The sequence below is a fragment of the Dicentrarchus labrax genome, unplaced genomic scaffold, assembly GCF_905237075.1.
Source record: "Dicentrarchus labrax unplaced genomic scaffold, dlabrax2021, whole genome shotgun sequence".
Classification (NCBI taxonomy): Eukaryota; Metazoa; Chordata; class Actinopteri; family Moronidae; genus Dicentrarchus; species Dicentrarchus labrax.
The window spans coordinates 6567727-6711905 of NW_026136710.1; the positions used below are offsets into that span (position 1 = coordinate 6567727).

Consider the following 144179-nt stretch of genomic DNA (forward strand, 5'->3'; position numbering starts at 1 on the left):
TGAACAATTCATGTACAGGATCATTAATGTCTATTGTACTTACACCTCATCACCTCACACAAACAATGAATGTCATATGAACGTCATTGTGTACGACTTGCAATAGATTTGTGATTTATGGTACAGGGTGTTAGGATCAATAATAATGATAATAATAACAATAATAATACATTTACCACTTAGAGGAAGATTGGTACTGGATGAAGTTAAACTAGTGTCAGTAACTAAACTTGGTCTATTTATGGGGATTTTTAGCGTAACTGACTTTATTATTACTCATTATTATCTCAAATTCCCATTTCTCATAATTTTAAATTGCAGCGACTTGTTCATCCACGACCAGCTGTCCCGCCAAAAAGCATAACTTTTTTGAGACTTTTTAGAGAATATATAATGCGTTTTAAAGCCACACGACTCCCTCCGGTCACACTTTCAAAATGAATTCCTCCCTTATGGAGATGAATCTGATTATAGTGACAAATTGATTGGAGTGAGGCTGAAGCAGCATGTGCACCACTCTCCAGAGGGACACATTGCGGGAAAACATCCCATCTTATTTGCAACACTCAATCTCATACTTGTCACAAAGGAAAGTGTGGACACAAACACACACATACACTCACACACACACACACATACATCATGTCATAAACACAGACCCGAGAAGCATTGATTTATCTATTTCTGGAGGACTGATTTATGCCTTTTAATTTGCCCTCCCTTTATTTATATTTTAGAAGAGGTGGTGACTGTATCATTCAAGCAACTTTGTCATGTTGCCAGGCAGCAGCCACACATTCATCCACCATCCCCACATCAAACTCCACATCAGCAGATAATATTCTCATGTTGTTGTCTTAAAGTGTCGATGAGCCCCAAAGCTGTTACTGCAGCTGTGTTTTGTCTGCGCTATAGTATCATCAGCCCATCAGGCTCATACAAATAGATGATTGTACTTTGACTGTGGCCTGTCCATGACCTTGGAGAGTCATTTGACTGGCCTACCTTCTCATTTATAAAGATTCTCATTCTGTTTCAGTTTATCCTCTTGCCACCTTTCTCTTGTCCTGTCTTCTTGCTGCTATATACAGAGCATCTTTTCATTTCTCTACACATCTTCTCTCTGAAATCTTCTCCCCTTTACCCCTATCATCTCCTATTCAGCCACATTTTAGTCTATCTTCTCTCCATAATCAACCCTTTTCTGTCTTTCTGTGTGTGCTTTGAATGGAACTCTAACAAACCTGTTTGCATGTCCTCACCTGGGATTTCTTCGTTAGATTATGCTGTAATTGGCAGAGGCAGATGTAACCTGAAAGGCAGAACATGAAGGCTTAATCTGTTTACTCTAATCAACTCACAGAGCCATTTCACTCAGCGCTGCAGCTGCCAGGAGTGCTCGCATTCACAAATGCACATCTCACCACGTCTTGTGATGTGACATCAGGAATTTTTGATGTGGCTTTAGCTGCAGAATAATCTGGAGAATGGTGAATAAGTATCTATCATTAAACCTTTCACTTGGTTGTCAGTAGTGCAATAAAAATAACCTTTTCTCTTTACAGTACATCTGCAAATGTTGATAAGATTTGAGAGTAGTATTAAGTTACACAAAACAAGAACACCTTGTACCTTTAAAGTCTTTTGGATTATTTTCTTTTATGACTAAAAAGTGCTTTGCCTTTGTTAAAACTCAAACTTGAAGTAAGTACCCACAGGATATATTACTCAAATTACTGTCTGAGCCCGGTGATCTTCTCAGGGTACAGTTCATATTTTTGTGGTAATGCTTCAATTCTAAAAAAATATAATCTACCAGAAAATAGTGGACATTTTCACTTTTTCACTTTAAGTCAATCAAGTGTAATCTACATTCCACCCATCCTTTGTTGAACAGCTAGTGTTTGTCAATCATTTTGATGAGCTGTCAGCCTTAAAGGTCCAGTGTGTAACATTTAGGAGGATCTATTGGCAGATATGGAATATAATATTCATAGGTATGTTTTCATTAGTGTATAGAATATAAGAATGGTTGTTTTTTAGTTCCCTTAGAATGAGCTGTTTTTATCTACAGAGGGAGCGGGTTGTCATTTATGGAAGCCGCCATGTTGAACCGCCATGTTTCTACAGCAGCCTAGAAAGTACAGAAACACTGGTTCTGGATGGGGTCTTTTGCATTTTTCGCCGCCACCGTAGTTTCTCCTTGTTGCTTGGAAGGCTGAGCTGTATTCAAATGGTTGCAATCTACAACTTAACCGCTATATGCTACTGTATCCTATACACTGGTCCTTTAAAAGCAACATTTTGCCACGATCTCAGGTATCATCAGTCTGTTCTTACTCTTTTATTACACAAGAAAATAATCAAACGTAACTATAATATGCTTATAATATGTATTGCAATTTTAGTGATATAAGAAGCCGCTGCAGCTACTTTAGTCTTAAGATGTTGTTCATCTGAATGCATTTTGAATCTTAAGCAAGACTAAGAGTCCATGCTAAGAGCTCTGTGAGGCTGTACAGGGCACAGTGGTGCTTTGAGCTAAATGCTAATGTCAATGTGCTAACATGCTGATATTTAGCAGGTCTACTGACTGGTGGGGATGCTGTTAATTTGGTTAAATGGATGGCAAATGGACTGCAATTATTTAGCGCCTTTCTAGTCTTCTGACCACTCAAAGTGCTTTACACTTTGTCACATTAACCCATTCACACACATTCCTACACCAGTGTATTAAACACCAACCTCTTGAGCCACAGTCACCCAAGTTAGCAGTCAGCAGGACAAAGACATCACACAAAGATCACACTGACAATAGAAATTAATGTGATTTGTCAATACAACTGAAGTCAACACTGAAGTCACTGGCTTCAAAGACAGACACAATTACTGGCACAAATGAAACAGTGACCTGTGAGTACGTAAGCCTCTCCACACATCATGAGCCAACCAGAATGTCTTTCCTTCAGGCTTTCTAAATAAAAAATGTGTGTTATCAAATGGAAAATATACCAAACCCAATTTATCCTCATTAGGCTACTGCATTTAGCTATAACATTATTGAAGCACCTCTTCATCGGTCAATCTGCAAATAGCAGATGCTCAGCAACGTCAAATGTCCAGGATTGTTGCTAAAACAGAAAACTGACTGAATTTTACAAAGGCTACAAAATAAAAAGAAAAGTGTTGATAAATTAAAAAACATAAATCAAAGACACTTTGGACCCTTGAATATACACACACAGAAGGAGCAAGACAAGAGTGCAATTTATTTGACAGCAGGAGGAGCAGTCTGTGATGAAAGGATAATAGATGAAAACCCTGTTGCTGGTCTCTCTACATTTCTGTTATTGTGTTATCTCTGTGGATACCTTCACATCTCTCACTGTCTGATAAAAATGCACCACAAGAGATTGTTCTCTCATCCTCCTCCTCATTTTGTATTATCTGAATTCAAAAAGGAAGGGACAGCACTGTGTGTGCCCATTTGGCATGAGTTTGATGTGGTCTGATGAATGAGTAACCACATACAGAAAAGTATATAATGAACAAAACGCTATGTTCCATTGAAACAAGCATCAAACCTTTAACAGGGTTTAGCAGTGTTGTAACCTTATTTTACAAATAACTCTCATCTATCTGTTCTTCACAGACTGAAGAGAAAGGGAAAGAAAGCGATTGTGGTCTTTGGTGGTGTGTCATAAATGGGTGGGGACATTTCTGTTAGTGGCTGTTGTTTTGTAAGTGTGTCTGTGTGTCTGAAAGTGGCAGAGTGAACATGCATCCCTGTGTTCAAGGGCATAGTTGTATGTTCAGTTATGGTAATGAGCTGCAGAATAATTTAGAGCAGCCATCACACAGGGATATCGATGTGGAGGACAGATTTGATTGTCAGACCATGATTGTTGCATGAGAAGACGAACCTGTATAGCCTTTATGGTGCAGCGTAAGTGACAGTTTCCACCCGGTCGCTTCCTGTGTGAAGAGACACACTCGGTCAACAGCCTTGTCTTGAATCTGAATCAACACGAACAGATAGAAAAGACTTTTTTAAAAAAACATTTGTAAAGGTACACATGTTAGTGTGTTCCAATAATACTATGTAGTTATCATGTGACACAACGTGCAAAACAACTGACACGCAAGAAGTTGGGGAATATCTTAGCATTCTCATGAATGCTAATTAATGCTAACTACAAATCTTAACAAGATAGCAGCCCACTACTGGTTGTCTATGAACAAGAGCTGCAAAAGGCTCAGTGTTCAGCACACTAATAATTGTAATTGTCAACCTTTATGTCTGCACTAAAGTGAGATCAATAAGATATTATGTGATAGATAACAATATAAAATAGAGGCAACAGGGGGTGAACAGACTTCAATTTATTCCACATCTTAAGTGGAATAAATTGAGTTTAAGTGCATCTGTTGAGTCACCTAATGTCCTCATTAACATAGATTTAAGTTTTTTACATTTATGTAGAGCAGCATTTTAAAAATCAGTCACTGGATGCTAAGCAGGGGGTGAGTGGGAGGGATAAGAGGCTGAGAATAAAGGTGACAAGGGACAGACAACTGCAAGAACAATCAGTATTTCCTTTGTAGAGGAGAGGAGACAATATAACACAAATATGACAATAATAAATCTCAGACGTTCTTAAATCTTTTTAATGTTACATCTGTATCCTTGTGTACACTAGCTGGACATGGGGGAAGCCCTCCAGCTACAGCCTGACACCGGCAATTGACAGATGTAGCGATTGGGTATTCCTGCCTGAAGCAACTGCACCTGCTCACCTCACATTCCCAGGAAAACAGCCATACTGTTCCTCTTGTGCATATGCATGTGCACATGTAAGGGTGCATGAACAAATAGACTTGTGTGCATGTGCAAAGTGTTCCCATCTGCTAAATCTGATACACCTAAATACCAAAAAAAATTGATGTTTTCCATCCCACAACGGTCAGAGTAACATTTAGGAGGAAGGATTGGGTTATTACATGGATGCATCAGACAATCTTAATCCCATCTCAGAGAGCCACTGTGACACAGAGACCTCATGAATAACTGACATCTGTTCCTCTGATCCACCCACAGCTCCAGGAAGCTATCAAAAGCCAGAAAGGCTGAAAAGAAGGGAAGAAAGTAATTTGCATAGCTGCTGTTTAAAATGACTTGTTCTACAGACAAGAGTAATTATGCGAAATAATCCCATATAACTGTGCATTGTGTGTGCAGGGTCATAAGCTTATGCAGGAAATCACCGGAGAGACGGATAGTGAGCCAAGAAGATATTGACAAGTTAATGTAAGTAAAGAGAAAGCTGGAAGACACATGATACCTGGGTGTATTCATTCATTCAGTTAGTCATCCATGTCTCCATCAGAGGGATTTCCTCTGCAGAAAGCACCTCATTTAACATGTGTGTATGTTATTGTACACGTAGATGACTCAATCTCTGCATATCAGTTTCACTATTTATGTGCTGGTGTGACCTTTTCATTTAAAGGATCCAATCTTAAAAGCTGTTTTATATACAGCTCCATTGTTGTCCAAAAACTATTAAAACACATGAATGAATGAACCAGACTGTTGCACTGGTTGACATCTTCCCCCATTACCACAAAGATCGGCACTGTAGTTTATTAAATTTTCACATACACCATTCTGCTGCAGCAAATACTCTCGACACCAAATGTGTTTTAGCCCACAGTTGGAAATAGTCCCCAACAAATGTTAACATCAGCAGTCTAACATGCTCACAGCAACAATGTTAACATACTGATAGTTGGCACGTATACTGTTAACCGTGTTAAAAATCTGAGTTTAGCATGTTAGCATGCTAATATTTGCCATTAGCACTAAACACAGTACAGTTGAAACCAAATTATTAGACAAAATTGAAATCTTGACCTGATGGTGGTGCGTGCCAAAAAGAAAGGAAATCAAGTTATTACAATTCATCCTCTGAGGAGCATGCATTTCTCTGCCAAATGTTATGGCAATCCATCTAACTGTTAACCTCATGGTGATTAAGATTTTTCTTTTTTTCACAATAAGATGATTGTAAAATAGCCTCATCAGTTCATCCATTAAATCATGAATCTGTTGTTTTTCTGTTTCTGCCTCTGTGTCATTTCAGAAAAAATATTTTTACTTTTACCTCCCCTCATCCTCCAGCCATAGTGTTATATTCTAGATGTGGCCACTGAGAGATAGCAGGCACAAAACCATCGTCTCGATCTGGGCTCGCTCTTATCGAAGCTCCTGGAGGGGAAGCGACTGTGTAGCACCATCTGCCCGTTCAACATTGCCACTCTTGGCGACCCCAACTCTGATGAGCTGAGAGTGGGAAAGAGTGTTGCTGGCATCCTAACGAGGACGAGGTAACTGTGTGTGAGTGTGTGTGTTTGTGTGTGCATTTCAGTGTGTCTGCTTTAGAGGCTTCATACAGTGGTGATAAGCTATGAGTCACCCTGTAATAGATAGAAAGAGGAAAAAGCACATACAGACCTGCAGAGAGTTTACTCAAGATCTGCAGTGAGTCAGCAGCGCTCCCTCGTTCTTTAGGATAAACTCCAGCATAGTTACAAAGACTTCTGTTTCTTGCCATCAATCCACAAATACACACTTGAACAATTCCACCTAACCTTACTACTTCTATTCTATTACAGACTAACCCTGTTGACCAGAGCACACATAAACCTTTAACGACAAATCCACTACAGTGAAAATAACACTTGTATTCTATGTTGAGACTTTATACTCTGCTTTCTCAGTTTTAAGTGGACAAACTCACAAAGATGCAAAATAGATACAATGGTAGCATCACACTCGCACAGTCATTAAGTCGACATCTGTGATCACAGACCACCAGACTGTAATTACTGTGTCCCATTCTCCATCCTGCTGCTGATGATGGTTCAGGCTTTAGCTGACACTCAAATAGATTCAAGGGGTGGACCTAATGCAACGAACACCTGTGCAACCTAATCCAGGACAAGAGTCCTAACTTTGTAAAGCTTTGATGTTTAATTTCTGTTGAGACTGTGTCAAAGAGAAAGGCATTGATTTAAGTCTTAAGGTCAATTTTAAGGCCTAATTGTTGTACAGTGCAACCTTATTTCAAGCTCAGACAGTAGCCATAATGGGTCTAGCATCTGAATCCCTGTGTAGTTCTGTTGGCTTGCCACATGGGTGTCCTTTCTGACATGGGTTTAGGGATGGCATTAGTTCCAAAACACTGGTCTAAAATATAACTGAAATATCTTGACAACTATTAGATTGATTTCTCTATTTGTATCACATTCATGGTCCCCAGATTATGTATCCAACTAAATGTTCCCTCGTTTTATGCTGTTGACATTTGTGGTGTCATCTCCACAACTGTTGAATGAATTACCATGGAATTCTCTTTAGCACCCTCAGGTCAACGTTTTTACTCATCCTGCAAAATATCTACATCATAGATTTGCACGAAATTTGGTACATACGCTCATGGTGTCCAGATGATAAATCATGCTGACTTTGGTGATCCTCTGACTTTTCATAAAGTGCCTCCATGAGGTTGACTTTTCACTATTGAAATATCTCAACAACTACTGGATGGATTGCCATTACATTTAGTATAGGCAATCATGGACCCCATAGGATGAATTGTAATGTGTGTATGTAAGAGGGAAACAAAAGCAATAAAGGCGCAAAAATACAATGAAGCAAAAAGTGGAATAGTGAAGAAGTTGGCGCATTAGCCTCAGAATAAAGTAGCTAGTAAGTAGGCTGATGCACGTGCAAGAGAAGTAGAAGTTGATGTTGGAAAAAAATATGTTGAAGAGCTGATTGGCAATGGTTCCTCATAATTACATTTGTGAATGGATCAGAGATGGTTATGTGTTCCCATGGGACAACTAATATTAAACAGATGGACAAGGACATTACAATTCACAAGCAGGCACAGCCCTTAGATTCATCTATACAATATGAACTAATCCATAAACATGACAGGATTATTTTATTCATATTTTGGGATGTCTAATCGTCATTTTCTGACATTGATAGCTGTTCTGTAAGTGTTTGTTGTGTGTTACAGCTTTTAACCCCCCCCTGCCGAGACACCTTGAGAATTAATGGAGAGTAAACATCTAGACTATTTCGTACATGTCGCAAGAGGTCAAAAAAACTATTTTCTCTCCTCTGCAGATGGTTTAAATGGGATTCTGACATTTCCCTTTTTACACTTTTTATCCTTCAACTGATAATGGGCTTTAAAATGCCCAAACAGGCCTGTCAGCAGCTCCACAGAGGTATGCCATTATTGTTTTCAGCAGTTATTTGAGAGCAAATGACTGCAGGACATCAGTATTCAGATGTTCTATCATGCCTGCCTGGATGATTGCTCTGATTGTGCATCTATATTGTTTGGTTATTGCTGCAATCACTTGTTGCCAGAGAGGGAAAATGCTGTGGAGGTTTTCATGGGGGAAATTATTCAACTGCATGCTGGTGATGTTCATTGCCAGAGAATTTCTTTGAACAAAAGCGTATGTATGGCGTATAACTCCAGCACTTAATGGCTCTTCCTCTGCAGATTTCCTTGTAATCATTCCAGTCTGTGAGGAGACTTATCTGATTGTCTGTGTGATCTTTTAATCAGGCGGAAGAAGAAGAAGTGTGTGATCTTTCACTGTGAGGTGTGTGTGTGTGGGTGTGTGTGTGTGTGTGTGTGTGTGTGTGTGTGTGTGTGTGTGTGTGTGTGTGTGTGAGAATGGGTGCATATCTAAGTGCAGCAGAGTGAAATGGAAGTAAACAAAAGGTTGTCCCTCATCGCCCTTGAAGTCTTTTTCCTCAGCCTGAATGAACGGCGTCAACCCCAACGAAACCCCTGCACCTGTTCATACACCGCTATGGACAGACCAGGACACACCCACACACACACACACACACACACACACACACACACACACACACACACACACACACACACACACACACACACACACACACACACACAGAGAGACAGTTGATCTTTAGCTGAGAGCCTGCTTTGAATGCATTTGAATAAAGATTAGGACCAAAACTGAAGAATTATCATATTGTAGGGGACTGCACATCTGTTAGGTTTACTTCATTCACATTTTTTGGCAAATGATTGGGATGGAGAGAGGGGGCTTAACTAAACTAATATAACACTATTGAACTAGTACAATTAATTTTGTCGTTAATAACTACAACTGCATAAATAATTTGAGACTGTATACTTGCAATATTTTTGGCCACTTTGAGGCAGTGGAAACCAGTTGTGCACACAACATTGACATATTATCACCTTATGAAGTTGATACGTGAATGTGCAAACGTTTGCCTATTTACACATCCAGCAGCTGTGAAGCAACATTATCATTTGTCATATTTGTGGCTACCTGGCAAATGTAAGTTCACTATTCTATCCCCATTTAGCCCTATCTGACTATGCTGTCCTTACTTTTTAATATGAAATAAATCTGTAAAACAGACTAAATGTAATAGAAACCTGTAGTTCCTTTAATTCAATGGCTCTGGGAGTCAGGGGGTACAAGATTAATCTGAGGGCTCCTATATTTCTGTTGCACAAAATTATCTTTATATTTTTAGATTTTTTTTTCCGATTTGTGCATTTCTGCTATAAAATACTACTTCTAACCTCTAAATTACCTTCAAATGAATCAATCTGTAAAAGGAAAAATCAGTCTTTGGTTCAGCTGTTCATATGTCCACACAAAGACTGCAATCTGCGATGAGGGGTCACAAGTGCTTCATTGCTTCCACTGAAGGGGTCACAAGTCAAAACGGTTTGGAACCACTGCTATAATTCACAATAATGTCCTTCACTTCAGGTTTCAGAGAGTGATGAAAGCATTTAAGTATGACTCAGAGCAAAATTATTACTATTGGAAATGTGGTTTCTGTAGTAGCATTTGGTGCTTGCTTCTCATCTCTGTACACTGCTGGCCACTGGGCCTCGGGAAATGAAAGGATGCTGACACCGCCACCCAAAAAACCCTATGACCCAGAGAGAAGCGCCAATGTTGGCATCATTTTGCTAAATGTCACCACGCTTTATTTGAGATTTGGGTTGCTATGGTCTGCTGGCATCGGACCCAGTGTCACTGATAGACTCACCTCAGCTGTGGTTTGGCAGCATCTTGTGGCCCCGCTCTCCTCCTTGCGCTTTCTTTATTGCTCAGGTCAGCAAGACACCGATGAATCAGTCTATTTACACGCGACTGAGACAGGAGGTGAAGAGACATAGAGGGGGGTCTTATTCATGTTGCCAGGATGTACTTTTCTCTCCCTATTTCAAACACTATCTCCATCAGTTGCAGGTTAAAGGGGTTTGGTTGTAATTATTCCTTTTGACTTCACAAACTTATTTTACGGAATGCTGACAGTGCAACAGAACCCCTTTGTTCAGCCAAATAGTTCAGACAAGATGGGATGTACAGACAACTATTCAGCACTACAAAGCATCCTGCAGCAACAGACACAGCAGGCTGGGGTGTTGTTGTGAACTATTATTTAATAAGTGCTTAATAAGTTTCTGTCTATTTGCTTTATGGTGTGTGCCCTCTATAGTCTGAGCCTGCAGAATAAGTGTGTTTGCTTTCCATCACGTAAAGACTGGAACGAGGGGGAAACTGCTGGCATAACTTTGTCTGAAGTTTAACAAAAAATCCACCTACAAACAGCTCACTAATGACACATAAGAGTGGTATTGATTTCCTCACTTAACTCTTGGAAGAAATAAAATAAGAAAACAAAGAAACGCAATTACCAAAATGCCAAACTTGTTACTTTCACATTTTTCTAGCTGTTGATTTTAATAAATGAGGTGCTGTTAACACCCTTCCGAAGTGGGTCTGTCTACCTGTCTATCGTGAGCAGCTCATACATTTTAACTGCTGTAGGGCAACAAAGTGTTAGACTCACAAGCCAATCTCTAAACGCTTCGCTCAACAGTCACTGAGGACTTTCTCCCAGCTGCAGAACATTGCAGAACCAATCCAAAGTCTTTAGGGCAGTGACATGCGGAAGTTGTGCGCTTGTAAACACTGTCGTACTATATAACGTTGCTTTGGACATCCATTTTCAATGTTTTAGAAAGTTCTTTCTGCATTAAAAATGATTCCTTATCTCCAGTTTGTTTCACTACAGAGGAGAATGGAGTGGCGTCTCGGGTGAGGCTTGTCCTTGAAGTAAGGGGCATATGTTTATAGCATCCATTCGTAACAACTACTTTGCATTTAGAAATCCCCAGACAATTGGTAGGAACTAAGATCTTCGATTGTCTGGTATTGTGAGACTGCAAAAGTGTAAACAAAGGTGTCAGATGAAGAGGATTCACACACACCAGGCACTGGTGCACACACAGCTACAGCTTCCCAACATAAAGCCCTTCACTTACGTCCTCATTCCAGATTTTATTAATAACCCCTCTATTCTCCATCACTCACGAATGCCTCACTCAGATCACATGGGTTCCTTCTTTTTAAATGTATGTGTGTGTGTGTGTGTGTGTGTGTGTGTGTGTGTGTGTGTGTGTGTGTGTGTGTTGCCTCTTGTGCTGTCCTTTTTCCACCATTGGCCCTAACTGCCTTCTTGACTAATGGAGGCTGCACACAGAATTACTCTCTGCTTCTGTCTGGATGAAATGACCTTAAAATGCACATCTAGAGGTCATTGGTCAGTCTGGTGATAGAGACTGAGCCATAATCAGAGCAGGGGGGCTGGCAACATGCATGTTCAGAATGGCAACTAGTCATTATGTTGTTGATCAAGCTGATTAAAAAGTAAAGTGTTACTCGAAACTGGCTCAGTACACGGCACATCAAGGCAGGGACATGGAACTCATGATAATGATTACTGACACATGGACTGTTTTCTCACCAACCACACAAATCTGTTGACTTTCTGTTGATCATTTTTGTTACAGTCCTGCAGTGAGATCACAGACTTTGAAGGCCCTCCATCCTCCAAATACGGGAAAGAGCTACACGTACACTGCATAACCTACACATACATTGCATAACCTCACTGCCTCACGTGCCACACAGGAGGATATCTGACACTGAGACATATGGTATTAATTTGGAAAACATGTCATTTTTAATGTTAAACGAAATAATGATAATGGCAGGCAGGTTGCCTCTGAAAGTCTCAATTACAGTAAATGCTGCGTCTCTCTACAATCATAATATAAAGCCTCAACAAGTATTTGTCACTTATGTCACTCTATGCTGTTGCTAACATACCTGCGACACAATGAGATTGTTAAGTAGTGTTAGAGAGAGGGCGGGTATTTAAAGCATCTCTAACCACAGGGAGATGTGGTAAGAGGCAGTTCTGTTGAATCACAGTGAGTCAGAAGGTTTGAGCAAAAACAAAAACTGAAGTCTCTCCAATCACACAAACATGGCCGGGTCTTTCTTTGAATGCAGCTGTGAGTCATGTTAAGAGAATTCCTCATCTAAACACTGGGCTGACATACTAGACAGTGTGAGTGTATGTGTGTGAGCGTGTGTCTTTGTGCATATGTGGGAGTTATCAGCTTACTTTCCCTTCTACTGGATGGAAAGGGTGAAACATACAGCCAACAACCTACGGAAAACAACTACCACATGGATTTACTGATCAAAGTAGAAACTAAGGAGATGATCTGCCGTTATATTTCCTTTCCTCGTCAGTTATTATTGAATCCAACTGCGGATCTCCATCTTTTTTTCTGTCCACGCTCCGTGAGTGATAACCCCGGATGTCTGAAAAATTATTGCAGCAGGTGTACGCTGAGGGTGAAAGTGAAAGAGATTGCACCCTGTTGTATTGCTACAATATTTTTAGGTCATAAGACCAGTAGCTTATGGTGGCTAATGGTTGCTATTGTTAGCACATTTTTTATTTTTGTGTGTAACAGTTTACAGAATGAGTTCACTGACTTTATAACTCTTCTCTACTTCTCTGCCATTGTTTTGGCGTGTCACAGACAATTCAGTGGTTTTATTACAAAAGTAGAACAAGAAGTAAACATGTTGAGACATTGTTTTCTGCTTGTGGCTCCATTGTATTCACTCTAGGTTGCCTGATGGTGTTAACTTTAAAGCTGCAATCCTTAAAGCTTACAATAAGTGATTTTGTGCACTTTGGTGGAAGCAGAAACAAGTTGTTAACACGATACTGACATTCATCATCACCTCATAGTCTCACAAATAAAGCAGTACTCCTGTTAATAATGATGAATAGTGATGATTGTTTCACATTTTCTCAAAAAGATTCAACTCTTCACTCAAGGACACTTTTTAGACTGGTATGTCATCCGCCTTTCTCAGCGCTACGATAGTTAGTCAAGTATCCATCCTTATACTTTTATTTCATGCTGATATTGTCAAGATATTCAACACTGTAAAAAATTACCACCTTTGCAAAAAATATGATAGGCAACTGTTGTTATATGAGACAAGCAGGAATGAAATTTGGCAATAATTTTCTCTGTGCAGACTGATTATTAGACCTTATGTGAACTTCCCATACTTCAGTCTCTCTCTCTGCATGCCCTATGAATCACCCCTTGACGTCCCACCCCAATGAAGCGCAGGATGCACAACCAACCCACACAATTTTATTTTTAGAACTAATCAACTAATCCATAGCACCCACAGCGGGGTGCACTTGCTGCTGAGTGTTGTTTTAGCAGAGTAAACATTGCCTTTGGTAGACACTTTAAGTAGGGATATCTTGTTGAAATATTAATTGTACTTAACCTGACTGAGCTGACTCACTGTCTGTGGATCATAGTATGTTAAAAAGAACACACTCGGGACGCCCTGATGGCTCACCTGGTAGAGAGTCGTTGGTGCAGCGGCCATGGGGTTTGAATCCAACCTGTGGCCCTTTGCTGGGTGTCATCCCCTGTCATCAAATTATATATATGCTTGGAATGGGGTAAGGTGAGGGTGCTGCAATCTACAATTACACAGATGCCACTAAATCCTACACACTGTTCCTTTAAAGGATAGGTTCACAATTCAAGTCTATTTGTCAGGTGTCCATATGGACATTGAAATGGGTTTTGCTTGTAATAATTACTCTTGTTCACACCATTGTCTACATCCATCATCCAAAAAAAACTGTTGTACTGCATCAAATCAGAACACAAATGAGTAGCTCTACAAAGAGTGCATATTAAAAAATCTTCCATTTGCTTATTTTCTGACATAATTTCTATTTTTTTTTAAATGCTTCATGTTTTAAATATTTTCTCAGGTTTTACATATTGTTTATATCCAAGGAATAAATGTTAAATATACTATTTTGTAGTACTTGCTATGAGTAAAGTGTACTTTATTTAAACCGAGGTTTATAGGTAGAAGCTCGTAATTTGGCATCTGTGTTGTCAGTTGAACATTGCTTTCTGTTCTCAGTGCCCAAAGAAACTAAGAAATGCAAAAAATAAATGCTGTAAGAAGCACTAAATTGCCCCCCAAAAAAAAAAATAAATAAATTAAAGCACTGCTGATATATTCTCTTTCTGTTATTCAACTACCAAGCAAGTGAAAGGTCACTAAATCCATATGCTACATATTCTATGTGATGATGGATGGATGGATGGATGGACAAACATTGTGTTACCACCAGCCTCTCTCTCTCTCTCTCTCTCTCTCTCTCTCTCTCTCTCTTCTCTCTCTCTCTCTTTCTCTCCATCACTTTCATGAAGTCATTGCCTCGCAGCCACTCAGTGCCGGGCTGAAGCTGAGGGAGCGCTGTGGGCTCCACAGTTCAGGATCACAGGATCTCTGGAGCCGCGGAGACTCCTCAGCACAGTCCGCTCAGGTTCACAGCTGCAGCAGCCCCGCTTCAGTCTGCTCCAATAAGCCCGCATGGAGATACCACCAACCACGACACCATGCACCAATGAAAGCTTCAACACACCGTCTTTTGTGTAGTCTGAGGGTGGAAAAAGTCTGCAAGATCACTTTGCTTTGCTCCTCTGAGGTGGACCGAGCGTCAAAGGATTTTTTTTTTCCTCCTCTCCTTTTTCGGAAAGCCTGTTTCTCTTTCTCCTTCCGCCTCTCGCAGTCCCAGCTCGATTTTTTGACTTTTTTTTTTTCCTTGGAAAGAAAGCGCTGCTGTTTCCCCGAGTCTACCTGCTCGTCCAGCACCCATGAATTCAGATAAAAATGTGTACCTCGGCAGAGACAAAGGCATCATGCGGAAGAGAGCCTTGCTCCTCCGGAAAGGTTGCAGCTTCGAGATTACCAGGTAGGTCCTCTCTCTTTTTTTTGGGTCTGGGACAACAGGGCGAGCAAAGCGGTTAGACTATCCCACAGAAACTGCATTGTCTTACATAGAAGTAGCACTGTACATAGGGCCACACAGTTAGTTTCTAATGTGAGCCTTTTTACCTTGTGCATTGGTGATTTAGCCAGGATCTGCTGTGTGTGTGTGTGTGTGTGTGTGTGCGCGCACCGATGGAAGGAGCGGAGGGATCCCCCAGAATATATTATGTATCTAAAGAAGAGTGTAGACATGTATTCGCCTCCAAAATGACCCTCTCTGGCTGAAATCACATTTTGATGCCATTTGTTCATCTCATCATTTTTTGATCCAAACACCGTGCGTTCAAATTTCCTTTCGGACTGTGTTGGTTGGGGGGGGGAGCGTTACGCACGGATACATTTCGTCTGCACCTGACTCTGCAACGTTGACAAATGTGCTTAGTGGCAGGACGCCGTCAATCGTCATTTTATTGTCAAAATCAGGGGTTGATTGGGCAGTCCAGCAACCACAGTGTCCCAGTGCTGTCCAATCATGCGCCATAGAGGGCTCAGAGAATATGCAGGTTTTAATTCTACCAAAAAATAAATAAATAACCCCCCCCCCGCCGCCCTCCACTACAGAAGATGATTCAAATCACCTGCTGTAGTCCTATGCCACCGAGTCACAGCTGGACACCTGTGAGTTCACACACACCCTGAGGCGACAGACACATGAAGGCAGGCGGTCATGGTGACAGATAGACCACATAATGTGCAGCTGATATGACTTCTCAGCGGGGTACAGCTGGATTTTGGCGAATCTCCTGGAGCTTTGTGAGATATGTGCCCTCTGTGGGAAGTTCCGGCAGGATGACACCGACTGTGCGCCACCGAGCTGTTTGGATGTCCTAACCTGCCCGGCTCCCTGTGTGGTCCATGCTCTCAGCCATCCACCAGGAGCTTGTGAACTGGGGTTTGGACCAGTGAATAGCTGATATTTATTTAAAGCCTCTCACTTTTACTTGTGTCACACCAGTTCCTTCCTCTTTGCATAATCGCGCACTGTACACAAGACTTTCTAACTGGATATTGTTTGTCAAGAACTTGTGTGTTAGAGCATAAGAGCATAAGCGAAGAGGTGTTTTTCTTTTTATTATCAACAATTAATTTTTTGATCTATAAAACTGTCACAGGTTATGGTTAAACTTGAGCCTGCTGTGTCTATTACTGGGCCATAATAACCTATTGGGCAAAGGTAACCCAGTATTGGTGCTATACTGTATTGACATAAACTGGGTGAATTTTGACTGGGTGATTCTTAGTGTGAAAAGTGGAAAATGTACAATCCAATGTCCTCAAGCACAAGGTGACATCAACAAATGTCTTTGTTATCATATGACCTTTTGTCCAGACCCCAAAAATATTCAATTTACTCCAATGAAAGACAGGAATTCCTCACATTATAACTTTAAACCATCAACATGTTTTTTTTTTTTGCTTGAGACAACAATTAATTGATTATAAAAAATAGTTGCCAATTAATTTTCCTTCCATCAACAATTAATTAACCGATCGACGCAGCTCTACTTTTTCATTATCTTGATTACATTGTCTGTAGATTATTGTTCTCGTGGTCACATCACCTCGCCTCCTCCCACCTCCACTGTAATTTCCTGCTATTTCAGACAATCTGCGGAGGTGTGCAGGAGTGCAAATTTACTCATGAATCTCGCTTCATTGCTCTTATAGCTGATAACTTTGTCTCAGTATGAGTGTGTGATGGTGAGACTTGTGTGTTTGGAGTCTCCATCCAAGCGGCCAGGTCCCACTTTTCCAAATAGAGGCATGTACTGTATTCAGGGTGCATGCGGGGGTGCGATTTGGCCAGCTTTGTGCCAAGCACTTACTTTCAAATTACACATCCCTTCTAATTAGCTTGATTTATCCTGTGTAGTGAAGGAGCTTGTTCCCTGTCTGTTTGCTGTGGACCCAGAGTCACACTGTAGGCTTCCTGGCAGACTGTCTCTCAGACACTTGCAGTTTAACAGACAATCAATCAGAGCTGGGCCTGAAGTGCTACAGCATGGGGAAATAGATTCTCCGCTATACTGGGGGGATTTGAAAGACACTCAAGTGAAAGGCTGCTGCTGAATTCTGTGTATAATTCATTGTACTGCAGAGATGCATGACCAAACAGACCCAACACATGTGGACAGCTTCATAAGGACACACACAGTTTGTTAGAAACCTGCTTCCACATGCATAACATGCAAACACACAACACACACACACACACACACACACACACACACACACACACACACACACACACACACACACACACACACACAATGGCTGAAGTGTTTCCATATGTTTGCCTGTGGAAGTATGTCATGAGGTAGTTTTATCTAGAAATTGATCTGCCCTCGTTTTCTCCTCCAGGCTACAGACACAGTCTCAGTGTGGGACAGTGGTGGAAGAAGTACCCAGATCCTTTACTAAGTACCAATACAATAATGTAATAATACTCCATTACAAGTCAAAGTTCTCCATTCAAAATTCAATTTAATTAAAAGCACAGACGTGTTGTCAGCAATGTAGTTAAAAGTATCAAAACTAAAAGTGCTCGTTCAGCAGAAAAATGCCCCAAAAAGCCAAAATATTGGCTTCAAGGATTTAAAACCATTTGAGAAGTTTAGTGGGGAAATCACTCTTTAGTGGAATAGCTACTCAGTACTTGAGTACTCTACTGGTGTAAGAGAAATCTAAGATTATGTAAATCTAATCCAAATCCATGATTATTTAAGCAAGAAGTTAATAGTGTAAAATGATTGTGATCTGCGATAATCTCCTGACGGTAATCTACTTTGGCATAAACACATCACATCTCACTATTATTTCTGACTGTGTTTTGGACACTGCTTTCACAGTGACTAAGCCTTATCTAACAAAGTCAGCGGACTGCCAGTTGGCACATATTCTCACTGACAGCAGGTAGCTGCTGCAGAGTTGCAGGTGAATGCAGAAAAGTTGAATATACTAGAACCAATTGTTTAGTCATTTTCCTCTGCTATGCTGGTTGCCGGTGGTTGATCGCTTGCTCATCATTTGTAGCTCATGTATGTGTATCAGTGTATCTGCAGTATATATGTAAACAGTTTTGCGTGTGTCCACGTTTCGCGTTCGTCTGATTAAATGGCCTCAAATGATGTCACCTGAGTCTGCGTTTTCAAGTTTGAAAATGATAAGAATCTGGGGGTTTGGAATTTGACAGAAGTGAACTTATCAGACCTCTGTAGCCAATTCCTCATCTCTGCTTGAGCCTAGCAACCTTGTGGCTACATTAGCAGCATGCATAAAACACCCGAATCTCTAACTGAACTGATGGCCGTCTTGTTGTATTGTGGGTAATGTAGGCGCCATGTTTTGACTGGGAAAAAGAATTTGTGAAATAAAAAACAATATCTGTGCTTATGCTTCAGTGATTTTGATCATTAAAAAAAACCACCATGAGTCTGCTAAATCAGTGGAGTACTCTTCAAGAAATTTGAGTTTATCATGCCGGTGCATAAGCAAGCACACACAACTTTGGGCAAGTTCTTTGCCCTTGAGTCTTAAGCTTGAAAGGAGAGTCTGGACGTCCTCCAGGAGCAACAAATCCTAACCTATTTAGTGTCTTTTTCCATTCGTTTTCATAACAAGCCTCTAAAGACTATGAACTCTGCCTGTCACTGAACTCTGTCTAAAAACCACTTCCAGTCAACCCTGGCTAGTTGTGTGTGAATGAGATTAAGCTACATGGTGACACTTGATGAAGGAGCCAAGAAATTACTGGCTCAGCTCTGACCACGAACTGGCAGAACGAACATAACTCTAAGACACAGTGCCAGAGAGACAAAGGGATATTTTGTGAACGGGCATTTGCTACTAGGCAGTAAAACATACTACGAACCAGCAAATGTACAAACACTGACCACTGGAGGAACATTTTCTCTGATGAAGCCAGCATCAGGAATCAGAAAAGGTCAGCAGCGTGCTTTCTATGAATTCAGTGGCAACATCAGCAAATTCTGATGCGGTGGAAACTAACCTCAGTGTGTGGAATCTCTGCGCTCACTTGTCAATCCCTAACAGAACATTTGTAGTTCATTTAAGGAAAGGCATGCACTGGCAGGGAGCAGTTTGAGTACATTACTGGACCGTGAGGGAAGAGAAGCTCATTTATCATCGGGCTAACACAGGGCAATGTGTGATTAGAACTTGTTACTATGGTTTAATGTTGTAATGCCTGTTCACAGGCAGGTTTGATGGCGTGGACTAGTAGGCTTTAAAATGTGTGCCGTTCATTAATCAATCCGGGCCCCTCCCTGCTTTTACAGTCCATGCGTGGCTCCTGAACAAAAAGCTTCTCATTAAAGCGGCGATAACTTCACCCTGCAACTATGGCTACATTAGCGATGCAAAAATGGATCCTTGGCGGGCTGCGCCTCCAAAACTCTGATTGACTCTTTCACTCACTTGCCCCTCTTATCCTCCTTTCTCCCTGAACTTCTCACTTCAGGGGTTATTTGAGTGCATTCGCTTTGCAACGCTATCAGTGTCTCTATTAGCCACTCCCTCTACCTAACCCACAATGTTGTGAGACTTCTGTTGCCAGGGGTTTTTGCCGTAGCTTGCTGCTTGTCAGACTGGCACAAGACTGGAACCAGATGTAGCTGAGATACATTGTGTTGCGTTCACGTGCTTTGTAAAAGAACGTGTGAGTGGAGTTTCGAGCATATGTGCCTTTAAAGAGAAAAAATGAGAAGGAAATATGTATTAGGGTTTGTCCTCTTGTGGTTTCCTGGTGAAGCTTTTACAGTAGGCTTCAAAGCGGTATGTAAATGAAAAACATATGTTTTGAATGTCAGACATGTTTTCTATGTTTTTAGATCTAAGAATGCACTAACAGACCGAACATGGACTGGACCATATCAATGTGGCTCTCTAAAGACGCAGTGAAAGTCCATGTGATAGGATGGGCTGTTGGGGTCTCCCTCTGCGTTACAGTCTGTCATAAAGCCCCCAGCGGGGAGCTGAATTGATGGGCTAACTGACATTTATGCTGACTTAAGGCACTCCCCTGCTTAGCATACTGTGAACATTATTCACCTCCCACACACACACACACACACACACACACACACACACACACACACACACACACACACACACACACACACACACACAGATTTTTACTCTAGTCATTGTATGTGTTTGCATTAGACGGAAGAATGAAGAAGCCAATGTAGACAATTTTAATTTGATGTCTGAAAGATAAAGAGCTGCAACTGATGATTATTATAATTACCAGTTATTTCAACAAGTCCTACACTTTAAATAACAACATACATTGTTGATAAATCCCTGTCATTTGCTAAAACAATTGATGCTGTATTTTTAAATCAATTATCCGACCAGTTGCAGATTAATCGACTCTCAGCTCTAAAAAGATGTTGCTCCCAGGAATTGTGATCGCATGCATTACGTGGTGCATTACTGTATCACTTGTCTGATTTCCATAGAAGGTTGTAGTTGGGAAACTGAAATAGTTTGCAAGGCTGGTTCTGCTCTGCTCAGCCGTACAGTCAGTCCCTCAGTGAGGTCTGATAAACACTGGACGGTAATCACTCCCATATGGGGCTGCATAGCTCAGCACAACCCAGCACAGTTCAGCCATGCGCACAATGCAGCGCACCAGGCTCATTTAGACAGAAAAATAGATTCAAATTACTAGAAGAAAAAAAATACCAAAAAAAAAAAAGAAAGAAAAATCCCTTGGTTAATTACAGCCCTATGTAAACTTTAACTCTTCGACTGGAACATCTGCTTCCATTTAGGGCTTTAAGACACATACCTACACATTAAAATGCACTGTGCACTGCTCCGGGAAATCTTGGAGGCTGGAAAAACATTTCCCATTATAGTTGGCTGGAATAAGCCCAACAAAGAGCGAGTTGTACTTAAAGTAGGGTATCGGTTGAGATGCGGCCAGCTCGAGCACAAACCACAAGCCACTTGCATACAAGAGTCGTATTCTAAGGAGAGTTTTCCTTTTTCTCAAAGTTGTATAAACTTCCTTTTTTTACCAGAGCCCCTGTCAAGCATGACGCAAAGTGAAAGTGAGTGTGTGCTGAAGTTCCAGAGAACCGAGGGGAGTATGAAAGTGTGAAAGATCAAAGAAAGTCTGCACAGTACGGGCACAGTCTGTGTGTACACTGTGAGTCGCTTCACACCAGACCGCTGCCCCCGTCATAACCCTTAAAGAGCGATCCAGGAGAGACAGAGGAGGAAATGGAGCCTGTGAAGGGTTACTGTTGTACATTTTTACCCTGCGGTTTTAAGGGAGGCCCGCCAAAACTTCTTCTTGGTTAGAGAGTAAGCAACAGAAAGAGAGGGTAAAAGAATGACAGAGATGGAAGTGCAATCTTAAAGTATGTGTAGAAACATCTCTGAAGGGTATATTTTCAGCAGGGCTTGTAAAGATGTGGCTTAAATCAAGTTGTTGAAGCGTGGACATTCTTTACAAAAACGACTTAAAGGGAGTTTTCCCCAATTGTAGGCCTCTAATAGTATGGATTCTATTACATGTAGCTATTTCTTCTGATCCATTCTGAAATAAGGATGTCTTTGAATGACTAAAAAATGGGATGTAGGAGACACAGGTGCATAAATGTGTCCACATGCACAGATAAACACATCTTCCATTAGCGAGTGACAGGCGTTACATAACACTCTACTGCACTTTGTTTCCCTGAGGCACCACAAATAAGAGCCTCACCTTCCCATTTATTAGACATTTTAAGTTTTACAAAATGTAATATCTCATGACATGTTTCTGGTGAATCAAATAAGGAACTGAACACAGCCATATAGATAACTTATTGAAAAACAGGCTCATAATGACAGTTACAATGGTCTTCGTTTAGCGTATTAGCGTGCAACAATTTCTACCACAAAATAAAGACAAATATTCTTGAGAAATTACTAAATGAAGGGAACTAAAGGAACAAATGTCCTCATGTATGTTCTATCCCACCATTTCAAATGCATACCAGTCAAATGTTTGAACACTGTTTCTCATGAAGTGAATTGGATGTTGCTTGTTATAAATCATTTCATCATTTTCGTCATTTTTCTTGGTGCTTTTATACACTTCTGATACATTGTTGCCCTAATGCAAATCCAGGGGCAACAGGTGGGGGTGATATTCTTGAATTGATAGATCATCAGAAGACAGCAGATCCAGAAAATAGAGTCATATATTTTTTCCCTAAAGAAAACTTCATGCAGTAGAGGGTTAATGTTATTTTTGTTACCTATATATGATGAAATTATAGATAATTATATATTATTCATATCAACTCTCAGATCATAAACAATAGATTATTTTGGCTTCTTTCTCGTTTAATTGTGATAAATGTAATAACCACAAGAGGGCAGACTCTCCCTGTGAAAACATTGATGTTACCATTATGGTGGAAGGCCAGTGAGTGTAAAAATGTCCTTTTAAAAAAGGATTCACACTTTGAAGCTTCATCGTTTATTTCAGCTTCTGATGTGGAACAACTCTGAGAAAATCAAACTGATGAATTCAAAATGTGAGTGGTTTGTAAGCAGTTGAAACAGTATAGAAATGACAAGCCTGGTAAAATACATTGGTCATATTTTTCCACTGGGAGGAGTACGTGCTTTAAGAAGCAGTGACATGTATGTGTACAACAGCTGGCCTCAAGTAGCTTCCACTGAGGATTATGTTCAGACAACAAGGTCACTGTGTTTCTTTGTTCCGTAACAATGTAAATTACTGGTATTGCCCACAAGTACTAATGCATCCCTTTATCTATATTTGAATTCAGCAGTAAAGTGCATTGTCAGTGTCCAAAATAAATGTACAAAAGCACACACACACATATACACACACACAACACATGTAGCCAAAGGGCCAAGGGCAGAGTGGTGTCCAGAGCCGGTCTGATCGTTACAGACAAAAGGTTAATTCACCTGATCACGTTTAATGAGAGTGCCATCATCAATCGCTGCAGCCTGACACAGTGACATTTCGCAGAGGCCACATGGTGACCTGCTGGCATTTAGGACGCACTAGAAACAAAGAGGCCAACGTCTGAATCCAAATCATCTGCATTCATGTGTATGTGTGTGTGTGTGTTTGCATGTGGTTATGTGTGTAAATGAGAGAATATGTAATCATTAACTGTCAAAATGGCAGCATCCAGAGGTTTAAACCCCCTAAATCTTAATCAGTTTCTCATTTTCAGCAGCGATCATTGGTTGAAGAAGTACTCAGATTGTTTGCTGAAACACAGCAAGGTAAAAAATGGTTATATTCATTATTCATTAATTTGATGGTCATTTTCTTGATTTCCCTGGTTAATTGATTCATCCTTTTGTTGATAAAAAGTCTAAACATTAACACAAGTTTTATTTAAGTTGCTTTTTATACCAATAGTCCAAAACCCAAATATATTTAGTTTACTTTTATATATGACAAGGAAAAGTACCAAATCCTTTGGCATTTCTGTTTGAAAAATAACAAAAATTAATAATAGTTGCCAATTAATTTTATATCGACTGATTTATTGACTCATAGTTGGAGTTCTAATCCACTGCAAGTAAAAGTCCCGCATTTAAAATTCCTACTTAAATACAGGCACAGAAGTGTTAACAGCAAAATGTACCTAAAGTAACATATGCAGAAAGATGGGCTACTTTATGTGCAGTTAGTTTGGCCCATTGTCTCCCAATCCAGAGGTCGGGCCCCTCCAAACAGTCACATGATGATGTGATCAATGACACAGATTGGAAAGGAATAAAAAACACAGTTCTGTTACATCAATTTGAAGTCCCCTTTTTAAAAAAAACTTTTTCCTTTCTTCTTTTTTGTGGAAAAATTGGATGAGTTTATCTCTTTGGGCCTTATTTATGAAACTCATCTGAGAAGTTTCAAGAGGAGGAACAGCTCACATTTGAAAAGGTCACAAGCCATAAAAACTGGGAACCAATGCATTGTATTTTATAAGCCTATTATATATAAAGTCTGGAAAGAACAATGTGAAAAGTAAGTCATAAATGCACTGGAGTAATATATACTCGTACCATAAAAGTCCAGTATGTATTATTTAGGAGGATCTACTGGCAGAAATGGAATATAATATTGACAGGTACGTTTTCATTAGTGTATAATCACCACAGAAGCCGCTTTTGAGCCGCCATGTTTCTACAGTAGCCCAGAACGGACAAACCAAACACTGGGTATGTATAGAGCCTTTCTTGTTTTTGGCAAGTTTCGCAGCCACTGTAGTTTCAATTCAAATGATTCCAATCTACAGCTTCACTGCTAGAAACCATTAAATCCTACACACTGGTCCTTTAAGTAAATGTACTTTCCACCACTGCCAAAAACTCCACAGTCCAACCCTGAACTTACCATTTTGCTGCTTCTACTGTTGCACTGTGTTGTGCAAGTGCAATACAATGGTTGAATCATACTATAACCAAATGATATAATTTCTGCTTCCTCCTCCAATTTACCTATTACACAGGGACAACCTCCACCAAAGAAGAGTGACATCATGGCAAATCAATTGATTTGCATATTGTATCTGGAGTTTGTGTGATAGATAAAGAAAAACAAAACTACTGTGTAGATTATTGTAGTAGTATGTCACACACTTTGCATTAATATTGTTGTTATATGTATTTTAATACACCTCTGGTCTATTTATGTAAACTACTGGCTCTAGTGTGATTCAGTTTCAGTAACTGCACTTCTAATCACATTGTACACACTCTCTCTCTCTCTCTCTCTCTCTCTCTCTCACTCTCTCACTCACACAAACACACACTATCTCTCTCACACACTCACACAGTAACAGAGGCCTTGTTTATCCTACGCGTGGGAAAGGTGCCTTGGTCAGACATGGCTTACTCGGTGAGACTAAAGGGCCGGAGTGGCAGCTGTCCAGAGAGAAGGCGGCGTAGCTGCGAGGGATTAGCACACTATTGAGTCAAGAGCTCCTGATCCGCATCATGCAGCTTCATGGGCTTCAGATACTGAAGCAAACATGCTGGTGCTTGTGCATACACACTCACATTTTGTGTACCTGTGCTCCACAACCCTTACTGGCATGGGCACATTGCTTGAACCCACGCTCTATAATGCTTACACCTACGTTTATATCCCGATCTTTGAAGTTGTATTTGTCTGGGGAATGCAAAGCCTGGGATAGTCCATCACTGCTGGGTCCCACACACACACACACACACACACACACACACATACCCTTGCATGTGCAGAGTTGCAAGAGTTGAAGATGGAGAGTTTTAGTTTATGTTTCACTTCCTAAATAATGCCGAGGCCCTCAATAGATCTAATCGACAATGCTCACTAGTTATTCAGCATAATTGAAAGTTGCTTTTTTAGGGTGTGTGAGCCCTTTAGGTTTTCTCACCAAAACACACTGTGTGTATCCTTAAAGCCTAATAAATGTGTTAAAAGCATTTCATTCCTCTTTAAAACATTTTGCTACACTGATTTTTGGAAGAATTTGAGACCTACACTGTTCACATACGAGTGCTTTGGTAACAGTCTCCTTCTTACCTGCCAAAAACTGGGAAATGAAAAAATGTTATAACGACTCTCTGTGGCATTGTTAAGATAAGGCTTTACTTTTACTGTATTTCCTGTAATAACACTGTACAGCCTTTCTCACTTTTTCCCTTTCTGCATCCTCCACAGTCTACTTTCATTTTTGTCCAAGTGTCCAAGTCTCAGTCTGGTCATGACAACTGTGTCTTTCCTGTAACTGTATCTTTATCTTGCCTTAAGGGAATTATTTATTTATTTGTTTGTGTAAGATTTAGGAGGATCTGTTGACAGAAATTTTATAAAATATTCATAGTTATGTTTTCATTTGTGTATAATCACCTGAACATAGAAATTTTAGTGTTTTTGAGAGTCCACCACCATGTTTCTGCAGTAGCCCAGGATGGACAAACCGTTCTCATTCCCAGGTCTTCTAATACTGACGCGAGTTGTGTTCAGTTAGCTGCAATCTGCAACTTCACAACTAGATGCCACTAAATCCTACACACTGGTCCTTTTAAATTGACAAATGAATCCATAATCAAAATAATTATCAGATGCAGCTATAACTGAAAAGATTTGTCCATTTGTCCTTTCTCAAATGTGTATTTCTTCTATGATAACAAATGTCAGACATCTTTGGAGTGTTAGCTGAATAACAAAAAAAGCAATTTTAAGATGTCACCTTAGGGTCTGGAAAATTTCAGTATTTGCTGACCAAACAAGTAATAAATAATGAAAAAATGTGTTTGTTGCAGCCCTATTCATGAGATAATTAATAGTTTATCTAGGAACCGTTGAGATGAAGGGAGACACCATGACTTAAATTTGTGTGGATTATTTATGTCTTGTTTTCCATTGTGAGGACTCAGTGGATATATATTCATCACCTGGAGCAGACTGCTGTCATATTATACTAGTTATTTCTCTCATTGTTATGCATTCAGGATGGTAGTTCCTAGGCCACGTTAACAGGCTGATCTTTGAACAGGAAGTCTTCCCCTTATGACTTCCCTTGTTACAGACTGGCTTCACAAGCGACCGTTAAAAAACCAGAAGCCCTCATGCAAAGGCCATGTGAGCAGTGCATGTCAAAGTGTGACAATGGGAGGGTGTGTGATGATATTTATGCAACATGTATGAACGTCACTGTATGTGTGTGTATGTTAGTGTTCGGCCTCGGGGCTCTAATTAGAGTTGGAGGGGGTGTTCAGGTTTCTCAGGTTGATTTTTGGTAACTTGATCCTGATGCGAGAAAACAAAGGCATTATTTTCAGCTGTGCCGTTTTTTAGGTTGTTGCGGATTTCAGCTGCATTTCAACATGAGCTATTTTTAAAGGTAGTCACATTCAGAGAGAGAGAGAGAGAGAGAGAGGGGGAGAAAGCAAGAGCAAATGCCATGTGTGTTGGTAGCTTTAGGTGTTTTCCTGTGGTGTGGTGTGCCACAGAGGGGGGTTTCTACTGATTAAAAATTGATGAGCAGCTGAGTGCCATGTAGCCTGAGCCGTGCATTCCTGCACTCTTTCATGTTGTGTGTGTATGTGTAGACTGAGCTGGAGACACAGGCTGGGGCTGAGCTATTGTGAAGGTATCAGATTTAACCTAAGCTCACATTTCACCTGCTCTTCTGTGTGTGTCTGATAATCAAAAATTAAGTCTGTTTTCACGTGTTTCTGCCACATTCCTCCGTGTCCTCCCACTCACGGGTTCAGTATTTTCTTTCCTTGTGTGCTCCATCGTTTTATTCCACATACTGACATGTGAGCCTGAAGCATTACCCTTGAGTGTTCAAGACCTTAAGGTTAATGGTCTGTTTGGGGTCCTGGAGGCCTCGGGGGCCTTTTAAACAGCTTAAACAAAACACACTTTGCATTATGTCATCATAGAGATATATAATACAACAACAAACACTCGTCGAGCAGCAACTTGTGAGAACTACAATGTAAGAGCAACTTGTGTATGTTTTTACAATTCAACCAAACAAACTTAGGTAGTTTTAATAAGTGGGTCAATAGTAATCATACAAATATTGTTTATAGCTGTTTTAAACGACACCATACCACGGTAAGCACTGATATCACCCAATCAACCAGGTCTGAACACAGAAACACACAGAATGACAGAAAATTATCACCTGAATCTGCAGCTCCACTTGGCTTCACTGAGCTTTATACCAGGTTTCAGCTCATTGTTCAACTGTTTGGCTGCAACTTTACAGTTTTTAATCATAGCATGGTGTTTGGGCATTGCAGATAGTTGTTTTCAGTGAAAAAAACTCCAGAAAAACCCACCACACACCACATTCTCGGTACCAAACAGACACAGTTTGCAACTTCCTGAACACAGTGGAGCATTTAGCCGCTAAACAGCCAGATATTTCCCTCATGATGTGGCAGAGACCAAAAACTGAACTAAGAGAGAGTCAATTTTTGACTTACAATCGACAGGGGCCTATAAACACAACTCCAAACGACTGATAATGCAGCTCCATAACTGCTGCATGTGTAAATTAGCGGTTTGCTAACAAGTTTGTCATATCAACTCAGAAGGTTTACAACTGGTTTCTTCTGCCCCCAAAACCCCAAAGACTTTTCTTGATTTTATGAAAATTGCTTATTTTGAACTGATGACATTCTTCAGAGAATGACTTTTCTTCTGTTTGGGTGTTACCAACTGTAAATCATGGTTCAAATACATTGGATGCCGATATACTCTACATGTGATTGATGTTGACAGTAGTTATTACACAGCACTGCTCCTCCCTAACCACAAATAAGTCTAATCCAAATTTGTTATTAAGTTTGGTAACGTTAAGTAACGTCACTGTGTAGGATAACAAACACAAATAATCTTTGTTCATTCACAACCCTTGTAACATTTGGTGTATAACAATATATTGGTCAATAGTATTTTTTAACATAAACACATAACTTAAACAACAATTATGATACAGACCCTTATATTTATTTGTTGTAGTTTTTGTTTTAAGAATTGTGACCAAGATAAGTAGAGCATTTTTACAGTGGAAATATCATCTTATTGATTATTATATAATCTATATAATAACGTAATGGAGACACTTAAACCTAGTTACTGCAATTCCTTCCAACATATACATTCATAAGTGATTAGTTAAGCATCTGCCATTATATTGATGGATGTGGATGTCTGTTGTGGCCTGTCATCAACTCAGTTCCTCTAATAAATGTGGCAGCAGTCTAACAAATGCCAGTCTCAGAGTCTCAGACCTGTGTGTGTGTTCGTCCCCTGCACGAAAGTGTTAAATAAGATGAGATTTAGTCAATCGATGGCAGAGAAGTGCATCTTGAAGAGGTAAAAAAGGGAGACAAGAGAGTGAGAGATAAAAACTAAGAGAAGAGGGAGGTTGCATGAATGAATGAATGACCTCATCGTTGCCTAGACTTGCTATTGAGTGGGATTATGGATAGACCCATACTGTCAATGGTAGACCCCAGAGAGCACATAAGAGCGATTGATTGGAGAGAATCTGAGAGACCAGAGAAGGATCAGTTTGTCCTAGAAAAGAAATGTTAGAAAGTGGTACTGTCTAATAATTCATCCTTCAGGCATTTATAAGTTGTATGCTTATCAAATAATTAACTAATTCTTTATAGATTAGTTACTAGCCATTAATAAGACAAAGGTTTGGGTTGCCAGATTGTGAAAATTCCTTTGACCAGTTGGACTGTTACAAATATATATATTTTTAAATTATTATTATTAACAGCTTATAACATGTACAGCTGCAGACGTGATTAGTTAAAACCTGTATTAATGACTAACTAACATTTATAGCTTCAGATGTGTTATCTTATTTGATTTATTAGTGTTACCAACAAGGTTACTCTTGTTATAGTGGCTTATAACTGTTGTATACAGCATTAGTAAATGATCCGCTAACTATTAATACTTCAAACTAAAAAGCTGGTTTACTATAAATAGTTAGATATTAGCCTACAGGATGCAAAGCTGGTCACAGACTACATTTTCTGCCTTTCTCTGCTCCAAACTGAGCAGGAATCACACTGCGAGCAGAAAAACGTATGCACTTTTATATTTCCTCCACATTTTCTCCCATGTGTTCACACCGGATGATGTGATTCAAACCTCAGCCTCAGGCCTGCATCCTGACATCACTTTGCGCTCCAGGATGGTACAGTAACTGTGGAAGAAGCCTCGCGTAATTGGCGGTGATGTAACAGCAACTCAAAGAAGGAGAGAGAGAGAGAAATAAAAAAACACCGATAAGAATAATCTGCTCTGAATGGTGCCTTTTGCTCTGCAGAGCCTCCAGCTAAAGATTGTGGTGGATTGAAATGCACCATTGATGTGAGTGAGTGAGTGAGAGAGGGAGAGAGAGAGAGAGAGAGAGAGAGGGAGAGGGAGGGAGAAAGAGACGAGAGAGAGAGAGAGAGAGATCACACAGTAAACACACAGCTCCTATGGCAGAGCCGTTCCGCTTCATCATCACGCTGTGACCAGTTGCGCGCAGAGAGAGAAGAGCCGAAAAAGAGTCGGACCACCAGCCGGGTTTTGATCAGCTGTTGTCGGAGTTTGCGCCGGAGTGATGTTCCTGCGCTCTTAGCGACAGGAGCAACAGACAGAGAGAGAGAGAGAGATAGAGAGAGGGAGAAAAAGACGCCGGTTTGCTGTTGTCGCCTTGTCCGCTGGACTGACATCGCATGGGGACATGAACAGTGTGGATCCAGCGTCCAACAAACTGTTGACTTTCAATCAGCGGTAAAAAAAAAAAAAAAAAAAAGAAACTAAATCCTACTCTTAGCTGTGTTTATGCATGCCACCTCTCATCTGTTGAATGCTGTCGTCGCTCTGTCATATCCCTGCACCACTGGAAATATTTTTATGCAGCCCCGAGCAAATTAGGCAAAGCTGGAGACACCTGCTCCGGTGTACAAACCATTTGTCTGTGCGTAAAGTGCCGTGTTACGCTCCTGGATCGGCTAATAATGTTTACAGTAATTGACTATCTGAGTCGAGTTTTGATACTTGTCTAGTTATGCATCAAGTGCATGATTTATTGATCTTTTTTTCTGTTTACTCTGAGATGGCTGGCCAACTGAGCGCCACTGAATCCACAAGTCTCCAGTCTGGGAAGTATTGACGCTCCTCAACAGACTCTTTCAGCCACAACAGCTTTTAATTAGACCACAGCCAGCCTTAGTTTATGTTGTCGCCAGTTTTAGAAATTGTAAACTGAATATTCTGTTGCTTAGTTGAGCTGCCCCCCCTTTTTTCCCGGAGATGAGATATTTCAGTATGTACATGGAAAATGATGAATTATTCATGGAATGCTTTTCAGTTCAAGGTAGAGTGGAGGTGCGTGCAGCTTTGGCTGTATACACTGAAGGCAGGCATCTGGCTTAAAGTGAGCAGTTGAGTTCTGATGTAGTCCAAGGTTACTCAGTAGTTGGTGTTTTCCAGCCGCTTAGATGGATCTGAAAGTGCCGCCACTGCAGCTCTTGCAGTGGTAGCAAGAGACTGGGGCTGCAGTGACACTTGAACAGAGAGAGGGAGAGATACAGGGAGAGATGGAGAGAGAGATCATATAGTGACCATACAGCTCTTATGGCACAGTGCTACCAATAGCAGAGAGGCTTCTTTCTCTGCTGCACCAATTGTGCAGAGAGGGAGGATAGAAGAGCTAAAGACGAAATGAAATGGCATTTTCATGAAATGCTCTAATGACTTGTCATATTGCTGTTATGGCTTGTTATGATGTGAACTGACCTTTTTTTCCCTACCTGGTCTGTTTAAGAATGATCAGCATCTTCGTCCAGCTCATCCTCACGATGATCACAGCTTTCTTTGGCTTTCTATTTCTACTTTTTATACATCACTGTAGCAAAATGATTTATTTTATTGGCAATAATCTAGAGGCTTGAAGCACCAAGCAACATCTGTGTAAATTTGTTATGACAAATTGATTAACATCAAGCCTTGGTGCATGCTTTAGATGAAAATTGGATAAAAAATGATTTAAATCCCAAAATGATTTCCTAAATTGAACCTGTTGTTACACATGTAAGGGGAAACAGTTCTAATCACTGAACATTTTAACCTCACATCTCTGCAGTGATTCCTAGGAACTGGTGCAGAAAACAGTCAACAGATATTTTATTTAGATTGTCTTATCTTCCAGATGTGGTTGTATGCATGTTTGATACGTTTGTTTTTAATTTTGTACCAGCTGATGGGCCTTTTTATGCTTTTTTATTGTCACTCCCTACAGTCTTCTGTTTGGCTTTGCTTCAATGCCTGTTAACATCAAGGTCTTCTGGTGTATTTGGCTTTTCTTTCTAACACAATCTCAAAAAAGTGACTTTATTGAGTTGATTTAAGAGTTTAAAGAGTCATACAGTATTTAACAGAAGCGATAAAAGGAGCAGCACTAGGAGGTTTAGTGTGATGGGCAGCAGTGTGATTTATACCTCACATTTCATTGTAGTGTATGGAGCCTTTCAGTGGCCACTGTCCATTGTCTTGTGACAGAAACCACAATTTGTAACCTTTCCTGTACTCCATTACTGAGGGCAGCAGTTGAGTAATGAATATCCATTTTACCTCTCTCTGTTTCAGAGCTATTTCTCTTTGGTCCAAGCTTTCAAATTCATTTTTCTTTGGCTAACAGCCACTATGCTGCTGGAAAGTGGACGTTTGTGGTGCAGAGTTCAAGTTATGATGTCCAAACATTGGGTAGCTTTGAATGCAGGATAATTGTTTCACCTGTGTTATATCTCAAATACATGTTGTGCAACCTGTGAGTATGGTTTATTATCACAGAAGAGTCTGCAGCCATGCTACCAGCTTTGTGAGGCTGTATTTTCAAACAGCTTTTACCTAAATGCTAATGCCATGATGCTAACATGTTCACAACATGCTGAGCAGGTTTAAGGTTTACAATGTCCACTCTCCTATTTTCCTATCCTTTTAGCATTTAGCACAAAAACACAGTAACACAAAGCTGATAGGAATGTCACTGGTTTTGCAGGTATTTAGTTATAAACTAGCTCAAATATTAATTGTTATACACTTTCAAATTCTGACCTGGGGATGGAACTAGATGGCTAAGGGATCACCAAAGTTCAATTTATCACATAGGGAACATTCATTTTTGTACAACATTTTTTGGCAACCTATCAAATAGTTGTTGAGATAGTTCAGTCTAGACCAGGGCTGAAAAGGTCCAGTGACTGAGACCTTCCCAAATCTGCTTAACTCATTTCTCTCCTACAGTATGTAACAGGATTATAGCTGACCTCGTAGCACCTGGGCCCCAGATAGCTTCCCTCTTTTTTCCCCCCTTATGGGTGTCCATGGCCTGGACTAAGGCGGTGGACCGACTAACTGACTGACTGACGATCTGCATCCCATAGATGCCCCACAGCTAACATGGCTGAAAAAAATCAAATCAAACCCTATGATATCAGTGCTCTAAAATAAACCATTTCATATTCATTGAAATTATAATCTTGGATCTATCTCAGGCGCTTACTCAATTAAAGAAGTCAAAACATGATTGGGACAAGTTTAAACCCTTAGTGACTAGAACGAGAATTCCTACCAGAGCGAACAAGCTCTCACTGTACAGAATCTCGTTTCGTTTCTTTGATTGCTCGTACTGACTGCACTTAAAATCTGAAGACGTCATCTTCACTGCATTGGTCACCCAGGGTTCTGTTGTCAGGTACATGTTCCTCATCAGACTCCAGGCGCTTTACTCTCCTGGCTTGTTCCACCTCCTTAATAGGTGTCAGCACAGCTTTTTGGTCTGACAGAAACCACCTTGTGTACAAACGGCTCTTAGTTCGCCACAGGCTACACCTCCTACATGTGTTAAAATATCTCATTTTAAAAGCGAAAAAAGCTAAAATTGGACAATGAACATTTTCCCAAGTACATAAGGAAGCACTCTCAATCTGGCAACAATGCTTTTCCTTAGGGCATTATACAGCCAAGTACTGTCTTCTTTGACAAAAATATCTTTGTGTGCACGAAATGCAGCAAGAGACTGTTTTGATGCATGTATTTACTAAAGCCAAAAAGCCAAACCAATTAACCAAGGTTTGGAAAAAAAAACCTCTCTTGAACCACAACCACTAGAGAGTTGTTGATGGTATATCAACAGTTTTTTTTTTTACTTATTCATCTGCAATTATTGTCTTTCTGTTCAGTCCTAACATGTTCATATGTACCTTTTATACATCACAAGATGCCCAGACTAACAAACCTTTACAGATGAGCATGAGAAGATGGAGGGATTTTCATTAGAGAGGTGGGTGGGGTGGTATCAATTAATCATTCCCCACCAACGTACAATCCTTTCCATGACCCTCTCTCAGAGGAAAGGTGAAGGGTAGGAAAGATAGAAAATCTGGGTGCTAAGATGAAAAAGTGAGATCCAATAAAGGTAAAAACTGTGATGGAGTACATGTTGTAATGGTGCTCCAACAAACCCCACCCCAATCGGCAGTTTGTAAAGGAAGCGAGCACGTAGGGAGAGAGTTGGGTAAGGAAATAGTAATGGATACATCCTGTAGTACAGGCGCACTTTAAAATGCGTCCTTTAAGCTAGAGTGTACATTATGTATTAACAGCCCCACGCCTTCATCTTCTCTGCAGAGAGAGAGAGAGGGAGGGAAACCTGACCAGAGAGGGAAGAGTTAGGGGGAGATATAAGAGGAGTGGGGGATGTGGTCCAGAGAGACAGAAGAAGCAAAAAGCTGGCAGGTCTTATCACCACTCAGGCAATCATACAGATACATGCAAACACAAGGTACACAAAGTACCTCCAACCACGCACACACACATGGGGTTTACCATTCGCTGCCATATTTGGCCTGAAGCCATTAAGTTTTAGGCAGTGGAGTGAAGTCTGGGTTGAGCTTTGGTTGTATAATTAATAGAAAAAACTTAATAATATTTTCGGATAGGGGTGAATGCATTTCAAGGAGAAAGCAAAATGAATTCTGTGTACATCACCAGTGGCTGGCCCTTTCCCCACCCTTACGTTTTTGTGTATAGTGCTACATACAATATTATTTCATGTTTGCATATTTTTAGGACAAACTTTGTTCTGACATAAGCGTGTTAAAATATTAGCCTTGTGTCCCCAGTAGCCTATTTAATGTGTGTCTCTCAGTGTAGGCTGTGTCTTGCTATGTTCTTAACTACAATAATTGCTGAAGCTTTAGTGTTTTAGCATGCTAACATTTGGTAAAAGACGAACAATTCTAATCTGCAGTCAGTTGCGTGTTAGCTTTGTTTAACATAAGACTGGAAACAGGAAATGGCTAAACTGGTTCTGGCCGAAAGTAAGAAAACCTAATCTAATCTAAAGCTCACTGTACCACAATACTTTATATGTTTGGTTTTTTTTAGTCTGTACTGTGTTGGACTATTTTTCGGCCTGATGCAGTGAGGAAATCGTTGTCATTTTTATCAAGACAAATAACTTATAATATCTGTGTTCCTTATATGATACTGTATGACTCAGAGTGGCTTTTAGGGCCGCATGAACTTCTGCATAATCAAATACATTTTAAAAATCCAGCTATTCTTCATTTTGACAGAACAGTTAAAGATGTTTGTAACTGATAGCAATTACTTATTCATAGTTGTATCAGTGTGTGTGTGTGTGTGTGTGTGTGTGTGTGTGTGTGTGTGTGTGTGTGTCTTTCTATGTATTAGCGATTGTATCTACTCTGTGTGCATTTGACTATTTGACCAGCAGTCAGCTCTCCCAGCCAGTCTCCATCTATCACTCTGGCTTAATTCAATCAGGACCCGTGTCTCAATCTAAACTGGGTTGGCTGCCGCTCCCGGCCAGTCACCATGCCACCGGCAGCCCCGCCACAGCAACAAAGACTCCAGACAGGAGGAAGGGAAAGAAAGAAAAAGGGAAGGGAAGAGAGAAAGAAAGAACATAGGGTGAACAAACTGAGCATGAAGAAGACAAAGTCAGATAACTGCGTTTAAAAAAAAAAAAAAAGACTGGAGAAAAGCAGATGCTGCAACTGCCACTTGTGTATGAGTGATGTCACGGTTTATGTACGTATGTGTTGTGTGATGGAGAACAGACAAGCCATGTGTCTGACCATGCATTTGTGTTGCAGCTCTGCCTCGGAGGACTTGGGCTGCAGGCGTGGAGACTTCAGCAGGAAACACTATGGTTCAGTCGAGCTGGTGAGTCCCATTCACAATGCACTCACGTGTTTGTTGCTCTCTTTGTCTCCTCATCCTCTTTCTCCTCATCCTCCTCGTTGATTCTTCTCCTCATGATCTCCCCTCCCTTTCTGACTCTCTCTCTGTTACTGCCTCCCCCTCTTTTCTGTTGGCATGGATGGACAACAGAGGGGGACTGATGAGTCATGACGTACTGGGTGTGGTCCAGCAATGTGCTTTGCCAGCGTTGATCACAATGGGTGCTCCGCTCCCAGTGATGCAGGACTCTCTGCTGCCTGCTCAGCTTCCAAAGTTCATTTGTTTTGTTTTGACGCTGCTGGTGTAAAGCTGCAGCGCAGTGTGTGTCTTTGTGGTTGATTACTAAGCTGTTGAGTCATTGTTGCTTTGGGGGAATGTGTGTGTGCGAGTGTATGTCCCTCCACTGTGAGCTGAGTCTGTACATCCCGATAGCCCAGAGGGACAGGAAGTCCTAGGGTTTCGCACTGAATCGTGCTTCCTACCAGAGACATATTGTGGGTTTGTCTATGAGTGCTGCCCGCCACGTGTGTGACTGATTAGTGTTGAGGAGAAACCACATGCTGCCTATCAGCCCTAGCAGACTGACACTACGCATAATGCTGCTGTGTGTGGGGGTGTGTGGAATATCCAAACGCTGTGGTGAGCCAGGATGAGGTCACTGATAGCCTAAATATTCAAAGCGTGACCGCCACCCATCAGAGTAAGACAACGATCTGGCCAATGGTGTCCTCTCATTTTATATATATGTATTTTATATATATATATATATATATATATATATATATAATATGTATTGGTAGATTAGTATCTATCTACTGATTTATTAATAAGACTCTACCTGCCATATGATTTACGACGGTGTTCCATCAGGAACAAAGGTGGATGTAGCGTGATGTTAACACAACAAAATCTTGTTTGGAGGAGGCTGGGGTTCATGGATGGGCCAGCAAAGTATACAACTTGGACTTGCTACTGTTCATTACCTGCTTCCAACCAACATTGTTTTCTTTTCAATATGACCACAATCTTTTCTTATAGCAAAAATATAACAGTCACCTCCCCTTTACCAATATAAACCTTGAGCAAGGCAGTGACAGGTCAGAAAACAACCATTAATTAGTTTTGTAAAACAACAACAGATCATAAAGCACCTGTGCATTAAGAGGCTATTAAGTAGACCTTAAATTTAAAGAAACTGTCGACCGTTTTGGGAGCTTTGTATTCACTTTCTTGCCGAGAGTTAAATACCACATTCATGTCTTTATAGTAAACATGAAGCAAGCAATTAGCTTAGCTTGGCACAAAGATGGAGAAAAGGGGGAAACAGCTACCCTGGCTCTCTCTAAATTTCACCTGCCAGCACCTCAACTCACTAATTAACAGATTGGTTTGTGTAAAAAAAACAAAAAAACCCAACAAACCCAGTGTGATTTCATGGGCATTTGCATGCTGCAACTATTTCTTTGCCAGGTGCAACGACTTCCTGGAGTCTCCACCGGTTGCCTGGCAACCTCACGGCGCCAACAAGGAGGAAGCCAGGCCAATACGTAATATTGATCTTATCATTTATCTCTTGGCAAGAAAATAATAATGAAACCCAAAATGTCAAACTAGCTGTGAAACAACTGTTAACAAGATCAAGAACTTTCAGGCTAAACACATTTTGTTTAGTTATGAAGACATGTTGCATCGATGCTAAGGTGCTGTGACCAAAATATACAAGTTGTACAAATGTGAATCCTCAGATCCGTGAAGTGATCGTGAATGGGACAATAAACTAGACTGAAGTAGCAACACCATGTGTAAACTGGGCATTTGCAGAACAGAACCCATTCAACTTCCTCTACAAGCTCCTATTTGGCCTTGATGAGTAGCCTAGGTTATGTTAAGCGGCACCAGTAATAGTCTCCTTGGTACAGTGCTAAGGAATGATTGCTAATTCAGAACTACTTTCTCATTCTTGTTGTAGCTAGAGTTAGTTTAATCAAGTACATGTAAGTGTTTTACCAAAACCAAAATCACATAAACCTTAAAGAATAATATTTTCCAGTACGAGTCTGTTTTTCAGACATGACAATTCCTGAAGGGATCAGAGGCTGTGTGTTTGATAGAAGAGTAAGTGGATAATGGAAAATTAATGGCAGGGCTTGATAAACCCAGGTTGATCTTCAGAAATAACCTCAGGGAGGATAAGCGCATGATGCCAAGCTTATGTTTTTCGCAATTATCTGTGGTCCTTGACTCTGCAGTGAAATTAAGTCTTTTGTTTTTCTGTTGGAAAAGAAATATAATTGCTTGTGTGAACATACAAGGGAAAGTGTTTTTGTCGACTCTGGCGCTCACACTGTTTAAGGCTGTGTGTCTCCAAGGGAGCCTTGTGCAAAAGTCAGGAAAGAGTCAGTGGAAATTCACATCCTGATGCCTTTTAGCCAACAAACAGCTCCTTATGTTGACACTACTGAATCTGTGTGCTCATAGTCTGTGTGTGACCAGTGTAAAGTCTGCAAGATATTATAAGCACCTGACATTTCCTCCAAAATCATAGAAGTCATAAAATTAGGAAGATGTGATAATTTTATCTTGAATAACCACAATTCTGATACTGGATATCTTTATGTTTCCCATTGAAGGGGTCAACACAAAATCAAACTTTACTGTATATACAGTAGAGATATAAAATGGCGCTTTAAAATTTTTTTTTTATAATATAAAAAAATTATTAAATGTATCGAAGCTCTTAAAAGCCTTTTTGGTCTTAAATTTGAATGTATGTCATCTTTCATTGGATTTTCTTTTTATCAGAATCAGTTCAGAACTAGATTTTTGATTGAAGTAATAATACACCTTCCTTTAGAGTTAAATGTGATACTAACTATTGGGAAAAGGCCTACTTTAGACCAAACCAACTTCATTTATCTGTCCAAATGAATCCTTGAACCGGTGCCATAGCCATTAATCCATCCCACCCCAAATACATGTTTTACTAGCTATGATATTTTTTAATACATTTAAATTAAATTATGAATACATTAACTGTTCAGTTATATGTTCTGTAAATGTTATTGGTCTAATGTTGCAAAGCCTTCTTGACACTGATCTAATTCTGGTGGAGAAAGAGTAACTTTCATTATATTGTACTTTAATGTAATAAACTTTGCCCTGAATTTGACAAATTTAAAGATATTTAGTACTGACAAAAAAAAAAAAAACACAGAATCAGCTTTCAAAATCCACCATTTGTAATTTGTGTGTAAAAAACAGAGGACATGTCTTGTAGCTACATAACAATAGGGCTTTTCTTCCAAAACAAGCTAGTGTCACTAGCTAATGCCACACTCATATGCATGTGTAATTTAGACAGCTGAATGTCCTAGAATACATTTGTACTAGATATATGTTCAATAAATATGTTATACTGAATATCCTGGAGTTTATCTATGTATGCCACCTGTTGACTGTATGATTTGTCCAGAAAATCGTGCATTTCTTTAAATGTTTGTCTTAGAAAAGTCTTAAAAAGATTAAATTCAACTTTATTTTTCTCCACATGCTAAACAGAGAATACAAGATATATATTTTAAATCAAACATTCCTATGTATGCAGTATTTTAGTCTATTCAATATGGTATCTATAAAGCAGTGACAACAGTATACCTTATTATTATGGCTACAAATCACTTCTCCATTTGTGTTGTATCCTTTCTCAACATGAGTTTGACTCCAGTGTATTCCAGTGCTTTGAAGAACATGTTTTCAAATGTCTCAACACAAGTGGAAGATACAGATTCAAAGCAGGGTCTCCCTAATAAGACAGAGCAGGAAAAGCAGAGCTGTGACTCATTCTGTGTGTTTGTTTTATATATGGCATCATTGAAGCGGCAGTAGCAGTTGCCAATAAGAGCAGGTACCTCCACAGACACCATCATAGAGATGTGATTCAGTCTAGTCGACACACACACAAACACACAGACACACACACACACACACACACACACACACACACATACGGCAACTATGTTTGACATTATAGAACTGTATAGGATCCGGTTACATCTCAGCAGAAGTAGAAGCTTTGTGATAAGGAAGGAAGTTGTAGGAATCTGTGACACTTTTGAAATACAAAGTTCCTATTCTTATACTAAGACATGAAGATTGACTTCAGTAAATCTATCTTTATGTATGTGAGCACCCTTCAGAGCATCACATCTTCAGAACTATAATAAAACTAGCAAAGCAAAATGACTCCCAACAACATTAGCTAATTTGCACTTAACTCAAAGTACAGCTGAGGCTGATGGGAATGGCGTAGGCGTTGCACGTATTTAATCACAAACCAAAGTATTGAAAAAACAGAAATTTTGACTTGATGATGGCACCTCATGATAAGTTTTTTCAATTCATCCTTTATGGACCATGACTGAAATTTCATAGCAATCAATCAAATATTTATAGATAAGTTGATGAAAACCAGAAATGCAAACCTTACAGTGGCGCTACAGCGCAGATACCCAACTTGCTTTGCCTGGTTGCGACTTTTACAAAATGACAGGAAGCCAGGGGCAGTTAGTAAACAAACATTAATACTATTATTAATATTAATATGAATAATTATTATATACTATATTCTTTATTTTTAACTTATTAGCGGAATGAACTTGGTACAAGGGTTGATCTATATGAGAAATAAATTAGATATTTTACTGCATGTAATAGCTTCAACTGTATTTTAGTTGTAAATGTTGCATTTGAAAGAATTTATAAAAAAAATAAACATAGCTGGAACCTGTTCCATCATGTAGTCACTCAAATGTTGGACTCATTAATAAACATAAACCAGGAACATGAACTGCTCCTACCAGGGACAAACACGAAACGACAGCTTCGACTGAAGTAAAACTCTCTGTTGTTTCCTGGTTGTTTCCCTACTGTGTCGCTATGGCAATCAGCTCCGCCTAAGTTGAGGTGGTACTATCCAAAGTACAGTAGAAAACGAAGTAGAGGTATCGAAAACGAGTAGAGCAGAGTCGAGGTGTACCGTGAAGTGGAAATACAGCTTTAGTCAATTCAAGTCAGTTCAAGTTCAAGTCAATGTATGCTCTGGGGAATATGTAGCAAATGTCATGGCAATGCATAAAGTAGTCACTCCACAAACTCCACAAATGTCAGCCTCAAGGTGGTGCTAAAAGAAATGCCAGAGGATTACCAGAGTCAGTGTGATTCATCCACTGGGGACCACAAACGTCCGTACAAAATTTCATGCCAATCCATCAAATAATTGTCATGATATTTTAGTCCGGCTCAAAATGGTGGATGAATGAAAGACTGACATCGCCAGCCCTAGAGCCATTCCATTAGCATGGCTGAAATACATTCTAATCCATGGAGACATGGAGCTACAACTTCATCAACATTCACTCTGAACTCATCAGCAGGTCAGGGTGTAGTGGAATATTCCTGTACTCACTGATTCACTACTCTGAAACATATTGAATCATAGGATTTTGTTGGCTAAGTTAATAAAGGCGAGAGTGTAGAGACTCAGTGCTGTCTATGGTGTGTGTGTGTGTGTGTGTGTGTGTGTGTGTGTGTGTTTGTGCGTCCATATGTGGTTATCTTATAAAGTAAAGGGCCCTCTTGTATGGAAAAAAGAAAAAGAACAAAGTGGGAAGTCACTAAATAAACCAAGTGATAAAGATATATATATATATACACACACACACAGACATAGACACACACAGGCTATATTACAAGCCCAAGTCACTCTAATCAACACACGTGGGATTCCTGTTAACCTCTGTGCCAGAACACATGTTGATCCACACAAATGAGCAAACAAATACTCCACGATGGTGTCTGCACTCATAGATAGAGACAAACAACAGGAACACAAAGGCAACTCCCACCCTGTCTTGTCACTTCATTCAGTGACAACTCCACGTTCCACTTTCAAAAGCTTAATTGTGTGTGGCGCACTAAAGCTGAAGACAGCAACAATTAAACCTGTTTCATCTTGACACAGCCGCGTGGAGAGCATTGCTGTGCTTTTCCAGTGAATTGAATTGTCTTTATTTGAGGCCCAGAGATGAAGGCGGTGACGGATAGGCGAGAGGTGGGCGCTGGCTGTCTCCGAAGCTGTGTGGTATACCACACAGGAAAACAACAAAAAAATAGTTGGTATTGAGTATTGAGGATAAAAACCTTCAGACACACACAATCTCGTGTGTGGGCATGTGCATTTGTCTGGGCTCGGTGCTGTTTGGTGTGCTGCAGTTCACATCAGTGAGTGTGACTAAGGCTACTGTCAGAATTAGTGCGTGTGCACTTGTGCGTCGTGTGTTGAGCGGTTAGCCGTCAGTCTTGCACAGTGACGGGTGAGCAGACGGCTCCACTCTCACCTGCCTACCAATGTTACTGTCACTGCCTCAGAGGCTTTTGACTGCACTGTCACATTAAATTTATTCTCACTCTCAGCGTGTGTGCATCCCACTGTGTGTGACTGCGTCTGCTTGGGTGTTTATGACATTAAAGCTAGACTGTGCAACTTTTGCTGAACAGTGGCTATTGTTGCCACAAGTGGTAATTACAGAATAGAAAATGACAATTACACACTGAGTTACACACAGTAATTCAATTTTGATAACTAAGCTAACATTAGCCACCATAAGCTACTGGTCATACCCGACCAAGTGACGCTGTAAACAGGAATTATACTTTACACGTCTGTGGGTCAGCAAGGATCCGCTATGGTCTGAGTGACAGACATTTTGTCATCAGAGGGTGTACATGTAGAATATTTTAGACAGAAATGAGTTATTGGCTAATTCGTTGATGTCAATTTGCAGGTTGTTGACAATTTATGGCAGTCCAAATGCAGTCGCGATCAGCTGAAAAATAATGTTCACAGTTTAGAAATTGACACTTTTTCAGGGCGAGGAAATAGAGCTGAAACTATTAGTCGATTAATCATTTCAACCAAATCATTTGATTGATTAAAATGCCAAATATACGCTGGTTGTGGCTTCTCAAATCTGAATATTTTATATATATATATAAAATATATATATATATCTATATATTAGGCTTACTGTTTTTTTGTCTTCTATGGTGAAGATCTTTGGCTTTTGGACTGTTTGTCATGTTGTTTGAGTATGTTAGCTTGAGCTTTGGGAAACTGTGATGTGATCATAAAAATCATTGTTAGTTTCACAACTACCAGGAGACATTCTAGCACATTAAAATCTTTGTCAAGAAAAATTGTATCGGTGCCACAGTGTGAACCCATGCTAAAATGGTGTTTTGTTATAAAACATCAACTGTGATCTCCAGTGATTAAGACTTGTGGTGGGCCTCACAACACTCACCTCGGAGGGTGGTATTTGTCACCGAGATGCACACACGAACACACCCTTACAAATATAAGTGCAAACTGACAAACTCTCCCAGAAACTGAAGAGGAAATTAGCTCACAGGGGCTGCTTGACATGCAGATGTCTGCTCTGTTTATTGTCTGTGAAACTAATGAGCACAGTGTTTTCTAAGAGGCTGCCTATATGCTGAAACGCTCTCCGTTATTGGTAGCCATACTTAGAGGCAGTTAAGTTTTGCTCTTGGAGCTCAATTGCCTGTTTGACAGTTTAACGAAGCTGCAGGGGCAAGTTGCAACTTAAATCTGTCCCGGTGGAGACCAGAAGTTGTTGTCCTCTAGGCTGTGGATTTCTTGATTTGTTTTCTTCTATTTCTCATTTTAATGACACTTCCAATCTTTTTTAGCCATGCTGTCATGTGCCCTTGAAAACTTTGAAAAAAGGTTGCAAAAATACAATGATTCATTTAAAATGAATTTCCTAGAAAGTAATTGATTTTTTACAGGCATGCAATTTCATCAGTATGCATTGTCTCGCTGGGTGTCTGCCATAGCATAAGGTCTAACTAGAAGGAAATGCCATCATAATATACAGAATAATAAAAACTAGTATCAAACCTAACCTCAAAAATGCCAGTTTAAAAGTATTTTAAAAGTCATTTAAAATATCTTGAAGTGTACGTCATAGTGGGTGCTTATCCAAACATCCAAAGATTAAACTTTCTCCCTCTTGTCTCTCCATCTGTCCCCCCTCCTCCCATTTTCTCTGATACATAACTAATCGTCTATTAAAGCAGGTGATGCATGGCGCTCTGCTGCTGCGCTCTGTGTTCCCAAGCTCCACTGCAGCATCTGCCCACTCTTGAGGGCCCTTAAAGCTGCTGCACCCTACAAGCGTGATTCCTGGGTGGGTGGGTGGCTCAATGCCTTCAGTCCTAGTCATTAGATTAGTCATCGGCAGTGTTGCTGTAGCATAAATGGGCATATATTGATGTGGTGCTGTTGTTAGCGTCGCTGGATTTGTCCTAGCCACAGGCAGCGTTAATGCTAATCAGGTGCAGTCAATGGCTACATGGCAAACAGCCATGTTACAGACGCTGTTTGTCTTTGATTTACATTTTCACCTCTAATTTTCCCCTTCACAGGTAGTCGGTCGTTCTTTCATGTGTACAGCAACATCATGCATTATACATCATTATTAGCATTGCAGGAGTCTTCCACTACACGGAAGGACATCATATTTCATCATATTTATTGATCTAAATGGTTATATTGTATGTTAGGAGACTAAATGAATTCTCATTTAAGTCTGGTCATATTCTATATTGTCCATATAGCAGTGATCTCAAACTGCAGACCATTTCTGGCTCTCCATCTCCCTCCCTCCAACATGATGTCAAAAAGATAATAGAATCAAGTTGTTTCATATCAATTTAAACTACCCCTTCATATACATAAAAAACACAAATCTACTTTTTAAATGTATTTTGTTTGGTGTAAAATGACAAAGGTCCCCCAAATGCGTGCATTGCAGAAGAGAGCAGGTGTCAGGCGTCCATTAGTTGTTTGACTGCATTTTGTTAAGTATGATGTTTGTAATGGAAATACATTCAGAATATTGTCCTTTCTTGTAATACTCGAACATTGAAGTGGCTCTCCTATGAGATGACAATACCAGCAGTGGCCCCAAGCCAATTTGAGTTTGAGACCCCTCACCCCTGCCTTATTGTCAAAAAAAATTCCACAAAAAAAAAACAAAACCAACAATGAAACAGTCCTAACAAGAATATCCAAAGCCTGATATAGCTTGCTCCTCTGTGCCAAAGACCTCTATTGTTGTCCAGAAAAGCTATTAAAAACACAATGGACGTTTGTGGCTCAGATGCATCAAGCTTTGACTACACAGTCAATATTTGCTCTTTTCATGGGATTTCTTGAGTAAAAGAAAATAAAAGATCACCAAAAAAAATCATAAAACTTCACAACTGTGTAGTCACTAGACCACCAAATATGTTTGTGTGGGAGTATCTTGTCATAATAATTAGTAAAATATGATCAGGGACTTATTTGCGGTCAAAACATTGTGTTTGTTACCCGTGGTCAGGGATTTCTGTCGCCACAATTCACTTCTCTAAATGCAGCAGCTGTAGTATTTTTATTCCGGGCTGTCTGAGTCATTGGCTGACCTTTTTTGACACAGAGAGACATTTATGTCTATACAACTCTCAGATTTTCTTTTCTATCAGTGTAACCTTTAATGATAATTCTGTTGAACTCATGTTCCACCCTTTCACCGTATAACCTTATACAAAAGCAAGGCTCCACGTCATGACTCAGATTTTTGTCAGCTGAAATGACAACTGTTGCTAGCAGATTTTATCAACTGTTGCTAGTGGAAACTTGTGATCCATATTCTTGTGTTGCAGTGTAGAGCTAATAATTTGCGATAGAATGACTTTACAGTATTATGAATAAACGCGTCATTTAAATGTTATGTTCTAAAATAATCCAAAGACATTCATAAGGATTTTATGATGCGAAATGACTTTGGCTAATGTAGCAATATCACAAGTTTGTCTTGGGTTGCTGGGGTGTAGGTTGGCTCCACACGATGGATGTTTCAGTCTTGAAAGGGTCGTTTTCTAATATACCTTGTAACCAAAGTGTAATGTAGTTAGCTAATGTCATGCCCTTTGCCTTTGGAAATAGCACTGTCGGAGGTTAGCTGCACCACATTTGCATCTTATGTTAGCAGACAGACATACACACAGTTTAACCAGTTTCTTACAGTGGTTCTTTGTCTTTGTTTTTTGCATTTGTATAGACTAATACATTTTTTTTATATGTGGAGGAATCCAGAGCTTGATAGGCCAGTCGCTTAACTGTTAATGGTCAATTGTGCTTTTAAAATTTGATAACCACGCAATTGTGTTGCATTTAATTGTGTAAAGAATGAAGTGTTGAATGAACCAGATCATTGACAGTACTTCCTTCTTTTAAATGTTTTTTTTTATCCTTCTCTGTTTAATCTGCCCCTTTCTTTCTTTATTCATTTTCTTTATCCCTCTCATTTTCTGCCTCCATTTATCTGCTCCCTAATTTTTTCCATCTGTCTTTTTTTCTCATTAGTCGCTCATATCTTCTCTCTGACTGTGCACCTGCCACTCTTCATCCCCAACCCCCCATGCTACTTACTACTTCCCTCCTCACCCGCTGCCACTTCCTCTCCTGCTCTGACGCCTACGCCCTGCGTGTTCTCAGCCTTCCTGGAGGATTGTGAGTGTGCATGAACAGGCCCACTGATGAGATCAATTATCTATCAGCAGTCACAAAAGTATTGATTTAATACCCTAACACACATGCATACACACACACACACATACGTCTCACTCTGCAATGCAGCGCTCCTTTGTCCCGTGGGCCTTGGGGAAATCAGAGGCTTTCTGAGTACGCCGTGAGCCCAATTGTGTTTGTGAAATGTTCAAGTCATGCCCTAAAATGGGAGCTGTTTAAGTGTGTGTGTGTAAGAGAGAGCGAGAGAGAGAGTGTGTGTGCCTCTTTGCTCCGTCTATAAAGCTCGAAAGCCTCGGCCCTTTCCCATGGGGTTACGCATCGTGGAGACGGCTATTATTCTTTTATCATTCGGCTTTTTGTTGTCATTACACATCGCTCTTTGCCTCTCTTCCCCAGTGGCCTCATCCTTCATTCTGTCCCTCTTCTTCTCTATACGTTTGATGCCCCCACTCCTCTTTTCCTCTGCCCTATCCCTCCACTATTGCTCCCCGGCATGGTGAGGTGTTTTATGGGTTGTTTGTTAAAGCGTAGAAGCATAACGGGCTCCCCCTTTCTCCCCTGTTTCCTCTTCGCTGCCTCCCCTGGCCAACGGGGAATCGTTGGAGTGCAGCTTTTTCCTTCTTTGCCACTCTTCTGTTGCATGATTTAGAAGCAGTGGCAGCGTGATGCATGCATGTGTGTGTGCGCATAGACACACACACACACATACACAGACTCCCCAGAGCGCTTAATCACTTTTCTTCTGCTATTTCTCATTCTTTCACCCAAAAACAGCAGAGAGCCTATTCACATACAGCAGCACAAACACTTACCTAAATGCACATTTAATACAGAATGTCACACGTTTTTTTCTCGCATGCAGACACACACACACACACACACACACACACACACACACACACACACACACACACACACTTACACTAGGGAGGCGATGCATTGCTCTGTCTGAACACTGCATTGGTTTCCCCTCCATTATCCTGCGATTGGACAGTTAATGTTGCAGGAGGCGAGAGAAATGGAGGGAGATAGAGGCCTATAGCTTCAACATTTACTTTCCATTTTCCACGCACACGCACAGAGTAACAGAGCTTGTTCACTCACACATAAACACATTCAAATACAGGCACATACCACCACACCAGAAAATATGCAGAAAATATATTTATTTTCAGGTCCATTAATATGCATATGAAAGGAGAGAAGGCAGTATTTCCTGCGGCCTCTCCTAAGACACAGCCAATTATTGTACAGCAATCTCTCTGTTGTTTATCAGAGCTCCACACCTGTAGTAAACATGCTTGGCTCTCAACCACATGATTGTGTTATCTCATGATATACAGTATACCATAGGAAGAAAATGCAGTGGGTGAAACCAATGTCATATTAATAGGAATAGGTTTACGATTTCAGTGGAGGTGTGATGTTTGATTGAATGACCCGTGTTAAAGTAATATGCTTTACATCAGACCTCTTGCTTGGAATCAATAATTTGGACAACTGAATATTGTAAAATTATAACACATTATAATCATACCATAACAATAGGATTCTACTGGAAGTATTATTATTTTGACAATCAATTAATTATTTAAGTCATTTTTCAAGCCAAATATCTGTTGGCTCCAGCCTCTGATTTGTGAATCAGCAAATAATTAGCAATCATTTGCAGATAAATCAATAATGGATATAATTATTAGCAGAGCTGACAAGTTACTACATGCAGGGTTGGTTTGAAATGTGTATCCAAATTGAAGATAAGAATGACTTATTGATATTAGAAAACTGAATATATTTGAATTTGATTTGTTTTGTTAGCTTGTAACACAGCTGCATCTAACAATTATTTTCATTCTCAATTCATCTGCCATTCATTATGCTCTATATACTAGTTTAAAAATGTCAGAAAGTAGTTGGAGCAGCAGTCCAAAACTGAAAAATATTCAGTTTACAATAATGTAAAACAGAGAAAAGCAGCCAAATCCTCACAGTGGATAAGCTGGAACCAGAAAATGATTGGATTTTTTTGTGTAAAAAAATTACATGAATCATGAATTGATTCTCAAAATACTGTAGCTGATAACATGTCTAGCAAGGCAAAGTTGCAGAATCTCATTTAAGAGCATTCTAATCCCCCAGCTGCAGTACTGCATATTAGATTTAATTTAGTATGAACAATAAAGTCAGTGTGACAGTTATTAATGATTTTATTCAGAATGTAAAGCTTTCGCCTTTCATCCTCACTTGCCCACAGAAATGTTTTGAATGGACTTTAACCGGCTCTCTCTCTGTCTGTGATAAGTGCTCTCTCAGCACTTTCCCTCATCATTGTACTGTCTGATATGATCTAATGAGCCACTGAAGTGTAGGGCACACCACCCACTCTCCAAACTGATAAACACTGCTTACTTATGTACAGGTTGTGTCAGCCATTCACAAGATGGTCCTGATTATTCTCAGAGCAGGAAATCTTCACTTCAGAGATGTCAGAAGTTTTACCTGAGGCATTGGGTACATTTAGATCCACTTTAGTGCCCTGGTGTTGAGTCTTACCCTGGTTTAAATCATATTCGGGATATGGCATTTACATGGAAGATGAGAAACATGGTTATTTCATATCCCTGTATACATGATCATAGGAGTATCCAGGTTTCTGATCGTCTGCCTGCAGGTGTGCCTTTGATTCCTGAAGATCTCAGCCGCTCATTTCCAACAGAAAGAGTGACCTCAGCAGTTGATAATGAACACAGGTTGGTTTCTGGCTGGCTGAACTGAAGCTGTATTCACCACGGTTCTGGATTTAGCTTCTCCATCTCATTGCCGGTAACAGAAAATGAGAGTGACAATAAAATTATGTTCAGCATAACTGAAGTCAGAATTTCCCCTTGTGATCATTATCATTATTTACGGTCATTAGTACAGTGAAGTATCACGTGACTTCATGTGTGGCATGGTTCCTGGTTCATGGTTTCTATCAGAATGCTTCAGCTAACTTGTCCAGGTTTCTTAAAACCAGTAAATCCTGGTAAAACTGGAATACTTTCAAAACCTGATCATAGGATACTTGTGGGCTCATAAGCAGACTCATTGGTGAACGCTTAAATATTTGTGTGTACACTGTGACACTGAGATAGAAAAAATTAAAAGTGGTCTGTTCTTCCTCTGTCCTCTGTTTCATTTACAATAACAATGATTAATCGACAGAACAACTATTTTGTTAAGCGACTAATCGTTTAAGTCAAATAAATTTGTGATTTTTAGCCTCTCTGCTTCTGTTTTACATGATTGTAAACTGAATATCTTTGGGTTTTTGAAGAGTTGATTAGACAAAACGAGACACTTGAAGACTCCATAATAATTGGTAGTAGCAGCCCTATCTTCAGAGGTCAGTTACACTAAGATGCACATTTAGCAGCTTTTCATGTTCAGTCCTCTTATCTCCCAGGAACTTCCTTTTTATCCTCTTCTTGTTTGGTTCCTCCAAACCATTTCAGGCCCTCTGGACATATCACCATCTATGCAGGGATACACCATGCCAGAGCTCTTTTTTAAATGTACACATCGGCAGAGCAGAGACCTCTATTGGCAAGGGGAGCAAAGTAGACCACGACAGTCAAGACAGTCAAAGAGCAGAGGGCAAAGACACAGAGAGGCAGGAAGAGAAAGAGAAACAAGGGATGAGAGACTCCACAGGCTGTTGCCTGGCAACAAAACATCATTCAGCGCAATTGTGTTTGGGGGATAAAAAGGAAAAGGGGACGTGAAGACGAATAGATTGAAGGGGTTTGCAGATGTTCACAAGGGTGAGAAGAAGGTGGCAATTCACTCAGTCAGTTGATAGCAGCAGCACAGACTGGCTAAACACTTGACTCATCACTTGTGTAATTAACTGTGAGATATATATTAAATAATATCTTGCTTTGTGTAAGTGTAATACGTCTGTTCTATAACAAAGAGTCATACATCAATCAAATCAAGTTCAGATTAAAAACAAACGTCTGTATTGTGTTTCTAACAGCATGTAAATGTGGACCTGAAAATGGACAGCCTACACACACCCAAGGAATGGCAAACAAAAAAATCCATGTCACATATAACAAATTTCTATTATTTTAAACTGTTTTAATTGAATTTGCACTGTAACACTTTCCCAATGTTTGAGTAAAAGAAAGTTACAGGAATAGTTCAGCATTTTGGGAAACGTATTTCCTTTCTTGCAGAGAGTTAGACCTAAGAGTGGTATCAGTGTTTTCATCTGTCTGTTAAACCAGCCAATCAAGTAACATTAATAGACCGACAGCTGCAAATAGCATGGCTGAAATGAAAGTTTTGACTCTATATTATCAAATCACAGAGTAATATGGAGTACTGAGGTTACAAATGGACCAGCCATTACCTAAATCTCATTTTACTCTCTGTAAGAAAGCCAGTTAGCGTGCAGTATTTCACAAAGTGTCGAACCATTTCTTGAATACAAACATTTAGGAAGATCTATTAGCAGAAATATTTGCATAAATAAGTTTTCATTAGTGTATAATCACCTGAAATAAGAATTGGTTTTGTTATCTTAGAATGAGCCTTTCATATCTACAGACACCGTGAGTCCCCCTTCATGGCGGCCGCCATGTTGTACCACCGCGATTTTCACTCTTTTTGTAGCCACCATAGTTTTTCCTTGGAAGGAAAGGGTGAAGCGAGGAAGTTGCAATCTGCAACTACAGCGCTTGATTCCACTTAATCCTATACACTGGTCCTTTAAGTTGTATGTAGTTATACAGGATACATTCTGTTCTCCTCCCCTGCCCTCTCTTGTTTCTCTCACTCTTCCACTATCATTAACTGTCCCATTTCGCTCTCATAACGTCTCCTCTCCAGTGCTATAGTAGAGAGAGGTGAGTCAGCAAGAGACAGATAATTGGGCTGATAAGTAGAGGGTGGCAGATGCGAGAATTGAAAAAAAAAGAGATTATAAAAACAGGTTTTTACAGCGAGGGGAGTTGGAGGAATCATTGCAAAGATTCGAGTAATTATTGATGTGAAGTGACGAGACATTGGTAATCTACACAAGGCAAGACTGCTGAGGACAGATATGTTTGTACTGTAGTAGGACTCATGCTGCTGTTGTCACATGGAGGTGATCTGTCTGCAATGGTTCCTCCTTTGTCCGTGATGATAGCCAACTCTAATGTATTTATGACCTGCTTATTACTGTCTGCCACAAGTCATGGTTTGTCAGATGTCTAATTTTAAACATGTCTCCCTCTCTCTGTCCCTCTGTCTCCCTCTCAGCTAATTTCCAGTGACGCAGATGGGGCCATTCAGAGGGCAGGACGCTTCAGGGTGGAGAATGGCTCGTCAGATGAGGTACATACAGTATAATACACTTTTGTGCACACATGCATTCAGTTTATCCACCGACCCCTATATTGCTCCCACTAACTATGAAACTATTACTCTCTGGATGACATGGAAACGAGTGGAGACCTGCTAGCTAACCCCCGCTAGCTCATATTTAGAATACATAATATGAGAGTGGAATCGATTTTCTCACATACCTCCCAGCAAGAAAGCAAATGTGTTTTTTCCCGAAGTAATTTCCCAAAACATTTTTTAATTATTCCTTGACTGCAGCTGCCATTGTGATTTACAGCCCAACCTGGGAGTCATGAGTCATCTTACTTGACTTTTTCCCCATCTTTGCTTTTTACTTGTTAAACACAGAATGTTTTCATAATTGAACTTTTTCTGGTTGCTCAAAATTATTCAAATTAGGCAATTTGGAAGGGAAAATCAGTTTAGTGCTTACAACTCATAAACATATGCCACCTGTGATTAGGGGTTATGAAATTAATTGTATCCGTTGCAAAAATTATATAAACTGGCAAAGGTGTAAAGTTTAAAAAATCATGACAACTGATTTGAAATTATTGATACTGTATAAAGCTCGAAAATACATATAGCCTATATCACGGTGATCAGTATTCCAGACACAGTAAAAACAGCATTAGCATAATAACAGTCATATACTGACCTGAATTATTTTATAGTGATAAATGCTCAAATTGGTACAAATATTACTATCATATCACTAGATTAGAGAAACACGACCCAAACAATTTTTGGTCATCTGTTAACTCACGTCATGTTAAACAACCTTAGTATATCAGTGCAGTTTAAATTGTTCCCAGCATTTGTTGATCATCTTTGTTTCTTTTTTATGTCCCTTTCAAAAAAATGCAGCCACAGTGTATGTCCATTTTGTGTCCATTACCCTAATGTACTCCTTTGCTTTTGTCTCACATGTTGGTATGATTTAGGATGTCATGTTATTTAAGACAAAGGGGCCTCTTCAAAAACCCTCCCGTTTTGAACAGAGAATATTTACTGTACATCCTCCACCATGCTTTACATCATGGTATAATAATAACAGCATAAAGACTGACTGTAGCTCAGATGTCCTGCCCTTTATTGCAGGGCTCCATACTGCTCCATAGTGTAACCGTTTTCCACAGAGAAGACTGCTGTGACTCAAGCTGTGACCATCATGATGACAATGTGGTGTGTGTGCATTTGTGTATGTGTGTGTGTGCAACAAACAGACTTTGGACTACACTCCGGGAACCTGGAGGAGAACCGATGTCCATCTGGAGAATCCAGAGTACCACACCAGATGGTTCTTTAAATACTTCCTGGGAAAAGGTCAGTGCTGCTCTGTTGTGCTCTGTTTAAAAAAAACACACATAGAGTAAGTGTGAGATAAAGGAATAAATACAGGGGGTGAGGCTGAGGGAGAGCCTATAAGCTGGCTCTGCAGCATGCTGCAGAAATAAAACATCCTCTGAATTTCTTCCTTGGTCCACAGGATGCTTCTTATCTTATGAAGTCAGCCTTTTCCTCATGCTGCACCACTCTTCATTCAAGGCCAAAACTTGTTAGCATCCAGCCATATCCCCACTGAGAGTCTCAACTACACTCTAATCCTATACACTGCCCAGGGAGGATGCCCATGGAGGACATACAGCCTCACCACCACCAGACAGAGCAAAGGCTTGCCTCCAACAGATAACACAATTAAGATTGGACTGTTGGCTTCTGAAATGAGCCTAGCGCCATGCAGCACAGTAGTAAGAGCCATTAACAGGAGCAGCCTTGGAGATAGTTAAAAGAAATACATTAGAATTGGTCACCTGTTCCTTAACCTTTCTGACCCTCATCATCTCGCCATCCTCATTAACACCCTGCCTGTTCTCAAACTCACAGTGTAGGCGGGCAGAGCAAGTTGTGCAACAAAAGATCATTGTGCGGGTTTCTTTACCGTGACTCAAATCAGGAAGAATGCCCTCAGCTGAAAGGTTGAGTTAAAGGACAGAGCCTGAGATGGATGGAGATAATTGTGAAGGAAAGTTAGGCAGCAAAAAGTCAGCGAGTTGAAGAAAATAAATGCATTTTCTCCTCTAAGCCGGGGTCTAATCATGCTATGGCATGGGCAGTTTAAAAAGAGCCATGTCTCCAGAAAGTTGGCTCGACCTGTTTGGACTGCAGCTGAGCCATCTGTGTCTCACAGCCTGAACAGAGCTGACTGCATAGTACAACACAACACATTATGAACTCTAGGCCAATTATTCTAACATAAGCACTTCCTGTCTGATGGAGAGTCCAATACAATGACTTGAATTCTCAGTTTCTTCATGATTAGGTAGGCGAAGAATAGTAAAACAGTTTGTCCTCATTTGTTTCCCTGTTGCCTTGCATCAGGTATGAAGGTAATTCCTGATTTATTGCTATCTGATTCTTCTCATACAAAGAAACCTGTCTAAACTAGTAAGTATATAATTGCAACCCGACCTTGCAAAATCATTGCTTACCTGAAGCATAAAACACGGCTGAGCTAAAAACCAAATTGAGAAAGAAAGTGAAATTGTGGAATGAAAAAAACATTCAAGGAAAAGAAAGCATCAGAGGAGGACAAAGAAAGGGACCGCAATGGAGCCATAGATCCTGCGTCTAATTGGGTTTGGAGGTCTGTTCAGCATTGTTTCTGAAGATGTTACCCTGTCAACCAAAGAGGCAGAGGCACAAATGTGTGACTCTGTCGTGGTGTCGCCAGGAGATCTTTGTCTGTGTCCATGTCACACACACAGAGAAAACTGGAGATGGAGGGGGTTGAATGAAAGGGAGTCAGAAAGTAAGGAAAGAAAGGAAAGGAAGGAGGACAAAAAGGCAGAAAAAGACAGGCCCAGACACCGAGGGGATAAAATGGAGAGCTGAATAACAACTTATTTTGGGGGCAATTATATAATCCGTCATTAAGAGAAAAAACTATTCAAGTCAGTTCTCCAATCACGCTTCGATATTGTGACATCAACATGTTAAATATCCAATGTTTAAAATTGTAACTGTATATTATCTTTGTTTCTCTCAGTCCACCAGAACTATGTGGGTACAGATGCAGAGAAGAATCCCTTCTACCTGTCAGTCGTCCTCTCAGACCAGAATAACCAGCGGGTTCCTCAGTACAGAGCCATCCTCTGGAGAAAGACGGTGAGTTCATCGTCTGCAAACCTCACAGCAGTGGTGGAAGAAGTACTCCAATAAAGGTAGCAATACAACAATTTAAAAATACTCAATTACAAGTACAAGTTGTACATTCAAAATTCTACTTAAAGGTCAGTTTAAAAGGATCTATTGTCAGAAATGGAATATAATGTTCATAGGAATGTTTTCATTAGTATATAATTTTTTTTTACCTTAGAATGAGCCATATTTATCTACAGACGCTGCGGGTCGCCTTCTTGTAGTCCACCATGTTAACCGTCATGTTTGTACAGTAGCCCAAAACGGACAAACCAAACCCTGGCTGTAGAAAAGGCCATTAGCCATTTCTGCAAGCAGTTTCTCCCTCAACACTTGGAAGGAGAGGGTGAAGCGAGTGAGCGAGTGAGTGAACTGGTCCTTCAAAGGTTTCCTGTGGAGTATTTGATCTCTAGTAGAGATATGGAGCAGTTTTATTTTTATGTGTTACCTTCCTAACCTTATATAATGTTAACTCTGATGTATTAATACGCAAGCAGCATTTTACTGTAGTAGCTGGTTGTGGTGGAGCTACTGTTATACAGTTTGACAGTTCAGTGCTTGGTCACAAGATAAATCTGAGGAGATCCTAAAATTATTAATGGGATGTAAAAAAGAAAATAACGAAGTTCTTCTACAAAAACTTATATACATTGTTTTTTTATGTATATTCATTGACTTTACTCTAAGCTTGCTTTTTTTTTATGGAATCACCTTTTTGATTCTTAAACAGGGCTCACAAGCCAAAGATGTTGGGAACCACGGGTTTAATCTTTAACAATTTATTGTATAATTGTACTGTACAAGTATAAAGTAGCATGAAATGGAAATGTTCAAGTAAAGTACCTCATAATTGGACTTGATGTACTTCTTACCCCAGACAGAAGGGAAAGTACTGAAACGTATAATGCACATCTGTGTTCATCTCAAACGTGAACATTTGTACACAGTCGTAGGTGGTACTTTGTCTGTGGTCTAAATATGAGAAAGCACAAAATGGGATCTTGAAGGACTGTGCTACTCCACTTTTGAGTCACTGTGTGTGTATGTGTGTGTGTGTGTGTGTGTGTGTGTGTGTGAGATGCATGTTCGTTATTGTGTGTTTCTAGTATGGTGACTCAGCTTCATGGCCAAGATAGCTTGGATCTAATTTTGGCCTCCAGCCTCATCTGGAACCTGATTAGGGTGGTGCACCTCCGCTGCCTGATCACATTGATTTGTCTTGGTTCTGTGAGACTCTAACTGGTACAGGATGTTGTTGTTGTTGAACAGAACAACTTTGTTTGGCCTGAACTGCTCTGGTTTAATTTAGTCCTCTGTAATTATTCTATGACTGATTGAAAAAATATGACGTGCGCTGTGAATTTCTTTTGGGAAATAGTTTGCAGGACATTCTTAAGTGAAAAAGTTTGAGCAAGTGGCTCCTCGGAGAAAAGGTGATTGAAGCACACTGTGCTAAGAGTTTTTAATCCCTGATCTGTGTCATTCTTGTTCGCTTAGGGCACTCTGAAGATCAGCCTCCCCTACAGCCCGACCAAAACACTATCAGTCAAGTCCATCCTAAGGTGAGAAGGGCAGCCTGGAGCTCTGAGCCAACACAGTTCATTCACTCTTTGATATCAATACATGTATGAGAATGAAATAATTTCACACTGCTGCTGAGACATAATGACTTCCATACAGTGTTACCAGATGCCAAATGTCAGTTGACACCAAAGCGCCCAATAAGAACCTCAAATTCACCCATTTACCATAAAAGTAGGCAAATTATGTATGTCCACTGAGGACAACACACACAAGCACAAACAAAAAATATATCAATAAATATGTTACACTGTTATTGGTTTTAATAATTTTGACAGTAGTAAATAGTGGAAAATGGCAATATTTATATTGCTTGTTTTGTCCAGAAAGAACAGTTAACTATAATATATGAAATAAAAATGGGCAAATCCTCACATTCGAAAAGCTGGAACCAGAAGATGTTCTTTTGCTTGAAAATGATTAATCAGTAAATAGTTGCTGATTAATTTTCTGTCAATCAACTAATTGATTAATAGACCAATGCGTCAGCTTCAGCCCTGTCATTTTCAATCATACTAACTGAAGAAGAGGAGTGCCAGATGAATAACAATGCTTTCTAACTTGGAACTTGGAAAATGGTACAAAAAGTTGCCCAAACAAGATTCACAAGATTCTCTACTTTGTACTATTTTATCAGCCAATCATATAAAAATAGCCCAATTGCTCTGATCTTGTCTAATCTGGCAACACTGTTTGCATAGTTTCTCTGCATATTTTACACCAGAACCTGATGTTGGAAAGAGTTATATTTTATAGTCATTCACTTCTTCAATATTATGTTTCCAGTAGCAGATTTCATGAGTGACTAGTAACAGGATATAATGAGATGCGTGAAACAGGAGATTAGAAATTCCTCAGGCTGAGCGGCCTCACCGCTCAAGCTCTGAATGACTACAAATGGTATAAGCAGGTTGAGAAATCCCCTGTATCAAGTCTCCTGCTCATTTTTCTGTTACCCTTTTGAGCTATTTGTCTTCCATCGATCCTAAACCCCCCTTTCTCTCCTTTTTTCATTACTACTTCCTCCACCCCCCCCCTTTTCCTTGTCTCTTTACTCCCAGTGCAATGAACATGGACAGGTTTGAGAAAGGCCCCAGGGAGATCCTCAACCCGGAGATTCAGAAGGTGAGAGTAACACCAGAGCATCAGCCAGCTCGTAATGAAATGTAGCACCAGTCCATTTCATGCCAGGCCTGATCAGCAGCATCTGAACTGTATTATATCCTCAGGCAATGTCATCTCTACCTGGAGTGCTGGTCAATGTGAATGATAATTGTTATGTCCTCTTTCCTCAGGATCTGCTGGTGTTGGAGGAACAGGAGGTATGGGATAATACTGCTTCCACAGTACAGTTTAGCTTATTTTCTTGACTGCTTTTTGTAGAGGTCTTTCCAGTCACATACCCACATATCACAGCAGATTAAAGACTGAAAATTAGCACTTTGACCGTTTGTCTTTCTTACAATAGAAGCACTGTATGTCAATAGAAAAAAAAATTAAATGCATGAATTGTAAATAATTTCATAATTTTAACCGGACTTTAATTTTACAGGGTTCTGTCAACTTTAAATTTGGCGTCCTGTATGCCAAAGACGGACAGCTCACAGATGACGAGATGTTTAGCAACGGTGAATCCTTTTCATTCTCAACTTGTTTCAGTGTCTGCATTTATTCAGGGGGTATAGTTCGGCATTTTATTTGCTTTCTTGCCAGTCAGATGAGAAGAGCTTAGCATAAAGACTGGAAACAGCGAGAAGTCACTCGCCTGGTTCTGTATGAATGTAACAAACCTACCAACACTTCTAAAACTCACCAGTTAACATGTTATATCTCATTTGTTTACTATGCCGAACCAAGAAAAAGTCAAGCATGTAACCCCCCATTTAGATTCGGTTGCTTTCGGACAGAACCAGGTTAGCTGTTTCCCATCGTTCACGGTCGTGCTAAGCTAAGCAAAGTCCTGTGTTTGTTTCAGAGACGGGGAGTGAGAGCTTCGACAAGTTTCTCAATCTGCTGGGAGATTCCATTACGCTGCAGGGATGGGCAGGTTACCGCGGAGGGCTAGACACCAAGAGTAAGAAATCTCACGTCTGCTGAATCACATTACATTAACATCATTTTAAAGTAAAGGGCTTTGAATATACCAATATTTCTCTTTGTCATTTTTCTGTTTGTCTCCTTTTACCTGCAGATGACACTACAGGAATTAAGTCCATCTACACAGTGTATCAGGGCCATGAGCTCATGTTCCATGTTTCCACCATGTTACCCTACTCTAAAGAGAACAAACAGCAGGTGGGCATCTGTATGTGTAGTTGTGTGTCTTTGCCCTGTTACATAGTATTTGTTGACATGAAATTTGGTACAGGCATTCATTACACAGAGGATAGAGCCTACTGATGACTGACGTCCTCTTGCACCACCAGCAGGTCACTTTCACTAATTCAAAGTCTAAACTATTATATAGGTCACCAGTAAGTTTGGCTTACACATTATGTTCCCCTAGGGATGAACTGTGGTCAAAATTGAATTGAATTAGTCCCCTATTGTGGTTAAACACCTGCACAACTAATTACATTCCCATCAGCTTCAGCTATACTTTATGTTTAGTGCTAATTAGAAAATGTTCGCATGCTAAACTAAGATGGTGAACATCGCAAACCTTATGCATGCTAAACATTTGCATATTAGCATCAACTTTAAGAACATGTTAGCATTCTGACGTTTGTATTTATCTCCAACACTTATGTGGCTAATTACAACCTGACAGAGTTTCTAGTATGGGAGTAGACTTTTAGTATTGTGCATTAATAATAATAGTAATGTTAACTCATCCACAAGAGACAGAAAACCACTTAGGTAGAAGGGAAGAGAAACAGCTGAAATTCTTTCTTTCTCCTCTTTCTGTACCTTTTGCATACTTCACTCTTCTTTCACCTTCACCTCTTGCCACCAACTCTGCTCAAAGATTGAATCCCTCTTGCTGTGCTATACACTGTTATTAGAGAAACTGCAGAAAGTTTAATTGCACATCAGTCACAAGTCTTCATCTCTCTGTCATTTTGCAGAGAAAAGACTGCACTTTAACAGTGTACTGATAGGAAACTAGTACAATGGCAGCCAACTTGGCAAAATGTGCTCACTTTAGGAAGAAAGGGAGAAGAAAGGACGCTATTGCTTTGCTGTAGAGCTCCATTCTGTTATGCCAATATTAGTGAGTATGATTTTAAAGGGCTGGTGCTTAGCAGATCTGACACATAATTGGATTTCTTCTTAAGATAAAAAAAGACATTCAGGCGGTCAATAAAAAGGAACAGTCTGTGCTCGTACCACGTGTGAAAGTCATTCTGCACTGTGAAGTCAGTTCAGCTTAATTGGTGAAAGTTGTGGTGTTGTCTGTGTGTCTGAAGATTTTTGTGTGTATAGCCTCACTGGTCATGGGGCTAAAAAAGTTCATCCTGAGGGTAAAGCTGGAAGAAAAGATATGAACTGAATAAAATCAAAAGGATTTATCCTCTTTGGAGCATGATTGTGCAGAGGTAATTTCAAAGCAGTCTGCCTCAAAGATAATGAAAACTGACATTTGGCCTGATTGTAGCACTAGAAGTGTCCACAGTAGAGATGTTTTATTCATTTTCTAGATATGTTATTATGAATCAAGGAGTTGATGGTGCTGCTCAAGAGGTTGTTGTTATTGAGATGTCTATCTCTGGAAAAAAAAAGAAAAATTGGATGGACACACATATCACGGGCCAAATAAATAAAATACAAATAAAAATAGAAAAATATATTAAATTGTCACTGACCTGGAGAGGATGTCTGGCAAAGATAACATAATAAAAAAGCAAAATAGAGATGGCGAAACACATAGGTGAGACAGGAGTCTATAGTGCAGTAGATGTGCTCGATGTTGTTGCCTCTGAAGTTTTGAGATCAAAGAGTTGAAATTATTACCGCTCCTGAAAGTGTTTATGATGCTGAGAGCTTGGAAAATGTTTCCTGTTAGAATTACACCCTCTCACACACACACACACACACACACACACACACACACACTCCCCATCATTGCAGCCTTACTCAGTACCTCATCAACAGAGTAATGCAGAGTAATTAACTTTATAGCAGCTATAATTAATATTTTTTGTTAACTGTGGATGAAATGGCTTCATGTAATGTGAAGGGTGTCGCTCATAATGATGAACCCACAGAGAATTATCACCCAACTCTATACCGATACCAGTATCAGGTATTGGGTCCGATACTGTGTTCATGTGCTGGTAATTTTAATCAGAAAACTGCTCCGATACCGCTTCACCGCAACCTTCCCACATCTGTTTCCTGCCTTACAAAATGTGAAAGTCAGCTGCTTTTATTTATTTTATATCATCTTAAATGCTATATTTTATAGGTTTTATATTGTTGGTCAGAAACAACAAGTAATCTGAAGGTATCTGTGAAGTCACCCAACACCCAATCTCCTTTACAACATTTATTTTTCTTCCCTCAGCTATATGGAGCGTTTTAGCTTCTTTCGGCTCAGTTTCGGTTATACAGCCTGCAGCGTTACTGTTATGATTCACTCTAACCGTTCTCATCAGTGTCGCTTCCTAACACTATAAACAAATGTTTTACTGAAAAAGACCAGATGGACCCACTTAACGCTACCTTCCCAGCACCAAACAAAGTCAGCAGCTAAATAGCCACATATATCCCACATGAGTTTGTGTCAACCAGTGATTTTCAAACTGTGAGGTGCAACTCCCTAGATGGGGGGGTTATGCACGCTGATTTGGCCCGCATAGCAACAAAGTCAACAGCAGTAGCAGCGCTGGCTGTGACAGACAGATCGTGAAGGTAATTAAGGTACTTAGCGCCCGTTGCCGCAATTTGCGTCAAACATCATACTCCTTCTTGGAGTTACACCTCAATCAAATTTAAACACACAGACATGATTCGTATATTTTTAGATTCAGCATGACTTACAGTTCCCAGATATCATTTTCTCTGATGTCACAAATACATTTCCATAAATCAGAGATAAATCTGTAAAAAGACGCTCCTTATATCTGAAAGTTTTTAGTATCACAGTAATCCAGTGTCTAGTTGTCTGTACATTCATGGGTACAGACAAACAGGAACTACTAATAGCTACTTCGGCATACTTTTAAAGGCCAAAATGAAAACAAATATAGGCTAAGAAAACAGGGCTCAAGTTGTAGCCCACAGCAATAACTCACTGAATCCACAGCAACAGGGCGTGTTGGGGGGGATTACTTGAAGCTTAGGGCAGTGAGGGGAAGTTGCTGGTTTTTCCTCATCTCGCATCTCTTTGGTCTTTTCTCTCTGGCAGGTGGAGAGAAAGAGACACATTGGAAATGACATTGTTACCATAGTATTCCAGGAAGGGGATGACGCATCGTCGTCCTTCAAACCGTCTATGATCCGATCGCACTTCACCCGTATCCTTCATGTGGACAATGACTGTCAGAGAAATGAAGTGGTAATCAGCAACATGAGCCATGTTCAGAGGAGCTTCGGCTATTGAACACGTCAGCCCTGTAACACTAAAGTGATATGAATCACTATTGTGTCTACTGAATAAACTGTGTTTCCTTTACTTCGCTACCAGATATTTTTGCATTAGTTAGGTATAATAGCCAGAATGACAGTTACAGGTGAGTGCTTTGATTAATGCTGTGGTTTATGGTGTTCCCATCTAGATGTTGACTTTCCCAACCTAAAAAACAAACTTTAATTCTGGCTGCTACATCCTCTTAAATGTTTCTGTGATGACCTTGATTAAAAAGAGCAGTTTGCTTTACTTTACCATACTGTGTCGTGTGCTCTACACCCACTGTAAGTTATATATCTGCTCTCTGTCACAGGTTGAAGATATTCTCAGAGGAGAGTGTTCCACTGTTTGGACCCCCTCTCCCATCTCCGCCTGTATTTACTGATCACCACGAATTCAGGGACTTTTTATTAGTCAAATGTAAGCAAAAAACAAAGATATATACATTACAGTTTGACCAATAAAGCTGTATCATCCCTATGTATTTATTTTTTCTAATCTGCTTGCTCTCCTGCAGTAATCAATGGAGAGAAAGCCACACTGGAGACGCCAACATTTGCCCAGAAGCGTCAGCGGACCCTTGACATGTTGATCCGCTCGCTCTACCAAGACCTCATGCCTGACCTGCACAAGGTACCACCAGTCTAGTTTTTATACTTGCTCTTGTCAGTTCTTGGATGGACATAGTTTTTGGCTGTCCAAGTTGTCTCTTCTGTCTCCTCCTTGTCACTTCAGTCACTGGCAGCGACTGTAGCCACTGCTGTTCTGCTGTTTCCACTGCAGCCCTCAGTCTGCCTCTGCATACTGCACCACACAGGCTGGATACTACTGCAATGCTGACTTTCTCAGCAGGGCTCTCTCTCCTCACATCACTTTTGTTCTTATTTCCCTTGTCCCCCCCTCCCCTTTCACTGTTGCTCCTAACACGACTTAGTCCTCACTGTGTTTCACTGCTGCTGTTCTCACCCCCTGCCAGGGTCAATCTCTAAGACCCCTTTCTGCTTTCTCTTTTCCACTGTGTGTGTGTGTGTGTGTGTGTGTTGGTGTTCCACGTTTAGGTTCCTTTTTCTCCTCAGAACATGCTAAATCGGCGGTCCTTCAGCGACGTGCTGCCTGAGTCTCCAAAGTCGGCACGCAAGAAGGAGGAGGCACGGCAGGCCGAATTTGTCAGAATAGGGCAGGTAATGAAGTTATAAACACCCACATGTACACACACACATACACACCCAGACAAAGGTGGGCACATACAAACAGCATACATGGACAAACACACCTGATCACCTAAGAAACCTAGACACACATGCACACGTAAACGCAGATGTTGATTGGCTGTACAGTACGTACATCGAAGGTCAGTCAGATTTAGACGAATAAAGTCAGTAACTTCCAAACTTTTAGTACAAAATTCACGAGTTTTCTTACTGTTTCTCAGTGAAACATCGAGGGCATTTTATGCTAAATAGACTAAAACTTTGGAAGATTTTTTTTCTAACTCAAGTGGCTTAAGACTTTAGAGATATTAGCTTCAGTTAAATTCACAGTGTATTTCTGCACAGAACAAGGGCTGTGGATTTTGACACCCATCACTGACATTAGAATTGCATCAGGAAGGGATCTCTTGATACTGGCACCTGACCCTTGTTTTAAGACAGACTTTCAGGCACTGGGAACCCTTTGACCAAGGTGGAAATGATTCAAGCTCATGTTCAAGCAGACTGGAAGCATTTAAAAAGTTAGGAAAAGGAGACTTTGACAAGATTCCTTGATAGATAACTGATATGTTCTGATAGATAACTGTTGTATTTGCCTCTTTACTACAAATATAGCTGTGCTTTGAGACCGGTATCTTATTTTTGACTGATTCTAGAATCTTTTTTAGGACAATATTAACTGTAAATGTAAAAAACTGTAAAAATATATATTAAATAATTATGTTAGTGGGCAGTACCTTTTTCCAGCCCTGAGTAGTGTATGCAGATATTCATTTCAGGCTGCATACTGCCCCAACAACCTCAAGCAATGAGGCTGCTTGTAACATGGAGCAATAACAGGGCAAAAAACAATCGCAAAGGACTCGCCGCACCACTTGCTGCTTCTCATTAAGCTCTTTGCTTTGAGCGCACGGTAATAATTGAAGGCGACTTAGATGAGTGTATCAATGACATGCCCCTTCCTCCATCCCCAATGGAAATTAAGCTCCTGTATGTCATACAATCAACTTGTTTGGCTGTGCAGTAGTGTAATTAAAAACAGAAGGAATAAATGAGTGATGTTTTACTTTCCACACACAGAAATACATATCCAACACAGATATGTTAAGCAGGTAGGTGTAAAAAAGTATTGGTTACCTTTTACAGGCATACAAGAGGTATAAAACCAAAATGTTTACAAATTATATCATGGTGAGCATTTAATACTCGATTCTGCTGTAGACACTTTATAGCAAAAGGCACAGAATTACTGCTCAAATGACAGAGAATATATTTTAGAAATGTTACGGTGCACGGAGGATGTTATACTGGTTTTTGATCAGTTTCTGTTGTGAAGAACACTTCAGATTTCAGCTGTAATGGGGTGCTTAATACACAATGAAGCGGTGCTTTTTTTGTAAGCCGTATACACTCTTTGCTGCCAAAGCAAGTGCATTTTTCAATTCTGACACAATGATGAGCCAAATAGAAAAACTGTGACTCTAGGAGAATCTATGGACATCTTTAAAAACCAGCCTCTCTTAGATCTGTGACTCTTTGTACTACGATAAAGTCTTTTAAAAGGTGTAAGTCCTGACAGACTGAGTGAACTGGACAGCTGCTTTCAGGAGGGTCAGGATGGAATAATAAGTACGATCCAGTAGTTATTACGGTGCTGATGTAATCATCATTACACCTCTGTTCTGGGTGCTGATATAACTATAATTATACAGGAACAAAGTCTGAAAACACAAAGAAGAAAAGTGTATATATATATAAGTGTCCATGCTGCTGAACCTAGATTTTTTTCTGGCTTTATGGAAATCATTCATTTCAGGTTATTTTTCAGATAACAGATATTCTTTGGACTAATGCCTAACTAATTCCTGTTTTGATGTGATATACTGTATATGATGATGTTGCTGAGAGTCTTAAACTAAATGAAATATGTTTCGATTGTGCCCTAAAGCCCCAGGGAAACTGTGTCTGTGAATAGAGTCTTAGTAAGACAGAGAAATATTACATAAGTGCAATGAATCAGAAATTGTTCTTAATAGTCATTTTACACTCACAAATCAAATGCAATCCAAAATGTGTTCCTATTTTTTAATAACAGTGAGAACCCTTGTCTTCATCATCACTCCACTAGGTTGCTGAGGCTTATTTAACTCATGTTGTGTGAAACAAACTGTTAGAAGCAATTGTCGGCACCTTTTTTGAATTGGTTCTAAAGATACATGTTTATCCAACTGAGGTATTTCTTCCTGCCTTGTTTCCTTTGTGTGTCATCTCCATTTGCTAACGCTTCCTCTTTGTGTTACTGTTTGTGTTTTCTACCTTGTTTGTCTTGTTTCTGTCGCTCTCTGCTCATAAACACAAAGCTGAGGCATCGACATATTGGGCTGTAAAGCGTGAAAACAAAGGAAGGTAGACGTGTCGAGTCACTGATTGGCCACTCTTGTAGAGACAAGGCGTTGGTCCTAAACTAAACTGACTCTCTGTATGCTTACTCATTGTGTGATGCACATTATATGCAATGATTTTCTGTTGTCATTTTTTCCCACGAATAGCAGAGTACGCTGCACAGCCAAGCCATTGTACTACTGCTTGATATTGATTTCATTATCTCCAGACTGCCTGTTTATGCAGATATGTAAATAGAAACGCCTGACTGTGCAGCTTGGATTGGAAATTGTTAATCTGATCAGAGGGCTGCTGCTTGAGCAATTGTGCAAACTATATTCTATTTGTAATGTGAAGCAATTACACCTTTTATTTAATGTGAGATTTTTTACTGTTGCCAGTCTGCTTGTCCAAATCATTTCCACCTCTGTGAGACCAGACCGCCACAGTTCTCCGTGCCTAAATAAGCATAGAAACAATGGCAGGCTAGTTATATATCAGTGATGGAAAACAAGGTGCATAATTCAGCAAGCCCAGACCACCGCTGTCCTTCTTATAACTAATTGATATGCATGATTCACATGCAGTACAGACTCATTTATCCCATGCGGGTTCTGTTATTTGAATGTCTTGTACAGACATTGTAAAATGATCAAGCACATAATTTAGTGAGACATATTGAACAATCCAGCAGTGATGCAAAGTAGTGAGAGTGCACTGTACTGTACTTGGGTACAAATTTGAGGTACTGTTACTTTTGACATTTTAAGTACATTTTGCTGATAACATTGCTGTACTTTTACTTAAGTATAATTTTGAATGCAGGACTTTTCTAGTACCATTCTTTTACCTATATGGAACAGCATAACCACCGTATTTTTACACAGTTACATTGGTGCTTTTACTTTAATAAATGATCTGAGTACTTCTTCCAGCACTGCAAGCCAAAGAACTGACGTCTCTGTCTTGTGTCATATCTTTGATGCCATTTCATCTTTAGGCTCTGAAGCTGAAGACCATTGTGAGAGGAGATGCCCCAACTAGCCTTGTTACCACAGGCCTGTGCAGAAAAGAGGTGAGGTGCACAAAAGCTTCATCTTAACAAGTAATGTAATTTTTTGCTGAATCCAAACATGCTATATTATTTAAGGAGTTCAAAGAAAGTTTTATTCCTTTTTTAAAAAATCACTTACTTCACTTTCACTAACTTTTTCTAGTCCACAAGTAGAGGCCAACTGTTACTGTTTCTTGACTCCAAAATGTATCCATATTTGATAGTTTGAAATATCAACAATATATATAAGAGAGAAATTATTTTTTCTTTTTTTTACATAAACACACATTCTTTATTAAGATCTCTTATTAAGGAGCCGTTATCAAACAATTGTGACCAAGACATGAGCTATGCCAAAGCTACCTTAAACATGTCTTTGGCATCTTTATACTCTCTCTCATCCGTAATATTATGACCACTGACTGGTAAAGTGACACTAATCACAACACTGATTATCTGGTTATCATGGCTCCTGAAAGTGGATGGGATATATTAGGCAGCAAGTGAACATTTTGTCCTCAAGCTGATGTTTTAGAAGCAGGAAAAATGGGCAGCGTGAGGATTTGAGCGACTTTGACAAGGGCCAAATTGTGATGGTGAGACGACTGGGTCAGAGCATCTCCAAAACTGCAGCTCTTGTGGGGTGTTCCCGGTCTGCAGTGGTCAGTACCTATCAAAAGTGATCCAAGGAAGAAAAAGCGATGAACCAGAGACAGGGTCATGGCTCATTGATGCACATGGAGAGCAAAGGCTGGCCTGTGTGGTCCGATCCAACAGACGAGCTACTGTAGCTCAAATTGTCAAAAAAGTTAATGCTGGTTCTGATAGAAAGGTGTCAGGACACATGCATCGCAGTTTCTTGCATATGGAGCTGCATAACATTATTACCACCAGGATGCCCAGGTGGTGATAATGTTGTGGCTGATCGGTATATATGCAAGTACTGATATATCTTCCGATTGGTGAGGCTCTAGAATCAAGTATTGTTATTTAATTTCTTTTCTCATTGTTTTCTTGATATTGCAGCAGCAAACCTGCCTGATTTAACTTACTATTACTTGATAAAAATGCACAGAGAATAAGTGGATTTATCTCACTTTGTCGACTAAACTTGCAGAACTTGTTTTAAGAAAATAAGCCTTGAAAGATAAACACTAGCTTAAATGTATTTAAGTGTGTATATGGCTTGCCACATCCATTCATTTTGGTGTTAAAGAGTTTTTTTTATATTCTGCCAAAGCAAGTGGATATTAATTCCAATATATCTGTCTCTGTGTATATCTAAATGTGTTTGTATGTGCATGGACGCTGTAGCCATGGGAGTCCCAGCCGTTCTGCAGCACATTCCCCTATGAGATCGTGTGTGCTGACTCCTGGGGTCAGTCTCTGCTGGCCGCCACCGACGCAGCGGGAGTCATGCTGCTGGATGGTGAGGTCATCCCTAATCGATATCTCCCTATGTCCTCTAAAATAACCCATCCATATCCATTCAATACTGCGCTCAGCAGAATGCCAAGACCAACAGCTAACATGATGATGATAATGATGTTGTGCACGTTTCAGGCCCTGATCCAGCTTTGCCCAATGCTGGTGAGTGCCACATACCTTCCTGTTCCTTGCTCAGAGGATTTATTTTTTTTACAAATATTGCAGCCTCAATTATGACATATTTATCTGCTTTCACTCGTCTTTTTATTTTGATGTATGCGTTGTGTTTCAGAGACGCAAGCTTTGCCCCCAGTGCAGGTGTTTGACAAAACCATGGTGGTGAAGCAGATGCACGTTCTCGAGCCTCAGGACCTGCTTATCACCAGGGCTGACAAAGGTAGGCTTAGACTACAAGAAGAAAGGAGGATACTGGTTAACAACCCCTCCCTGCACATCAGACACTGCTTCCCCAAGAACCATCCTTCATCATCCACTCATTCTTTTTTTTCTTTTTTTGCAGCAGAACAGTATTTACAGCACATCTCCTTTCTCATTAATCACATTCCCTTCTCTTATTTCATCTCTGTCATCTCTGCCTGTGTTTTTGAGTACATACTTACCCTTTCCACCTCCATTGGCTCAGTGAACACATTGATCTCTGGCTGTGATCTAAGGCAGCTGACCTATAGAGAGCCAATCCCTGTGTGTGTGTGTGTGTGTATAAGTGAGTGTGTGTCTGTTTATCCTGCAGGACTAGATTGACAGTGTGTGTAGTGGCCTATAAAGGACTGACAGATATGCAGACGGATACAGATAAAAAGAAACCTACAGGCATAAAAAGCACAAACAGTATATACAAGAAGTCACTACGCACTAACAAACAGCTGTAGGATTCGTCTCATGTTTGCCTCAACCAGAAGAGCATGTAATTAATTACCATGCAGATGATTAGCTAACCCTAATATTGACAAACAGGGTTGACTCGGTTTTGATAGTGATTATGTGATGGCAGCGCAAACATTTGTCACGACTGTGTGTGGGCTTTGATAAAGCTTCTGAAAGAGCACGAGCCTTAAGAAGCCTTCTAGTAATCCCCCCACAGTACAACACCATTGTCTGGCCGTGGGAGGATGCTAAAAAAGAGATGGCAAATTAAGAGTAACCTTCATGCTAAACAGAAGTGGCTTTTGTTTTTGTTTCCAGGAAAGGACGCTCGGCTCTATGTGTTCAGACTCAGCACGCTCAAGAGAGGCCTGGAGGAGAAGCAGCTCGTCAGAAGCAAGTGTGACAGCCGGGAGAATAAACTGGAGAAAACTAAAGGTACAACACCATGTAACCTGGCAAAGTAAAGTTTAATAGTCTAATGCAAATGCTTGACACGATTATGTATATGTGATAAGAAAAATATCTTCTAATCAGCCTAAAGCAGGATATAGTGAATGCCCTTTTTGCAAACACACAACATTTGACCTGCCGCTAGGTCATGCCAGCTGTCTGTGGTGGATGCATTGATCTGTGGGATGATGCCAGGGAACAACACCTACAGCACAACACATGTCCAATATACTCTGTATCTCCATCTCCACGCCCGCCTCCCCTCCTCCCTTTTTGTCCCAGGCTGTCATTTGTACTCTATCAACACCCACCACGGCTCAGAGCTGAGGATAGTAGCAGCCATCAGGAACAAACTCCTCCTCATCACCAGGAAACATCCCCGTTTTGAAGGTTTCAGCGCTATCGCGCCTGGAGCAGACTCACCGGTGGAGGAGTTTCAGTACATACGGGTACAACAAGTTCTAAATGAATGAATTAAAAAATAATAATAAATAAATTGATAGAAAGAATAATCAATTGGTGAATGAAAGCTGCTTTCTCATAAAAAGAAGATATTAGATTTCCCTTATTTTTCTGTCTATATACAGTAGCTGGGGTTATTAAAGGTCTGATATAGAAATACTAAATGAGGTGAAAGAAACAGGTACATGCAGGTGTTAAAAATAAAGGGGAAGATACTTATTGCATTTGGCCCGCTTACTAACATGGTTAACAGTTGGAGCTGCAGCAGAGACACAGCTCATGGAGGCAGTTTAAGTACATTAATTGCCTCAAATTTGCATCAAAAATTGTACTTCTTCTAAGAGTCAAGTCAAGTCAACACACAGACACAATACACAGATTTACACACACATTCCGTTTGACTTACACTTTCCCAGGATCCTCATCACATAAACAAATAAGTTATAAATCAGACAAAATAAGCTCCTTAAAACTTCAGCCTATTTTTAAGTGATAGTTGTCTGTGCATCTATATGTACATTACAAAAAGGAACGGCTAATAGGTAATTTGGCATACTTTTAATGGTGCCAGTTCAAAATGTAAACAAAAACAGGCTAAAGGAACAGTGTTCAAATTATAGCCCATAGCGTTACTCACTGAATCCATAACATAGACTGTGAACATATAAATATATGGGCTGTCTGTATGTACTATCTTTGGAATATCCCAACAAAGCCAAAGAAAAATCATTGTGTAATAATAAGAGTGAAAGAGAGTGAAGAAACTTTTTTCATTATATACATATACATATGTATTTTTATCGTAACTGAGACTGTGACATGGAGAGATGTGGAGATGGGGTTTGAGGGGTCAGACTTTGAAAACCCCTGTCCTAAAGCTATCAATGTATTATACACAGACAAACCTATAATTCTATTAAAGAAATTAAACCAGGTTATTGTGTACTGTCCCCCATTAGGAGATCTGTCTGTGTGACCCGCCGGTGGTGATGGCGCTGGTGGACGGGCCGACGGGGGAAAATGACAATATGATCTGTGTGGCCTACAAACATCAGTTTGACCTGATCAATGAGAGCACTGGAGATGCCTACCGGCTACATCATGTAGACGCAAACAGGGTGAGGCACACTAGCACGCTCATGTGATATATTCGCTGAAGTTGAGCAGAACTGAGATCTTCAGTTGGACCAGTTAGTCGCTTTATTTACTTGCTAATTACCAGGCTGTTTGGGTGAATCAACATGTTGTCATTCACAGCCACCAGCTGTGGCGGAGAGGGAGGGGAAATGAATGACTAGGCTGGAGAATGAACAGCTGTTCTAATTTAACCATATTCTGCTTTAACCATCTCTCCTTTGAAAGAGCAACCAACATAAGTAACTGTTGTAGAAATCGATCTTTTCTATTGCCTGGATGATTACCCAGTGCCTTGAGGATATGTGACATGGCATTATTTGTAAAAAACGATCTCTCTTATCTGATCTTTGGATCTTGTTGAAATGATTCTCCTAAACTGACTCGTCTCTGCCTGCAGGTAAATTTTGTAGCAGCCATTGATGTGTATGAAGACGGGGAGGCAGGTCTGCTGTTGTGTTACAACTGTGAGTCTCCCTTAAACTCTGAACATTTCAGATGTTATTTGATTCAGGTCTCTGTCTCTGCTGTCGAAGCCTTAATGTTTTCCCTCTGCCACCGCGCCTTCCTGGAATAAAAATCACAGCATAGACTGCTCCAGAATATTAAGAGTCAGAGATGAATTATGAAAATGCAGCCATCTACTTTGTCTTTTGTCTGCTATGTTTTATGTCTGGATAATAGGACAAATAGCTCTAAAAATTCTCTGAATTACAATAAAATGCTCTCAGTCTTCATTCCAAACACAGACTAAAAACAACAGTAAACAGAGAGTAAATAATTTTATTTAAAAGTTGAACCTTTTTCCTCTCTGTCTCTTACAGATATTTGTTACTATAAGAAAGTTTGTCCGTTTAACGGTTCCACGCCGATGATACAGTCCAACACCTCCGACTTCCACTTCAGCTGGAACCAGATGCCCAATGCTATTGGTAAGTTACCACGGCAACAACACTTGGGCCCCACCCTGCCCATGCTGTTGGCCTGGCCGGAGCTTGCTGTCACCATGGAAACACCATGTGTAGCCACAAGCATCCAATTGGTCTATGTGATTATTTGTGTTTCTGTGTGTGTGTGTGTGTGTGTGTGTGTGTGTGTGTGTGTGTGTGTGTGTGTGTGTGTGTGTGTGTGTGTGTGTGTGTGTGTGTGTGTGTGCGCGCATGTATATTGTGTCTATGTTTTTATTAATACAGGAGGTGATGAAAAGCAAACACAATTGGTACTAAACCCTGACCCTGTTGATAACAACATGTAGTTCTCTTCTCCTCTCAGGTCTACAGAGCATTTTAGCGTCTTTCAGCTCATTGTTTTAGTTTTTATGGCCTGTAATTTTACTATTTTGTTTCACCCTTACTGCTCTCATCAATCCATTTCCAGCTGCAACAGACAGCTGTTCCTTTAAAAGAAAAAAACACCTGCCCAGCACCAAACAACTGACAGATAAGGTTAGCAACTAGCTGGTGAACATAGTGGAGCATTTAGCTCCTAAAGAGCTGGATATTTCTCAAGAGTTAGTGGAGACCAAAGAGAGTGCAAAAGAGAAGGAGAGTGAATATTGGACTTACATCCATCAGGTGGCCAGAAACACAACTCCACATGAATGCTAATGTGGTCTGTATCTGCTGAATGTATAAATAGTCAACTATTTGCTAACATGTTCGCCATGCGAACACTTATATGGTGATAATAAGTCAGTGTTGTTTTTAAAGCTTGTAACACTGCCCCCAAGTGGCCAAGAAATCGGTAATAGCAGGTTTAGGTTTGGTTTATGTGAGAAATATAACAAAAAACAATGCACAGATCTATCACTTCCATATTCAGTCTTGGTTAGTTACTCAGTCCGTTCAATTAGACGTAATATTAAACCATCTCTTTGCTGTCAGATGGTTTGTTTGTAGGTTTTACAGAACTTAGTTTTACTTGTCGACTCTGTCCTCCATGTTCTGCCACAGTTTGCTCTCACCTTGTCGTGAGAGCGAATAGAAGAAACTTCTAGAGCGTCGAGGAGAGACATTCAGCCTGATTCTCATTATTCTGCATACATGATTGGCTAATGATGGCATTTCAAAATGCCATTCTGGGTTCAACTCTTAAATGTCTCATATTGTGGGAGTTGGGCAGTTTTGTTGGTGGGGGGGTGTTGTTTTCCTGATGTCCCCTGTTGATCATTTGTAGCTGGTTTTATCATATGCTCATGTTGTCTTTGCAGTCTGTGCATTTCCTTACATCCTTGCCTTCACAACGGACTCCATTGAGATCCGACTGGTGGTCAATGGCAACCTTGTATACACAGCAGTGGTCCCAGAGCTACAGTTGGCTGCTTCACGGGTCAGTATGATTTACAGCAATATCATGTCCTTGCCCTGCTTTTGTCAACAATGTACACTACAACTGTCTAAATTATTTATTTTATGTATATTTTATGTCCAAAACTGGTGTGCACCGACAACACACTTGGTTTCACTATAGCAAGAGCCCTTTTCGCTTGAGAGTGTTTTCAGCGTTAGAAGGTCCCACACTGCGTTATAGAAGTAGCTGTCTCAGCTCTCTCATTTCAATCAATCTTTATTACCCTGGTGGGAAATATGGCTGGCAATCTGCATGGCTACAAAGCAATAATACACTCATAATTCAAACACATACGTAATTTAAAAGAGACTACAGTGCACCTACTATAAAAATAATTTTTCCTTTTCTAATCCATTGTTATGTTTTTTTCTGCCTCTGTCATCTCTGGTATTGTTACATGTTACATGTCTCTGTATTGATCTTATTTCCTCTCTACATCCTGTTTTTCCACCCATAGTCGGACATCTATTTTGTTTCGTCGGCTCCGGTGAGCTCAGCCTCCAACTGCAGTTCGAGAGACACCAGTTCCCAGAGTTCCCCGCAGACGCCCACTGGCTACGAGATGCCAGTGTTCCCCTCACCGCTTGGTGATGGTAAGCCCCGCGCAGCAAAAGCACTAGAGGATGTTCATATTGTGAATAGTGCTTCGGTATGAAAGATTTTCAAATGTCAATGTTGCCTGCAGACCTGTTTGACTTTGGATGCTGCTGCATTAGCCTACAGCTCAAGATCCATTTACATAAACTCGTCTCAGCAGAATGGTTTGTTGAAGCCACAGCCTTTCTCCTTTATTTCTCACTGTTAAATTGTGTGTTTCTAGGGCAAGATAAAAAAAAAGATTTAATTGCATTCATCTCTTCCATCGTTATTACCTCATCCTTTCCACACTGTGTGATGCTGACATAATTTAGTCTAGACAATTATGAAAATCGTTGGTGCTTCAGATCCAGATCTTCAGAAAATCTCCTTTCCATAGCTGCATTTTTAATATAACTTATATAACCCTACTAATTACCTACAAATCTTGTTAACTTTACATTACAGCTGACCATTTTCCAAAGATTTCTGATTAATCTCCAGCCATTTTTAAAAACGTGGTTTTAATCCTTTAGTATTTGGATGTATTAAATAAATAATTATATTTATTTAATACTTATTTATAGTTAAGTAAGAGAAGAAACAGATGCATAAACTTGGAGAACGGCATAAGAAGCTCGTTAACACAACAGAAGAAAGGTAATTAATTTGTTTCACTGTCATTGTTCCTTTTGTCAGTGCAAACCTGAATCATTTTGATAACTTTCCCTGCTGGTGTGTTCAAGGACCCTCTGACATCCAAGAGCTTACGGCTGATGAGCAATGCTTTGACGAGTAATGTTGTCAGTCTATCTAACATAGAAGAGAAACAAGCACATACATGGTAGAAAGGATAATATGAGATATGTTTTGCACGTTTTTAGAATAAAGTTGGTACCAATAAATAAACTGTATCAGGCTTTGGTTACACAGGTAATGCTTTAAAGTAGCATCAATGCATTGTTGATTTTGGTCTTGGAGCTTCCTTGAACACAGCAATTTTCAAAACAGTCATCAATATAACTTAACTTTTATGCAATGATAACATAACGTTGACATAAAACAAGGCAACAAAATGTCTACTGTGATCTATTGTGTGTCTCTTGCAAATTGATTTTCAAACAACAATTAAATGAATGGAGACCCATGGTTGCGACATAGGTAGCAATTCAGACTAAATATTAATTATATGGAAAATGGTTGGCAGTTTGTAAATGTAATTTGTAGTTAAAGGGCTCAGACATTAAAAAGCATCATTAAAATTCTTACAAACCACAAATTACAAAAAGAGGAACAGACTAATCACCCACATACCTCCTCCCACCACCACCACCACCATTCAAGGGACACAATAAAAGTGTCCTCCTTGGCAGAGAATGCTTTCAAGGATGATTGAGGATCAATATGAGCCTCTCCCTCCCACCCTCCAGCCCACTTCCACTCCCTCCTCCATCTTTCATTGTGTATTTGACCATTCGGAGTCTCCCTTCCCCCCACGACTGACCTCTTCCATATTGAAACAACTGTCTGAAAATGGGGCATATATTTGTGATGCACAGCTGTCATTAATGTTGATAATGACATACAGGTTTGTCATTCAGAGCCAACAGACCTGATGGATCGCGGCAATGTCAACTTCACGTTGTTCATTAGACTTTCTCTCTGTTAAAAGGGACACAAAGTGCATCCATGTACTTCTGAGGGCTGCAGTGAAGGACAAGGCTGGAGGAAAACAATAATTAAAAAAAATATTTAAATGTCCTGGTTGTGTGGCTCCTGCTTCACCATCAAGGCAGACCTTCTCTGTTTTCCTGGGGGGAGTGGGTATTTACAGGTCCCATTAAGGCTAACAGGGAGGAAGGTTTGGCTGTCGCCGCTGCAATTAGCCAAGGATGGGCTTTATGCTTTTAGGCTGGTTCGGGTAATCATTTCTCTCGAAGGGATTCTCATTTTCTTTCCTGTTTTAGCTGGTTATGCATCTGATTCTGCATCACTGGGAGTTACCTAACAGAGAACCTGCTGTGTGTGTGTGTGTGTGTGTGTGTGTGTGTGTGTGCCTAAATATATGTTACTGTGTGTGTTCCGTTTGTGTAACCCTCTTCTTCATCCCTGGTTCAGATTCTATACGGATCCCCTATGGTACCAAGCTTTCCCTGTACATGTCTAAGGATGCCGAAGGTACTGCAGGATTTCTCCCACAACTCGTTCTCAGTTCATGAAAACGCTCATATTGCTGCCCCACTAACATGCACATGCTCCCAGAGTGTATCACCCTGTCTGCTCCAAGGCGGCATGTTGACTTGAACGTTGGTTGAATGTTAAGTGAACATTATGTCTTCCCCATCCCCCCTTCTGTCTTAACTAATTAAAGCATTAGTGCGAGGAGAGAGTGAGGAAAAAGGTGATAGAGTGCAAAGTAAAAAGTGAAGCAGAGGAGATAACGTCGATCAAGGCAGAGGGATTTTTAAATTACGTGGGGGGGAAGAGAGGAGGAGACGCAGAGAAGGTATGCATGACTGCGAGAGAAAAGGGAGGGGTTGTGTACAAGCAGGAGGTTGGGGAGAGAAGGAGGTAGAAAAGGGAAAGAGGGAAGGAGAAGACACGTCTGCCGCAGCATGATTTACAGATTGCACTGTCGCCATGGAGACTTTTGTCAGCCCTCTCTTCGATCCAAAGTGGTAGTCCAAACAGCGGTGCCACAATCTGAGGGTGAGGGTGGGTGGGGGGCTGTATAGCAGAGGGAGGTGGGAGGAGGCTGAAGAAGGGGAAGAAAGGTGGAAGGGGTGCTGACAAAAATCCCATCCTCTAACTGCCTGTGCGCCTGCCGTATCTGCTCCTTGGGGAGGGTTTCATCTGATGTAATCGCATCAGTAATGTGAACAAGATGCTGTTACTGATGTGGCTGCTGGCCACCACTTCCCTCCACTGGCTTAAACACACACCGAAGACCTGCAGCAAAGCAGCTCTGGAGAATTCGACCTCAATTAGTGCTGAAAACCCTAATATTTATATTTAATTCATTTGCCAGTGCGATGGAGCATGACACTTCCCCTGGTCCAGAAATGCATGTGGAATATATTGATCTCTGTGACTATATATTCCAAATAACTGCATGCTTTCCCACATTTTGGTTTTATTGCCATTTTTTTTCCTGTATGACAGCGCAGGTACAGGAGAGAGGATCTGTAACAACGCTAACACAGTGTACCTGTCAAACATCAGCAGTGACCCTCTATTTTTCTCCGTGGCTCTTTACTCACCTCTCAACCGCTGACATTTCAGATGAGACGGTCCTCCTTTGTGCAGCGTAGCCTTCACATTAATTCAGTCTCATCCATGTTACTACCAGCCTGTCTCAACGGGTGCTGCACTGCAATGCTGCTCCCTCGTGACGCAATTGGGCACTGCAGGTTGACACAATGCAGCTTTGCGGGCAGATTGTGCCATCTGAAAAAACTCCCAACATCCATTAAATGTGCCCCAAACAGACTTTATAGTCTCCGCTGAATAATAGATGGTCTGCTATAAATGGCTACATCTGAACAGTTATATTGCATTATCTCTCTGTGAGAAGGACGATTAATTTTAAGATCACATGCCGTTTCAGTAAATAGAACTATTAATCACTTTAAAGTGTCTTCATTTGAAAATGGACGTCTGGTTCTATTGTATTAGCCCGTCAACCTCCAGGTTGAGTGTGTAAGTGAGAGAGAGACTTTGGGTTTATATAAAGTCACAAAAAAAGTAATTTTGCATGTTTTAGTTAATCCAGTTACATAAACTGCATTACATTGACTATTTTCCAAATCACACCACAAGTTTTAAGCTTTCTTACAATCATTTTTCTGTGCTATGAAAATTGATGTGCAGAGGGTTGAGATTTGCTCGAGGCTGGTTATCCATCACAATGAACACAGCTTTGTAGGAAAAATGCTGTTGCAATCAGTGTCTGTTTTGAAAACTCTCTACCGGTGCATTCTTTCTTTTTTTTACACGAATTGACCAGCTTTTATAATGCTTCTAACAACATCTACAGTATGTTTGTGTTGTGAGTTTGATTTTCTGACAATATAAAACAAGAGAGCGAGGCTTTAGTTGAATGCACTTGAATGCACCACCAAGAAGGTTTTAAAAGGAATAGTTGGGTATTTTGGGGAATATTCTTGCCAGAGATTACATGAGAAAATCAATAGCACTCTCATGTCTGTCTGGCACCAGGGAGTTAGCTTAGCATAGCATAAAGAAGCAGGAGTAAACAGCTATCTCCAGTTTGTGCCTCTTATTAATGTATTAGCATTAGCTATATCAGGATAAGAGAGGTAAGCAATTGTTTTGTGTCTTTGAAAGATAAAAAAAAATGTAAATTTTTAACCCGTTTCTCAAGTTGCCCCTGTGTTTCAGTTGGCTGGATATTTTATTTCTTTGGATTAGGAAACAAAGACGCAACTTTATCATGCAGGTGGTTAGAATATTCTTTAGTAAATCTGAAAATACCTTCTGATCAGAAATATCTATTTTTTATAAACTGACGCTAGGACAAAGTTATTAACAAATTGACATTGTCACACTTTGATTTTTGTACGCATTAAACAAATGAGGAATGTTAATTAGTGAGCTTTCAGGATGTTGGTAGTCAGATTTTTAAGAAATGTTGACCTTCGGACAGAGACAGCGAGCTGTCTTTCCACCTGCAGGCTTAACTTCATATTTACCAGACATGAGAGTGGTGTCTATCCTCTCATCTAAATCAAATAAGCATATTTTCAAAAATATCAATTTATGTAGTTTGAGAAATTGTCACTATTTCCAACGGCATTCTCTGACAAAAAATTAAATACAAAGAAGCAAAATGTTCAGTGGCTACGTATGGCATGCTTTAAATATGCTCTCTTCTTTTTTTTTAGCTAAAACATGCAAACACATTGTAGTGCATCAGGCCATGAGTTTCATACATTTCTCATTAACTGCCACACATTTCCTCTCCCTTTTATACGCATCTCTTTTCCGACATTCTGTTCCCATCTTTGCTCTTTTTATCTTTTGTTTCATGTCTTCTTCTTGTCACCTGCCTCCCTCCTTCTTTCTGACTTTCCCCGCTGCTCTCTTCCTTCTCCATCCATTTCTTTCCCCCAGGTGAGGCAGCATGTAAGCACATGTTCAAGATCCCTCTGTGTAACTTAGTCGGCCGTAGCATCGAAAGACCCCTCAAGTCACCACTGGTCAACAAGGTTCTGACGACGCCGGCACCCACCATGGTGCCCCCGACTCCCCTCATCTCTGCTACACACTCACTGTCCCTGTCCCGCATGGAGATCAAAGAGATAGCCAGCCGCACACGGAAGGAGCTGCTGGGTAAAATAAGAAATTTTGCATTATGTGACTATATTAATGAGTGTGTTAAAGCAATAGTTTGACATTTGGGGAAGCCTGTTAGCTTTTCTTGCTGAGAGTTGATGATTCTTATTTCTGTACGTTCATCTAAGTCTCATCAAGAAAGTGAAAGTCAAACAAATTGTCTAAAATCTGACATTTTCTGTTACCTCATACCAACAAAGGCTTGACAGAGGAACCAAGTGGGAAGTCAGACAGTGGAACAGTCAAACAGAGGAAGATGAGCAAGAAGAACACTGAGGAGGAGCCCAAAGCACGAGCACTGACGTCAACAAACAGTGACAGGTGACAGATTTAACCGCAGCAGTATTGCACATTTAACAGTTGCGTAATGTGAGTTGGAGTCATATCTTTCTGTGCACAACAGGTTAGCCTCAGAGTCTGTTGAAACCGACTTGGACGTCCAGCTGCATTGTTCATCCAGTTCTGAGGCAGAGCCAGAGAAGGTGGTGCTGCGAGCAGAGAGTCCGCCTCTCGCCAGCGCCTTTGCCCTCTCCACGTCCTTGAAGAAGATGTCCTGGACCTAAAGTGAAGACAATCCCGTCGTGCACTTCTCTGCCCACCCACTCCTGTACTGTCACCATTATTTTATTGTTTTGGTTGGTTTGCTATTAATTTGTTTTATCTTGTCTTTTTTGTTTTGTTTATATCCCTGTATCCTGGGTCTCCCAGTTCAATGCACAAGATGGGTGCAGTGGGAGATTTGTCTGTGTTCTTGTTTGCTTTCACGAGCAGTCCCTCAGCCACTGAGTGTTGGGTGTTTGTGTTGCCCCGCAGCAAATAACCCAAAGAGGCGATGAGGTTGTGTAAGATGCCAGGGTTTATTCAGACTTCTTTAACAGCCTTGATATAATGTTAACGGTTTGATCCCAAACCACAAACTGAATGTAAATCTGCGCACCGAGGCACAACAAAAATCTCGTTCACAATGCCCTCTGAAGTTGCTAGAGCTTAATATGTGTTGTATATTATGTGATTATTTCCAATTCACTTTCAAATGTTGTATGATATGCATATGTATGTGTACATCTGTTTATACATGAAAATGCATACACAGTGACAGGCGTATATGCCTGTCATGCCTGCAATGCATATTTATAGATATATTATAAAAATTCATTTTATTCCCATATTTAGTAAAAGTATGATGTTTTATGCTCTCTGCACATATTAGTCCTTATTCCTCTCCTTATTCACAGTATACAGGTAGACAGGGCTGGAGGCAAAGTCTCCCACAAGTGCCATTTCCCAGCATCCTCCACTAAACTACACTTCTAACAGCCACCGTATTCTGGTGTCTGACAGTAGCAGCCATGATTGTAGTCCACATTAGATTACTATGGTGACCCACAACTCCATTCAGCTTGGATAAATTCACTTACTGGAGGCACTCTCTCAAAGCCACATGCTCTCAAAATTCTACCCCATGAGAATGAGCCAACCTTAAATCTGCATGACCTGCCTTTGCTACAACTATTGTGTCTTCTGCTCCAAAAAATATCTTCTTTGGAAACCATGAGGTCTGCGACATCATACCAAACATAGCAGAATAAAGCAAACCACAACCTGAGACGACAGAAAGAGTGGAGATGTTAAAAGGACTAATGCCTTTAGTACGATGGTACAAGAAGGAAAGAAAGAATTATAGACAAAGCTAAACATTTTAGCTTAAAACTAGTTAAAATACAGTATATTGTCATAGACTGAAATGATTGAGACTCAAAGTGAGCTAAAACTTGACTACTAAATACACTTCAATAAAATTGTTGAATATTTTTCCACATCCCATATATATATATATATATATATATATATATATATATATATATATATATTATATTGCACAGCCGAAATAACCATTTTAGGGATTCAGCATTCACTGTCAGTATAGCTACTTTAAAACTGAATGTTTTTGTGATTTAAAATCTTAGCCACAGAGGGGTTTTCCAGTTTTAGAGTCCAAATGCCCTGCTGGTTTTCATTCCAGATGTCAAGTAAAAGACTCATTTACAGCTGGGACACCTGGTCCAGGGGTACAGCTATGAATTATGAGCCAATTCACCAGACACCGCTGACCATGTGTGCATTGACAAACAGCTACACACGTCTTGAAAGCCAACATGTCTGCACATACTGTAGTTTATATTACTGATCAGTTATCAGACAGGCCCCTAACTGAACTGGTTTTTGGTCAGACACTGACAGTTATTAGTTGTAACCAAATTTGCTGGTCATCCTCATTCAAAATCTGTCTAGGAAGGGCAACTTTTAGTCAGAACAGGGAATTTAGTATTGCACTTCCATAAAGTTGGAGGAATCAGAGGAGACAGATATTTTGACTTTTAGTCTCTAGTCTGGCCCAAGCTCCAAAGATGACAGATCCTACATTTCCCATAATGCAACTCAATAGTGTTTTTCATTAGACAAGCTCTAAATGTCCACTTCTTTCAAACCCCACACTTCCACTTTTCTGTTAAAAAAAAAAATGTATGCTGCTTTTTGTATCCTAAACTCTTCTTAAAAAAATCTCTTCAACTTCCGCTTCTCCATAATTTTCATTCTTCCTGCATAATTTGTTTTCATCAAACCGTAGAAAAATACGTCTTTCAAACAATGGTACTATCCCAGCGACCGCCCCACTGACTCCAATGTTAACTGACACCAGACATTTCAGGAGATTTTAACATTTCTGACACCACAAACACATATTAAGGCGATAGGAATTACACTCTTTGAGTAATACACTAGAGTTTGAGTGGCGCCTCTCAGCTTAATCTCTGTTAATTGAACTGTCTGACCCAGGAGTCACGCCCTGACCATCACCACGGTAACCATTAATTGCAGGTGGCAACACACAGCTGATTAAGATTTGCTGATGAGGCCGCTTCTCTGATCTCTGTGGTGTCACTGTAGCTTTATAACAGATCTGTTACTTAACTAACTATAACATATGCCTACATACACGATAGGAAAAACACATGCATGCACGCTCTTTTAAATGTATTAAAAAAAAACATTCACTGGCATGTCTCACAGGTTTTAGTGATATAAATAACACATGGTCATAGACACACATAGACCCACACACAGAGAAACAACTCAAATCCCTCTAGTACAGGGCGTGTATTACCTTTATTCCTACAAGGACACTGAATTATCCCTACACTTAAGCTAATTTAAGTCCTTGTACTAAAACTAAACCTTTATCCCTTTGCTAATACCCCCCCAACTCTTCATACTCGTTCGTATAAAGTTAAGCCAGCAAGGCAACTCATCCAGTTATCAAGCAACGCTGTTTAAGCAATACAGCTCTGTGTCAGCTTACCAGCAGCCAGCAATCCCACAGCAGTTTATTCAGAAATTGCATTCTCTAGAATAAATAAACTATTTCTTCGTACTGAGGAAGTTAAATGAGTCATGTGAGTCAGTGTGAATCGAAGATGAAACCGGGAAAGTGTTCTGAATAATGAACACTAGACAGGAAAACTCAAAGAGAAAGCTTTAAGGATCCACTGATGGGTAGGGAAACAAACTGGGAGCTGTGGTTCTGACTTTGCTAATGTAGGTATGAGAGCGCCTCTATGTGGAGGTTTCACAACACAGCAGCCTTCAGATCTTGCATGAGCCTCCTCCTTTCCCCTCACGCAATTCCTCTGTTCTCCTCCTGCCTGTCTCAGTGTGAACCCCTCCAACACTATAACACAAGTCAGAAAAACTAAAAAGGGAAAAAGAAGGGGGATTTTTACAAAGGTACTCTACTTTAGTGTTTATTACTCTGAATGAGTGTGGGTGACTGGGGGATGCCTGGCAGTTACAGTTTGTGACACTGCTTCTCCCACTTATGATGTTCCTATTTCTCCTGTATTTCTGTCGAGTACTCTTTGTTCCTACCTCCCCTTGGCATTTTCACTGTTTTTTGTTTTGTTTTTTTTTTGTATTTGAATCTATATTTACTGTTTAGACTGTTGCTGAACTTCTCTGTGATATCAAAATGAAAGAAAATTAACAAAAAAAACACCAAGTGTCTTAAAATATTGTATCGCCATCGTTTTTAATGCCAAGTACTACTTGTAAATGTTTGTGTATCAAATGTGGCCTCAAATGAAACTGAACTATATTATTATTATTATTATTATTATTTGAGCAATTATTTTAAACAAGTGCTGTAGACCACTGCTGTGAAAGTAGTCGATTCTGTTCATTGATATGTAATAAATATTTATGAAATTTGAACTGTTTGGCTTTTTTTTTTTTTTTTTTTTTTTTTTACAAATGATGTCTTATGTTGAACAATGGGACTACCAACAGAGTCCAGGCATTCTCTGGGCTAGTTATTGAGATGTTTTCTTCCGGACAAAAGTGGTCCCACTGATCAACACTGGTATAGCTAAAGCAATTGTTAGTTCACATGTCAATAAATATTACTATAATACATTTGGTCTAAAATTAAGACTTTTGGTAGCTGGACATCTTGACTTATTTTAAGAAATCTTAATAAGTGAAAATACTAACCACTCTGACATTAAAATGTGCTTGTTTGAAGCAAAATAAATCTCATATCTAAAATGCTTTCAAAAAAGTTTCTTCCCCCTTTTTCCAGTGCAGACTAAACTTTAACTCATCTCTGAATTCCTCAAAACCTTTCATCACTTTGAGCTGTTAATGACACAGTAGCACAGTTCCTGAGGGATACGAGCAAACACACACAACCCCACTTGAAGTTAAATTTCTACCAGATCAAAGTGCATCTGCCTCTGTGGTTTTTACTGTAATTATACAAAAAACTAAACTGGAAAGTCAAAGGTCTACTAAGTACCACCTGTGCTGCCATGTAGGCTAATGAGGAGTTCAGGTGAGATCATGCAGGAAACCACATGATTTGTTCTCTCAGAAGGTGAAAATTGGAACCTGTGATTGTTAATTAGCAGTGGTGGAAAGTAGCCAAATGCATTTACTCAGGTAATGTACAGTTCTGAAGTACTTGTATGTACTTGAGTATTTCCACTTGCTGCTACTTTTTGCTTCTACTGTACAACATTTCAGAGACAAATATTCTACTTTTTACTCCGCTACATATATTTTACAGCTGTAATTTTCATATTAACATTTTACAGAAATGAAACATAGAATAATCTCATAAAATACAACACATTCTGCTGCAGTGGCCCAGGGTTCAAGTCCGACCTGCGGCCCTTTGCTGCATGTCATCCCCTCTCAATCAATCGATTAAAAGCAATAAAAGACCAAAAAATAAATAAAAAATACAACACATTTTTACTGATTAAACCAGTAGATCCACTCCCTCAACCTTCATGGTTGACTTTAAAATTTCAAATATCTAAAAAAAAAAAAAATTCAAGAAAAGTCAAAAATATATACAATACTTTACAAATAAAAAATACAATATGAATACAAACTTTTATTTTGATACTAGAAGTACATTGTGTTAATGAAACTTTTTTGTTTTTACTTACTTATTATATTTTGTGAATTCAGTAGATCATGGTACTGGTACTTTGACTTAAACCAGCTATAACTGAGGCCACTTGCGGTCAGCAGAAACAAGTTGTGAACCAGTAATCATCACCTTTTAAGTTGATATGGTGAACTTAGCAAAGTAAACTATAACGCATTATCATTCATTTGAAGCCTTGTTTTTCTGATCACTTGTTGATGTAAGTCCTCTTTTAGCACTGTTTTTGGTCTGTACTCTCTCTAACTCTGTCTGCCTGCTGCTTGGTGCTAGTAATTGCTGCCACTCTGCACAGAGCCAGGCCTACACCCACTGAACAATAGACTGTCCTGTCCAAAATAAACTGATCTCCTCATGTGAACCAAACAGGGGCAATGAAAACAGAGCTTTTTTTTGGTTCACTTTGTGTTGTTCTTGCATGCCGTGTTTTATGTGTGTTGCATAAATTGTACAGTAAATAGACGAAACATGAGCATGTAGCAGTCATTTATTAATTAATTCATGCTGCTATTTGGTTTTCCTTTTCCCTATTTCATTGTGGATCAATCGGAAACGTTCCTCTGAGTTAGAGGTCGATTCAGTTCACCTGTTGAATGGGAAGCGGGTGGGGACTGACTCATCAACAATGATGGAGAGCAGCTTGGTGGTTCCCCTCTTGGCCAATCCGGGAGTGACAACACCCATTCTTGAAGGCATAAGAAAAATGGGGAACCGCTCACCCAGCGGGTTTCGGATCCTTTCTTCTCTCTGAGACATAGTCAGTCTGTAACTCTGTTCTTAGGTCCCCTGAGATTCCTTTGCTGTCTCTCTTGTTGCTGTAAAGTGTTTGAAAATTGCCACTTGCCACCCAATTACCTGCTGCCTACAGGCTTACTTATTTGTTTATGGTTTTGTTGTTTTTGTTTTGTGGCATTATTTCATTATTGAAGAGTTGTTGGAGAGGTAGGCTAGTGGGTTTTTTTTATTTTTATTATGCGTTTGGGAACTCATTCTGAGGGGCTCCTTTTTCTTGGAGTTGAGACTTGGGGAATCCAATCCGCCAGAGGAGCAATTAAGAAAACATCTTAATCAATTTGGTAACGCACATGGAGCATTTAGAAAAATATATTATATAATATATTCAGGTAAAAGATGATACAACTGAAAACTAATATATAACTGAATTGAGGAACAAAGACCACGCCTCAAACTCACCAAAAAGTTAGTGACTTTCAAATGTTTTACCACAGTAGATGAGTGCAGTTCATGAAAGCAAATATTTCGATGGTGCATTTGTTTCTATGACTTTCAAAGGACCAGAAAATATCTCTGTGCCAACCAATCCCGGTCTCCCTTACTGAATATGTAGCGTGTTTGTGTACTTGCAGGGTGTTCTTTAAATACTATACATGTGTTGTAAAATGAAAGTCTTGCTTGTGTTTTGTCTACTTGCATGTGTTTTCTCAAGATGCAGTGTGTTTGCCCTTGACGGCCACTGTACAGTTGCCATAAACAAATGAAGGTATTGATTTGCTGATCTGGCATGGAAAAAAAAAAAAATGTTGACAGAAATTTCTGGTCACTGTGATTTTTGTATGTGTGAGTCAAGCCCTTGCAGCCCATTCCCCTGGTGAGTCACTTGGCTGAAAATGAGAGTGTAGTATAGGAAAGAGGACATGGGCCTTGTTTCCTTTTACCCTAAAGGTATAGGCATGTTGAGACAACCTTGCTGCTGATACATACACAGGATATAGACACACCCATGTGTCCCCAGCATTGTGATTAGCTTTATATTTCACCCTATGTATTGTTATTGCCTCAAAGCAAGGGATTAGGCTTCTCTAGTCCTCCCACCTTCTCAGGATTTGCTATATTTCTTTTGTTCGGAATAAAAACTCCATAATCACTAAACATTCCACTCTGTAATTTGAGGTTTAGTCATAGCTGGAAAATAACTATAAATGGGATTACGTGGGGAATAGATCACTTTAGGACTGGGTTTTTTTTTGTTGTTTTGTTTAAAGCCAAATACAAGTCAGTCACACGGGAGTGAGAAATGAAAGCTGAGCAATATCTCTCAGTATGTCTATAAGGGCCGTCCCCCCTGGCCCCTCAGAATACGACTGGGAACACAGCACAGCCAAAGTTCTTACATAATAGGTGGAGGAATGCTGGAGCTTTGCCGCGGACTTCTGGATCATCTCACACTCGCACAAAACCACACACACAAAGTGGGGCCCTGTCCCTGCAACACCAGAACAAACTGTCTCTGCAGGACCAGGCAAAGACAACGTTACGGTCGCTCTTCTAAAAGACAATTGAATGAATTAACACACGTTCACTTGGTTGCATGTGTGAATTGTTTTATTGTCTACAAAAATGGGATTCAAAAACATTACTGTATACGTTAAAACTGAATAATAAATTATTAATACAATACTTTAAAAACAGCCTGGAAAAATGTCTTCACAGATTCAATAAAAAATGTTACACATCAGAAAACCTCACTATTTTTTTCTTTCTCTACAGGTTGTTGTAAGATTTATTCTCAGTCCAAACTAAGATTTTAGGAGTACTTTCTTCTTCCTTAAAAGGCGCTTGAGTGAGGGAGTAAAAGCATCAAGCTCATTTTTCACTGAGTGGCAATAAATCTTTCAACAGATCATCAGTGATCATGCCATGGTTCATTATGGTTTTGTTGAACATACTAAGCAAAGAAATGTTAACACAACAGAGGGAATATCCACACAGGAAACAGATGAAGCCATAGATGATACAACACCACATAAATGGTGGTCTGTGTTGTGTGTAAACACACAAGGGGGCAGGGATCAACATACAGCGTGGAGCTAGAAAATATTCCAAAGTGGCTTAAACTAAATGTCTGTCAGTGAGTCATTTCAACAAAACCTGGTTAAAAAACTGAAAACAAGCAACAACCTTCATTTACATTTTAAATACAGTACAAGATGTCATCTTCACATAACTATATCACAGTTAAACGTTAATAAAAGGATAAAAAATACTGACAAAACCAGCTGCGGTAAAAACACACACCTTATTATTGCACTGTCACTGACATTCTGACACCGCTTGTCTTTGACGCTGCCCCTCCCAGGAGGCCTCTGAGATATCCTCTTCCTGCTTTTACTGACACAGGCATCAGGTCGTAACAGCCGTTTTTCAAACCAGAGTCCCACCTCCAGTTCAGTCCCTCATTCCTGGATATTTAGGCATACGCTGCGACTGCCATCAGGACCTGCACAACCATTGAGACACAGGGAATCTGCGCAATGGTGTAGGCCACAGAGCGTGTCGGTGCCGGCAGGGCCAACAGGTAGGCAATGGTGTGCAGCACGCGAGCCATGAAGAAGACCACGAAGTGAAGGCGGGCCACAGCAAGTGAAGGTCCAGTCAAGGAGTAGATGGCACCCACAAAGAGGAAGGGGAGAATGTTCTCCATGTCGTTGATATGAGCTCTATAGAAGAGAGAAAAAAGACAATTTAGAACCACATTCTAGTTACTGGTTCAAATTCCGGATTATGTTAAATTCCCTCTGGATTTTCCTGGAAAATTGGTAGTCTGGAGGATGAGAAATCATTACTCACTTAATACTGTGGATTCTGTCATTTCTCAGTGTAGTGACTCATCAGTTTAATTTAGATTGGATAAAAGCTTGTATCACATGCATCACCAGTAGGGAAGGAAGTATTCAGATCTTTTACTTAAACGTACTACACAGGGTTTTTAACTTGTTATAAAACAGTCTCAATATAATACCCGTTCCCTTTATATGACGTACATAAACACAATACCAGCAGCGAAAAGAAAAAGGCTATTTTTATATTGTTATCCTTAATGCCTGCCACCAGGTGGGATTCATTTGGATTCCCCTTGAAATCAATGTAGGTAGGAGGGGGTAGGAAAACTGCCACTTCAAGAATCAACACAAAATAAAAGTTCCTTGTAGGGCTTTAAGTAAAAGTACAAAAAAAGTAGGAGTCCTGAATTGAAAGTGTACTCAAAGAATTAAAAGTAAAAGTAGAAAAAAATAAAAGCAGAAAAACAGTCCCCTCTGACTGTTATATTGATATTTATTGATATCATATCGTATATCAATTTTCTGTCACTCAACTAATCGTTTCATCAGTACTTATATTCTGTTGAATAATTTAATTTACAACAAAACATATTTTAATCTTCGAGGTGTAAGTTGCATAAAATGAAAATACTCAAGTAAAGTACCTCAAATGTGTACTTATATACAGTACTTCACACAACAGCCGATGTGTGTCTGTTATTTTCTTCTTTTTGGCAGCAACTTATCAGCCTCCTTCCTCTCCACCCACCGGGTTAAATGTTTTAAAAATATTATTCTAAGAAAACCTGCCCTGTTAAAGGCTCTGAAACAGCACATGAAAAAGATGTTTGGACTGGCAGCCATTTCGTCATGTTGTAGCAAGCCACAAACATATTTGATCCCAAACCTGATTTTAGAAAAAAAAAAAAACCTATCAGGATTTGTAGCTGTATGGCGGGTGTGTGTGTGTGTGTGTGTGTGTGTGTGTGTGTGTGTGTGTGTGTGGTCATTTTCGTGTCACAACTTTATGAATAATCCAAAATAGACATTCCGGGAAAAACAGAAGGAAACGTTTATACTAGTTGAAAAACATCTGCTTTCCTTGCTGCAGTCAGGGGCAAGTTAAAACAAAGCAGTGAAGCATATCTACACCAGGCTGCCAACTCTTGCTGAGAATCAGTGGAGGAAACCATCATCTCACCGAAGAATTGCATGTAAATGGTAAAGAAAAATTAAATATTTACCGTAAAAACATTTTTAAGTATTAACGTGAGATTAATTAGTTGTCCCTGTTCTACCAGGTCACACAAACTCCGGAAGCTTCTATAAACCTTGGAACACTCAGTATTTATCATAACCTCTTACTCATCATAGACAGTGACTGCATAATAAACAGCAGAATCTGAATGTAGAACCTGCAGGGTAAGGAGTGTAAAGGATGTATGACGCAATCAGTGGTGGAAAGTATATTTACTCAAGTGCTGTAGATTAGTACAAGTTTAAGGTAGCCTACTTTACTTCTACTCCACTACAGTTCAGAAGCAGATCTACTGCAGTACTTTTTACTCTATTATTTGAAAGCTATAGTTACTTTACAAATGAAGTATCATGAACTTATAAGATATGATTGCATTGTTAAAGATGAACCAACTCAACAGCATATGCAACACTTAAAACAACACATACTAAAACACTACTTAAATATTTACAGTAGGTTATAACACTTGGCCATTTCACTGTACTTTATACTCTCTATACCGAGAATATTTAGCTTTGATTGGATGTACTTTTCCTTAAGTGACATTTTCAAAGCACTACTTTTCTGACTGACTATTTTTACTTAGTACTTTTACTTTAGTAGTGATCTGAATACTTTCTCCACCACTGGCTGCTTCAGTAACAGCTGTTAACGAGTCAAAAATAACTTTTTTTTTTTACAAAGTAAAAGCATGTGGTGGAAAACTTTCTGCTGTCTTACCTCCGGCATCTCTCCACGTATGGATCCTCTCTGTGGTACTGTAAACCTCCGTGCCTCAGCGCGTCCTCAGGGTTGGCAAAAGCCTTTCAGGGAAGAAGGAAAAAAAACTTTGCATCAGTGAAAGATCCCAGGTGCTGAGATTATGTTGCAAAATGACATCTGTCTCCGCTTGGATCCGTCTCTGTATAATACATTGTCACTCACCTTTTTACGCAGCCTCACTTGTCCCGTTATTACCGCAATTATGTACATTTTCATCACCAGGAGCACGCCGTAGAATACAAAACAGGAGAAAACTTCATTTCTTATCATGACTGACATGGTTCAATTTAAATATCCAACTCGAGTCGCTTTGTAAATCGCAGAGGAGCTTTGAGACTGGTGCGTGCGTAAAGCTAAAAAAGTGAGAGTGAGGGTAAAGCCGAAGGGGAAGGCTTTTTTGTACTGATGCCTCCTCCCACTCATCAAAAAAGATGACAGTTCAGAAAGAAGAGACGATGCTTCATTCAATATCTTGTACATCCCAGACTGAGGCGTTCACCATGGCACGCAAAAATTAGTTCCTGGAGGCAATATTTCAGAGGTGACATAAGCAGTTGTGGAAGAAGGACTCTCACCTTTTACCCACTGTAAATTGCCACATCGTGGCAATACTCTACTCCAATTGTGTTAGCAACAACATTTATTAAAAGTATGAAATGTATAATGTAAGAAGCATTTAACTGTTGTAGCTGGTAGAGGTGGAGTCATTTTTAATACTTTGTATAGTACCCCCAAACTGGGGTTGGCAGCTGGGGTGGTAAGGGAGCTTTTAGAGATCAGAGCTCTAGGTCTGCCACTGCAGTTGGCAAAAAAAACGAAAAAACTTTCCCTTCAGACTCATGACCTGACTCAGAGCTGACTTTCAGAGCCAGCATGTCTTTAGTTTAGTTGTCATACTGCGCAAATCATTTCGTGTAAGACTGCTGGCAAAACATGGGTTGGTTGCAAAACAAGGAATTTCCACCGCAAGATTGTAATGATCCGTAGCTTGGTTGCTCAACACCGTAATATGTCATCATTTTACGCAGCAGAGTATTAGGAAAACGTTTTAATGATAATACAGGGGTGGAAAGTACCTTTTACTTAAGCAGGATTATGAGGTAATTTCTGCTACATGGAAGAGGTATTCACTGTAAATCTTATACTTTAAACATTTACTAAAAAGCTTTTTGTGTTGATTTTGGTGACGCCTGTGGACAAACGCACTATGGTTTCCACAACCTTGTTTAATTGATTTCAGTGGTTATCAGACTGAATCCGACCCAGTGGCAGGCATAAAGAATAACTATAGAAATAGCCAATCTTCTGGCTGATGGTCTCCTGTGCTTATGTAGGTCAAAGAGGCATCAGTGTTAAACTGAGACTGTTTTATGACCAGTTGTAGCTTTGAGTGTGAAAATACTAAGTAAAAGTTAAATAAAGAAAAAGCACAAACGTAATGGCATCAAAATATAGTTAAAGTACCAAAAGTAAAAGCAGTCCTTATGCAGAATGGCCCTTTTCGGCATCATATGCTATATTAATGGATTATAATTAGTGATGGATTAATATATTCATCACTTTAATGTTGGGCTGGTACAGTTGGAGCTAATTGATCATTAGTTTATATGGCCCATTGCTTAACGTACAGCCTAATAATACATCACAATGTATCAGTTTACTTATATTTTCTATATCATAATCTGAAATCAATTAGAAATATATAAAGTAACAATAAATGGAAGTACTTAAGTAAAGTAAACTTAAGTACAGTGAGTAAAAGTGTTCTTCTACTCCCGTACATTTCAGAGAGAAATATTGTACTTTGATTTACAACATTAGTCACTAATTACTATGAATATCTTATACAAAATTGATATAATACATATAATGATAAATGTAATGATTTATTATAGAATAAACTACTCAATAGTATTTAAAGTACTTGCAATTAGCTCCATTAACATTAACAATATTTTTAGTTGGTCATGGTGGAGATAAATGATAAAAAAAATAGCAATATACAGTATACTGTTGCATATGATTACTTACATTTCATAAGATTACTCTCAAAATTGTATTTAAGTACAGTATTTGAGTCCTTTTTCACTTTTCACCACTGAAGGAATCTTCCTTGTAATAGTGTATTTCTGCATGTTGTATTGCTATTTTTTACTTGAGTAAAAGATCTGAATACTTATTCCATCACTCACAACATTTATTGCAAATACACTGCATTTCCTGTATATTTCATCATGTTTATTTACATGTTGGTGTTATAACACCTCTTGGTCGAGTATTAACCATCAGTCCCCTGTGTCTGCCAGTCCAAGGTGAGAGAGCTGCCGGAGCTGGTGTCATCGCAGCAGTCCTCAGCATCAGAGAAGGAGGACATGTAGTGGAGGCCTGTCACCCTGTGGTAGCCTCCCTGAAGCATCTGTGGGTAGGCAGTAAGCTCCATGGCCCTGTGGCCGGTCCTGCCCACTCTCACTGTCCACATGTCAACCAGCTGGGAACACATGGCACAGCCCATGGTGTGTGTGTGTGTGTGTGTGTGTGTGTGTGTGTGTGTGTGTGCGTGCGCAAACAGGTCAGGAGACAGTTTAAACAGGTGTTAACAGTTACACTACACACTCTCACAGACACCAGTATAAATATTCATCCTCACCAATTCATCAGCCACAAATATATTTTGCATTTTACAATACTAGTAAACACTAATATAATTACATATACTACTTAGATCTATTATCATGACCCACATTTAACAATTCAGTAAATTTTGTATTGCATTGTAGAATTTATTATTGCAAATGATTGCTATATATGTAAACTGTTGTCTCATACATTATAATACATGACCACATATGCATATATTTCCCAGCTGCATATAAGAACAATAGATTCATATATTATATAAGAGGTCAATTTATTGGAATGTACAGCAAATATGTGTGGGATGATTAAATTTATGTTTTCATGTTTAATATTTGGAATTACATTTTTTATGTTCTTAAATGAAAATAGTTGGTTTTACAGTCTGACTCTGGAGTGTAAAACTTTTGTGAATGTATCTGTGTTGTCTCACATAAAAGGCATGTAGTGGAGAAAGAAACAGGCAGGGGGAGAGAGAGAGAGAGAAAGAAACAGGCAGGGGAAGAAAAGGGGGGGGGGGGGGGGGAGAGAGAGAGAGAGAGAGAGAGAGAGAGAGAGCACAAGGTACAGTCTGGTACCACCTAACTCTGTATACAGAGTTCCACAAAACAAGGAGTGCAGCTCCTGATCGAGTTCCCTCTTGTTTTCAGAAAATAACTACAGCCGTCTTGCATTCAGCCCTGCCTGCAGGGCCCGCAGGGTTACCATGAGTTAAAAGGTCACAGATTTATTACAAGTCTTCAAGGTGTTCTCCGTCTCGTCTCTAAGAGCTGCCAGACACGGCATGTAAATATTTACAGCAGTCGCTTTTGCAAAAACCACTGAGAGGGTTCACAGAGAGAACAGCTGAATTATCTGATGATGCTGCAGCGATTTCTGCTTGTGCAGGGTGCAGGATCACCACAGGGCCTTCTCATACTGGAGTTCTGATAAATGATATTGCTTCCTGTGTCATGTTAGTTATCCTCCACTCAGCTTGATGAAACATTGCTGTCAAATTAGATGTGATATATGCCTGGGGAAAGAAATGGATGGAGGTTAGTTAGAGGCAGCTTAATAGACAATAGACATTCTGTTGTTCCTTTTTTGCCCTAAGCTGATAAAAAATGTAATCATATAAAACAATAAAATAGATATACGATAATAACAAATAAAATAGAGAAGTTTCTTTTAAATTAAACAATGAAATAAATAAAATAAAATAAACCATGGCCATGAAACATTTTAACCAAAAGCTAGGCTGGTTTTATGTTCAACCAACCAATGTACGGACGTTAAAATAGGTGTAATGTGTTTTTCTCCCTCTGGTCCTGGTCAGAGTTCTGACTCAGGTATGACATCCATTTTAACTTTCTGCCAAAATAACTACATACAGTAGTGTTGTGAAGCGGTAACCAGTGCATACTAGATAAAATGGGTGAACCACTCAAGTGTTATAATAATCTAGAATATAAAAACATGTGTGTGTATATATAATCCTGGTAGAATCCAGTGTCTTCTGACAGATCACCTCCACAAGAGTTATTTCAACTACTAAAATGACATTGATGCTTCCATGTGATGGACAACTGTGGATACTGTGTACTTTTGTTTTCAGCCAACATATTCAAAACAATTACAGTGCTACAATCCATGCAACTGATTTTTCCTTTCACATATTTCCATGCATGACTGCTAATTCCAGCTCCGTAACACAGATCTCAAGCTGCTCTCCTAAATCTATTTATCTGACCTTCATCATGCAAAGCTGGCCGGTAAACAGAGAGCCATGAGCAAGAGTGAAAGTGACATTCATGATGAGGATGGAAAGGACAAGTGGTCTGCTGCTACTTGCCACACCCATCCCATCCCAGTGAATGGATGCAGCAGGGGCAACTACTGCCATGGGATATTACATAACTGATCAGTATATCCTGTGTCACACGAATTGCATCCCTTACAGCACAAGTACAAACAAGTATCCCAGCTTTGATGACACATAGCAGTGCAGGAAACCAATGTTTTCCCTAATGTGGTGGAGACGGATGCTGCAGCTGCATCTGTGTGTATATGAAAGGCTATCCATTAAGCCAGTTCTTGTCTCTTACCTGAACTGTACAGTGTGTCACCTCTGCTGTCTCCCCGAATGCTCAGCATGTGCATCATATCCTCTCACCAGCCTGGTGTGTTTTCCTCTCAGTCTGCCTCTGTCTGGGCTCAGCATACGTATGGGACTTGAGATGACATCACAGCTGCTCACTTGAGAGTAGCTCCCTCTTTCTCAAACTAAAACAGGTAAACCCTCTCTCTCTCTCTCTGTGTGTCTTGTACTTAACTATATTTGTCCTGTAGACAACAAAAGTCACAAACACAGTAAAAGAAGCAATGTATATACCTCATCTTTAGAATTCAGAAAGCTTTACTCTAGATGAAGATGATGAAACAGCAGTGAAGCTCATCTTGGACGTAATCCAAGGCAGCATGTCAAGGGAAGTAGTGACTCATTTAAATATGCATTTAGTGATTTATATGGATATATTTATATTTATTTAAGGTAAATACTGCAGGGGGGTACTCAAGCAGGATAGCATTGCACCCATCAAGAGACCCATCATCTTAAAGGATTCAAAAGAGACAGATTTTTAAAAGATTGGTCCAACTCCTGACTTTTCCTATAATGCAATCAATAGCATAGACGTTTGTTTATTTACTTTCTTGCAGAAAGTTAGATAAAAAGATTGATACCACTCTGATTTCTGCGCACTTAATATGAAGCTGGAGTCAGAGCAGTCAGTTAATTTGCGAGCTTCATTAGTGCTGGTAGGCGGATTTCAGAGCCAGGCTATCCCTGTTTCCAGTCATCATGCTAAGCTAACTGCCTCCATTCAATAGACAACTATGTGAATTGTATTGATCTTCTCATCTGACTCTCAGCAAGAAAGCGAGGAAGCAAATTTCACATTATGTCAAATTCTTCCTTTTTAAAGGACCAGTGTGTAGGATTTAGTGGCACCTAGAGGTGAAGTTGCAGATGGCGACGACCTGAACACCGCTCGCGTCTGTATTTGACCTGGGAATGACAAGAGGCTGAAAAGTGTGTAGGAGAAACTACGGTGGCCATGAATCTTGGGAAAAGCACAAAAGGCTCTATGGCCAGTGTTATGTTTGTCTGTTCTGGGCTACTATAGGAACATGGCAGTTCAACATGGCGGACTCCATGGAAGAAGCCCTGCAGTGTCTGTAAATAAAAACCGCTCATTTAGTAACAAAAACACAACAATTTCTATATTCAGGTGATTATATACTAATGAAAACATATTCCATTTCTGCCAATAGATCCTCCTAAATGCTATACACTGGACCTTTAATGTAATGCACTCATGTAATCCCACAAAAGACCTTATAAAGCCTTATACACAGGCTGAGAAATACTCACCGTTGACCACTTGTGTTCCCCTTTTAAAAACAAACCTGTCGTTTAAAACATTTATCCAAAAGCAATTGTCAGTTTCAGTTATCTTCATTTCCAGTTAAAAAAAAAACAACAACAACATAAAAAGCAATAAAAACACAAATCAAATCAAAGACCAGGCAATTTTAATCATTTAACCAGTCATGAGTAATTACATAAGTTCTACAGACATTAAGACATCCCATTGAATTGAGGTCAACCACTTAAACCCCCTCTTATCACCATAACCATGACCACAACAGCCACACTGTAAAATGTAGGGAAAACATGAGTCAGCAAAATCCTGTCGGCTGTCTGCAGGGTGTCATGATATTACGTGTGAACTCTATCGAACCACAGCAGTGTTTTCCAGTCAAATGGAAACACGCATAGATACGTGCTGTAACACAGGCAAACAAACTCCCAGGTGGGGATAATTAAATAATTACTACTCAACATTTTTCAACACCGCAATAGATTAAGCTGCATATCAGCTGTTCAGACTTCTGTGTTCGACAGCTGTCTGGTGTCTCTTTGATGACAGGGCTAAGATTGCACAAAGATTTGTCTTTTTTTCATTGCACTTATTCCCCCAAAAACATAGCACACACATCTCTGTAGTATTAATATTATGTCTTGTAGATACACACTGACCATGTGTTGGAAAAAAAAACAAAAAAAAAAAAAACCCACAAAGGCTACAACACATTTTACCTACGACAAGTGGACAATTCTGTGTCCTCTTATTGAAATTGATGAATTGCTCTTTGGACACATAAAAAAAATGTCAGAAATAAAGTTAAACAACATGGCTGATGTTTGACATGTCATAGTGGGAGGGGTGAAGTTCAAGTGAAATAATTAATAATGGCTGCCTGCTCTGTATTTGATCGTTTTGGTCCTGGGCTATTCTGGAGGATATGGCGACTCCGGGGAACTTCATGTATTTCATGAGAGAGTCGGGAAACCATATAACTGCTCAATGCTTGCTTGGTTAACGTTAGCCATTACAGTGACGTTAGCTGGGTTGTAGCGCAACCAAACCCAAACAAAACCTGTACGCTATCTGCTCAGCACCAAACGGAAGACATTTAGTGACCCAGCTGGTGAATATAGTGGAGCATTTAGCAACTAAACAGCCAGATGTTTCGGTCAGGAGTTGGTAGGGACCAAAACCAGAGCTAAAAGAAATTGAATATTGGACTGGACCATATGCCAAGAAGCACAACTCAGAATTCCATGTATATTTGCAATGTTGGCTTCTGGTGTCAGTTCATAAAGGAGGTTTAAAGAGTCAAGAACGCTACCACTTGCAATGTATTGTATGCTCTGCCATCTTGGAAACTACCCAGCTGCCTTCCATTTCCTCCATGCATTCTTCCTCACTAGCATGGCTTACTATCACACTTAGCAATTACTAATATTAGTGCTTTTCCTACTATGACAAGTCAAAATATCTGCAGTGAAAAAGATCTTTTAAAACATCGTGGGTATTTTGGGTTACGGTGTCCCTTGTTGGATATATTACACAGGGAATGTTAAAGCTGCTTTTCTGATAATTACACTTCTGAATATGTGTGCCGAGCATGTTGGACTTAATCGGATTCAGTATGTTTCACAAGCTTGCTTGTCCTGGAATCTCATAGCTGTTCATAACACAAAATGACTCTAGGCACAAAGGAATAATTTAACATTTTGGGAGTGCGAAAGAGAAAACCCCTCTCATGTCTGCATGCTAAATGTGAAGCTACAGCCAGCAACCGGTTAGCTTAGCGTAGCCTACCGACTGAAAGCAGAGGGGAAAATCTGGCCACACCTTGTCGTTTTCAAACTTCAAAAAAAGCAAGAGAGAACCTTTAATTAGTGAGCTTTGGACGTGCTCGGAGGCCAATTTTGTTACGAGCCAGAACAGTTGTTTCTCTGTTTCCAGTCTTTCTGCTAAGCTAAGCTAACTGGCTGGTGGTGGTAATCTAATATTTACCTCATAGGTGTGAGAGTGGTATCGGCCTTCTCGCCAAACTCTTGGCAAAAAAGCCAAACTATTGCATGTGCATTCTACATCCCACTGCCTCCTTACAAAAACAAACAACGCATCATATGTTACGTAGACCAGTCTAATTAAATCTTTGGGATCTGTGTCACCTTTTCTGATTGATCTTACAATGAAATACAGCTGAGAGATTAATTGATGCACATAGACCTTTGTAAAGTCAAGGTGGATGGTAATTTAAACGAAGCCCCTGCATACCCACACAGGTGCTTTCCCTTATTCTGGCCGATTAAGGTTCATACTCAGAATAAAGTTGAGCAGAGAGATATGCTGGGAATGTATATGAGGTGACCAAACTTCATGAATTAAACTTCAAATGATGAAGTTATAACTTTTCCCACATTTGTAATTAGCCATAATATGTAAACACCTATGCATTGTGGGTGTGTAGGGGCTTGAAGGCACTGTATTCCAAGGTAGGATGACTTACATATTGCAGATCATCAATTATTAAATTATCATATTCTTTACATTTCAACTCATAATTTCCTTGTCTATATTTCAGATCTCTACAAAGCTGCTACAAAAAAACAGGTTCAAATAAAAAGGAAAAGAAGCAGAAGGCAAGAGCTACTGTATCCATATGGGAATACTGCATGGCCACTGAAGATCAAAAGAAAAATCAGTGTTCTTTCTTACTTTCCGTTATTTGGCATTAAAAATCACAGGTTTTTATAAGCAATTCTTGCTGCTTTTCTTTTCACAAATGGGCTTCAAGTTACTGTGCTGTCTTTTGTTTGACTAACTAGTCTTGTGGACGTTTAGACTGGTAACAGCTTAGTAGCAGTATTTTATTTCCAGGAGGGTTCTCTATACAAGTCTAATAAGTATAATTACGACGTAATGATTATTGATAAATGAAAACGTTAAAAAATAATTTATCAATTTTCCATTGGTTGTTTATGCTCAGGGGATTTTAGCATCAGTAGTTAATGTAAATTGAATCAAAATTCAGAATTGTTGTAATCTTATAAATGAAAATTTTAATTAAATTGATAATGCTATTTAAACAGAACTATAATTATAATTCAATTTAACAGAAAATAAATAAGATTTTTTTCAAAATTGGTCTTTATTAACAATATTTAGTAAATTAGACTATTTAATTAAAGGACAGGAGAAAAGCAGTCACACATTCTTCTTCTCTTGCATTTCCCATGCGTTATTCGCTCTACCACAATGCTAGGTTTAACTGATTCAAATGTGGTGGCAAACATTGCCTATGCAGATCTGTACAGTAAAAAAAGGCAAGCATGTGATTATCTACAATGAGATAGAGGACACTGTTTATTTAGCTGAGCTTGGACTAAATTTCACCCTGGCACATTAATATTGCATTGATTATGCTGTAAAATGAATTGCACAATAAATAAAAAATAACACAACAATATATAACTATTGAGATTTCAGATCAAAACTTAGTTACAACTATAAATTATCAAACAAACAAACAAAAACAAAAACAATCTGAGCAACTCTGCATGTTGGTTGCTTCAAATAGAAGCTGGAAGGGAATTTTAGGAGCTGTTTGAGTTGTCTCAAATGTTGTTGTTAAATTGCACAGCACTCTTTATACTCTTCTTTATAATGAAAAGATATTTGAAAAAAGCAAGATGTCAATCTAGTTTATCGACTCGAAGTGCTGCAGATAGGGGACTGTTTCCTGTGAGGGTGGAGGAAGTTCAAACTGCACACAGGAATATCATTTGAGTAAACAAGCCATGGTGTCTAAATTGGCAAACACAGGTGTATTTTTACACATTTTAAAATGCATCTTCAACAAAAATGCAAGTTGCAGATGCACATATTTTTTTACAAGCAAATACCTCATAATGTAGTGTCCCTACCACAGGGTACAGCTTCATCTTTCTGATAACGAAACATGCACAATTAAGATATTATTCAAAAAATAAGAAAATATACTTCATAAATCAGATACTAATCATAAATGATCATTCTGTTGTAACAGGTCTGGATTTGTGCATGTTGTGCTAATTATTTGTGATGCTGTCAGATTGGTTTTTTTATCTTGCTGAATTGTTACATTACATTTCATTTCATACTGTCCTCTCTTGGTATATACAGGTACTGCATTATTAGTCATTTTGGAATAATCTCTTTTAAGAACTGATATCAGGGAATTCACACTGTGATGTTTCAGAGGAATTTCAAACCTATGTAGGCTATTAAAAGAAAAGCCAGTTAAGATTCTCTAATTACCCCTCAGCAAATGTACCGTTATTGCACCAGCTATGTAATCCTCCTCTTACTTAACTCCTGCACTCTTGCCATATATGACCTAAAATAGTTAGTCTTTTCAGAAATGTATCTACTCTGTTTAAAATTAGAGCCATATATCTGTATGCCTATTTATGGATAGTGCTGGACAGGATCAGTAATCATTTTGAGCACCTTAAGGTGTTGTGTGTTTGAGCAAATAAACTCGATCCTGTGAGTGAAAAGTCCCTACAGGTCCAGATGAAGAAGTTGCCATTACATGCATTTTGAAGCTTTTTGAAGCTTTTCAAATACAAATGACCGTGAAAACGCTTTTTTGGAACACATGCATGTTTTGTGGTTTGAAACAACCCTGCTGTGTTTTTCTTCTTATTCTCTGTCAATATAATTGTTTCACCGGCTCAAACAATCAAAAGACTTCCGTTCCTGAGGGATTAGTTATACTGTGTATTTAAGGTTGGAGGTGCAAGAGGAAGATTTATGCAATATCTCACTTGATGATGTCTGAACTTGTTGCTATGTAACTAGTAAACAGGCAAACAACAGAAAGCTTAATAATGTCTCTTAGTTGTTGTTTCCATTGAGGAATAAAAGTCCTCAAACCAAACATCACACTGTAGTTCTGCTCTCCTCCTCAGCAAACTGGTTCATGACACCAGTAGCTGTCTGCTGGCCAGTTTAGCAGTATATGACACCTAGTCACTACAGCAGCCACTGAAACATCATAGCTACCAAAAACAACTCCATTTATTTTTTTACACCTAAACACTGAGGTTCAGAGTTTTCCAATAAATAAACTACGTGATATTTAAGTACCGGTTCACCCTTTTGCAACACGGCTTCAGAATAATGCGTTGCTACATTTACAAAGTGCTCACGGCGAGGCATCGTCACCAAGGTGCAAATTCCTCAGCTTCCTGTGAGGGCAGGAGTGGAAAGGGGAATCAGAAGACCTGGAGACAATGGAAGTTGAAAAACAAGTTGAGAACAAGTAGACAAGTTGACCCATCTAGCTGGCTGTGTTGCCTCCATTATTCTTGGACATGTGTAGACATTTAATCTCTGCTGGCCAGAATGAATTCATGAGCTCATGTGGTTGACGTAAGCAAAGTGGGTGGAAAAAATGCTTCTTCCAAGACCAGCTGCAAGCTCCCTGACCAGCTTCCACTGACTTACCCAGAGTATATTTAAACATGTGATTGTATGCAAGTATGTGTATATACATTGGAATGTGAGTTCTTATATTTTACAGTGTTTCCCAATAAGTAAACATTCCAACCTCTTTTTTTCTCAAAGTGCTCTGGTCTCTGCCTCAATCTTCCTCTCTCCATGAAGGCTGTCAGGGTCAGCCGGGGCCACCGTCTGTCTCACTGCGATCTCAGGGCCTCCGCCATAAATACCCAACAAGTACTGCCACGTCTCCTCTGAGATCTGACCATAGTCTGCACCTGAGGGCAGAAACAACCATACATTTTTTTTATTGACATTCTATTTTTCTCATTTTCAACTTTAAGTCCTTTTCAAACAGTGCTGAGGTTTACCTTGCTTGAGTTGTATGTGTCCTCCTTTCATAACGCCAATTTTACTGTTGTCGATGGGACCAGGTGGCTCTGAGAAAACAAATTATAACATTTTGCAAAGAATAAAAGATTACTTTAATGCACTACTGTCTAAAAGCAAGATCATACCATTGTCTTTGCCTTTCACAAAGCTCTCCCACTCTCTGAACCACTGCATGCTGATGCACAGGATTACAGTCGGAGCCTCCTCAGCCTGAAACTCTTTGTTTAGCTACAGACAAGAGAAAACTGCTCATTCAACATCCAACATGAAGCATAAAGACATAATTACGCACAAACCCCTGCAGAATACAGGCTTTTACCTTGATGAAAGTGTCTATTTCCATTTTTCTGCGTTTAGCCAGAGCTTCAATCTCCACTTGGCAGATGGCGCACATATAGAGGTGGTTCACTGCTGGACCGCCTCCAAAACTGAGGACAGAAACATTTAACAGAAAGGCACATATAGTGAGAAATTAACACAAATGAATGTGAACATACGCATACAAATGCAAATCATTCAATCAACATTCCACTAAGGCCATGGCAATATCCACTCTCTATTTTTAGCTCTGTTTTGGTCTACACCAACTTCTGAGGGAAATGGCTGGCTCTTTAGTTGCCAAATCCTCAACTACGTTCACCAGCTAGTCTCTAACTATGTCTGTATGCCATTTGGTATTGCAGGTACTGTGCAGTGGATCTTAGAGCTCTTTTTTTGGCAGAAAACAGCTGCCTTTTGCGGTTGGAAGCAGGGTTGATGAGAGCAGTGAGACTGAACCAAACAGTAAAGTTGAAGGCTATAAAACCAAAAGAATTGGCTTAAGCTAAAATTCTAAAACACTCTGACTTTGCAGTTCCCCTCAGCTCTCCAGACTTAAAATTCTCTGTATGTTTGTCACTACAAGTGGCTCCTTTCACATTAGATGTAGCCATTTGATCCATATAATATAGAAATATTGATTAGTGCAACGAGAACACACAAATCGAAATGGTAGCATGTTGCATATTTACCTGTTGTAAAGGTACTCCCACACATTCTGGGGAACAATCACAACCAGATCATCAATGTAGTGGTATTTATTAGGAGGGATTCCTGTACAGAAATAAGATATGTTAGATATGACTGTAAATAATTCTAACATCCATGGTACATTTTTTCCCTGCTGTCCTCCTGCGGCCTGTAACTCACAGCGCAATGAAGCCATGTTTTTCTAATTATGAAATGTAACAAGCCAAATATCATACAAATCCAAAAGAAACATCTGTTAAGAAGAAATATATATTTCTTTCATGATGTGCAATATTGTGGTAACGACACAGCTGTGTTCTCAGTTTTTGGGTTGGGCAAAATAATTATTCATTTTAAGAGCTTAAATGTCCAGAGGGGGCAAATGTCACAGGGACGTCTCCCATTTTATTTTATTTTTTTAAGTTAAGTTTTTTGGCCTTTTCAAGCCTTTATTGGATAGACAGCTGAAGATTGACAGGAAAGGTGGGTAGAGAGAGAGGAGATGACACACAGCAAAGGGCCACAGGTTGGATTCGAACCCGGGCTGCTGCAGCAACTCCGTATATGGGTCGCCAGCTCTACCGACTGAGCTAACCGGGTGCCCACAACTCCCATCTTTTAACAGATCTAAAATTACTAATGTGGGAAAAGAAATTTGTTAAAAGAGGGTAGCAACAGATTTTAGGAAACTGTGATTGAGTAGCCCTAGTATTTACCACAGTGGCCTGGGTTCAATTCCAACCTGCAGCCCTTTGCTGCATGTCACATCCATGTAATGAGTAATTTACTACATTTTGCCCAACGCAGGCTTTCTATTCAAAATTTGTAAGCTCAAGCCCAGGCCAAAATAACACAGCTAACATCATCAGTTTCTCAGACTTGACAAAGCTCCTCTAGAGATACAGATATACTGTTTGTACAGGTTGAGTAATACTCCCCATGACTAATAAACTGACTTTTATGTGTGAAACCACAGCCTGTACCTAAAGATTTCTCAGTCTGCCAAGACAGGAATTTGCCCTTTACAAAAATTCCAGACACACACCTCCATGCTGACAAAGAAATGTGTGGTTGCTGATGGGGCCTGGTTCGGCGAAGGTGTTGAATTTGTTCAGCCATTCTCTGGAGATGTAAAACTGCAGCAGGCTGGGCTCCTTCATATTGGCCAGAGCCACGACCTTCTGCCTCTCTCTCACCGACTCCTCACTACTTTTCCTGTATGGGTCCAAGAAAAATACAGTCAGTAACAACATTTTGAATAAACCAGCATTGATTTTGTTACGGGGTCTTCAAAGGCTCACCTATAGAACAACACATAGGCCTCTGCATTCTGCACCACTGTCTCATGGACTTCTGTGACATACTGGTCATCAAACTCATACCACTGGCCATTGATCACATTCTGACAGTAAGCTATGTAGTGTCCACCTGCAGCAACAGAAAAAGTGTAAGAGAAGAGAAAAAAGTAAAAAACAATATTTAAAAAAAAGAAAAAAAGGTCATTAGTGATTGGTATAGATAAAAATATGCAGATGTTTGCTCAATCTCTTAGATATGTTAATTATATGGAAGTAACACTTGAAATGCACTTATGTGTAGGAAATGAAGTTATCTCATACTTCCTGCAGTGCCATGGTGACAAATGACTGACAGCAGGTCGTAAGTGGTGACTTGCGATGGACTCTCTTTAGCCAGGAAAGGTCGCATGTCAAGGCCCTCCAATGGGAAAGATACATGACTGCTAATCTTGAAAGAGTACATGACTTCGTGCCGGAAGCGCTTTAGGTGAATGCACAGAATCTGCATAGACAATTGAGGAAAAAACACTTTATGTGGCCAACCACAAGCAAAACTTATTTGTAGCTTGTTTGTGCTGTTATTGGCAGCAACAAGAAAAAAATGTGTACCTCAGGAAGTCTAAGCACTTTGCAATATTTGACCCCATTTCTCAACCTGTAGAAAACAAAGTGCTCTGTAAATAAAATGAAATAAATGAAAAATATTCTTCTTTAAACTGATGATGAACAGAATTTCTCCAGTTATAATAAATGTCCCCACCCGGATTTACTGTACATACTCACTTTTTACATCTCTCACAGCTGTACATGTTGTCCCCTGGAAAAGATTTAAAATAAATGTCAATTCTGACAGAAATCTTCTTATCTACTATATTATAGTACAATAGCACAGTGTAATCCTGTTTACCTTTGAGTTCGTCTGCAGCAAAGAAGGCAGCGAGGCAGTCCTCTAGGGTTACCATGGGGCCCCAAAACCAAGTGGGGATACATGAGACTACGAACCTGTTCAGGCAAAATACAAAGATACGCAATCATTACAACCACATAAAGACATCAGGCTTCTTTAGTCCATATCCTGATAGTAAACAACCGCAAAGGCAATGCTGCCTGGAGTGATACTAGCTTTGGATCTTTGATGGCAGTAAGTTTAAAGAGCAGCTTTCAGCCTAAATATGTCTGATCTTACAGTTTCCTGAAAGGTTTGCTCCTTAGGTGGTCGTCTTGAGTTCTCCTACCATTCGAACAAGGCCTTTGAGGCAGGAATTGCATTTATTACATAAATGTCTGTGATTCTGCAAAAACACAAAACTGTCATATTATAATTTTGTGAAATTGATATGGCAAACTTGCTTATTCACACATTCAGCAGTTACGGAGCAACATTAGTATTCATTTGGCAACTTGGCAAGTCCACACTGTAAATCCTCTTAGCTGTGTTCTAGCTCCACCAACTCCTGAGGGAAATATATGGCTCTTTAGATGCCAAATACTCCACAATGTTCCCCAGCCAGTTGCTAACTTAGTCTGTCTGCTGGTTTATAAGAACTTTTCACTGAAGAAGGCTATGCTGATGAGACCAGTGAGCATGAACCAAAACAGTTAAGACAAAGGCTGTAAAACCCCCCAAAAAATGTATTTAGGACTCTATAAAGCTTTGTAGAGCTAAAGGAATTGCAGAGTCTGGTGACAACTTTCACATTCAGGCGTCACTCCATCTATACTGGCTAGGGAACAAATGAAGGCATCAGCACCGTAATGGCAAACTGCATGCCAAGGCCTGTCTCTGCATCTCTGATAAATACAGATGACATTCCAGCTGTATACAAATGCACTTGGCAAAGGAAGTGATTCTTTTACGTCAAGCAAGCAGCCCTCTTCCATCAGTCAAAAGCATATACATTAACGGTATCTCAGGAAACCCACTGCTTTGCTGACAACAACTACACTTTATGCAGTCCTTAAAAATGCAACATCACTACTGTTGGGTCATCTGGAGGATCAGAAGTCAAATCTTGTCCTGGAGTGCATTTCAGAGCCCTCCTCAGAGTACATAATCTCTCCAAGTCATCAGTCCTGAACCGATTCCCAGGTGTCTCAAGGCCATCTCGCTGCTTGAATCTCGCACGTTTTCCTTTATCAGCTTCGAGGTATGAAAAATAAACCTTTGCCCTGACAGAATTTGTGAATTTCTTTAGAGCAGAAGTCTAACCAGGATTCATAGATAATGAGGAATTAAGTGAGTGTGACGATAGGGTTGGGCAATATCTACCTAAGTGGCTGACATTCCTTAAAAAAAACTCACTCCTCAGTTCCAGTGTAAATTACTCTTATTGGCTTTTTCCTCAGAAAGCTTTTATTGTACTTTGAGTAACAAGATTTTACTCGCCAAACAAAAAATCTGTCTGCATTTGATGCTTGGTGGGTATTCATTTCCGACAAAAGCAAATCTTGATTTAGAACTGCACCACTGACTGATTGAGAGACAGCACACACTGAAAATGAAACCTCTAACCTCTAATCTATCATGCCTCATCACTAACGATTCTGCTAAACTGATGTCTTTGCGTTCACACACACACACACACTGACTGCGTGGTCCACTAACCGGCGTATAGAGTCCATGATGTAGGAGATCCAGCCCTGCGAGCTGTATGTGTCGGGACACACGCCCGTCTTGACTGGGAGGTTCTGATGTATAGAGGAGTGAAGCTTTGCCAGGTCCTCTTTACCAGGAATAGGGAGGGACAGGTCTTGAAAAGTTTCCACTGTAGTAGAGACCTGTCATGAATTCAGAGAATTGTTTTACACAGTGTTACACAACCCTTTCAGAGTAGAGTAGAATAGTAGAGTAGTAGAACTTTAAAAATTGGTTCTCTCTAAGAAGTGTGAAATAAATGCTTATCTACACAAAACAGTCTGTTGGAAGTGATTTTGGATTAAATAAGCCATTTCATATCCACGTTTTCAAATAAATAGTAATAATCATAAGCATATGTGAATGATAAAAATAAATCACAAACTTGAATCGATATATAGGCTATACATTTATTAAAATTTCACCTAAAGCAAAAAAAATCTAATATTATTTAGTAAATATACAGTTGTTTCTGACTTAATATGTAGCTCCCCCTGGTGTTTGTGAAGAACAACTCACCCTGTCACAGGTTAAACACTGGACCAGACTGAGGATAGAGCCATCAAAGATGTCAGAGATCACACTGCGATAGTGAGACTGTTTCTTCTTCCTGGCACTGAGCAGCAGCTGAGCTGGAAGATTCATGACGGCATATCAGAGGACAAACTTAACATTGACAATGTTGTTTGACTTAACCTAGCAAAGAACATGCTAGCCGCAGTACTGCGCGTGGATGAGGACAAAACAAGCAAGAGAGTGTCTGTGTATATATTGTGGTGGACAGAAGACAACTATTTCAGCAGGATCCCAATAGGCTCACAGCTGGATCTGTGTTTTAACACTACAGACTTTAAATACTACAAGCTGCTGCAAAGTTTAAGTACAAATCTACACATGGAGCAAGAGGCACAGGATATGTACTGAGATGAAGCTCAAAGCCACTGTTTCAATTTGGGTGAGCATTCACAAAGTTAGTGGAGGTTAATCTTAGTTCAACAAGAATAGGTATCTACAAGCATGCATACTTTGGAACAATGCAATGTCACAATGACAACGCTAACATGCAGAGAGCAAGCAAGTCTGTTGTTTACCATCTTAGTTTGGAGTGAACAAATGCCAACATTTGCTAATTAAAAGTAAAATAATTTTCCAAGCCATGGTTTTTTTTACGATTTATGCTGAGCTGGAACTTAAATGTCTGCACCAAATTTCATGACAAACCTTCCAAAACTCAGGGGATCAACAAACTTATCAGGATACATCATCTCCCTAGAACCACGCTGCTAGCATAACTATAAAGGAAGAGATGCATAAGAATACATTTCCATTCCTAGACTGTGTGGTCTCAAGGGGGTACCCTGTAAATAGAGGTAATGACAACCCACACACACAAACCAGTATCTCCTGTTTGACTCCCCCCTATCCACATAAGCAATAACTGGGTGTCATTGGAACCTTAAGAAAAATAAATAAAATTCACCCGTGTTGATTCTGAAAAGGAAGGAAGGATTAATGGGAAAAAACATTGTTTTTCAAACCAGGTTACCTAACCAAACACTGCATTGTTAACTTGCAGGACTGCAAACCTAGAGGTAAGAAAAAGGGTCCAGCTCTATGTTACATGTAAGAAATCCTTGCTGAATTCATCAAATTTAAATGACTCCCCAGGAGTCAGTAGAAATGTTGACATGCCTTGAGCAGTGAAACACCCCAGTGTTTCTTTACCTTTTTTGAAGGAGTATGCAGGTCCTGCAGAGCGGAGCGGGCTGGAGCGAGGTGGGCTGGAGGACAGTTTGGGATGCAGCTCCTGAAGGGTTCGCACCGGACTGCAGGGAGTGGACTGGGTCTGGGTCATGGACACTTCATTGTCTGGCTCTAAAAAAACATTGTGTTGGATGCACAAAACGGACAGTTTAGAGACAAATTATGGAATATTGTGGAAGGTAGGAATATAAAGCTCCTGCTGGCATTATACCTGAGGAGTTGTTGCTCTGGGTTTGCCCTTGCCCAGTAGCAGTTAACTGGTTGTTCTCTTGGTTTTGGACCTCGGTGTTTGCGGTTGGCGTTAACTCCTCTTCCTCTCCCCTCTCAGTAACCCCCTCTTCAGCTGCTGTATCCACATCAGCATCCTCATCCATCTCTTGCGAGCCTCCACGTAGGGGTGAGCCAGACACCCTCCTTTCCTTCAGCCTCTCCTTCTCCGAGATCACCCCGCCAGTACTGACGCCCACCACCCCTACTGCCGGTGGCCTGACCCCATCACACTCATCCTGCAGGAGCAGCTCACCGTCACCCAGTCCTCCTCCCTCCCCCCGGTCACTGCTGGAGCCCGAGTCGCAGGATAGGAATTCATCCTCAGATGGGGAGCGTTCTCCATCTCTTATCTCCTCCCCATCACTTCCCTCTCCGCTCATGCTACACTCTGTCAGAGGCTCCTTCAGCTCTTCGTGTAACTGGTCCATCAGACAACGCAGGAACTCCTGGGTGTCCTGTAGCAAGAAAAGCACATTGCATTCAGTCAAGAGGAGGGTGCATGAGTATGGTTACATACACAGAGACAGGAGTTTTTCATAGAAGTTGGAAATGTGGTAATGGGCAACAAATACAGTAAATGTCTGTAAACCTAAAGATGGAAAGAGAAGTGTGTGAATAACAGTGTCTTGCTTGCAACAAGACAGAGTTTTGTATATTGGTTAAAAAAAAGTGGTACAAGGAGAACCTATAAAATAATCACACTCACTATAGACAGTGGGTATGAGGCAAAACTCCTTATTTTAAAATTCTTCTCAACACTTTTCCATAGCAACCGCAATCAAGCAAAACCAGACACTTCAAACATGCACTAAGCCTGAATCAAACATGAAAACATTTCTAAACTACATTTCACAGATAATTCAGTGTCTGATGATAATTCAGTGTCTTAAAAAGGATCAGACAAACTCAACACAAAAGGTTTTATTTGAGTTGTTTATTTGTTATTTGTATTCAAGGGGATTTTCTGTGTCAGACTAAGTCACTGATGTGGTTTTTAATCTTTCTGCATGCAGTTTGAAGGCATGTGGACATATACAGCCTCTCTACAGTTGAGGCAATAGTTTGACATTTTGGGAAATACACTTGCTTTCTTGCGAAGAATATAAGAAGATTGATGCCACTCACATGTCTGTATGCAAAATAAAAAGCTACAGCCAGGAGACGGTTAGCTTAGCTTAGCAGAAAGACTGGAAACAGGGAGAAACAGCCTGGCGCTGTTCAAAGGTATCAATATCTTATTTGTTCAAATTTACACAAAACTGATTTTGTAACTAGTTGTCATTAGCAGTTTACCCTTATTTCCAGTTGTTATGCTATGCTAGGCTAAAGCTACTTAACTAGGCTAACTACTCTGGAAGAAAGCAAAAAAGCACATTTACCAAAATTACTATTCCTCTATGAAATCCACTCTATGAGGTGAAGGCAAGACTAATGAAAGTACCGATTGTAGTTTAAGCGATTGCATGTTGTTAATGTCTCGATTACCAAAGAAATTAGATGATATCTATCCTTTCCTCCTTACTGCTCCTCTCCGCTGTTATCTATGACTCAATCAATGAAAAACGCTCACATTTTCTCTTAAATACAGAACTATCCCTTTTAAGAACAAGTAAACAACTCAAGTCAAAACTCAAATGCAGCTGTTAATAGGAAGAATAAAAGACATTTTTAGGGAATGTGTGAGAAAAATACACAGGGGTTCACAAGACAGTGTCAAGCTGTTGAGTGAAGTGTTGAGTTACCTGCTGGGTGCTTGCCCCTACCTGCTGAGCGTAACCACGAAACATGGGGTTTACTAGTTTGATGCCATGAGACAGACTGGTAGGGACGACATAGCTGGGCCTGGGAGGGTAGCCGCCATGAGAGTTAGTTTAATACACTATAAATGATTCATTAGTAAATAACACTCTCATTTTTTATATAAAATGCACAGCTGCATTCCGTCACTTGTCTGAAGTTTTATGTTACTGTTATGTGTTTATTACCGTTTTTTATGCCAGAGTTCTGAGATGAGTTTCTGATAGCTCTTACAGAGAGCAGGTTTCTTATCGGTCCGGACCAATCCACTACAGTCCAGGAAGAACTGAGTGAGAGGAGGACTTAAAGAAAGGAAAAACATACATGAGCACCACTGTTTAACTAAAGGAAAATGAATTAATAAACCCCGGTAATGGACCAAATGTAATTAGAGAAAGTGACCTCACCAGTTGGACAAGGCTTGAAGAGCTGCATTCATGTAGCAGGAGTTTCCAATATTTTTCATTCCTGTCAAGCCTTCAAATAACAGGAGAAACAAGAACCGTACAGTACTGTGTATGTATAAAAGTGTACAAACTAAGCAATCTAGATATAAACTCATATTTGTAGAATAAGTAGAATGGAGAAGACACCACTAGGAGTTAATTATCAATGCTAGAAACAGGCCTAGGCAATTATATCTATTACATATGGCAGCTATAACCTAATACTACACTTAGAAAATCCAACAATGAAAAGACATGTATTGGCATTTTTGGGAGGAGAAATGTTGACCGTAGAATTGGCGTACCTCTGGGTTTAAGCTCATCCTCCTCTGACTCCGAACCTTCTTCTTCTGCCACAGCAATTGGTACGGCTTTTAGTGGGTGACCTACTGGCTGAGGAGCAGCTTCCTGGGAATAATGAATAGATACTATAAATATGAAGGCGAGTAAAGAACGGGTAGTGTGAATTTGAAATAGCATCACTAGCCCTTCTAGTTTTCCTATTTAAATCCATCGAGTGGGAGAACGGAGAGAGACCATATTGTACCTGCTCTGTGGCTTTACAGTGGTGGGGTGCAGCAGGTACAGGAACCAGCGCAGGCCTGTGCTCCAAAAACACCTCCCGCTCACACACATAACACCAGATCCTGAACGTGGTCAGGTTGACAGTCAGGTTGTGCTTCTTGGCCTAAAGGAAAAATACTCACAATCATTGAAGAAGGGAACGTTTTCCCTCTCATAACCATCCACCAAGAAGGTAAACTGATGATAAGGAGAGCAAAAGCTGGAAGGTATGATTAGAGTGAGGGGGTTTTACCTGTGAATGCAGGGTGCTGTGATCAGAGTAGGACTCTCCACAACCCACATATGGGCAGTCATTCTACAGAGCAGAAAAACTGTATTAGACAGGATCTTATGGCTTCTTCTATCTTGCAGAGACATTACATCACAATAACAATAACAATATCTACTTGTCTATCAATCGGAATTGGATTATTAATAAGTATAAGAGTATAAAGTATTAGCTGTAACTGCACATATTGTGTATTGGCTTGCCTGCGTGAGTTTAGTAGCTACTGCATTTATAATTACATTTATACCCAACATCCTCATTACTTATTAAGCATTCACCTGACCTTCTGATCTCAAATGGTTTATGATTAATGCAGCAGCAGTAGTAGTAAAAGTCATCATTTATGGTTAATGACATGGTGCACAATCTAAAATACTAATAACCACTGAAAAGGCAAACATTTAAAACATTTCTTTAAAAGCCCTAACCTTACCTGCAGACAGGCCCACAGGTTTGGGCCCCCTGCACCACAAGACTGACAAGTTCCCTGCAACAAAAGGAAGACAACATGAACACAAGTGAAGGGAACGGAATAAAAGCATATATTCCTCACATTTGCTCATGTGGTTATTATCACAGTCTGAACTGATGGAGACAAAGGCCATGGCACACACAGTCAGTGACCTGGACTGTGCAGCTTTGACATTGTGCAGAACAACTACAGCGAATATATGAAAACCCACCTTGGATTTCTGGAGGAGGTCCTCCTTGGTGACCTCTCCTATGGAGTCCAGGTGAGGACAAAGGTCTTGTTCGGCCATAGCTGCTAACTCTCTTCAGGGGGACGTCTGCTAATTTGACAGGGCAGTAATGACAAAAACAAACAAACAAACAAAAAAAAAAACCGGTGGTAATTCAGATGTTGTAGCTACAGCTAGCTCTATCATCTCAACACAAAACACACGATGTGCAGTCATATAAATATAAAGTCACCCGCAGCCAGTTTCTGACTTACAACGGGAACATAAATGAGATATCTAACCATTGCTCAGACCATCTCAACACAATGACCCACAGTATTTACAAACAGAACCGAACAGCTGTTAAAGGCCTTATGTTTACCAACCAAAGCTTGAAAATGATCTCGATGGCAACAGCAGCCGTGCATGAGTCGTATTTACCAACAAAAGCAGCTGCCACGATGATAGTCGCTATTTTTCATTCTTCTTGTGAACTATCCATACTGGATGCGGGCAGGCGACAAGTGTGCTAGCTCAACACCGAGGAGCCGAGCCGACAGACGCGATACCCCGGCCCGCCACCCCGAAACAACTCCCCCTCCCATCCACCGCACGGCCCGGCACGGCACGGCACGGCACGGCACGACGCAGGGCTGAGGGGGAGGAAGCAACAACACGGAGACGTCAGCCTGACAAATATTGTTTTAAGATATTTTCATTAATTATATCTCGTTAGCTGTTAGTTTTTGTCTCGTTTGAACGTGGTATTTAATATGAACTGTTATTAAAATATCTATTTAACGTTAGCTAGCTGGCTGCATTTAACATTTGTACAATAATGGAGTTTATTCAGTAAAGGTAAAGAGTCCTGTTTACGGAAGTGACGTAATGTTGTACGTCGCTTAAGTGGTCCGCCAAATCCACGGTGGAAAGGACTGTTGTGCAACGTTCAAATGTGGTGTAGTTAGTGTTAGACGTTTTGCTTAAACAAAAAATAGCAATACCTTACTGTAAATATACTCCACTACAAATTATTTGTATTCTTACTGATGGAGAAGTGTAAAAGTATTAGCAGCAAAATGTATCAAAAGTAAAAGTACTCATTAGGCTGCTGAACTACTTCCTGTTGAGTAGTTTAATCTATAAATCTTATTTTAGAAATTGAGCATATTTTCCATGTATATACCTAGATCTTTAAAGTACCTTGCAACTAAGGAAAGTAAAAAATATACAATAGTTCAGAAGTTTTTTTGAAAAGCTTTTGGAAAATTATGCTTTAGTAGGCTATGTGTTGTTTTTTTCCCCATAATTAGTCCCAAATCTCTACAACTTAAGCAGAAATAAAATTGCTCTACTTGTCAAAGGCTTTTATTAAGGTCTTTCTATAAATGCCTGACACACTCTCAATGTATTCTTCATTAAAACACATTTCAGCTAAAAGTAAATCAACAGAAAGCATACACAAAACAGATTGTACATGCTACAAATCTGAGAAGCATCCATCCTTCTCCTCTCTGTTTGCTCCTGTTTTTATCTCTTTCAAGGAGTTTTGTCATACCTGGAAACTCCTGCTCTCATCTTAAGACAGATCAGTGACAAGGCCATTGCAGACCTGGTCCAGGGCACTGACTTCTTGGATGCCCTTGTTTTACATAAAACATGATAAAGTGCCCTCTGTGGCACAGTGTTCAAGAAATCATGATTAAAATGTACTCTGGGGTGCCCTTCTAGTGGTAAAAAAACATGATGCAGGGCCCTATAAGGTGCCCTTCCAGTGGAGAAATGTTATAAAATGCCCTTTTGGGTGCCCTTTCAGTGGAGACAATGTGAAGCAGGGCCCTCTATGGTGCCCTTTCAGTAGAAAAAACATGATGCAGTGAACTAATGGATGCCCTTAAAATGGGAAAAGGTGTAACAAGGTGCCCTCTAGGTTGCATTCCTAGTGGAGAAAACGTGATGCAGTGCCATATAGCCATGGCATACACGCTGCCCCTCAGAGAGCATTAGTCTGCCACTGTATATGTGCTGCTGTTCTTGAAGCATAGACACTGTACTATTTAATGCAGGCCTGAGCACAGGCTGTGCAGAAAGGTCTGTTGTTGGACGCTCACCCTGGGTGGTTGTGTTATGAGGGTACTGGCTGTCTGCCAGCAGTGTGCACCAACATCATCCTCCCTCATTTAAACCTAACTGGAGGTGCAGGACAGCTGAATGGACCATGAGACGATTGTAGACACATGCCAATATAAAGAATTTAAAATCCAATCCATTTCAGTAGTTTTAATTATAGAGGGCTATGGATGGAAATATGGACCTGCTGACTGCTGCACAGACTGTCAACATTTGTTATAAAAGGTCAAAATCATTTCCAAAAAGTGGATTCAGAGTGTATTATGTTAAGTCCTATCAGGTATTGTCAAAGAAACTGTACCCATTTGGGGTTTAAATTTAGTATGTTTAAGGAACCGATTGAGGTCTCAGTTATTGAAAAACACAAGTATCTTAGTAGATGTTTCAACTGTTTCCACTTCACATTTTTATAGCATAGGAATTTCAACACACAAACACACGTTACTGCCCTGCAATGAACAAGTGTGCCATCCAGAGGCTGGATGGTGGGACTGGTTTGATATTTCTTTTAGTTCAAATAATAACCAGTAGGTGGCAATATATAATTTCTAGTGAGTAGAAAAGAACAGAACAGGGCAGGTGAAATTTGTTTTTGATAAATGATGGAAACACATAAACATTATATGATAGCCAGAGCAGCACATACTTACATACTACACATGTACAGTAACCTGACAAACACATACAGGATGACCAGGATGTAAGTGTATACTTAATCTGTTTTGCAGTTAACTGTAACAGGAATTGGGTTTGCAATATGTTCTTGTTCTACATAAGGTTACAATAATATATTTTAATGTTTCAATAGTCAAACAGATGAGTGAAAAAGGGAAAATAAAACATTTTAATATTGCTATAAAACTTACAACCATTAACAGATCATATTTACATCATTTATCAGAACTTTTTCATCACTCTGGTTGCTTTTGAATAAATCACTGATCACATGTGCTATCCACACTGGTAATAGAGTTAGGTGAGAGCAAAGAAGGAAAATAAAGCCAAACTAGTAAATGTGTAAGCCAGTGGTATATAACTATGAATTAGTTACAAGTTACTTTATGTGTTATAGTTATAATACAAGCAGGACTTAAATATTCAGAGGGGGTTTTAAGTGTGCTAACAACATATTTAGCATGTTAAATAAACCTCACTGCAAACCGATATTCTGACAATTAGTGGTGGACTGTAACATATACTCAAGTCCTGTGCTTAAGCACAAATTTAAGTACTTGAGTATTTCCATTTTCTTGTTGCAGCCTTATACAAAATAATTAAAAAATAGCTGCACCTCAACCAACTACAACAATAAAAAGCTTATGCATTAATGCATGACTTATCTAATGATATAATATGTAATAGTATTTTTACAGTGTGGTACTTTTACTTAAGTAAAAGATCTGAGTGCTTTTTCCATCACTGAGATTTTATCCTCCACCTTCTTGGTTGGACTGATTTGGATTCCTCTGCCAGAAGGTGACCAGATAGGGAGGACATTTAAGAACTTTGTCCCCCATGACATCTTCCTTGGTGACAACTTGTATGCAGAATGAAGCCCCCATCCTCTCCGTGCTGAAGTGCTGAGTGACGTCGTACTGGAGGCCACAGTTCTCTGCGATTGTGGCAGGGCTGTTGTGTGCATGCAGTGTGGTGGCAGTGGGGGCAGTGGCTTTGACTTCCAGTATCTCAGGTCCAACTGAAGATATATCCACAGGCAACACCACATAGGCTTTCTGAAAACTCTCTCCAATAGTGCACTTGAGCTCCATAGACCAACAGTATTCCCCAAGGTCTCCTAGGAAGAGAAAATATTCTATGAAGGCCTACACACAGATAAAGTCTGTATCAATCAAGCAGGGATGGAGTGACATGAGAGAACAACTTATACTACTGATACTGTCTCAACATTTAGTTTATGTATTATCTCATCAGAACACACTCAGCTTACGATAGGTAATTTTGCAGCATCTTTAAGATGAAAATGTTACTTAGTGTCGCCTTACCTTCTGTGGAATCTTTAAGCCGTATGTTACGATTATCCTGAAGTTGCAGTTTTCTGATGAACATCATCCCAGTGCACTCCATTAAACAGTCTGTTAGCTGTGTCACCGTGCTGGGGATCAGTTTCAGCAACTTTTCCTTCTCTGAGCACTCAAATGCCCCTACAGCCAGCAGAAGGGAGCACATTGTGCCACAAAATACCCACAATGTGAAATACCTTGTCATTCTGTCCAGTGTCATTAAAGGATAAAACTGCTGGCTATGTTGAGCTATAGGCCCAGATTGTGCTGTCCTCTTGTAGAGTAGTTGCTTTAATGTAGTCCAGGATCAATTTCTTGCTTGCACAACGTGAGACTTATGGATTAAAATTCTTCTGCAGCCAGGACAATAGTTATAAACGCCCTGAGTGTGCATGCAGAGCAACTGAAAACCAAAGTGCGCAACATGTTGCTCTTCCCCTTACCAGTGCCTGGTTTTCTGGAGTACAGTGCCAAAATTTCTTCCTCTGCTATTTGCCTTCCTCTAGACTTAACATGCAACTGTCTGGCTGATGTGAAATCCTGAAAGGCTGGCATAAGGAACGGCTTTTACAAAACAATATTAACATATTAACTTTAGTCCAAAGAAAAAATTAAAAAAAACAAGTGAAAGCAAAAAAAAACTGTTGGTTTAAATCATTTTTATTCAAATAATTGTGAGCAACAAATCAGTAAATTAGTACAAATGATTAAGATGTTATATCAGGGTATTTAGGGCAATAAAACAATTTGCATTTGATTCACTTAAATGTATTAATTAAGTTGAGATGATATATCAGTCTCATAAGTATTAGTCCACTTATACTATACTATAAAATACTTGAAAAAGTAAACAGTGAGGTAATTTTGTGTTGGAGCATATAACATAAAACAAACACAATATATGTTCAAGAAATAGAAAATCCCAACTGAGAACTGTAACCAGTCATGAGAAATGGTCAAAGAGACAACAAAAAACCAACAACCAAGAACTCTGCTGTTTAAAAATGCATTAAAAAGCTTGCATTATGCAAATCAAACAAAATGTTTGAGATTCATTAACAGAACATAATGAAACAGACAAAAGTAAATCAACTGGCCCTTTTTTGTGTTAAATCACAATTTAAACTCATTTTCAAACTATTCAATTTTGATTATATTTTATCTACTATGCTTTCATCTTTTTTTTTTAAATCTTTTTTTTTTTACTGGCCGGAGTAACAAAGCATTGTGCTCTTTATCTTGAAACATGAACATAAAGCATGGCAAATGGATGTTGGTGGAAAAGCACAGCACAGATGTTCAACAAGATTTGTTCATACCCAGAAGAAAGTGATACTAAGTTTAATTTGCAGGGAGTTTAGCTGGCGAACACAATATTCTCTTATTACTCTCCCTGCAAAAACATGTGAGCGTATACTTAATTTACAATTACAACTAAAGAATTATCTATTTTATTTGACCTCAGTTTGCATATAAGGAATTAAATTGACTTTTTACCCATAAGAGTTGATTCACACATCAAAAAAGAAACAACTAGTCTGTAAGAGGATTTGGCACCGGACAAGTCTCACATTTTTGGAGGGAACACTCAGTAACTGTTAGTACTTTAAATAGCGCTTGGAGATTTATTGAAAGATAAACTGGCAGCATGTATCACACGAGTGTCAGCTGCACTTTCTAGCTCTTGGTGCGAGAGAAATGCCTACAGAAATGTATTTTTATTGCCTATTTTTAAGCTTAATTGTTGGTAACTTAATAAAACACAATAGCACACATATGTACATGGTGACTTGAGATCAATAACGTGATTAAGCTCAATCATTTCATCAGTTACTAAAGTAATAATTGAGCTGTTTTATTGTTTGTCTGGCTCAACAAATCTGTGCTGGCACTTGTATAGAAAAACAAGAGACAGACTTTGCTTTGGTTCCCATGCTCAGTGTTCAATACACATTGTGTCAGTGTTAAGGATGTAAGACAACAACTGGAACTAAAGAGAAATAGTCTATGAAAGTCTTTGTGAGAGACGACAGACCTTTATATGATGTATTTTCTGTTTTGTGTGTGTGCCAGGTAGATCACAGATGACACTCACTCAGGACTATAAAACGAACATTACTCTTCGCTGGGTTGCTGGAGGTTGCCATGTTCACAGCCGCAGCTGTGGGTTAGCTGCACAGAGGAAATGACGAGAGTGCTGAATTCATCCAGGTAGACGATAGGTACCATTTTCTGGGAGGTGGGCTGACAACATGGCAACTGGGCCTGGAGAATCACAAAGAGAGGAGGAGTCAGACATGGTAACACAGTTTGATATTCATACTGCAGAAACTGCCCAAAAGATCTATCACCCATATTTAAGTTTTCACTGTTTAATCAATAGACATTTTCACTGACTGCAGAAAAGAAAAAGCAAACATTAATTGCATGCTACAATGGACAGAAAATGTGTGTGTGTGTGTGTGTGTGTGTGTGTGTGTGTGTGTGTGTGTGTGTGTGTGTGTATATATATATATATATATATATATATATATATATAAACATTCCAACCTTATGTTGGTAGAGGGAGAAAGCAGGTTTATGCTGGCAGCATTTTCACCTCCACAACACACCATAATGATGCACACAGCATAGCGAGTACTTTTGATACTTTAAGTATATTTTGCCGATACCACATTTCTACTTAAGTTTCTGAATGCAAGAATTTTACATGGACTGGGTATTTTCATAATAACTTCATACATCAGGCATAAGGCAGTTTTCAGTCCATCAGAGCGCTAATACTGACTCTCACACACACACCTATGGGAAATTTTTGCATTCTGAGAGGAAAGTAAATGTATGTAATCAGAAATGTAAATTAGTAGACTCTAGTGAGTGGGGTTTGCTAACACTTTTTTCACAATTTAAATGTCTTAGAGAATTATACCTGTGAGTCGGCATCCTGGACGTTGGTGTGGGCTGATTGAAATTGTGCAGTGTTCCCTTCAGTGTTGCAGAGTGCACACTGAACGATGGTAAGGCTGGCAGGATGGATCACCCAGTTGTCCCATCCCAGATCTGGAAAACATAACCATGGATATTATATGCATTACAATATTACTTAATATATAAGTGCATGTTTCAATGTATGAACATATACACACATTACTGCATACCTTTCAGGAAGATCTCAGAGGCCATGGAACAGCACTTCAGGCTTGTACTGTTTCTATCATCAGGTGACACAGAGTAGCCAGAGACCACTGGAACTTGAAGGACACAGTAATTAGGTAAATGGATAAAATGATTAGGCCAAGGCTGTAAAAGTATTTGATCCCCTGCAGTTTCTATGAATTTTGGGTTCCACCTACCTGCAGAGTCCTTGGCTCTGTGAGCCATGTTGCTGAAGGTGCTCCTCCATTGCTCTCTGAAACCATCCAGCCCACCAGCAGGCAGCTGTGGCTCAACCTGCAAGTTGAGACCCCTGAGGAGACCCTTCCTGATGGACTGCAATGACTCACCCTGGAACCTGAACATCACATAGCACTTTTTATTTAAATAGTGCTGAAATTAAAGAGGACATTTCATGAGTTACTGTGTTAATACTCCAGTCAAGACATAAAAGTATACTAGTTAGTAGGTTTATTTTAAATGCATGCCTGGCATGATTGTTAAATCCTCAGTTATTGACTACACTGCTGAAGCTTAAACAGAATAATGTGTTTCTCTGCAACTCTGCACAACCAAGTGTCCCTGAATCATGCAGAGAATCTCCCTTTACCCCATGTGGAAAGGCCTCAGCATGCATGCATCAACATGCAATCTGATAGGCAAGTCTAGAGCACTGAGGCTATTTTAAAATATAATAAACTCTGTGACCCAACAAGTTGTATTATAATTCTTTGGACAATCTTGAGAAGATGGTTTTCAGTGTTCCCTGCATACAAAGCAATGTCACTACTAACAAAACCAGAAAATTGCACATAGTGTTAGAAGAACACGTTTGATACTGACCTGTGAGGGGAAAGAGGAGAGTTTGCAGAGGCAGCAGGTTCTTGCTTGGATGGCTGCAAAACAAATGCAACTGTCACTGAGGAGCCCAGAATCATCGTCGTGATAATGAACGTAAAGGACATGGTGCACGAAGAAGATAGTCTATCTAAAGATCAACTGCTTTTGAGTCAGACTTGGTTCTGTGCGTCTGGTTGTACGAAGAGATAGGAGTGACCAGACAGTGATGCTGCCCTAGGTAGTGTTTGTCAGTTCCTGGGAACCTGGGTTTTTATCTTCTTGTATCACAGCTTGGCCTTGAAATACTTAACATTGTTGTCTTATCCCCTGTGAACAAGTACAAGGAAGATGATCCAGTAAAGAAAGAAAAAGGCTAATAGACTGAAAGCAAACAGACAGGAATGAGAGGACCAAGAGGCACAAATTAATCATGAAACATGTGCCCATGTAAAACAGAATACCTTATCTCCTAACATGCAGTTTTTTTTTCTGACACCTCTTATGTAGCTGTTAAAATCAACATAAATAATTTTATTCCACACTACCAGAATCATACATTTAGTGGCCACTCAATTAGCTAAATACATACAATCTAATGAAATCCAACACAACAAACTCATAATGTTCGGTATTTATTGCTTTGTCAGAAATGTTTAAATTCAACCATAAATGTATTAGGTCATAGTTTAATAAGTTGTCCTCCCCATTATATGCATGCATGGGGGCAGAATATTAGAAACACCTCTTACTGTAACACAGATCAGTTCAACACCACCACCAAACATGACCTCAGTGTTAAAACATGTAACTGAATTAACAAAACTGATCATTTTAAGCATCATAAAGGAAGACTTTATGGCAGAACAGGTGTATTAGAATGCATTAGACTGACAAGTGTACCTAATAAAGTGCTCAATGAGTGTATATTCTTTATCAGCTTGTTCCTGCTCACCCGTGCTGCACATCGACAGTATACACAGTGGACAGAGCTTCCTGGTCTGTGAAGTGAAGCCAACGCAGAAGTGTCTTAAACATGAATTCTATCTAATGGCCAGAGGAGGCAGCTCCATTGGCTACAAGAAAAAATCAGATAGTATGGAGTCTAATGGGGAAATGACCCTACTTCTCACTTGATTTATTAGCTCACTTAACACTTTGCTAATGACGTTATGGTCTCAATTACTTGTTTCAAGTCTTCTTCAATGCAACATGATGTGGATTTTGTAAATTAATTTTAATTTTGTGTAAAATAGACAATAAAACAGGGTATGCTTTGATGTGTGGCAATTTTGTGACTGACAGGTCATTCTCAGCTCACCTCATGGTACTCAGATCAAATGGTAAAACTAGGCAGTGCTGATCGAATATGAATCAAGATTATGGCACTGCATTGCCTATTTGCACCTTAAAGGGGACAGTTCACCCCAAAATGAAAAATACACATTTTTCCTCTTACATGTTTTGTTATTTATCCATCTAGATTGTTTTTGTGGGAGTTGCCAAGCTTTGGTGATATCTGCTGTAGAGATGTCTGCAGGTATAAATATAATATAATATAATATAATATAATATAATATAATATAATATAATGTAAAAATATTTTGATGTTGGAGTAAACTGTCCCTTTAAAATGAAAACGCTTTAATGTCTTGGGCTTTATTTCATACATATTTCCCACAAAACTTACTAAGCCCTGAGATGCAAGTGAGAAAAGAAATTCTAGTGATCCAATTTTTAAGTGTGATCTAAATATTTTTTTTTCCTTTTTGTTTTCTGTATTTCTAAAACACAAGCTGTCCATTCATTTCTGCAAATGTGTAGTTATCCGTTTCTATTACAACTCCCATTTTTTGGCCTGAAATGAAAGGCAGAAATCTATGCTGATAAACGTAATAACAAAGCCCTGTGGTTGTCATTCAAAGACAGGATCTGGAAGGAAGAAATGTAACACAAAATAATAGTGACTACTGTAGGTGATGTTGATATCTGAAAGCCCAGCACAAGTGAGCTTGGCAGCATTAACAGTTGTGTAAGCCAGCAAGGGTAAGAAGCATGCAAGGAATGGTAACTTCAAGTCCTCAGGTGGACTCTGAGTCCTCCTCACAGAGGCGTAACTGGGTCACAGCAAAACTTTCCCATGTAGCCCAAAATACACAGTTTATCTCCTGCAGTGGATATCAAACCATAATTACTCAGTGCCATAGGAATGCTTGGTATAAGCTGATACAAGACTTGCGATCCTTAAACTAAAGTGAAGATCATGTTCATTACTGCAGATCTTATATCTGAGATGCAGACCTGTACTACCTTTATTAGTGCATGCATTAATCTGTCAGGGTACTATATATCTGTTAGAAAACATATACTTTGCAGAAGGAACTGAAGAGAAAGTATATTCCTGATATTTTCATCCCAGCTCACAGTAGAGAAAAGTAACTACGAAGTACTGTACTTATACAATTTTCAGATAATCGCACTTTACTTAACTTAAATTTCAGAGAGAAATGTTATACTTAAACATCAGTATTAACAGTCATTTATTACATAATATATCATTCAGTTTGTTTTGTGTGTGAGCATTTTCACCTTTGATGCTCTAAGTACATTTTGACGATGATACTTTTGTACTTTTACTATACTTCAATAGGATTTTGAATGCAGGGCATACTTTAACTTTACTTGAAATGGAATAAAATCACAGTGTGGCATTGTAACTTTTACACAAGTAAAGGCTCCGAATATATCTTCCACCACTGTCAAATCATTTGTAACCCTAAAGCACTCTGTGTATCAACCTATTAGGGCCTTATAAGTAAGTAAGGAAGGAAGGAAGTAATCTTTATTTAAGTACATTATAAAAGCAGAGTTATAAGGCACTGTACAATGCAAACATTAGAAAGTTAAAACTGTCAGTGGTTAAAACAGGAAACAACAATATGAAAAACCTTCTTAAGAAACAGGTGAGTTTCTTTTAACCTTCTTAAAACTATGAACTGACTGATTTTGACTGCGTTTATCATGATTAGAGGAAAGCAGTTCCAGAGGGCTTTTGTGTAAAGCCTAGATTTTGGGACTGCCAGAAGGCCTTGGTCAGTAGGGACACAATAATTCAGAAATATGGTGCCAGCCCATGTAGTGCTTTACAAGTGATTAGAAGAATTTTAAAATCAATTCTACATTCAAAGGGTAGCCAATGCAGGTTGGCAAATATTTGTGTGACCTACGACATGTAGAAGTCTAGCAGCCTCATTTTGGATAAAACGGAGCCAAGACACAGAAGACTTATTCAAGGTGGTGAACAGAGATCTACAATAATTAAGACAGGAGTAAACATAAATGTGAATGACTTCTTCCAGATCTTAAAAGGATAATACACCTTTTATTTCTTATTTGTAAGAAACAGTATTGCACAACATTTCTTATTTCTTTATAACACAAATATGTGATGCGATCTTGCATAAGATGCTCTACAGGTCTCAATGTCACTGTCTCAGTCTCATGTCTTAAACTATCAGGTCTCAACCTCTCCATGCTGGAACACTTTCAGAAATGACAACCCATAACCCGGCATTGGTGAATTAATTATTGTTACAACATGCAATAAAGAGCAAAGAGAATAACTCTGCCAATAAGTAATGTCCGTGTTGCTCTGTAGCTGATATACTTTATTCCTTATGTACCTATTGATGTCAAGAAACTATTATAAACATGTAAGTAGTAAAGTTTAAATCTACAGTGCCCAGCTGTTTTAAATTGTTTTGCATATTTAAAAAAAGGAATGCATAAATCAGTGAGTTAAGTTTTTTATGTTTGGTGGAAAAGTATTGTGTCAGGAAATTTTGTGAGACGGGTTTAAGAAATTGTTCGTTTAGCTTTTTTCATGGGATTTGATGACACTAATAATAATAGATAATACTGTCAGCCACACACACGCACACATGCACGCACAGCTTTGGTCACTGTGGGATAGTGCAGTTTTGAACCTTCTATAACCACGGATGAATGAGAAAGTCCTTGAGTATCAGACGTCTCCCACCACTTCCTTGTTGTAGTGCTGCTGGGAGTCACACCACCGACAGCTGGTCCTGGCCGGGATCACAAAGAGCCTTTATACACAGAGAAGGGACTGTGGAAGATGAAAGATGCAGATGTTCCACCAGCAGACAACACAGAGGACATTCTTGAAATGTATTTCAACACACAAAAGACAAGGGGAGTTTTACAGTGATTTACTTTTCATCAATGTTTAATTTAATATGGTCTTACTGAAAATGAAGCAGGATTTAATGTAGCAAAATGGAGAAGCTACATTAACAGAAATTCACTTGTGGGAAACAACAAATATAGAGATACATTTCAAAAATGCATGTCTGCACAACAAGATGATAAGTGCAGACACTTAGAGCACCCACTATAACAATGTAATACAATCTAATAGTCTTGCATTAAATATATATATATATACCTTATAAAACTTTCATCTTATTGAAATTTCACAAATAATGTCAAAAAGATTCTGTTTTTTATTGGATTATACTATACTGTGTGGTGTTTTGTCCATCGGCTGGATGATATTGATTGTAAATATATGTGCAAAATAATCTTTTTGATATTATATTAGTCAGTTATACATATATTTTCACGCACACACACACACACACACACACACACACACACACACACACACACACACACACACACACATATATTTTATGTATGTAATTTTATGTATATAACCAGAACTACAATAGGACACAATAATCAGCATCTGCTTCTGAACCATCTAAAGCTAAAGATACCCTGAGCCTCTGCAATGTTTAGAATGGAGGATTCAAATAAACAGCTAAATAATATTCTGTATAACTTAACTTGACAGTTCATTTAGACACGTGTCATGTATTCATTGAGACAAGTCAGAGGTAATTATCGGTGGTGGTGTGCAAACAAATTAACAAACTCTGAAACAAATTTACAACTCTGAAACAATTAACTCTGAACAATTTCACTCTGAAACAATTAACAAACTCTGAACAATTTAACTCTGAAACAATTACAACTCTGAAAATTTAACTCTGAAACAAATTTACAACTCAAAATTTACTCTGAACAAATTTACAAACTCCGAACAATTTACAACTCGAACAATTTAACTCTGAAAGTTTAAGTAAATCGTACGGAAGGGAATGTTATGCCGGATCTGACCCGGTGATTGTGGCGGTTTGTTGTGGAGAGTTGTGAGGTTTTATGGGTTTCAGATGTTTTGCGTTTTGTGGAAACATTTGGGGCGGTATTAGGTTTTGTGATTCGTGTGGCGGTTCTGAGTTTTTAAAGGCTGCGGAGCAGACGGAAGGACCGACATGCTGCAACTCTTGAAACTCCATATAAACCGCCACTCTTTCCCACAAACCGCTCCTACACTTCCGGGTCGATCCGGCGTTGTCATTCCCTTCCGTCTTTTGACTTTGTAAATTTGTTTCGAGTTTGTATTTGTTTGTTTTTGTTTCTTTTATTTGTTTTTGATTTTTCTTTAATTGTTCTTTGTTAATTTGTTTCGTTTGTAAATTTGTTTCTTTGTTAATTTGTTCTTTGTAAATTTTTTCGTTGTAATTTGTTTCAGTTTGTTAATTTGTTTAGTTTGTTAATTTGTTTTGCTACCCGTAAAATTACCTGTTAATGGAGATGAATAAAAAAGAATATTGACATTAATTAATAATAAGTCACAACAATGACACTTGAGGCCAACACAAAACAGTTGCTGCCCTTTATCAGAGCCTTCACTTGTTTATTCAGTGTACATGCCAGCCATAGTACGGTTCAATCTTAATCCACTTTCATCTTCTTTTGTTTAAGTGATCACACGGCTTGTGAAGCTGATCCAATTACACCATTACAACCACTGGGACTTGTGCTGGGGTACCTGGAATATTTAAAAGTCTAAGAGATAACGCATACTTAATTTCTCCTAAAATTATACCAGTGGCAAGTTTGACAAAAATGACACTTTCTTTAAAGATGCTGAATAAGTGAGGGAAGGTAATAAAAGAAAGGTAAAGCGTTGAGGTAGAGTTCCTTTGGGCCAATCCGGTGCTTTGCTTTTATTTAGCTGTGTGATTATTCTGTAGGTAGGTAATATTCACTTTTAATGGGCCCTTTAGAGATTTAAATACAATTTAAAGTGGCTGCTGGACCAGCTCCACCAGGTAAGCCAGCAGGGTGCCCCTATTTATCATAACATTTTTCAAATACAAAAATGTGTAGTGAAATAGATAAATAGAAAAATGTGTTATACTGAATTAGGAGGTCCATTACTGCATTATTTACAGGTTGCAAAGGTCACATACTGTATGCCAGACTCTCACATGAAAGTATATTTTTCTTAGACAGTGAAAACAGCAAGTGGTCATGGAATGTGGCATGGGAAAATCAAAACTATAGCTGAAGAAATGTGGGGTGAGGTGTGGCCTCTATTATAGTCATTCTAGTGAATAGTGAAGCCTTTAAATAAATGTACGTTTTCATTGTAATTTAACGTGAGTGTCACTACTTCCACAGTGAAACAGGAGACATCTTGTGTCTAGTAGTTAAAAGTTTGAACTGATAATATTTACATTTTCGTAGATTCTTGAGGATAAGATGAGATTTTAAGAATTTAAGATAACTGAACTTTTTTGTGGAAATACCATATCAGACAAATTACTATTTAAAGCATTATTTTTACATGTCTTTAATGTCGGGGGGATCTTAAATGTCCTTGATCAAACTATTCCATCCTTGTATCATTAATGTTGTATGCATGATGCAGTATACACTCCTCTTGATGAAGCATGTGACACGGGTTTGGGGTGCAGGGTTACAAGCTGCTAGAGTTTCATGAAAGTGGAAACCCTGTCTGTCAGCAAGTATTGTTGTGGAACTGACTACAGCGGGAGGTCCTTTGGTCACGTATAGCTAATAAACACAGAGAAACCACAAGGCTGTCAAGGCAGTTGTCATGCAGGTACAGTGTTAATTCTTTGTAGTTTATACATTTTGATTCAAGTTTGACTGGCTATCTTTACCGTAATTCATACTCTGTCTATTTCTTGTTTCGTGCTCCAGTGTTCCCTGTGCAAACTGCGTACCCATCAGTGGTGTTTTCTCCTCTTCAATGTGCTACTCTTCCATGCCCTGTTGTTTGGGGCAGATTTTGTCGAGGAGTACCTCCTGCAGCCCACGCCTGGGGTCTACACTGATGGCATGGTTGTTGATGTCAGAGAGAAAGCAAGGAAACTAGACCTCAGCAATGCCAGGGAGAATGTGTCCCTGGCCTACCCCATCGCTAACCCCGATGCCTGCAAAAACTCTGACCTCTTCCTCCTCACTCTAGTCTTCAGTTCCACAACTAATATCAACCAAAGAGATGCAGTCAGGAGGACATGGGCCAACCAAACGCTCGTTCAAGGCTTCCCAGTGCGGATACTGTTTTTCTTAGGATCAACTCAGACTTCCGCTGCTCAAAAGGACCTCATGGCAGAGTCTGACCGCCATAGGGACATGGTCCAGGGTCATGCTGTTACTGACTCATCGCTCCGAGGCCCAACAGAAAGGACAGTGCTGGCACTCCGCTGGGTGATCACCTTCTGTCCCGTGGCACGCTTTGTTCTGCTGACCAAGGACTCTGTGTTTGTCAATCTACCTGCCATCGGAGGTTACCTACTCGGGCTGCACAGGCATCCGGAGGACCTTTATCTGGGCAGGGTGATCCAGAGAGACTCTCCTGACAGGGACCCCAACAGTCCTGGCTACCTGCCCCCAGCTCTCTACCCTGACAAGTACCTGCCTGAATACTGCGACGGCACAACTTATGTTCTATCCCAGGATGTCATCCGAAAAGTGTATGTAGCGTCTACAGCAGTCCGTGCACCAGTGCCAGCTGACGTTTTTGTGGGCCTTTGTGCTCAGAAGGCTGGTGTGGCACCAACCCACAGTGCCAGGTTTGCAGGAGAGCAACATATCCACTACAACGTCTGCTGTTACCGCTATCTGTTCAGCTCGGCAAGAATGAGTACCAATGAACTAGACAGAGTGTGGGCAGACCAGGGGCAGAAAGGTGGAAGATGCTCACTGTTAAAGACCTATTCTGGCCTGGTGACCTGCAAGGCCCTCACGTACCTGGATAAACTGCCCTTCTTCAACTCCCAGGGTCAAGCTGAATCACATGGGTAATTGATGAAAAGAGAGACTGAGACCGTTGAGAGGTGGGGTTGAAAGAAAAGTGTGTAAATAAGTTTGTTCTTGTGCACGTGTGTGCTAGTGTTTGCTTTTGCCTGTCAGCTAGATCACTATTATAGGAACATTCAGCCTGGAACACTGCAATATATCCACATTGCCAGATGTATGTAAATAAAGGTGCAGTTGACTTCTAATCGGGCTCCAGTAGAGGAAGGATTCATTATTTTTCCCTTGAGTGAATTTTGCATCAGATTGTCTATATGAATAAAATCTAGCTGTTGTTCATTTCTAACATTGTTATTATCTAATGTATAAACTAGTTGTTTCTATATTGGTCAGCAGGTAGCCCAATGTTTAGGGGAGGAACAGAGAGATAAAAATGCAGCACACTCAAATGGAACAGAGCCCTTGTTATAGTAGGAAAAGCACAAGGTGTAATACAATTAACAAGTCAAAATGTGTTTCAAATGCTGTGAAAAAGGCCTTTTCTGTGAGTTTACCAGTCTTAGACTAGTCATATCAGAAAAAAGCACAGGTGGAGCTAATAACATTAATGCAGTTAAGGCTCTCCTCCATCATATTCATTATTTTAGTAGCAGTTTAATAAATTATGGCAGTTCAGGACTAACCAACCTGATAGACTTCCAAGAAATTGTATTACTTGAACTCAACTGCAGGACCGTTCACCAAATACATAATACCAAGGAGGACATCTAGTGTCCAACATGGGGTAAAGCAACACACTGCCTGTGCAACTGGGATAGTTTGTATTTATGAACATGTCATTAGGTATTATTTTGAGGGTGTCCAATGAGCAAATGGGATCCATATATCCTCCTATAAATGAATTATGGCCTTGTGATGACATTTACAGGATTGAGTCAATGATCAATAAACAGTGAATAGTTACCAGAATTATCAGTATTTTCAGTATTTGAAGGATTAAAATAAATGCATTCCACCCTTTTTCTTGTAGAAAGTTTTGCATATCATTCTGTTTTAGCGTGAGTGAAAGGTGTGAGCATTGGTACTGCAGGAAATGAGTCTCTCTCACTTCCATTTTAGATTTTATGTCTTTTAAATGCTGCTCAAACTACTGCTTCTCTCCCTAAATTCCACAAAAGGAAGGTTTGGCCTCAATCCCAGCACCGCTAGCTATCCAAACAAAATGTTTGGGTGTTCTACAAACCTTTTCTCTTCTGTTTTACTGCCAGTGGTTCACACTGCAACTCTCTACTCCACCTTGGCCAGGTTCCATTGTGTCTGCAAAGCTTTCCCTGGCTGCCTGTCTCACCACATCAGGCTAAGGTATTCAAAGAATAACATCTCAGCATGTCTATAATCATTCTGGCTTGTGACCAGTCATAGCAACAATTTGACTGGCATACCATCAGTGTGATCCCGGATCACTCTCCAGGATTAATCTGGATTAATAAGCGTCAACACCCTTCCATCCATGGCCCCAGCACCACATGATCCCTAAGCCCTCACCTCTTTACCTGGTCTCTCTGTCTGTCTATTCCTAAACAACTGGTCCAATGATGCTTAAGTTTTAGACCTTTGTCATTTTATGGTCGCTACCATTCTACTTGTGCCACGATTGCCTGTGAAGCACCCAGGTAGCAAAAGGTTAATTGTGGGTAAGGTTAAAATTATACTTTTATATTTATTTTTCAGGCTTTTATGCTGGTGTTGGACTTCTAATAGTGAATAGAAACCATTGAGGAAGCATTTCAACACAAAAGGGAAAACTTATTTGCTTTCTTGCAGAGAGTTTGTCAAGAAGTTCAATACCACTCATGTATCTGTCCATATCTGGGAGTGTGGAGAAACAGCTAGCTTGGCTCTGTCCAAGGCAACCATCAGAAACTCCAAGGAATAGTCCAGCATCTAACCCCCCGTAAAATACCCAACTTGTCATTTTTACACATCAGACAAACAAGATATAACATGACAATTAGTTAGCTTTAGAGGTGCTGGGTTTTTTTTTAACCTTCTGATTAAGGCAGGCTAGCTCTTTCCCCTTGCTCCTAGTTTTTATGCCAAGGCAAGAAAACCATCCTGTGGCTCCAGCTTCATGTTTTGCAGTAAGAAATGACAGTGGTATCTGCTTGTCTAACCCACAGCAAGAAAGCAAATAAGCATATTTCCAAAAATTTGGAACAGTTCCTTTAATATAAGGTCCAGAGCAGGGTCGAACTCTTGGTCTTATGTCCACACTAACCAAAACAAACATGCTTTTTTTAAGGCCAGAATCTTAAACATTTGCGTTTGTTTTCTTGCTACTGTGGAATAGAACAAGTTGCCAAAAGCATTTGTGAGTGCAGTTATTCTTTGCACACAGTCATCAACATAACCTACTGGCTCAAAAATTCTGTCGAGGTCTGGAAGGATTTTCCAAGAGAAAGTGGAAACAGGGTCTGCAGAGCGGGAAAGCCATCAGACCCAGCAAACCACATGTACACGCCAGCACATGCAAGTACACACATACGTACACATACACTCACAACACAGCCTGCAGAGATGGTTAATGTGAGGTCGAGGGGTCGGTAAACTGCATGTGGGTGGTGCAGTGCTCTAATGAATGCCTCCCCTTAGAGAGACACATCTCTGCACAGAGGGGCTCATCAAACCAGAGAAACACTGTCTTATTTGAACTGCCACTGATTTGAGGGGAGGGTTAGTGGGAGGTAATGTCTCAACTGATGAAAGATATAATTGTCTTTCATTTTAATTTTCTATGTTTGTGCACATGTGTCATTCATGAGAACATACAGTGTGCGTTTTTATACGTCAGTGTGCAATCCTTCTAGATTCTCGTGAGTTTTCTGTTCAGATCAGTGGCTCAGTGTTCATGTGGCCTTACAGCCCACGTTCATTTACGCAGAAGCAGTAACCTCAAGGATAAACCCTCTTTTTGACGACATCTGTGGTTTCTTCTCCTTTCCCTTTTTGTAAACTCCATAATCTTTCCTTGGAGGTTTTGGTAACTTTGCCAAGCCAGTATTTTTTTTTTTTTTTTTTGCATCTCATACAGTGCAGTTTCCCTTGACTTCTTGTGTTTTAATTATACATTCTATAGCTTTTGGCTGTTCTTACAGAAAGATTTTTTTTTTTTTTTAAACTACTCCATCTGGATGAAATTAAGTGCATTAAACATAAATTATTTCAGTACAATTCTCTATTTAACAGGTCTGGGGTTGAACACGAAGACGTCGCATAGTATTTAAAGCAAAATTATGTAACTGTTCTACCTTAAAATAACAGCTTCAAAATCATTTTGATGGTACACTGACTTTAAATAAGGAGAATGGTGCCTCTTTCATTCACACTCCGTGCCCTGTACGCCTATGTAACTTTTGGTTGCTGGGTCACAAGAAGTTCATAACATTTTACACCAGTAAGGCACACACCACCAACTATGTTACTGATTTTGGCAAAATTTGATCATTTTTAAGGAGAAAATAATTTCTGGTTTTCCTTGTGATATCCTTTGGCTATTCCGCCTAATGGACACTAAAGCAGTTCTGTGAGGCTGCACATAGGCACAATGTTGCCTTGAGCTAAATGCTAACATGCTGATGCTTAGCAGGTATAATGTTTACCATGTTCACCATCTTACTTTAGCATGTTATCATGATAATATTAGCCTGAGCCTGGTTGGGAATGTAATTCAGGTATTTGGTCAAAAACCAAAGAAAAATAAAAACAGGTTTTGACCTGATGATGCCAATAGAGGGAAAGTTGATGAAGTCATTAGGATATATTTCTATACAGAATTTCATGGCAATCCATCAGTAGTTGTTGATATTTCTGTTTCTGTTTGAATCCCCACAGGCACAATGCTAGCATGGCAGAATCAGACTTCAAAAACAATAGAAGTAAACAAAACGAAAAATTGTAATGCATGTGTGTAATTGCAGAACTAAAACTCATCTTTAGGTCAACATAATCTGACCTGAGGACATGACCTCAGGATCCTCAATGTTAGTTATGGCCCTGCCATCTCCTTCTTTTCTTTTACGCTTCTGGCAGGTTTGCATGTGGTTGGCTCATGCCAAGGTCTGGAGATGTGTGGGCAGTCCATTCAAAATTATGCTTCTGGTACTACTAGTTGTACTCCAATGGGATGGTCCTGTCAGTATACTGAGGCACTGACTGATTTATCAAAGGGATCCTCAGTCACTGCTGTCAGGATCAGCGCTGGGTGGAGACTCAGTCTGTAATAGAGCATATTGGATCACATGTTATTAGAGGCTTGTACTGTATATGTTGATGGGCTCTAGTGTGGTTATGTGGTATATTCCCCTCTACTTTGTCGCATATGCTCACTGCCAGATGATCAAGATATCTGCTAACACTCTAATGCCACACGGTTCTCTTTCAGCTTTACAGCAGTTGTTGGGTTGGGCATTTCTTTCAAAAGCACTGACTACAGTATTATTGGTAAGAGAGAATAAAAATCATATACCTCAATGTATAATTACATTATATATTATTTATAGCAGCTTATTTTTTATTTGGAGTGGTTACCTTGGTAACCTTCCTGGGGTCCATATTCAGACATAGCCTGCAGTGTATTTGCAATAACAAATTTTTACACAGTGAATAAAATAGTTACAATATCGCCATAAAAGTACATCAAAACCAATAATAAATCTAATTTGCACAACCATAATGCAAATAAAGCCAAAGGATACTTATTTTGATATATGTCTTTTGTAAGCTTGTCTTCTAAATGATCTCTTCAGTCTCTTTTTAGAGATTTTGTGGTAAGACATTATTTTAAGCCCCCTCATTATAAGCAGTAAGTAATACTGGTTTATAACACACCATAATGTAGGTGTTCATAACCGGTCTATAAACAGTTAATGAATGATTAATAACACAGACTAACATGGCTGTCAAATTTAATGTTGTATGATTCCACACATGAACAAATCATTTAACATTTTAACTGCTTACTAGATTTCCACCAGGGCTTTCAGACACATCTCATGGCCTTCATTAGTGACTGAGTTAGCTTTTTTTAAATAGCTCATATATAAATAAAAATAATAATAATAATGAATAACTTATATATACATATATAAATTCTTAAAAGGTAAGAATCCTGAATCTATGAATATGCATATTATGTTCTCCTGCTGGATACAAGTTGTCTCTGACTTCAAAGTCCATTCTCAGTGTTTGTGCACTAGCAAGTTTCTACATCACACTTGTATAAGTTTCATACTGGACCAGGATTGACTACAAAACAATTTGCGATGTCACAAATCATACTGGTAGGCCCCGCCCTATGAATTCATATTCAACGCATTGGTTTTTAGTTGAGGGAGTATGATGTGACATTTCCTCTCCAGCCTTGCTTGTAGCGTGCTGCGATGGTAAAATACTTTTCTAACAGAACAAGAGTCACAGGGCTGCTGTGCTGTAATCACAGTCAAGCTGGATTGGTTAAAAGTCAAAGAGCGAGAGAGAGCATACGTGTGTGTAAGTGTTTTACAGGGAGGCTTGACTTGAAATAACAGTAATTATAAAGCTGGGTTTCCCAATAAAACCACCTCATCATACCGCACATCTCATTACAGCTTCCTCCTCAGTGGCTCCACAGGAACTGATGGGTTATCAGAGTCCAAAATCCACGACAGTGCCAAGGATAGCTGTCTTTAAGCACGATCTGTATATCAAACCTAACCTAACTTTTGTGGTTATGGTTGAGGTTTAGAGAGCCAATAAAGTACACCGACCACAGATTTATACTGCTATTTTTGTGTGACTATAGGAACTAAATGCATCCTACAACAATATCCTTCAATGATGTTGTTTTGTAATTTTCAACAGTTCGTGTGGCTATTGCTGCCTCAACAAGTTATATCATGATAAGAGACAGTGTGGCCAGAACCTCACATAAACCCCACTGCCATCCAGCACGATGCTGTTTCCCTCAGCATGGCTTCTAATTTTCTATTTTACTCTTAATTAAATTTTTTCTATATTTGATGGTGTTTGAATCTTTCTAAGTCTGTATTTATATCTGTAAATTTGCCTTATTTCTTTTGTGAAGCACTGTGATCTCGAAAGGTGCTATACAAAGAAACTGCTCGCTGTAGATTTATATATAGACAGATATGAGAGTGGTATCAAACATCTCAATCGAACTCTCTACCAGAAAGCGAACACGCGCATTTCCAAATGTCAAACTATTCCTTTAAAGGACCAGTTTGTAGGATTTAGTGGCATCTAGGTAGTTACGGATTGCAACTCCCTCCCTCCATTCTTCCTTCTCCTGGTGGGAAGGAGAAACTAGTGGCCACAAAATGACTGCCCTATTTGGAGCCAGTGTTTGGTTTGTCTGTTCTGGGATATTGTAGAAAAATGGCGGTTCAACATGGCAGTCCCCATGGAAGGCAACCCACAGAATCTGTAGATATAAACGGCTCATTCTAAGGTATCAAAGACATAATGATTCTTTAAATTCAAGTAATTATACACTAATGAAAACATACCTCTGAATGATACATTCCATTTCTGCCAATAGGTCCTCCTAAATGTTACACACTGAACCTTTTAAGTAATTGAAGTGTCAGTAGTGCAGAGCATCTTAGCCTGAAATGTATTTCCCTCAACAGCCCACTAAAAAGCTGTGGGGGTACTGCTGTCAAGAACTATTAAACAACTTCATATGTAATCAGAAAAGTGTTTCACAGTCAGTTTAACTGATAAGATTAGTCAAACTGATTAGATAAGACTCCCTTCACTCTTATTAGATGTACCTTAAGCATCTACTTTGTATGTGGTTGCTTTCTAGCAACAGCAGTCCTCTGGAAGAAAGTGTATCTCAAGCTAAGGTCAGTGAAGCAATCTTCTCTATTTCTGCTGGCCCCAGATCAGTGGTCCCATTGTCCTCCCTCAGAATGTGATCTTAATCTGACCTGAATAGAGTTTTGTTTCAGAGAGGACTTTCAACCAGCCAGACGTGAGACACCCTGCAGTAAGCTGCTTTTCCACTGCAAGGGCTGCAGAGGTTTCAAGGCACCGAGACTTGCAACTTCTGCTGGTCAACGGGTTTTACTGGTGTCTTTTATCTGTGCATTATATCATAGGGCATCCTATAATACTTTTTATAGGTCTTCCTGCCAGAACTTTATCTTGTGTTTGTAATTTTCTTTTACTGAGATTCCTTTGCAGCTTTCAGTGGATGCTAACAGCTTAAGAAAAAACATGCTGTCCTAAAATGGAACCAGTCCATTGTCTCTTATTGGGAAAGAGAAGCAACTATTCTGTAATGATAGCTCTGACTTGGTGTGCACAGCTATGTGAGCTCTATTCCTGTACCAAATTATTCTGTCTGTTGGATCAGGTGCCAATGAACTGGTTTTTGGATTATTGTATCTTGCTAACCCTCTTATTTTGTCTCTTCTTCTTTTACTCCTGGAAGATGCTTCTTTACTTTCACTGCTGCCTTTCTCACAGTCTGCATCCGCATACCCAGTGAAACAGAAACAGACAGAGGAATGGACTAACGAGTTAGCCAGTACCAGTGTGATGCTGGCACCATGAGCAGAGTCCTGTGGCTCCAGGGATGTTTTATGTGTGCCCAGTTTGATGTTGTAGCCCAGTCCACTCCTCGCTGGTCAGCTGCTATGTAAAGAATGCTGGGTGTGCATCTTTATTGTCTGGTCGAAGGGTCTTCACTCATCTCATCTGGCTCTCATCCATAATGGCCTGGCCACTGCTGGGAAGACAGTTGGTTTCTTAAAAGGGTGCTCCAACTATTTCAAACATGAAGACCAGTTTACTTGTCCTGAGGAGGATTACTCAGCCTGTGTGACCTTCCATGGTCTGGGGGGAACTTCCCAAAGTCTGAGACAAAAATCCTGACGACTTAATTTGGGTTATCATAGCTGGGGCTTGGGGAGCATTAAAACCTGGGGGTAAAACATTTCAAAAAGGGAGGGTCTGTTGAAAGATGCTATTGAGTTGTATTGTGGGAAATGTATGATCTAATGTTTTTGGACCCATACTAGAGACTAAAGGTCATAATATCTCAGGCTCCAGTGCTTCAGTTTTGTCCATTCTTTTGTAAATTCTCAAACTTTGTGAAAAAAGTTAAAAATTGCTGAGTGACCCTTTAATAATAGTTTATTTATTTCTTAATTTCTGAATGCAATAGCCGGTTGCTATGGTTATGATTTCTGCCAACATTTAAAGGGATGTTTGTTAGAATATCTGATTAATTAGAGGTATTTATATATGTCAGAAAGACACTGAACATGAGCATGATTGATGTAAAAAAAAATTAGGCACCCTGGTGGCCTAGTGGTTATGGCGTACACCACGGACCACAACATTACTCACTCGTTTCCTGTCATCCCTATTGGCTGTCCAATAAAGGCAAAAAAATTTCCATAAAACATACTATAAAAATATATTTTTTGTCATACTAGACACCACCAGAAAATACACTATTGCTTTTTATTATAGAGGTTTTACATCTATTGTGGTTCCGTTGTAAATATCTCAAACAACTTGTATTCCACAGAACAAGACAGTCCAGCTGGCATCTTCAGCGGTACCACTGCAGGGTCCTTAAACAGAAAACTATAGTCAGCAGGAAAATTCTTTCACTTCAGTTTTTCTGTGTGTGTGAGTCATCTCATCCTCAGTAGACTCAGCCTTTATGTCTTTACACCAACCACAAGCTGGCCAAGAATGTACAATAAGGTATGGAAATTGTATGAGGGATTGAGTTCCATGTGGTTTCACCCACACCCGTGTGTGTGTGTGTGTGTGTGTGTGTGTGTGTGTGTGTGTGTGTGTGTGTGTGTGTGTAATTCAAGTGCAGAAATGCCACTGTATTGTTATATTTGTCTATTTTGCCCAGGATCATTTCCCACTGAGACCTGAATAGACTAAAGAGCTCTCAGTAAACAGGTTGAATATCAAGGTGTAGCATCTCAGGTAGAGAACCACAAACATTGATTTCTGGGGCTCAGAGTCAGCATTCCACACAGCTGCTCTGCTGTATGGTCACCTTGTGTCAATCAGTGAGTAATAAAATAAAATGATCTGCAACCGATAGAGAAATCTAACATTTAAGTGCAAAATATGTTAACAATGTCTGTAGAAACCAGACACAAAATGCAAAGGATTAGAGTTTCTTGGGGTCACTTGGAGTATAACCTGATTCAAAATTATTTCTTTCAGGGTCTGTGTACTCTTATTATTATTATACTCCTTATTTAGTGGACCTATTATATTTTTAATTTCAGCATGCTTTGTCATGATGGTTAAGAAATGTATACTTTGTATAAAGTTAATATTTGTTATTATTTTTCTGCTTCAGCCACTGGGATTAATTTTTCTTACATCAACTTTATGTACACTTAACCTAACTGTGTGTCATGCTTCACTACAGACCAGAGTTTGATAGTCCTTCTAAACTGAAGATCAGTCATTTCACAAATTGATATTTGAGGTAGCATAATTTTTTGTAACACTAGCAGCTTCAAGGATGGCAATGTCAGTTGGTTGGTTGATCCCCAGCTTTCTGAAATATCGAAACAACTATTAAATGGATTAAGATTAACTTTAGTACAGACATTCGTGGTTCTCAGACGATGAATCCTAATGAATTTGGTGATCCTCTGACTTTTCCTCTAGAGTCACGATGGGGTTGACATTTGTGGTTCTGAGTTAAGTGAGTTAAACTGTTAGGTTTACTCAAAAGCACTTACACTGTGCCCGCAGTAAGTACAGATTTACAGCACCGCTATTCCTTTGGCTTTTGAGACATCTACCAAGGTGATATGTTTGATATTCCTGTCAATAGTTACACTATCCTCAGGTGTCACCCTGATGTCTGTTTCCTCTCATTTTATGTGTAATATTTCCCATGCCTTGATCTGGTGTACTTTAATGTATAGTGAGTAACAGTTAACTGGCTGAAGATCCATCTACACGTTATGTGAGTATAATAACACTAATTTCTCAATAAGTTAAAATAAACCAGTAATCTCAGAGTTAAATATTATGCAGGGAATTTGGACTGTGTGAAAAGGTGTTTTATATTTTAACCTGGTTACTTTAAGTGTAATTTATCTTACTCTATATTTTTCAATAAGTAATGACTGCAGCTTTAGAAATATTTATTGAATATAAAAGTCAAGTCATACCAGTTCGGTGCTCGCTATGCTGTGCGTGTGTGAGCAGTGTTGTGTCTTCTGTAGCAGGGGGTGCGATATTTAGCTTCAGGGGTGCCACTTCCTTTGATGCATGTTTGCAGTTTATGTTATACATACAGTGTGGACGCACCAGACGCACCCACATGCATTCCTTCGTACCCTGTGGCAGCCTGAATATAGTCTTTTAATGGCAGGAAGAGCTCCACCCATTTAACTACAAAGTTCTAGATTTTATGAATATGTTGGATGCTGTATGTACTCGTTTCAGTAAAAGAGCCTTAATTTCGTTTCTGTGACAGTCTGTTGACCATCTCAGAACTTTAAGTAATATCCTTCTCCCCTAAAGGCTACGATCTTGCTGTGCCAAAATATTTCCACATGGCAACTTGTTAACTGCGACATTTTACAGAGGAAAACACAAAACACTTGAAAATAGAATTGTTTCCAGCACTGCAAAAGCTACACGATTGACATAACAAAACATGGTAGCTCTGATGAGTGTGGAAAGGCTGTTTTGAATGGGGAATTTAATTCTAGCACAAGACTGTTGTGAGATTAATAAAAAGACCCTGGATTAACCTAACTACAACTGATTGACACTTTGTGCACCCAAATTATCATAAACAATATTATGGTGTGTCCTGAAATTACCATAGGATATCAGAGGGGATTTAGATAATTGGATGACAATCTATTCTACCTCTCTTTTCACGCACGACAATAGAGGTAGAATAGGTTGTCATCCAATTATCTCAATCCCCTCTGCAGGTGTGAGAGATGCAGTATGATCACACTGAACATGAGAGCAAATGCAGTGTTATCTTTAGTTAACATACAGTGACTATTAAGGAAAAAAGCAGTTGTGACACTGGCCGAATGTCTTCTTTCTGTGATTTAACACTCTGATTCCCAACCTGGGGGTCCTGACCCCCACTAGAAAACAGAATGAAATTACCTTTAAAGTTTAGATTGTTATTGAAGATAAAAAACTTTTAAAACCTGAACACAAGCTCTATTTACAAGGCCTTTACTCTCTGCCAAACAGCCTTGTACCGCATAAGAAAAGTACGCAGTTAAAACCACCAAAGAGCTAATAGAACAAAGAGAAGAAAACACAGCATTTGTCCCCCCCAAAAAAGTCAATTAAGTGTGTATGATAGTTAAAAAAAATTTTAAATACATAAGAGGACTTTTTTTTAAATTTCCTAATAACAGGAAAATTCATCTCTGAAGCAATATTCACAGAAAATAATTTGCTCAAAAATCATCAAATTGCTTGTGTATCAGAAACTTCAGGCAGTTCTTGCATTCACTATTTGTGTTAATTGTACAGTTTATAAGTTGCTATGTAATGTTATTGTTACACACTGAATGTAATATGTAATATCCATAAAATATGTCTCTTAGTTAAGCCTCATCATTTTACTCAATTGTGGAAAAGGGTTCCTAAAGGAAAGAGGCTTGGAACTAACAGAGAAGTAATGGTAAATGGAGTGCATTTATGTAATTTTCTTCCTCAAGGACACTTTGACACGTGGAAAGGTGAAGCAATGATCAAACGGCAATTGCTGCAATTATATTCATTCAGATATATCTGAATACAACGTGAATGTTTAACATTGAAAGTAGGCCTCTTTGTGGCCGCTATGTTCTGATGCTGTCTTTCCATTCCTGTCTTGGTTTGTGAAATTGATTCAAACACAAAATGTCATTTACACAATGACACAGACAATTTAATTTCTTAACAATTTTCTTGAGAATGTTTTGCACATGTTTTGTTTTGTGTGTCATTATCTTCGATATCTTATTGTGATAAATATCATATAGGAGCGTTTCACTTCAAAACTTTATTCACATACTGTTCTTGTTAATTATATATTAATATAATATTTTATATATTTGTTCATTATATATTAATACATATTTTGAAATATTGTGCTTGTATGTTGAAGTTGCCCTCCTATGAGAAGACAATACCACCAGTGGCCCCAAGACAAATTTGAGTTTGAATTTGAGGAAATCTGTCCAGTAATTGAAGTACCGTGCATACGACCAAGACTGATGCTGCTGTTTGCTATATATGAGCACATACAAACATACATGTTCACCCAGTGAGGAGTACCCCATGCAGAACAGAGCAAGCATTTGATCCAGTGTGGGCGCCATATTTTTTCATCATGCAGAAAGTATGAGGACTTCATACAGACTATCACTAATCATGTGAGGGAAGGAGCCTCTTACACAGAAGGTGCTTTCGATGTTTATGCGTCGGAACGTAAACAAATGAGAAAGTCAACAGGCCAGGCTTAGGGTAAAGGAAGGAGTTAAAAGGCTCATCTTTCATCTCTAGTTAAATGAAGCCTTTTGATGGATGTTTTCTGTGAAACGAGTCTCAGTGATGCCTTAGTGAGTGCCCTTCATAAGGCAGAGCCCTGGCCCTACACAGGCTTGCTGTTTTAGTGGGAGGCAAACACGGGGAATTCTCAAAAGTCCATCTGTCTCTTTCTGACCTGTTTGGATTTCTGCAGGAAGTTCAGCTAGCGAATATAGGTGTGACTGTACTATGATATTAATGAGTTTTGTAGAAAGGCCCCATTCAAAATAGGCCCTGAAAAAAGAGGAAAAAAACAGGGCCCCACCGGGATTTCAGTTGAGCTCGCATCCTGCCTGCCCCTGAGAGAAGGAAGGAGCGAAATCAAATTTTATAAATTGCACACTTATCTTCTATTTCAGTTGCTGGAACCAGAAACAGCGCAGGACAAATGTTTGAGTGCCAGTTTTTTTATGGCTGAAATAACATTTTCTCCCATAACCGGAAGCAAAAACCATGAATACAGAAGAAAGGCGCACATAAACGCAGAACAGAAGATATAGGAAATAGACATAGACAAATAGAAGTGCCCAGAGGCATTTTTACAGACTCCAGCTTTAGACAAGCCTGTCATTAAGGTTTGGTTTACTGGGACAAGTGTGGCGGTTTCAGCCAGGAGGCTTCATATGAGACAAGGCTGCATAAGACTGAGTTCTTGTTGGGAAATGACAGTGGCCTCCGCCTGGTTGCAGGCACCAAAAATACACAGCTGGGGATGGCTAAGCATTGGGTTTGGGAACGTATATATAAAGTTAATTATTGTATATGCTCAAAGAAAAATATAGTAGGCTGTAGCTAGCTACTAATTTTCTCTCTGTCTCTTTACTATTAGACTTTCTGTAACAAGCCCTCTCCATGTACAGGGGGATTATGTGATTGTATTTGTTTAGTCGCTTCATGTTGTGGAAATATAACCATTTTTTCCCTCTCTGTGTACATACAACTGAATGATGATTTTCTTTCCAGAAGTGACTTTGTAATATTTAACTTTTATTTTTTTAGCCAGAGCCTTTTCTAATATCTCCACCTGAAATGACTGATTCTGCCGCATGCATTGTGCACATGCAACCACCAGAGGTAGCATTGTTCCTCTTTGGGTTCATTCCTCTCAAGCATTACATGAACATCTGCAGTCTGATCTCTGTTCAGCCATATCAAAAAGTAGACTTGGCAAAATCTATTACAAAAGATGAGTCCTTACTGCAATATTTTCCTCCTCCTGATATCCAAGTCATTAAAGTTTTCCTGAGTAAAACATTCAGAGAAGATTCAGACATCCAAAAGCAGGTTTCTAAGATTGAACCTCCGGTTGTGATGCTGCGGGTTGTTGGTCAACAAAAGACACACATCTTATTCCTCCTACACTTCCACCTCTACCTAAGGGATTCGTGCATTTTACGTTGTGGTGTGGGCAGTGAGTGGCCGCAGTCACCAAACTCTCTCAGAGCCTTCATTTACCTGGATCCAGGAAAAATGGGAGACAGAGAGCAAGGGTGTGTGTTGTGCTAAAAATGAAAAGACAGGAAAGGAGGAGTGCAACAGCATCGACAAAATTGGTATGAATGAAAGGTGGGAGCCTTTTTTTAAAATTAAAGATAAAACCTTAATTTAATTAGAAAGGAAGTGAGTGAGAGATTAGAGGGGCAAGAATAATGATGCAAGAAGATAG

At 39.6% G+C, this 144179-nt stretch overlaps 6 protein-coding genes across 14 annotated transcripts; 2 read left to right on the top strand and 4 right to left on the bottom strand.

Annotated features, from left to right (window-relative positions):
* Nucleotides 1-14739: 14739 nt before the first annotated feature.
* On the top strand, nucleotides 14740-84111 carry garnl3 (GTPase activating Rap/RanGAP domain like 3). Of its 6 annotated transcripts, none has more exons than XM_051412181.1 (31): nucleotides 14740-15289; nucleotides 36085-36154; nucleotides 52119-52193; nucleotides 53429-53528; nucleotides 55252-55370; nucleotides 56901-56965; nucleotides 58046-58109; nucleotides 58280-58306; nucleotides 58537-58612; nucleotides 58960-59058; nucleotides 59176-59279; nucleotides 62335-62443; nucleotides 62614-62659; nucleotides 62870-62976; nucleotides 63074-63189; nucleotides 63633-63737; nucleotides 67150-67224; nucleotides 68518-68632; nucleotides 68767-68793; nucleotides 68924-69028; nucleotides 69835-69951; nucleotides 70249-70415; nucleotides 71388-71546; nucleotides 71963-72029; nucleotides 72387-72494; nucleotides 73772-73890; nucleotides 74369-74504; nucleotides 76606-76665; nucleotides 79621-79839; nucleotides 80043-80163; nucleotides 80246-84111. In XM_051412181.1, exons 1-31 carry the CDS (start codon nucleotides 15192-15194, stop codon nucleotides 80403-80405), a joined length of 3135 nt encoding a protein of 1044 aa, XP_051268141.1. In that variant the 5' UTR covers nucleotides 14740-15191; the 3' UTR covers nucleotides 80406-84111. The 6 variants fall into 6 exon arrangements, with proteins under 6 accessions (XP_051268141.1, XP_051268145.1, XP_051268140.1 ...); XM_051412180.1 differs by having other exon boundaries at nucleotides 14741-15289; nucleotides 63615-63737; XM_051412182.1 differs by lacking the exon at nucleotides 14740-15289 and adding an exon at nucleotides 30372-30691 and having other exon boundaries at nucleotides 63615-63737.
* A 3565-nt stretch (nucleotides 84112-87676) lies between these two features.
* ptges (prostaglandin E synthase) lies at nucleotides 87677-91360 on the bottom strand. The gene is made up of 3 exons (XM_051413116.1): nucleotides 91094-91360; nucleotides 90890-90972; nucleotides 87677-88809 (listed from the first exon to the last, which is right to left on the bottom strand). The coding sequence occupies exons 1-3, from the start codon at nucleotides 91208-91210 to the stop codon at nucleotides 88560-88562; spliced, it is 450 nt and encodes a 149-aa protein (XP_051269076.1). The 5' UTR covers nucleotides 91211-91360; the 3' UTR covers nucleotides 87677-88559.
* A 5764-nt stretch (nucleotides 91361-97124) lies between these two features.
* usp20 (ubiquitin specific peptidase 20) lies at nucleotides 97125-114482 on the bottom strand. Of its 4 annotated transcripts, none has more exons than XM_051412508.1 (25): nucleotides 114039-114482; nucleotides 113601-113705; nucleotides 113351-113404; nucleotides 112882-112944; nucleotides 112612-112752; nucleotides 112370-112472; nucleotides 112026-112095; nucleotides 111807-111920; nucleotides 111564-111663; nucleotides 109763-110276; nucleotides 109513-109662; nucleotides 108307-108419; nucleotides 107758-107930; nucleotides 106060-106154; nucleotides 105936-105969; nucleotides 105762-105807; nucleotides 105474-105654; nucleotides 105156-105282; nucleotides 104900-105069; nucleotides 103857-103938; nucleotides 103166-103274; nucleotides 102972-103074; nucleotides 102825-102893; nucleotides 102563-102731; nucleotides 97125-102236 (listed from the first exon to the last, which is right to left on the bottom strand). In XM_051412508.1, the coding sequence occupies exons 2-24, from the start codon at nucleotides 113676-113678 to the stop codon at nucleotides 102574-102576; spliced, it is 2847 nt and encodes a 948-aa protein (XP_051268468.1). In that variant the 5' UTR covers nucleotides 113679-113705; nucleotides 114039-114482; the 3' UTR covers nucleotides 97125-102236; nucleotides 102563-102573. The 4 variants fall into 4 exon arrangements, with proteins under 4 accessions (XP_051268468.1, XP_051268470.1, XP_051268467.1 ...); XM_051412510.1 differs by having other exon boundaries at nucleotides 111585-111663; nucleotides 113601-113708; XM_051412507.1 differs by having other exon boundaries at nucleotides 113601-113708.
* Nucleotides 114483-116553: 2071 nt separating this feature from the next.
* Nucleotides 116554-118211, bottom strand: LOC127370448 (uncharacterized). Its single transcript, XM_051412513.1, has 2 exons — nucleotides 117731-118211; nucleotides 116554-117522 (listed from the first exon to the last, which is right to left on the bottom strand). Exons 1-2 carry the CDS (start codon nucleotides 117966-117968, stop codon nucleotides 117155-117157), a joined length of 606 nt encoding a protein of 201 aa, XP_051268473.1. The 5' UTR covers nucleotides 117969-118211; the 3' UTR covers nucleotides 116554-117154.
* Nucleotides 118212-118957: 746 nt separating this feature from the next.
* On the bottom strand, nucleotides 118958-121885 carry LOC127370447 (protein 60A). Its single transcript, XM_051412512.1, has 5 exons — nucleotides 121745-121885; nucleotides 121102-121259; nucleotides 120907-120999; nucleotides 120678-120808; nucleotides 118958-120013 (listed from the first exon to the last, which is right to left on the bottom strand). The coding sequence occupies exons 1-5, from the start codon at nucleotides 121864-121866 to the stop codon at nucleotides 119864-119866; spliced, it is 654 nt and encodes a 217-aa protein (XP_051268472.1). The 5' UTR covers nucleotides 121867-121885; the 3' UTR covers nucleotides 118958-119863.
* A 6829-nt stretch (nucleotides 121886-128714) lies between these two features.
* On the top strand, nucleotides 128715-130744 carry LOC127370500 (beta-1,3-galactosyltransferase 9). Its single transcript, XM_051412619.1, has 2 exons — nucleotides 128715-128738; nucleotides 128840-130744. Exons 1-2 carry the CDS (start codon nucleotides 128733-128735, stop codon nucleotides 129944-129946), a joined length of 1113 nt encoding a protein of 370 aa, XP_051268579.1. The 5' UTR covers nucleotides 128715-128732; the 3' UTR covers nucleotides 129947-130744.
* The last annotated feature ends 13435 nt before the right edge of the window (nucleotides 130745-144179 follow it).

Coding starts and splice junctions, on each gene's coding strand:
- garnl3 (XM_051412180.1), top strand. CDS start 15,192: ATGAATTCAGATAAAAATGTGTACCTCGGCAGAGACAAAGGCATCATG. Junction 36,155..52,118: donor ACTATGGTTCAGTCGAGCTG/GTGAGTCCCATT, acceptor TCTCCCTCTCAG/CTAATTTCCAGTGACGCAGA. Junction 67,225..68,517: donor CAGGCCTGTGCAGAAAAGAG/GTGAGGTGCACA, acceptor TGGACGCTGTAG/CCATGGGAGTCCCAGCCGTT.
- ptges (XM_051413116.1), bottom strand. CDS start 91,210: ATGTCAGTCATGATAAGAAATGAAGTTTTCTCCTGTTTTGTATTCTAC. Junction 90,973..91,093: donor AAGTGAGGCTGCGTAAAAAG/GTGAGTGACAAT, acceptor CTTCCCTGAAAG/GCTTTTGCCAACCCTGAGGA. Junction 88,810..90,889: donor TACGTGGAGAGATGCCGGAG/GTAAGACAGCAG, acceptor TCTCTTCTATAG/AGCTCATATCAACGACATGG.
- usp20 (XM_051412508.1), bottom strand. CDS start 113,678: ATGGCCGAACAAGACCTTTGTCCTCACCTGGACTCCATAGGAGAGGTC. Junction 112,473..112,611: donor ACTGTAAAGCCACAGAGCAG/GTACAATATGGT, acceptor CATTATTCCCAG/GAAGCTGCTCCTCAGCCAGT. Junction 103,275..103,856: donor TGGGAGTACCTTTACAACAG/GTAAATATGCAA, acceptor TTCTGTCCTCAG/TTTTGGAGGCGGTCCAGCAG.
- LOC127370448 (XM_051412513.1), bottom strand. CDS start 117,968: ATGACACTGGACAGAATGACAAGGTATTTCACATTGTGGGTATTTTGT. Junction 117,523..117,730: donor GCTTAAAGATTCCACAGAAG/GTAAGGCGACAC, acceptor TTCTCTTCCTAG/GAGACCTTGGGGAATACTGT.
- LOC127370447 (XM_051412512.1), bottom strand. CDS start 121,866: ATGTCCTTTACGTTCATTATCACGACGATGATTCTGGGCTCCTCAGTG. Junction 121,260..121,744: donor TCTCCTCTTTCCCCTCACAG/GTCAGTATCAAA, acceptor TGTGATGTTCAG/GTTCCAGGGTGAGTCATTGC. Junction 120,014..120,677: donor TCCAGGATGCCGACTCACAG/GTATAATTCTCT, acceptor GTGATTCTCCAG/GCCCAGTTGCCATGTTGTCA.